This window comes from Streptopelia decaocto (assembly GCF_964273445.1).
Source record: "Streptopelia decaocto genome assembly, chromosome: 1".
In the NCBI taxonomy this organism is placed as follows: Eukaryota; Metazoa; Chordata; class Aves; order Columbiformes; family Columbidae; genus Streptopelia; species Streptopelia decaocto.
Genome location: NC_138663.1, coordinates 54,222,955 through 54,367,133, shown reverse-complemented (window position 1 = coordinate 54,367,133; position 144,179 = coordinate 54,222,955). Strand labels below are relative to the sequence as shown.

The window sequence follows — 144,179 nt, the reverse complement described above, 5'->3', positions numbered from 1 at the left end:
GTACTAGCATGGACAGTGTTGGTGCAAAGTTGATGATGTGTTGTACATTCTGCTGCAGGTGGTTCAAAAATTCCATTTTCAGTCCTTTTATTTTTAACTAAAGTGAGAGATCCCACACCTTTTAAAGAGACATTTTAGGCCGCACTGAATGCAGCTATTGCTTATAGAGAGTGAGTCCCCACCTGAAGTACTTTGTCCAGCTCTGGAGCCCTCAGCACAGGAAAGACATGGACCTGTTGGAGAGGGGCCAGGGGAGGCCACAGAAATGATCAGAGGGCTGGAACAGCTCTGCTGTGAGGACGGGCTGAGACAGTTGGGGTTGTTCAGCCTGGAGAAGAGAAGGCTCTGGGGAGATGCTATTGCAGCCTTCCAGTACTTAAAGGGGCCTATAAGAAAGATGGGGACAGACTGTTTAGCAGGGTCTGTTGCAATAGGACAAGGGGTAATGGTTTTAGACTAAAAGAGGGGAGATTCAGGCCAGACATAAAGAAGAAATTTTTTACAGTGAGGATGGTGAAACACTGGCACAGGTTGCGCAGAGAGGTGGTAGGTGCCCCATCCCTCGAGACATTCCAGGCCAGGCTGGATGGGGCTCTGAGCAACCTGATCTAGTTGAAGATGTCCCTGCTCATGGCAGGGGGGTTTGAACTAGATGAGGTCTGAAGGTCCCTTTCAACCCACACTATTATATGGTTCTATGATAAATACGCGATGAGATAAACAGGATGAATTTCTAAAGCCCAGGTGCTCTGAAAAGGTGGAACTTGTGACCTGCCTTGGTGTGGTTCCCTCATGCAGCCCAGTGCTGTGCTCAGCCTGGCTCTTGGTCCAGGCAGCGGCAGACCTTGTCCTCACTGCAAGGAAGAAGAAGTGAGGTGTGTGAGCCCAGGCATTTCCCACAGTTGCCCAACAGCTCCTCATTTTGGCTAAACATGCCATTTCATGAATGACGAGGCAAATCTGGTCCAGCTCTGGCCCAGTCTCGCTGCTCTGGCTGTGAGCATCAGCATGGTGGGCGCTGCAGATGGAGCCTGGGGGAGGCAGCTCCTGGCCAGGCAGCAGGAGCTCCAGATGGCAGCTCAGTTTCACACCCAGTTAGCCACAGTTGGAGCCAGAACTAACGAAGAAAAGTCACCCAGGGCCCTTTTGATTTTCCTTGAAGTCATTGCTGAAGTTCCCCAGTTTGGCAGGAGCAGCAAGAGTGAGAAAGGACAAACCCAACACCTTTGCCTCCTCCGTCAGTCAGAGGATGAGGGTGGGGTTGCAAGGGTAAAATCAGCACTCTGCAAAAACCCAGGCTGGAGTCCTCCATGGATTTCAGAATCTGACAGAGAGAGAAGAAAAGACAACATATTAAATCCAACCAGGTTTGACAACTATAGTACAAAACCATTCCTCCTCATCTGCCAAACTAAAACTGTGGTGGGAACGAGACTTGGCTTGGCTGGAGGTGGGGCCAGCAACACACTCAGTACCAGCTGCTGTGCAAACTGTATAAGTGACTTGTTTACAAGATACTTATTGAAAGAAGTTACTCAAGCCTCAGAACTGCAGATTCTTATTAGGCCTGAGCAGAAAAATAACACAATGTAGATGTTTCAATATTTTTGCTTATTGCACCAGTTAGCAATAGCCTGAAGTAAAATCACATTTTACTACTAAGAGCCTCTTTACAGCCTGGCATGCAGGAAGGGCCATCAGCAAGGCTGTAGACACCAAATCAAGCAAAGAAAAGTCCCCTGGTGACTGCAGATGTCCCTAGGAGACCCATCCTCCTACAGGAGCAACAGAGCCTGATGCAAAAGGTGGAGGGAAAACAATCCTGGAAACACTGGAAGAGAAGTAGCTAGAAAACTTTGATGGATGGAGGCTCTGGGCTACTCTTCTGCATGTAGGAGTGTGGTAAGTAAAGCTGCACTGGCCGCTCCTGCTTGCTGTGGTTGATACTGCAGCCAAGCATCCCAGCATCACAGAGATGGCTCAGAGCAAATCAGAGAACCACAGAATGTCAGGGATTGGAAAGGACCTTGAAAGATCATCTGGTCCAACCCCTCTGCCAGAGCAGGAACACCTAGATGAGGTTACACAGGAATGTGTCCAGGTGGGTTTTGAATGTCTCCAGAGAAGGAGACTCCACAACCTCCCTGGGCAGCCTGTTCCAGTGCTCTGTCACCCTCACCATGAAGTTTCTTCTCATATTTAAGTGGAACCTCTTGTGTTCCAGTTTGCACCCATTGCCCCCTGTCCTAACATTGGTTGTCACTGAGAAGAGCCTGGCTCCATCCTCGTGACATTCACCCTTTATATATTTATAAACATTAACGAGATCGCCCCTCAATTTCCTCTTCGCCAAGCTAAAGAGCCCCAGCTCCCTCAGCCTTTCCTCATAAGGGAGATGCTCCACTCCATCATCTTCATGACTTTGCACTGAACTCTCTCGCTGGACTTCTGTAGTGTCTAGTCAGAATATGTTTTCTGAATGTCACTTTAGCGATCTTCCCTGCTTTTCTTTGATCAGGTTGCTGATGCTCTGTATTACATTTCTCTTTAGTGCTTGTTTGTTATTTTGTGGCAAAACACTCTGCAAAACAAGCATTTATCCTTCTAGAGGTTGGTGTGATCTGAACATGATCTGGCCCATATTATATACGTATTTTGAGAGAATATCCATAACCTTCTGCAAATCTGATGTGAAGAGACTTCTGTCAGTCATCAAGCCTATGTGAAAAAACCTTAAATTATTCTGTCTGGGGAATTTCAACTGGAAAGATGACACAGACTGATGCACTTCACTCAAGTGTCCTTGAAAATACTTTTTTTTCGCATCACTTTCATGTCAGGAAAGTGCTGAAAGTGCTGCTGGAAAAATTCCAGTATTCAACCTACTTTGTCTGAGAGCTTTCCAGCAAACATACAGCAGTGCAGCAAAAGCCTCTATTTTTATTTTAATATGTGCATACAACTCCTCATCAGAAATCAGTTCCAGATGTGCTCAGAGGCACTAGAGAGCTCCAGAAGGGCTGTGGCCAACTAGCAAATGGGAAAACATTCCCTGGTGCAAAAAAGACACTGAATAAATCTGGTTTTCAGTCTTTAAAACTACACAGTAGCCCCTTTAGCAGCTGATTTAAAAGCTGGAGCAAGGTCTGGATGCTTTCCCTCATCTTCCTCCTGGGAAACCCATGAATTCAGGGCAGGAGGGGCTGGGGAACCACGTGTGACATCCCCATGGGCTATGAGTTTGTGGCGATATGGGGAAAAAATTCAGCCGAGGGTGAGTGCGATTTTCCCCTGTAGCTCTGTAAGGACACTGCAAAGCTCCTCTTTGTGTGTCACTCTAAGGGTTTCATTGCTTCAGCCTCTGCTCATTGTTGTCTCCCTCGGGGGTGTCTCTCCCAACAGACTGTTCTACCTCCTTCTGTGCTTCAGGTTTTATTCTCAGTCATTTCTGAGCCTCACCCGAGCAAGAGAAATTTAACCAACTTCTTTGTCTAGAAATTTATTGTAATTAGCAGTAATTTACTTAATAGTTCTCATGTGAACAATGAGAAAGATAAACGTCACATATTGGAAATATCTTCAAGTGACAAATGTATTTCTTTTATAAGACAACATTTGACTGCACTTCAGTTTCAATGGGTACTGGAAGATTAGTCTCTAGTAAATATGGTCCTGATCCAAAGCTATCTCACTAAAGGGGGGGAATGTCTGTTCATTCGAGTGAAGTATTAGTTATTCTGACAAATGCTTAGATAACTTAAAGTCTTAATCGCTTGAACTGATTTCTCCAGCAAAGTCTGGATGCCAAAGGTATCATGTGTTCAGCCCAACAGGGCTTCTGTACTAGATGTTTCTGAAGCCAAGCCACCACACAGGGACTACTCATAAGCTAAAATGTGGGCATTTTATCCTATTTTCTGTGGCAATGCTCAGGAAAACATGCTTGGAGAAATCTCTAAGAGTAGCACTTATAGTAGGGGGAGCACAGGAGCAAAACCAGAGGTTGGCGATTTTAGCCAGCTATTTGCATGAGTTTTTGTTTGCTGCATCTAACTGCCTAATGGTAGCAAATATCAACTACACGTCTTCAAACAACAACAACATCTGCTTGACAGTGATATGAGTCAATGAGAACAAAACACTGCAGTCTTGAGCAAGGACATCTCAGTTGTTTGGGCTTAACACTGCTTAGTTCAGAGCAGGACCAGAGTCATCATTATGGACAAAAATAAACCCCAGTCATTGTTGGAAGCCTTCAGAACAAAAGCAGGCTCAGAGCACAGCCAGTGCCCTTCTCCTCTGCTGCCTCTTCCCTGAGAAGCAATGGATATGACACAGACAAGTGGGATTTTATTCCTTTTTAATTACTTGCAACCGTGTTTCCTCTTCATCTCAGCTTATCTTCTCTGTGACACTCAGTGGGTGTGTTTGCCCACTGTTTTTGTGTTTACCACTGCATTTCTGTGTAGAAACAGGTAAAGCCAATTAGTCTATTGCAATTGCCATGGTCTAAAGACGGAGAGGCAAGATTGGCAAGGAAGAGTTGTGTCTTTTATTAGACCAAATGATAAATTCAGAAAAAAACAGATGCTTGTGTGCCCCAAAACTTGCCAGCAGTTTTTTTTTTTTTTTTTTCTGCCTGTATCTAATGATCTAATAAAAGATATGAGCTCTCCTGGCAGGGCCTGTCTCCTGATGCCAAGGGATGTTCTCTTCACCCTAACATTTTTGGAAAGCATAGAGACCATGCAGTGCTTTTCTTCTGCATTGGGCAGCTGTGTGGCAACTTTCCCACATGCTCTGGTGGGTGCAGATCCAGAGCTCCCAAGCTGGAGGAGACTCCTTGTTGTGCAAAGCAGCCCCTTGCATGGCCAGACACATTATTGGTTTGCACTGAGCTGCCTGGTCAGGTAAACATCTCCAAGTGCCTTCCAGCATATACAGACAAACTCCAGAGCAATGAAGCACCATAGGTATTTAGAGATGTGCTGTTGGAAACACACAACCAGCCAGTTGTCTTTGTACCCACTGGCCAACCACGCCGACTAAGGGAGAAAAGATAGGTCCCAGGTGCAAGACTTGCGCTGTCAGGCTGGAAAAGCTCTTGGTTTAAGTGCAGAGGACAAGCTCCACGGGGGACTGTGTTTTTTCCACCCTGGGACTATCCCACATTTGGCAGTGCAGGCCAAGCCAGCTCCTGGTGAGCTCAGGCTGGGCTTTCCTTGGCTGGGTGCCCCTTGGCCAGCGAGGGGCTTCTGCAAAGCCAGAGCCCCCCGGCAGGCATGTGGCTGCTCGCTGCTTGGTAGAGGGGCTGCCAGCAAGGGGACCTGGGTGCAGGGGACACGAGGGATGGGATAGTATGTCACCTTTCACTCTCCAGGCCTCTGGGGGCCTGGGTGTTGCAGCCATTGTGGGTGTGTGAACATGAAGACAAGACCAGAGTAATTTCTCCTCCTGCCCCAAGGGCAAATGATCACAGCTCAGTAGGAGACAGCAGCAAGTGTCACTGCTGAAAATGCTGGTTTCCTTGAGACACAATTGAATAGTTCACTAGAATAAGCCTGCTGCGGTTTCTGACTGATTTCAGCTTTGCAAAATTTCATGAGGGTAAAAACGGAGTTTTCTTGCTCTTGTATTCAAAATGTGTTTTGGGGGCAGTGGCTGTACCAGCTGCTCCTCCCTGAGTTCACTTCCCTTGGATGCAGGTCTCCGGCCTCGTGGTGAGGGACACCACCCTCAACACAGCTTCTTTGCAAGTTCAATTTTCACACCCACATGTGAGCAGTTTCCTTTCACCTGTAGTCATCTGTTTCATTGTTCATTCTCAGGGGTCTGATTCAGTATTTCATTAAAACTATGCAAATGGCGGCTCCCTGAACAGTCTGAACTGTAGAAACCCATTTGGTTATTCACGTTAATAAGCGCTATCTGCCTCATTCCCAAATCGCGACAAATGCAACGAAACAGCAGAAGTCTGCTGGGCAGAAAGAGATGGATTTATCTTTTTTTTCAACCCGAAAGGGAAAAGCCAGTGTAAGCAATCCTGGAGGAGATGTGCACTCAGGACGAGGACAAGGGCTGGCAGGGACTGTGGGTGGCCTTGGCAAACCACCCTGCAGTGAAACCCAAGTGCCATGGCACAGCTCTGCTTTCACCTTGGGACTGCTCACCCTCCCTCCTTGCCTGGGGGGGAGCCTGGCAGCACCCCACATCCCCCGCAGCACCCTGCATCCCTTGCAGCCTCACCTCTGTGAGGTTGATGCTTTTTCCTTTTCACATATTAAAGTGTAGCATGCAGCCAAGAACACATCGAGCCTGTCCTCTTTTGGCCAGAGGTTATTTCTGGAGGAGGATTAGGGTCTCTGGTGGTGTTTGTTTTGTTGGATTTTGCCTGTCTCACACTGGATCTAGGGCTAAATCAGGAAACAGTGGCTCATCTTCCTGGAAACGGAGGGTCTAGCAGGGATCAGCCTGTGCAGGTAGACATGGTTTAGTTTGCTTTCCTCTCCCCAGCCAAACGGTGTCTCTGCTTAATGAAGGCCATGTCTGCAGGGCTGAAATGTGCCAGGTAACCTATACTGGAGGATGACTCTGCTCCAGAGGTTCTGCCAGCACTTGGGCAGTCAGTGAGGAGATGCAGCTGCCTCAGTAACCACCAATCCCAGCCAGGAGATGTCCCTGAGGATCCTGCCCTCCAGATACATTTACTTTTAGGAGTGACAGTCTGGTTCGAGCTTCAGAGGTGTAAAATGAGAATAATTGCAGGTGAGTCACCATCTCTGAGAGCAGGACAGCTGGTTTCTGCATCCGTGTCCACTGCCACTTGCTGTGGTGCTACATGATGCCCAAGGTGGACCTGAAGCCCCTCTAGCCATGGGCAAGTGGCTGTGAGCCACACCAGCCACACCATTGTGAGATCTTGGAGCCACCGGTACAGGTTGGGAGGCTACATAGTTGAGAAGGCGGTCACTTGCCATGATGGTGAGGACTCAAATGAGCCACGGGCATGTGCACAGGGAGCAGCAGCAGAGCCGAGACTTGGGGCCACACACCCAACATCAGCGCGGACACCCCTTTATGGTCTGATGCTGCTTCAACACCCACAGAGCACAATGCACAACAGGTTGTGATGTCAAAAAATAAGCCAGCTGAGGCAGAAGATCCATATTCCTCATGAATGTCCAAAAGACAGAACAAGCCCAGTAGGACGCTCCTCTTTTCAAGCTCTGGGGAAAATGCACATCTGGACAGCGGAGCCCTTGCAAAGCACCAACAACCTGGGCAGCTGCCTTCAGGTGGTGTGGTTGGACCAAAAGGAAACTGAAGTCCTTTGGGCTCGTCTTTACAAGAAAATAACGAGGGTGCTCTTGGTGACTACAAAGCAATTAGGCAACAGCAGTGGCACAAGAGTAATTCTTTAGAGATAAAGGAGAGAAAGAAACAAACAAAAATTGGCAATGAAGAACATTATTGGCAGAGCTTGTGGGCAAAGCAAAGCAAAAGTCATCTGGGGCTCAGGACAGACATGGCAGCTGCTGCTTTTGCTCAGCAGTGATGTTTTTTCACTTGTGCCATCTCTGAAGCCAGCCTAGGCCACTGATCTCAGCTGTCAAGGACCACAAGCCCAGCTCTGAGTATGAACTGGCTGTAGAAAACAAAGGCTGAAGGCAAAACATTCAGAGGAGGCTGAGTGACTGCCCTCAGGCCAGCACACACTTGCACAGTGCAAGAGGCAGACAGAGGTTTGGTGTTATTTCTCCTGGACTGGCCTCCCAGGTGAGTGATGAGCTGCCGAGTACACTCATTTGGACATTCAATCCATATCCCGTGGGCAGCTCCTCAGGGGCCAGCTGAAGGCTGTCTCAGTTAGAGTCCAAGTTGCTGATGAACAGCTTCCCAAGCTGGACTCAGAAATGCTGGGTCTTTGCTGGGGCTTCATGACTGCCATGATGCAGTGATGTCCCTTACTAATGAAGCAAAAAGGGAATTAAAGGGCCTGTGTGAGCCAAACATGCTTTGATCACCTGTGTGTCTTCATCTAAAGAAGATGCACAACAAAAGCTCCCCACACAGCAGACCTTACCTCCCAAATCACTTTCCCACTGCCAGTTTCTGGCCCTTGACCAATCAGCAATGGGAAACAAGAGATTAACAGTTTCCGAATGGCTGTGCAGCTCTCTTAACACCACAGCACTCCTGGTACTTGTTTTCTAGCCAAAATGAGTCATCAGCCTATCACAGGTCTGCATGATGCCTATGTGGCTCACACTGAACATCTTCCCGTGGTGATCTTCCACCTTTGCATCTCCATGTCTGCTACCAGGTACCAGTCTTCTCCCACATCCTCACCCTGTGCAGAAGAGGTAGCTGTTCATCAAGACTGAGGGCACTGCGCCACATAACCAGTTCAACCTGCTGTTATGCATATGTGTATATATATACACATGAGCATGTATATATACATATATATAGGTACACACATGCACTCTTCCTATCTGTGGTCCACAGAAGCTTGTGCCCAGAGGTGGGAAGCTTTATGGATGGTAAAATACTGGAACAGGGGGATAAAATACTGGCAAAGGTTGCCCAGAGAGGTGGTAGATGCCCCATCCCTGGAAGCATTCGAGCCCAGGCTGGACGGGGCTCTGAGCAACCTGATCTAGTTGAAGATGTCCCTGCCCATTGCAGAGGGGTTGGACTAGGTAAACTTTGAAGGTCCCTTCCAACCCAAATTACTCTACGATTCTACGATTCTGTGACACACGCCGCTTGCACGGGTCCTGTCAGACCCAGATAGGTGCTGAACCTCTCCTGCAGCAAGTTTGTTGCAGCAGACGAATTGACAAGCAGCACAGTGCTCCAGCAGTGCCAGGATGGGGAGAACCATGGTGCAGAGCCAGGAGGCAGCAGCAACATGGAAACAGCACGCAGGGCACCAGTGGGCGGCTGCCTACAAACAAGCCCCCACCACTTCAAGGTCCCTCTCCCACTGCTTTGGGAGAACAGGTCCAAGCAGCATCCCCAGGAACAGCAGGTGACATGCTTGTTGTGCCCAGTGGCCCAAGTATGTGAGTACTCCGGTTAATTTAGCAGCGCCCAGTCAAATCGTGATGGCACGCTCCCATCTGAGCTGGCTTGAACCTGCTGAGGTGTCCTGGGATGACCGTGCTGCCCATGAGTAAGCCCGAGCTGGCAGCTGTGGGCAGCTGGCTGCCTGCCGGAGCACAGCGTGTCCTGCCCCTCTGCCAGGCCTGCAGCTCACTTCGTCAGCCAACTCCAGGCAAAGCTGAGGTGACACGGCAGAAAGAGCAGCTTTCACTCATCTCCTTCCCCCTTCTGGAAGGCACCTGTGAGCTGAAGGCAACATTCAGCTACGCCACTGGACACCCCAGAGCCCTGCTGCAGGAACCACAAAGGTCTCTTAGAGCTTGCCTGATGCACAACAGCCATCAGGTCAGTGCTGGGGGAGGTACATGAAGCAGGAGAACGTGTGCATCAGGCGCCTATGAGCTGTGCAGCGATTTCTGCCTGAGGGCTAATACTTGTGCCACCACTGTGGCCCTAATTAGCAAATGGGAAAGTAAAGCTACATAGTACATTGGAGCAAACCCCGAAGTCCACATTTCAATGAATCCACACATCTGCAGCTTCTTCAGCAGTTATCTCGGGGAATGGATGCTTTTATTATGTGCAGATGGATACAGACATTAAAACTGATGGAAGCACAAGGTAGGATAGGTTTGTGGCCATGTATAAGGAACAGGGGAATAAAGGGGGTTGCTGCAAGAGACTGCCATGCAAGGTGCCCTTTGCAGTTGTGCTTCCCAGGTGCAAAGGATGAGATTTATTCAAATCCAACTGGAGTGGGTTTCCCAGCACCTGCAACAGCCCTATTCTGGAGACCTGGCAGGAGAGGTATAGGCAGGCTTGGGGAGGCCACTGCCAGAGCTCTGCATCTCTTCCTTGAGATCACAGCTCTTGTTTTGGGCCATGCAAAGTGTGGAAAAGCCACAGGAAGAGAGACCAGTGACCAGGCAGCCTGGTCCAATAGCTGGGCTGCCAGCCGCTGCCAGCCCTTGTTCTCCGCTATGGGCACAACAGCCCCCTGTGAATGCAAAGGCGAGAGCTGCCTGTGTAATGTACAGCTACTGTGGATTTATTACAACCAAAGTGTGCCAGCAGGCAGGCTGTGACAGAATGGTTTTACCCTCTGTAAGTGCTAGAAGGCAGAGGGAGAAGCAATTCAGGAGAGGATTTGGGGGGAGTTGGGTCCTGCTGAAGCTGCCCTCCCTCAGAGCTTGTCCCTGTGTGGTCCCTGTGTATGTGGTTCTCTGGGGTCTGCTCTCCCAAAGCTTTATTCCTGATTTAGTTTCATGGGGTGAAAAAATTTGTTGCAGCAGATGAATTGACAAATTGACAGAGCGTAACATCTGCTTGTCCCAGGTTGTGGTGAGGTAAGGAGAGAAGAGAGAGAAAAAGAACTGTAGGTGCATAAGGTAGAAAAAGAAAAAAAAAAAAAAAAAGGAGAAAAAAGCATAAGCAGCCCAGATTAAAACAAACAAACAAACAAAAACAACCCCCCCCAAAAAAAAACAAAACCAAACCAAAACAAAAACCCCAGAATTAAGCCAGTCAATCTTCCTTTCCTTTCTCACAGCTGACCTCTTGCCAGCCTGATGGAAACTGCTCATGCAGGAGTTAGCTAACTAAGAGGCTCAGAATTTTCCTGGAGCTTGCCTTACTGCTCAGCTTTGTGTGATTCCCCTGCAGCAGCTGTGCCAGCAGCTACCTCCATAGCAAGGGAAATGGAACCTCGTTTTGTCCTCTTATCTGATTTAAGATAGTATAAATACTCAGTCTTTTTGTCTGGTACGTCTGCTGCCTGCACACAAGTGAGGCACGTGCAGCTTGCTCCCACTTTTCTGGGAGATTTTGGTCACAGGCCACACACAACTCATGACTCCTGTCTCTGTCTTGCAGTCATCTCAGCTGAAAATACATATTGAGATTCACTTTTCCTTTAGTTTAATTTTCTTCATTATTTTCTATTTATTCAACATGGGCAATATTGTTCTTCCTGTAACATTTCTTAAAGGAGAGGGAGAAAAAGCATGAACATGGTTCATTCATGCAGAGCAAATTTTATTTGGAAGTTTTCATTTATTTATTGAGAAAAAGATTCAATTAAATCCAAAAGGGAAAGAATAGAAATTAAGAAAAAAAATTCTCTGGGGACTTCCTCCTCCTTCAGGATAAGCTGAGTGACTCTCCTTTCAAATCACTACTTTGCTCTAAGGACGCAGGCAGATTTGTTCTTGTGTAAAAAAGAGCTATTAATTAACCTCAAAGATCTATTTTTCTCTGAAAGAATCCAGTGCCTGGCCTCATGCCAAAAGGGATGGGACACTTCTCTCGATCACTCGGAAAGAGCCCAAATTCATCCCGCCTACTGTCAAGCATCGAACATACAGTTCGGAGGAATTCATAACCTCTCCGGGCTGGGGCAAGAGGGGGACACCTCAAGGAGTGATTCAGCTCTGGGGGACAAAGCCACCCTTCAGAGGCACCTTGTTCATCCCAGGGACTGTTGGTGGAGCCAAAGGCAACCCAGACCTTCACAGCAGAGCCTTCTTGAAATGCTTTAAGTGGCAGTGTTTAGTAGGAGTCAAGGTGTTCCAAAAATGCTCTGAGTGGGCTTGGTTGAAGGGGCAGGCTAGGGAGACTGCAATCCTTTTAAATAAGAGCTTTGTTCAAGGCATGATTATCACTGCAAACCAATCCAACCGGAGGCGCAGAGGCTGGAAGGACAGGCACCATTTTGGCTCAGCTCTCCTGTTACCAGCTCTACAAGCAAACATTGACTATTCCTGCAAAACAACTTGCACTGCAAAGGGTTGCCTGCTAGCTCGATATTACAACAATGACAGATCCTTGTCACTGAGCTGATCTTGGTTGATCCTGTTAGCTGGGGTGTGTTCACTGCAGGGACTTCACAGATGAGGTGGATTGGGCGGGAAGCAGCCAGGCTGAGGGCGCAGACATGGTGTCCCTCAGGCAGACACACAGTGACTGCTGCTTGGGGCCTGGAGGAGCAGTGTTCCTGCTGGCACAGCCCACCCTACCCAGCCAGGACATGGGGTTGTGCTCGTAGAGCATAATGGCAGCTCCCAGCTTGAGCAGATACCAGTTTTTCCTCAGCATTGTAATCATTTCAAGATACGATCAAAGAGCTGGGCTTGGCAGCACTAGTTGGCTCCTTTCCCACATAGATCGGAGACTTTGCTGTCATGTCACAAGCTCATCTGGCCTGTACTCCTCCCAGACAGCACAAGGACAAGGGACCATGTGTGATATTTTTGATCCAAGGCACCATGTGTGACATTTTTGATCCTTCCTCTCTGGAAGATGATAAAACACCCAAATGCTGGGACTGCATACCAGCCCAGCTGGACACTCACAGATGCTGCCTTCTCTGTGTTCTCCTACCGCTCATTGGCATCTACCTTCAGCAGCTTTTTGCCCTTTGAGGGCACAACACAGAGCAGGTCCTGACAAGGGGCTTGCTTGGGGACAGCAAGGACCACCTGCTCGGACACTGCTGCCTGGGGAGAGCTGTGGGTCACAGCCCCGTGGTGCCAAGATGCTGGGTAGTGAAGTAGAGATGAAGCGTAAATATTTTTTCCTAATAGGTTAAACTAAAATAATGCAAAAAGATGGCAAAAAGGCTGCCCAGAGAGCTTGTGAACTCTCCTCTCGAGACATCCAAAACCCACCTGGGCACATTCATGTGGGATCTACTCTGGGTGAACCTGCTTTAGCAGGACTAGATGATCTCCAGAGGTCTCTTCCAACCCCAACCATTCTGTGATTCTATGGCTTTGGGGTTTTCCAAAGATAAAGCTGCTGTACTGGGTCTCTTTAGTTTGGAGAAGAGGAGACTGAGGGGTGATCTCATTAATGTTTATAAATATATAAAAGGTGAGTGTCATGAGGATGGAGCCAGGCTCTTCTCGGTGACAGCCAATGACAGGACAAGGGGCAGTGGGTTCAAACTGGAACACAAGAGATTCCACTTAAATTTGAAAAGAAACTTCTCAGTAAGGGTATCAGAGCACTGGAACAGGCTGCCCAGGGAGATTGTGGAGTCTCCTCTGGAGACATTCAAAACCTGCCTGGACACATTCCTGTGTAACCTCATCTGAGTGTTCCTGCTCCAGCAGGGGGATCTTTCGAGGTCTCTTCCAATCCCTGACATTCCCATCAGGAATGTACCTCTTTTTGCAGTGAAGAAAAGGCTGGAGAGAGAGAGAGAATTACTTCTAGCAATAAGTTGCTTAATGTGCTTCGGCTGAGTTAAGAAAGGGCTAGTTTATATCCTGCTGTTTAGAAACAGCTCATTTCCAGGGCTCTGACTCCCTCAGAGCACAGCAGCTATGTACTCTGTTCACTGAATTGCTGCAAAATGGTGTGCAGCGCTCACAGATAATATCTGATGCTTTGCAGTATAGCAAGCAGCAAATGCCTGCTGTGGTTGATTTATACCTGAGGCAAAGCAGAGGTACACAATAAAGCTCAAAGGCGCTGTCGCAAATCTTCTCCAAGAAGGATTGGAGTTATTTCTATAAGGGAACAGAAACCAGCAAACAAATGCTTTCTCCTACTCACAGCTCCTGGAGGTGCAACTGGACCAACTTCAGAATTTCCAGAAGCAAGACATGCAAAAAAGACTGGGTTCAAGTTCTGCACAGAGACAGGCTTAAATAGCAGGTTGTGCTCTAAGAAGCTGGCTGGGGAGAACAAAACGAAGCAGTAATCAGGGAAAGGGCCAGCTCTGAGGATACAATATGCAGTATTTTAAGATGGTGAGTAGGCGTGCTTTTGTTGGATAATTCACATTACCTCTGTTGAGATGGACAGTAATTCCTGCTCAAGCTACCACATTACTATATGACAATACAACAAAAACAAGGCTTGCAGTAGGCGTCTCAAGAACTGGAGCTATGCCAATCATTTAAAGGTTATTCCATCCAGTAGCTTACCTGATAATTTCAGGACACTTGAAGCTTGCAGTTCCTCCACTGGCACTGCAAGAGTGCCATACAGGTGGCAAGGTGTGAAGGTGGTCACAGCACTTGAGTGGTGTGTGACATGGTAACATTTGCCTGGTGTCATGTCCCTCCACCCCAGCGGGGTTTGGAATGAGTTCCACCATCCTCATTCAGAGCCACCATTGTCACCTCGATAGCCCCTCTGGCAGCTGCCACCTTCCTCCACCAATGCCACACAGGACACAGTCACCTTGCTTAGGAGCATTGCCCTGCTCTGTTCCCCTTTCCACCCCACCCAGGGCATCAAGCTTAAAATGCAAGGGCATCCGTTCTTAAATGAGGGACCTTCCGAGCCAGTACTGAGATCTATTTTAAAAGAAAACCATGTGGAAATGATCAACTGCTAATAAATGCCATAGACTCGAAAGGCTGCTCATAGTGACAACGTGCCACCTCTCAAAATGGGCTGGCAGGGATTTAAAATGCTGACAATCAAATACAAACCACGGGTTTGGGGAGGACTTTCTAAAAGACTTCTTTGGGCAAATGACAGCCCTCTCACAGAACACAACTTCATTTTCAACCACAACTTTTAATACTTTGGGGCTTTTATTCATTATTTTTCAGCCCTTTAAAATTCAGTTTTCAGCTTATCTCTTACCCATTATTCAGTATTTTCATCAATGTTGACTGAACATAGGGAGCATTTGCAGCTTTAGTCTGGATTAAGCCTTTATTTCTCATTGTTTTAAATGCATGAAAGTCAACCAAGTTGTTTTGTTTGATGTTCTCCATGCTGCAGTGAATTCTGTGCTGGCAGGACTGTAAATGGGCCATGTCGTTCATGAATTACTAATCCCTGTCACTCACAGTTTCTGGGGAACACATACTATATTTAGTCTTCCTATTTGGCAAAACAAAGCTGGAGAACTTTGAGGCTATTTTTCTCATTAGAAGTCTTTAGAATATTCCCTAAAAAAATGGCAAGATAATTCAGTCACCAAGTATAAGTGCAATTCATTAACTGTGGTGGAAATTAGACCCTTGAATTGAGAGGCTAATTAAGATAATTAGATCTAAAGCCTGAAAGGAAACAATGCAGACATTTCTTAAAATCTCATTTATACTTACATAAATCTGGACCAACTCCACTGTCATTTTCTGGATTTATACCCAAGTTATTGACATCACTATTGAACTCTTCTAAGCTCTCAGTATCAGCAAATGGCATTTAAGTAAAACAATTAACATATAGGCTGTGTTTTTCTCTGTAACTTCTAGATGAACATAATATCACAATGCTCTTCTTTCCAAAGGTGCTTTACCATTCTGATGGATTACTTAAAAAAAAATAAAAAGTTTTATTAATTTAGGAGGCCATCATTGATTTAAAGAGCTGCCAACTTTTACAACATTACCTAATGAAGAGAGTTGAAATGTTTCAGCATCAACTACTGCCTCTTCCAGGAGAGTCATTATTTTTAATCCGTGGTTTTCCTATGGAAGGAACTTTCTCCTCTGCTCTTTCTTGTGACTGCTAACTGAGCTGAGACCACCATTTACTATACTACACTAAATAAATGCTGTCCATAAACCAAGTGGAAGAGTGGGCAAACTCAGAGGGGGACACAACTTGCACACAGATGTGAATTTTAACTGCACATTTATGTGCCATTGCCTGCTATGCAATCACCAAGAAGATGAGCCTTTCTTGTATTTAGTAGGGAGTGTTAGGCAGATTCCTGACTGTGTGACATGCTCTTTTCCAAACCACCCCATCCCATCAGCGATGTTAGCTGCAGACAGAACTGCGCCAGTCTGCCTTATAGGGAGATGATGTGAACAGAAGGACAGCCTGCCTAGACAGCTACAGGACACTGAGCCCTGAAGTCGGCCTCTTTCTTACATCCAAAATGTAGATTACTGCATAACTCTAATGAGAAACAGGGAGAGCTCATTGCTCCCTCTGACCTAGCTGGCCTAAGGCAAATCCGGGGGCACATACCCTCACACCTCAAATCTGGAGACAAGTAGGGATTAAAAAACCTGAAAATCCGAACCCTGTCCACCACCAAAAATAGCATGTGGCCAAAAAGGCCAACAGCATCCTGGCGTGCATCAGGAATAGTGTGGCCAGCAGGACTAGAGAAGTGATTGTTCCTCTGTACTTGGCGTTGGTGAGGCCCCACCTCGAATCCCGTGTTCAGTTTTGGGCCCCTCACTACAGGAAAGACATTGAGGTGCTGGAGAGAGTTCAGAGAAGGGCAATGAAGCTGGTGAGGGGCCTGGAGCACAAGTCTGATGAGGAGCAGCTGAGGGAACTGGGGCTGTTTAGCCTGGAGAAAAGGAGGCTGAGGGGAGACCTGATCGCTGCCTACACCTACCTGAAAGGAGGTTGCAGCATGGAGGGTGTTGGTCTCTTCTCCCAAGTAACAAGTGACAGGACGAGAGGAAATGGCCTCACGTTGCACCAGGGGAGGTTTAGATTGGATATTAGGAAAAATTTCTTTACAGAAAGGGTTGTCAGGCATTGGAACAGGTTGCCCAGGAAAGTGGTGGAGTCACCATCCCTGGAGGTGTTTAAAAGATGTTTAGATGAGGTTCTTAGGTACATGGTTTGGCGCTAGAGTTAGGTTATGGTTGGACTCAATGATCCTGAGGGTCTCTTCCAACCAAAATGATTCTATGATTCTGTTATTCCATACTTTGGAGCTGGCTTTCCTCTCAACCTCAAAGAACCAAAGGAACCGGGAGCAATAAGCAGCCTGAAGAAGACCAGATGCTTCAGTGAGAGCTGCTGGTGAACATTTTACAAAAATACATTAACAATAAAGAAGGAAGGGGACAGGAAGAAGGGCACCAGAAGATAACAGCAGGACTACTAGTTCATCCCAAGGGGGTCTCCAGACCTTTACCTGTTGGTTGACACCTCCCAAGGCCTGCAAAGCCTCCTGGTTCCTCCTTCATCATCTGGTGACATTTCAAGCAGACCAACAACATGGGGAGCATGTACAACCTTTACGTGTTATCACATGCTGTGATGCAGTGCCTGGGACAGGAATAAGGGCTTCCAGGGAAAGAGAAAAAAAGTAAGCTTCCCTTCATCTGCAGTAAAAGAGGTAGAGGGGAGTTAGGTTCATGTCAAGGGTTTAGATTGCGGGATGAAAATAAAACCCTGGCAGATTTACTGTTAACCTCCTCTCTCCTTCCCCTTCCCCCTTCAGCCCCTCCCTCTCCCCCCTTCCCACTCAGGACAGGCGATCGGGAGGGAAAGAAGGACAGAGAGAAGAGAGTTGGAAAAATTAAAAATGTTTTACTAATGCTACTAGTAAGAATAGAGAAAATAATACAAAATATACAAAACCAATCTTGAAAGTCCCAGCAACTGCAGAGCCGGCACCCAAAGTCCTGGATTGGACTCTGCAGCCAACCGGAGCTGGATTCAGTCTCTCACTAGGCCTCAGTTCACAGGGACGACTAGCAAGATCCTCTCCTAATGTCGGCCATAAGCAGAAGGGAAAAAGAAAAAGGGACGAGATCCCTGTGATCTCCCACTTTTATATGAAGTATTCACGTGAATGGAATGTTATACACAGTTGGTCTGCTTCTTGGTCACTTGTTTCTCGTCGCCCCTCTCACGAGATGTCCATCCATGCTTATCAATAACTTCGCATTCCATTGCTATGTTTACCAAAACATGTATCTGGTTCTGCAGGAAAATGCAGCTAATACAAAGGCTTTAGCTGACAGGCAAATTCACTAAAAGAGAAACTTGTTTTTTAACAAAACCAGGACAGTTCATTTGGCATAAATGTGCCTAAACTGCTTTTGCATAAGGCACTGAGGAACAACCAGGATGCCCGAAGCAGACATGGCAGCTGAGGTCAACATCTGTTCTCGTTACTAATACGAAGCCTTGTTTCTTTTTTAAGAATTCTCTTCTTTAGAAGGTTTTCTTGAGGTGTGCGCAGCAGTCGAAGAGAGACTGCCAACCTCGGCACGGGAGGCGGCCACATCCCAGGAGCGCTGGTGGCGGCTCGCCTCTGGAAGACGGCCAATTCTGGCTCCTGCAGCTTTGGCAGCTCAGTGGGAACTGGGAGTCATTGCCTTGCAGACAGCAGAGATCCCTGGCTCGCTAAACAAGCACCGTGCTCTCAATGGAACCGGAGACAACTGCAAACAGCCCCCCTCTGTCCCACCCCCGACTCCAATTTGTTTCACATCACTTGCTGTCTGAATTCAAATTTGCCAAGTCAACGCGAGTATTTCATCAGCTCTACTGAGTTCTCCCTTGCCTCATAAACCCAAACCCTTCAAAACTCCATCCTGTGGGAACGAACATTCTGTGGAATATCTTGAATTTAGGAAAGAAATTTACAAAACGTAAAACCTAAAAGAAGTCTCCTTTTCAACAAACACACAAGGGAGTTTAGGCTCCAGGACTGTACACTCTCTATCTTTTCCCTTTGTGCTCTGGAATTTGATTTTAATGCATTAGGACAAATGACTGCAAGTGACTTCTTTCAGCAGGCACTAAGACAAAGCAGATTTCCAGCTATGCGCAGCCCAGGGCACGAGACCAGCCTGTCCCTCCTGGGCAAAGCAAAGCCAAAAAGCCCTTCCCCTCCTTCCCAGTTCCATCAGTGCTCTGACATTTAATGTCACCCACACGCTGGTGCGGTTGTGGTTCTCCAGTCAATCTCCTTTGCAGCAGCAGTTGGATTTTAACCAAAATCTGTTACTTGTTTTATAAACAACAATATGCATCAACCTTTTACTTTAATAGAAAAATTGGGTTTCAGTTGCTTATGGCACATGATTCAGTTCTTTCTGACTTTATACATATAACCTTCAGGATAATTAGTCAGTTTTTTAATACAGTCATAACTCTCTGTTCTTTGCTGCTACGATGCTCTATCAAGGCACCTGTGGAAATTAAAGTCCCACATCAGAGCATCATAACAACCTGACTACAACTAAGATATCGTACTCTGAATAAACATCTAACACTCTACACATTCAGAGCACAAGACTTGCCATAGAAATGGCATCCTGTGAATTAGGTATTCAACAGCTGTCTCCTAAGCAACCCAAATAATCTCTCACACCCAAAAGAAAAAAAAAAACAAAAGGTTGCTTTTGGCCAAGTAGGACAAAATCTGAGCAAAATTGCTTCTTTATCCTGCGTACATTAGAGCTGACACATTGAAATTGAAAAACTGTGGATTAAGACTGCAGATAAGTACCTTGCTTTGACCTAGAAGTTTGGGTTGGACCTGTTATTAGTGTAAACACAAGCTTTCTAGTCTTTACACCAACAACAAAAAAAAGTGAGCTCCAATATCTAAGGAGAAAGAAGCAAAACTCCATAGATAAATGAAAAATATGTAGGTGTTGGGCTTGTTAATCTTCCAAAATGTAGACTATTTCTTGTTAAAAGTTTAGCAGTCAAAGGAGAATCACAAGACATTTTTACCTGCGCTGATGATTAACAGAAGCACATGTTGAAATTACGTGACATGCATAACCCACTAAAAGGTCTCTGTCTCTCTATGTTTTACTTTAACATAATCACCCAGCGTCTCATGGGTAGCCTGCTGCACACTTATGGCTCTCTCGTAGCAAACCAAATGACACACTGTTGTTCCCCCAAAAATTAGACCTGGACTAGGATTAAGGAACTAATAAATCAAAAGATCTGGCTGCAGGGAAAGAAGAGACAGAGCTTCCCATGCAGTGGTTTTCCACACACTTTTCCTCCATGGCAGCCGCTGCCAGGCCACATGAGAAGACTCCTAGTTGGTCAGCTATGGAGAAGGTCCTGCAATTGACCTGGACACCACTATACCACACACATGCCATGCTGGAGCTCTGGACAGTTGTGCAGCCTGAGGAAATGCAGTCGTGTAACCACAAAGATGCTGTGTAGTGCCCTTGAGACCAGTTTTGCACTAATTAGTTCTCCGAAAGTAACGTTATTCTTTACTTGGCTGTAAGGGAACACTGGCATCTTTAGATGGAGGGCATGAAGGTTTAGATAAAAAAGCAACAAGGCACTGAACCTGCTCCTTATAGTGCTTCTGTGGGCGGCGATGGCCTCCAGCGAGGCTCACACCGCAGGCAGATTGTTGTGCTGCACCATCAAGTTCGACACCTCAACCTTGGCAAAGGATTAGGGGCTGGACCCAGTGCTGCTGGGGTGTATTTGGCATGGGCTGAACAGCTCAGGGCCGCCCAGGGAGCTGGGTGCAGAAACATCCCTTTGTCAATCTGGGTGATGAGGAGCAGAAGATCGATAGCTAAATGGTCCATTCAGCTCAGTCGGGAACCCACAGAGCACATCCACGGTCATAAACTTACACTCCCAGACGTGCTTTCTGGCAAAATTCCAAGCACCTCATCCAGGCTGCGCTGCACAGCGAGCATCCACCTGCCTGGTGCTTTAGGTAAAGGGGAGAGTTAGTTGCCTATAACACAGGCAATACCTTCTGCCTGTATTCCTTTCTAGAAGACTGAGGAATTTTTTTGGACACCTGTGCTTGGACTATATTAATAATCAGAGGGGCAGGTGTCTACAGTGCTCATATGGAGAATGATGAAGCATAGCCCTCCTCCAGCCAGCTGCGGAGGAGAGGCAGCTCGCCCGTGAAGGCTGGCTCCACCGGGGGACCTGGGGCTCCTCTTCACACCTTGTGGAAGTCATCACTACTTGTCCTGGCTGGGTGATGCCAGATATTCTGGTTACTGCTTGTTCTGAGCTGCTTGGAGCACAAGTCATGTGCAATGGCTTAGGGAAAAGAGGAACAAATATGGAATCATAGAATTTTGGTTGGAAGACACCCTTAAGGTTATTGAGTCCAACCATAGCCTAAATCTAGCACTAACCCATGTACCTAAGAACCTCATCTACATGTCTTAAAACACCTTCACCACTTCCCTGGGCAGCCTGTTCCAGTGTTTCACAACCCATTCCATGAAGAGATGTTTCCTAATATCCAATCCAAACCTCCCCTCGCGCAACTTGAGGCCATTTCCACTCATCACTTGTTACCTGGCAGAAGAGACCAATCCCCTCCATGCTAAAACCTCCTTTCAAGTAGTTGTAGACAGCGATCAGGTCTCCCCTCAGCTTCCTTTTCTCCAGGCTAAACAGCCCCAGTTCCTTCAGCTGCTGCTTATAAGACTTGTAAGATGTGGCTGTGTCAAGGGAAAAGGATGGGCTTGTTAAAGCCATTGCATCTGTACTACACGCAGAAATCCTTAATATGTGAGGGAGTTTTTCTTGTATTAGAAGGGAAAGTAACATAGGACACGGTGTCTGCTTCCTCATTAACATCTCAGTTTTCCTACAGTAGGCAGTGGTAAAAGTCAGAGTAAAATATACAGTATCTGCAATCCTGGTAAAAACAGTTTTTTACACTTTATAAAAAAGACAGTTGAGAGACTGAGAGAATGTCCAATACATTGTTGTTTGTTGTTTGTTTTTTTAACACACAGTGATTGCGTTTGCATCCATCTTCGGACTCGCAGAGATTTAAAGCACGGCCTGAAGCCTTTATGAACACGAAGCCCACTGCTGTCTCACAATGAAAAATTAATCACATGGGCATTAAGTGACTTACTCCAGGCTTTGCAGTAAATCAGTGCCAGTGATGAAAAAACCCCAGGGTCTCAACCTCCGTCTCCTCCTCTAGCTGATGTCTTTACCCCATGACATTTAACAGCTACTCCTGCAGAAGACCAATTGTTGGGTAGTTATTTTTACAAGAAATATAGGTTGCTGCATCACCATTGCACTGCCTAATTATACCAACAGCAGCAAACTAATTATATGGTGATACTGTTCAACTACAAAGCCATCCTGGCAATTTCTGGTGAATAAAAAGCATTTTAGGAGAATTCAGTTATCAACAACTCTAAGATATTAATCCTGTGCTGTTTGTTACTGTGAAAAGCTTTCAGAGTCCCCAAGCCCTTGCCTTCTTTACATTGAATATTCATATCTGCTATTCTTTATTGAATCATTCAATGACTCTTATATCAAAATAATTTTTGAACAGGGTGAGTAAAATATATGTGATCAGATAAGTAATAAGTCAGGAGAAGTTCTGGCATCTAAGATTTTAACAAAACGTGACAACTCTCAATCTTGAGGAAAAAAATATAGATAAATAATAGCCAGTGTCACATGACACATGAAAACAGTGCAAAGGAGGAAAATTAGTGAGGGAAAATACATGTCACACTATGGAAATTAAGGAAAGGTACACACACACATTTCTTCCTACAGACGTGGGTGTTTTTACGAGTGGAACACATTCATTCCAAGCTCAAAAGGGGAGCGTTTGGAAAGCTCACAATGACAAGTGCAATAACATTAGGAGCTGTAGAGGCAGCATTTCAAGGCAGTAGCATTTATTCTACCTTCTGACGTGAACGCCCACTCATTTTGACAACAGGAATCCAGAGGGAACAGCGATTAGAAATTTATTTCTCTGCATTTTGATATAGATTCAGACTTTGTTATAAACCTGAGCAGTGCCAAAATGTAAAGGTAAAAATTATTCAAAAGCTATACAATTTATGAGCTAATAAACACAACTTCGCAGATGCTGCTGATTTGGGACCCAATCCCAACCTCAGGCATCCATTGTTATAAGACTCTAGAAAACAAAATTCACTGTTTTTTTCCAATGGCTCACAGATTTCCAAGATATTCAAAGAGGTTTGCCACATTTTTGTTATAATTTGATATTTGCAGCTAAAATGTTACAGCCAAAATCAGGCAGTTACTGAATCAACAACATGTTTTTAAAATCAGATATTAATCATATTTACAAAACCCCACAGACACCACAGAATGAATGGTTAAAACTCAAATAAATATAATAGCGAAACAACTATCTATGATTTTGTTCACGTGTTTTATTCCAGCTGCCTTTTTTCAGTGAGAAAACCAATGAGAATTATTAATTAGAAAAAAAAACAGGCACAGGCCATTTTCTTCTCAAAAGTACTTGGTAATCAGTTTTACTGGCCTGTTCAGTATGTTCCATTTACAATCAAATACATTTGGATTAGAGGTTTGAGATCTGCATATGCACAAATAGAAACCTGCTGTTTTCAGTGCGAATAGACCTTTTCTTATTTTGTGGTGATAAGGACACAATCACTAAGAGATTGGTATTTGAGAAGTTGGAAATCTATGATTTTTAGAATTGTTTCTCTTGGAGCTTTTCAGTCATATAAGAGGTCAGAACTATACAAGGAAATTCACTTTTTTCCCTACAATTTGATAAGGAGGCTAAACCCACTGAACTCTTGTTATATTTCACTATGTAAAATAAGCTTAGAGGACCCGGACAGGCTTTCTACCCTTTAACACAAGTAAGTTTAGATTAATTATCCGAGGCCCAGCAAATGGCAAATTCATCAGCTGATGATTTATTACTTCAGTAAGAGTTTCTAAAACTATTTTCAAAGCTGTAACCCCAGCAGCTTCCTATTACAATCCTGTGTTATTCACTGCATGACCTGCAACATGAACTTGCCCAGTATCCCCAGACACAAGTCACCACACAAGCTCAAGCCCAGGAGCCCCCACCACTGGGGCTGTGGAGAAAAACCCATTATTATTGATGACTCCAGCCTGGATCTTGGAAGCACCTAAGGATCAAAGCACATTCCAGAGGCGCAGGCCACTGAGGGCAAGATGTGTTATCTAAATAAATGCGCTCCACACCCCGTAATTTCTGCACCCACCCCTGGACTCTTTGAGCTTCAGGAACAGGAATGTGACTTGTTATCTCCAGCTCTTGCAGGTTTACAGCACAGGTTCCCTTGGATACACAGACAGGCGTCTTCACGGCTCCTACTGCTCTCCCAGGTAGCTACTTTCCTACCCCAGCACAGCAGAAAATCATTTTCATGGATTTTTCTGTCTCTTGCCACTATTCCAAGGTAAGAGCAGAACTTAACGTCTTGCCTTTGCTCCTGCTTCTCCAGGGAGGGACGTGCGGAAGCTGAGGCTGCTTCTTCCCATTCATGTACCTGGGACTCTACATTCTTCCTTCTACATGACAGTCCTTTTCTTATGCTATATTCATCATGCAACCTTCATCTTTCCCCTCTCTTCATTTTGAACTGGGTCTTCTTATTTCCTGTCTTATTCTTGTCCCTCCTTCTCTCCACCCACACACCCATGGAGTTATTACTGTATCAGGCTGTCTCATGAGCTCTACAGTTGAGCAGAGAGCAAAAGCAATGAAACTGGAGTAGAAAATGTCCTGCTTTCTGCTTGGTTACAGATTTGTTCCTCTTTATAGATCCAAGCCATGTAACTTCTGCAACACTTATGATTATGGCCAAGGTGGCAATCTTTTGAAACAGAGGGGAGGCCTACAACAAAATGGTGCTGATAATCATAGAATCATAAAATCACAGAATAGTTTGGGTTGGAAGGGACCTTCAAAGTTCACCTAGTCCAACCCCCCGCCATGAGCAGGGACATCTTCAACTAGATCAGGTTGCTCAGAGGCCCATTCAGCCTGGCCTTGAATGTCTCCAGGTCTGGGGCATCTACCACCCCTCTGTGCAACCTGGGCCAGTGTTTCACCACCCTCAATGGTGTTAATAACCACCCAGGCTTAAAAAGTGTCTCACTGGAAAATTCTGCAACATGATAAAAATGCCCCAGGTTACAGGGAATGTACTACAAATTCTGCGTTCCAATACTTGCTGTATTACAAGCACCGGTTGTTTGGAAATGCCACAAAAAACCTTCCATTTACCTACATCACAGCTTGCAAGGCTTACTGAGCTGGATAAATTCATCCAGAAACACAACAGTGAGCTGAACTGTGTCGCATTCCAAGCTTGGCACAGTAGGACCTCTCGTATACGTGGCTGAGGAGCTTGTGTTTTTTTCAGTACATGTCACCAGAGTCAACCTGGTGAGGAGGTGGTCCAGCACCACAGTATTTTGGAGATCCAGGACAGGTAATTAGAGGATTTGGTTTCAGATAGAATAGAGAATTCTGCTCCCAGCAATGAAGCAAAGGGATTGCAAAGAATCTCACATAAAAGATCACTCATACAAAATGAAGGCAAAACGAGGTATTTTTTCTAATTTGTTTTCTGGGAACAATTGGACTGCTTGGGCAAAATTTCCCACGTGAGTCAGCAGGAAGCACTCACTCCTTGTACAGTGTGGGGAGAGACACCACCCAGGCTCAATTTCAAATAGTAAAACCTGACTTTCATAATGGAAAATGCTGGGTACTTCCTACAAAGAACTGTCTTTACAGTACCGTAGTTCTAAACTTTTCCTTTTACATGTGGAATTTACGAAGAAAGGTTTCACATATACAAAATAATCAATCACAAAATTACATAAGCTGCCCTTCACTTTGTTATATGAATTTTTTACAGCACTATGTAACTATTCTGTACTTTTTTTTTCAGTAGTGCGTTGGTAATCAAGAGCCTCAGGGTATTTCTGGTTTTAGAAAAGGGATCCAATGCAGGTTATTCGCCCTGTGAACATAATCCAGCAGTTTCTACAATGACTTCCGTTGCTCCAAAAGCCTAAATATAATCCTCATATATTATACCAGACACATATCTAGTCTAATGTTAAAATCTCCACAGATGTAGCTCTCATCTGGAGCTACCTTTCCCCCACATACAGAGAAATCCCTGTCATGTGTTCACTCTCTGCATTCACATTTTAAGGTAATATTTAATCAGATGCTTCGCCTGGAAAATGAAGACACCCCGTTGAAAGTAGGTCATGATTATTATCAAAAGACAGATCACCATGCTGGATTGTTTTACTGGGAGTCTCAAAACAAGAACAGGTTAGCGATTCTATTCAGTAAAACAATACCTTTTTTTTTTTTAATACCTTAGATGGAAATATTATCTTTATATGGTGAGCTCTGCTGCAGATGGTTTAGGACACAGCCACACAGGAAGCAATATTACTGATGTGCCCTTAATCCTGCACTGAACCAAAGCCTCAGCATTACAGTTCTTTTATCTGCTGGTGATTTCATGAGAAATAAACTGTTTGCCAAACCAGCAGGAAAATTATTTTGTATGATTTTTTCCAGCAGTGTTTTTTTAAGAGTGCACTGCTCTATTTATCACAGGAACAAGCATAATTTCCAAAGTCTAGTCTTCTATTGAATAATGTAATAAAGAAGGAGCTAATATATATTAAATCTATTCCATTTTTGCTATTATTATTTTTAGCTTTGGAATGCTAAAATTAAAATTCTTATTTCTGGAAGTAATTATTAGTCTAATATTCTCAGAGGGAAGCAATTTGTATAATCCTAGATCCAAATATCTATTTTGAGTTTCATTAACAGAATACAAATGATGCCTTACACAAAATGCTACTGCAAAATTATGATCACGTTAATTACAGCCAACACACACTGTTTATAAATTCAGACATTACTCTCTTGATTTGCTCAGTTTTAGTGGTAATAGTGTGATAAGTAGTATAGTAAATAAAGCAAATATTTAATCTTTGGTTTTACTGGTGACAAAAAAACACGTTTCTTAGACTTCAAGATGAAGAGATCTTTGCAACTGAACATTGAAATAGTTTCTCTCTTAACATGAAATTTAAAAGAACCTCACCAAAAAGAGACACGAGCGGACATATTAATCTAAACAGGCGCATAAATAAATTTAGTAATCAGAAACAGAAGTCTCTACCAATAATAGCAGATTTGTTAGATAACAAAAAGCAAATTAGGTACAGGCTCAGGTGAACACAGTTCTAGTGAAGTCCAGGAGATACACAGAAGTGCAGAATTTAATCTTCCTTAATCTTATCACACAGCAAGATTAATCACCCACCTGTGGACTCTGGAAGATGATTGTTATAAAGATAACAACAGAAATGATATAAAATGACCAGAGTTATGTCACTATACAGTCATGCTCCCAAACAAAACCTCGCATTCCCCTCTTGCAAATGTGATTCAGCAGCGTGTGATTCGTGACACAACATATTCTTCGTTGTGCCCGGTGTGTATTAGCGTTTCTCTCTGTATCATTGCCAAAAAGGTTGGAGGTTAGTAACCAACCAAGCACGGCTGAAAATGTAAGGCCGTATTTAGGTTGTGCCACTTCCACTACAGAAGTTAAGCGCTGCCCCTTTGGTACACAGGGAGCTGGTGTTGGCAGAGACCCCCACGACAGACCTGGGGTCTGGTGATGGGGAAGGGCAGCAGGAGCACTGGGGATGGAGGATTTCTTGGTGCTGTTCCGGCACCTGTAAAAATCTGTGGAGACGCGACCCCTCCCCAAATCAACAAAGGAAAATGGTGTGTCCTTGCCAGGTAAACAGCTTGTTCCCATTCTCAAGAGCTGTGTGCAGGATGAAGTTTCAACCTAGTTTCACTGTGAATTGCTACACGTGCATCTTAAAACCTGTTTTGGTTTTCTTTTTTATTTAATTTTAAAAGCCTCAACAAACTACCTGCCTGCGTATGTGATTCTGCCACCTGACAAATGGGATTACGTTGCTTAAAATACACCTACGCTCCTTGCGGCTGGGGTGAGGGCCTCTAAAATATTCTGATAAATTTAATGTGAGGTAGAAGGTTTGCTAAGGGCTGCAGAAAGGAGAATTAAACATCAAGATTTTTCTAAAACCATTCTTCTAATTTTTAGGCTATTAACACCATTATCCCTGTACATCATATTACAAGTTTGGACCTGAGTCCATACATGTCTACACATACACAACTTTAACTTCACATGGAAGCCAATCCATATTTAGAAATATAAAAATAATAGAAATAATCTCTGGGAAACAGTGCAAGAAGAAAAACCCATAGGCTTTTACAACCTCAGTGCGTGCCCAAACATACCACTCCCTGCGGTTTTGACCGAGTAAACATGTTCTCCCAAGCTGCCCCAGGTAACCCTTTTGTCCCTGCCACCATGTCAAGACATCACTCTTAGAATCGTCCCCATGTCACCTGTCAAAGGGCAAGCTACATTTAGAGATAGCTTTAAAATTTGGCACAGTCGCAAGATGTCATGAATAATTCCATACCTAAGGCCCAAGTACCTGTGAGTAGTAACAGCCTGAGCAGGGTGACTGGGTCACTGCAGCCTCTGCAGTCGGGGAGCGGCTGCCGAATTGGGTTGGAAACCTCAGCAGCGGAGAAAGGGCATGGACAGCACCCAGACCCCAGCCCAGAAGACAGAGTAGAGGGGACAGCAGGGATCCCCAAGTATTTCCTAAGATTAGGTCATTGCTCAGGAAGTTTCTGTTCCCTAGGTTTCCTGTAGCAGAGACTCAGCCATGGATTCCAGAAATTCTTCTAGAATACACAATTTATTCGCAAGGTACAGCATGGAGCAGCTCGAGCTGGTGCCTCCTCAAGAGGGACTCTCTGCTGAAAAGAACTTGGACGATTATACCCCCACAATCCAAGCCCCCATCCCCTGTGTCACTCCAAAGCAACAGCAAAATTGGAGTCTGGGGTCTGCCCGCTTTTCACTGGATCTCTTCATTTTCATTTTTCTGTTAGATGCCATTCTGTTTTTTTACTTACCTCCAGGGATGCTGCTCCCCCAATGTTATAGCTTCAAGACTCTGAGACCTGTTTTACTTAGTGAAGCACAAAGTTCAAAGGCTCACAGCTTGCAGAAATTAAGCTAAGCAACCTTACTTAAGCTAAGAAAATTCTATATAAGCAGTTTCTAACCAAGTTCTATAAGAAGCAGTATACCAAATAATTCAATAAGCAAAGGCAGTCTATTCCCTAACAGGCTAATTACTGGAGAAGACTCCTGTAAAGATAAGGAAGAGCTGAATCCAGAAGTAAATCTGCTTTTCTCCTCAAAAACTAAGTTAACACCTTTCTTTTTCCTTGAACCGGTGCATATCTCATAATGCACTTGGACTCCGGGACTGGAAACCAAACAGCCATGTCCTGAACAAGCATCCACCCCAGCAGTCCAGGGCAGAGAGGGGACATTCCTCCCCAAAGGAAAGGCCACGCCATGTCCTTGGCTTTCCACAGAAAACAGGGAATTGGTAGTTCAAATGGGAAAACTGATCATTCACAAAATATAAAAGGACAGAGAAGTCAATGACATAGAGCTCCTGATTCCACGAGCCTTCAGACTCGAGAGGTTTCATCAGAAACAAGTCAGAAAAAAAAGTTTTACTGTCATTTTAAAACTCTCCCTTTTATCTCTGGCATACAAAAATAAGAGTTTTGTGTATCATAAATGTTTTTAACTTTCTTTTTCTCAATGATAAGAATGACACAATTTAAATGAACAGCCAGAATGCCATCCGCATAACAAAATATTTTTGTTTTGATCTTTTTCAAGGAACTACAGTAAATCCATATGAGTGCAGATGAACCAACGGTATAAAATAACATGAAATAATACAGTATTCCCTTTATTTTACCTGTCTTTAGAGAATATCTGTGGAATACAAAGCCAGCTTCTGCAGACAACCCGGCAGCTGCCAGGCTTCACCCGCTGTGTGCCACGGTTGTCAGACCCACCACGAAGCGAATCATTAATCCTTGGCCAGCCAGTTGGGCGGCAGTTTAAAGAGAGCAGGCGAAAACTTGTGCAAGAGAAAAACTGCCTCAGCAGCTCATTACAAACTGAAAATACAGAACCCAAGGGCCAGGGCTGGTGGAAGCTGCCCTTGGACACCGGCTCTTCCACAACCCAGATTTCTCTTCACTCGTACTGGACCCGCCACATGAAGCAGCTACCGAAAGCATGTGGTAACAGCAAGAACATGATTTTCTTTTCACTCCTCCGTGTTTAATTCTTCCCCACGTCTGCACCCACCAAAAATCATTCCAAAAAAAAAAGAGAATTACCATCCCTAATCCTTCATTAAAGAAATCACTCTAGCGAACACCGAGCTTCAGTTTTTCATATGCAGATGTCTGTAAAACTGTATTAGTCAGGAAAAAAAAAAACCCAAACAAACAGTATCTTATATTACCAAGAATACATACAAACTTTCAACAGGATGTCATAGTCAAACAAAGCATTGCTGCCAAAACACCTGAAACAACTTCAATGGACTTCTGAAGAAACCAAAAAGGGGGAAGCAACAGCCTAAATTAATGGGGAAACAAAATCTGTTTTTCAGTTATAATCATCTCTAGCAGATAAAGATGGTGTATGCCTACGATTTTAAATATCCTCACTAGATTAAAAAAAAAAAATCCAGTTATTCCAAGTATTATACAATCCTGGCCATGGCACAGAGAGAACTAATGTGATACCATTATCAGCTGCAGCTGCTCAGTTACTCAAAAACCTCCCCCACTACACCTGTAGTTTTTAGGACGCAACAGAAAGGCAGGTATGTTGACATCCAGGTGACACTGTGCCTAAAGCAAACCCTATTAAGGTGAAAATCCTGGCAGGAAATGAAAGAATAATAAAATAAGAAAAGCAAGACTAAACAAACTAACAAACCCAGAATAAAATCCCAAATGATCAAAGTCTGAAGTGAAACATTGCCTCAGGTTTTTCACAAAAAACTGCATTATTGCTTTCGTACACTTTTCCCATGATGACACAGCCTTTTATAGTAGCAGCTCAACTAAGTAACATCACATAAACTCATCTGCCAGAGCACAGGCCAGCCAGTCAAGATATTATTCTTAATTCTCCAAGTCTGACTGAAGCAAACACGACTGGAGACAAAAATGCTGCATCTCTTACCAGATGAGAAAATTCTTCATTGGGATACACTGCAGCAGCCCACCATTGCCTGCCCCAGTGCTGAACAGGCTCACAACAGTTACATTTTCCCCATTATATTAAAACCCACAAAATGTAGAAAAATCTTTTTATTAAAAAATAACATTCAATCCAGCCTAATACGAAGGCTAAAAAAAACCCTTGCTTAAAACTGGCAAGTTTAATGGCTCATCTCATATTGGCAACTTCTAACATGCCAGGAAAACAAATCACATCTAACTTGCATAAATACTCAAACCTCCGAAAGAGGCAAAGTTCACCCTTGGCTGGAACGTGCACCAGATCCTCTGCATGTGGATGGAAAAGCATTGCAGATCTTCTGCAGTGGAAATCGGCTACACTTTCCCATGTTAAAAACTTCACACTTGCTATTCATAAGTCGGTTTTCCACTAATCTCAGCTGGTCTGCCTTTTTTTTTTCTTTCCTTTTCTTCTAAGAGGAAAGAATAGTAGCAAGTTTCTGGGCCTAAAAAGAGATACTTTAGTCTCTATCACTGAATTTTGACACGCATCTATTTGACAAGAAGACACAGAAAAACACATAATCAAAACCATTCTTTATTAATTATTTCAGAAATCATCTTCTGAGTCATTATCCTCAATTTTCGGCACTGGCCGCCTAACACCAATGATTAAATCTATGGAAAGGAGCTCTGTAACACAATGAAGAACTGAAGTGACTAACTGGTATTTGCAATACACCAGTTCTAAGCCCTTCTCATTCACAGGCAGTGGCTGATTTTTTCTGAGTGCATTTATGACTTCAAGATAAAATTTAGTAAAGCTGTTTCGTTCTGTTGTCCCGTATAAGGACTTGGGAATACTCAGCAAAGCATCAGCAACTACATTGGCTACAACAGTTACCTCTGATGGCTGAAACTGTTTTGCATAGTACTGAATATAATAATGTAACAGGATTTCAAAGTAACCTCCTACTGGCAAAACTGATCCTGCTTCTATGAGTGAGTTGGAATAATTCTGTGCAAGACTTGCACAACTGTTTTCACGTTTAAATGGAACTATATTGCAACTTGTTTCCTCTACGTCTTTGCCAACATCGAGGCGTTCACATGCAGTGACTGTATCATTAGCACTAGCTGCTGCTGACACAGCAGCGCTGTAATTCTTTAGATTGTCCACAAGTGAGTCACTTTTATAGTTGTCAAGCATGTCACCTGGATGCTTGCATTTTATATGTGGTTTCTGTCCATCTCTTGAAGATCCAGCTCCTTCCGTGGCAACATTAAATTCTTCAATGTGTGAGATAGGATTTGAGGGTATATGCAAGTCTGTTTGCACAAACGCTCGATTTTCACTTCCCTGCAAAGCAGGGCCTGTAATTCCTGTCTCTGCTTCATCCGTTTGTGTTTTCACTTGTCTTTCAGAAACCTGATTAGTGTTACAAGAAATATTTTCTATTATGCCTTGTTTCTGAGTAGCTGAAGAACAACAGCTGCAAACCTCTGTGGCTTCATTCTGGCTTTCACCTTCTGCTGTGCATTCCTCCCTCTGATCAACTGTTTTAAAGAGCTGCTGCAGCATTGTAAACGCCCCTTGTAAAGCAGCAGCGTGTTGCTCATTAACACCAGCGACCGGCCCACACAGAATAAGGCAATGAGGCTGAAAGGCAGACATGCTGGTGAAGCCAATGTGAACGCATCTCTGCGAGCCCAGCAACAAGGGCTGGCAAAACGTTGCCACCGCAGCTTCGGTGATTTCTCTGTGTATGTTGTCACCAAGGGGCGCACAAGGTGAGACTCCTGTGATTTCACTGATAAGGGCCATTTCTTCTGATGATAAGCACTCTACCACAGATACACCGTATAATTTTGCATAGTGTATAACTACTTCATCTTGCTTCACGCTTGACAGCAACAGTTTGATGTTGTTGCTCTGCAAGTAGCTCATTAAGGCTTCTGTCCTCCTTGAGATCCAGCACAGCGAGGCCAGATACTGACCCCCAGAGTCGACAACAAACTCGCCGCCGGGGGCCGCCAGGGCGGGCCGGAGGGGCTCGGTGACGAGCAGGGCCCGCAGCTCCCCTTCTGCTGGGCAGTATGCCGCGAAGTCCCTGCGGAGGACGAGCCCGGGCAGGACCCTGGAGCTGGCCACGGGCAGCCCGGCCACGGCGGCGTGCAGCTCCGCGAACCGGCGGCCGAGGAGGCGCAGCACCTGCGGGCAGAGCGGGGCGGCGGGGGCGCAGAGCCGGCAGAACTCGCCGCACAGCCGCGCCAGGAGCCGCCGCTCGCCGGGCCCCAGCCGGCCGCACAGGTAGGCGTCCAGCAGCGGCTCCAGGGCGCCCGCCCCGGCCTGCCGCCCGGAGAGAGCCGAGCGGAGGTGCCGCCGCAGCCCCCGCGCCACGGCCCGCTCCAGCACCTGCGCCTCGAAAGCCCGCAGCGCCCGCCGCAGCCCAACGCCCGCCGCCCGCAGGCCGCCCAGCACGCCGGCCAGCAGCACCACGAACGTCTTGGCGCCGTCCCCCGTCGCGGCGCGGTGGCTGCAGGCGCAGGCCGCCATCATCCTGCGGGCACACGGGCTTAGGTTAAGGCGGAACCGCTCCCCGCCCGGCCCCGCTCCCCGGCCCCGCCCCGGTACCTGGCCGTCGGCGGCTCCAGGCTGAGCGCCTCCAGCAGGCGCCGCCCGTCCCGCGTCAGCAGCGCCTGCCCGGTGGGGCGCACCAGCAGCGCCCGCCCGCCCCGCGGCCCCAGCGCGCCGCGCACCGCGCCCGCCAGCGCCGCCGCCTCCTGCGCCAGCCGCCCCGGCTCCGGCCGCCGCGCCATGGCAACCGCCGCTCCGCCCCTTCCGCCCCGCGCACCAATGGCCGAGGAGGACGCGTGCGCCGCGCCGTGAGGGGAGACCCGGCCCGCCGCGGAGCCTGCGCAGCGCCGTTGGGAGCCGAGCCGAGTGCGACACGTCTTTATTGAGCTCCCGCCAGCTCCCGCCGCCCGCTTACAGCCCCGGCCCTTCCGACACACGAACAACGCGGGAGCGGCGGCGACCGAGCAGAAACAGACGGCTGGAGCCGGGCTCTGTGTGCTGAGCACTAATGTTCCCGCCTGGTGCAGCGCGGGGCCCGGGACAGGACCGGGGCGGCAGCAGGACGAAAATAATAAAGCCGAAATAATCTCTCTGTAAGGCTGTTTTTTCTGTTATGGCTCTTTCTGTAACACCACAAAGTCTTGCAGCTTCGTGGTATCAAACACCAGAAATACTCCACTCGTGGCTCACCAGCCAGAAGAGGGAATAATTTAATGTGTTTATTTTTTTTTCCTCAGAGACTGACTAAGCAGGAAAGTCAGTTTTCAAACACACAAGCCCTCACAAAAGGTCAGATGTTACATATGGCACAAACTTGACAAAACTTCTTTACAAGTCTCAGAACAGCAAGAAACCCGTCAAGAAGGCACTGTTTACAATACTTGAATATCTGCTAAACTTTCTGTGATTTTGAGGATACCCTTGAAATAACAATTATTAAACTTACAGATGTACAGAAGCCTTGTCATATGTTATTTACACAAACAGTGGTGAAGTAATGGCCTTCAAGAACCTGCAAAACATTGAATCCGAAGTCTGTTTCATAAACACCCATCTAGCAAAAAAAACCCCAATAATCCCAAAGGCACAGGTGGGCAGTGAACAACAAAACAACAACAAAAGGAAGAAACTGCTGTCACTACATTTTATGGGACCTGCCAAATAATTTATGAGATTGGGGTGGGGAAACAACCAGGCTATACCCTCATTAAGTAATGTCAAATATTTCAAAGGAATCAACATGTGAAATGCAAGAAACATCATCTGTTGCTGAAACTGATACTACCTACATTTCACATAGCATATTTACTTTTTCTTAACTAGGCAATCTGTACCTAAATGGCACATTAAAGGCTTAGAGTGTATTTGAAAAAATAAAAACCAACAAAACCACATGGCAAGAAATGTTGAAAATGTTTCCTGTACAAGAAAATATTAACAAAACAAGATTTGTAAATCAAATCTGAAAACAAGTGCTGTTTCAAATTTTAAAATCTAGTAGGAGGCCACAGCCCTCAGATATCTGCAGTGTACAATCAATTCTCATAACAATGTGCAGAGCTCAGTCTTAAGTCCATAATATTCAAGATCAGCTACACGTGGTTGCAGAGGTCGATGGTTATGTGCTAAATAAAAGGCTTCAGATGTGCCTGTGACCAGCTGTACTGTAAAAATCAGGCAAGAAAATTCTTCTTTTCACATAAGGGAACATCATACGGTTTTCAGCAAAACAGGAATTACTCGGTTTTTGATGTACTTTTTAGAATTTAAGTTACCTAACCATACAGTCAGGCAGAAGTCTGCAATTTTACTTTTTGAAAAAGTTTCATTGTATATTCTTTACCTTCCTCTATAATCAGTAAAACCACTTTTACAAAAGAATTAAACTAAAAAAAAAAAAAGTTGAAAGGGAAAATAAGCACAGGCATTTTGTCTCGCTCTGTTTGTTTTTTTAGTTATCTTGAGCTGAGCATGAATTTCAGATACAGAGCATGTGTTTAGGCTGCCACTGTCCAACTCGGTGCTGCCAACCAGCTGGCTGGGTCAAATCTACATTCACTACCATGCAGTCTGTGTAAAATTACATGCAGACTGTGTTATTAACAGACCTCGAATAGAAATGATTAAAGAAAAATCAACATGAAAGGGCACAGGGACATTTCTATTTACAAGGGAGATAAAAGCTTGTAACTATCAGTCAGTTTCGGCACCAAAAATTTAGCAGAGTATTACTTTAGAGGAGTGGAGTTACTGCCCAAATTCTGACTCTTCCTCTTGCATTAGTCCCATGTACAGAGTATGTTTAAAGGCTTGTAATGGATTTTAAGACAGCTGAAGCTTTGACATTTGAATGCGATACTGAACAGCCCAATTCCAGGCTGAGAACATTAAATTAATACTATAACACTCTGCTTTCTTTATGCCATTTTATACATGGTTTACAACTTCAGTTTCTGTTTAGAGACTTAACTTAGGAACTTTGTTTTGTTTAAACAGTGAGGGACTTTCTATATTCAAAAATTTTATCCCATCAGTTGTAGATATAATGGAAGTCCAATCCAGTTTGGTCTTGTCCACATATATGACATCACTCCGGTTATGGTATCACATTCCAGAAAGTGATTCACGACCAAACTATGCTAATATGAGGCTGTAAGAAGTAAGCTGGAGTTGACAGCTTAAGCAAAAAACTTCCGTGTAACTGAGGCCCAAAGAATGGGAAAGGTAACAGAGAAAGGGAGGTGTGTGAAGATGTCAGCCACAGGACTGCTTGAGCTAGGCTGATAAACAACAAGTAAATAATATTTTCACTAAATACTGAGTGAGACTGGTGCAGAACAGAAAGGTAGATCACCTGGAGAGTCAAGGAGGCTGCCCAAGGCAGGGGGATAACTGGGCCATGGCAAAAAGCTAAACGTGACCTTTGAACCGTTCCACTGCCCGGGATGGATTTGATTTCTGAGAGGATCCGCTGAAAACAAACTTGGCTGCCCTTTGCGTCGTGCCGCTCGTCCTCCTGTTGTCTCATCTGGGTTCCTGAGAGCACCTTTACGATACTACAGCCCCCTTTTGACTTGGTACACTTGACTGGCACCAGGAGTTCACCAGACGAACACTGGCGCTAAGTTTTTTGCTGGAATTTTACATGTTCTATACATGCATCTATTTCTTCAAATAGAAACATTAGAAACCCTAGCTTTAAATTGAAACTTAAGCTTCTCATGAATTTGTATGGCTACAGCATAATGAATACGTGCACCCGTGTGTTCTGTTAGGTAGTACATAGAGCAGTAAGGAGGAATTTAACAAAGACTTAGGGTTTTGCTCTCATTCCTTTTGATATGTGTGTTGTTAAGCCATCTCACTATTTCTGAAGGCATTCTCCTTGCAAACACTCACGTTTTCATTTGCAAGTGAACTCATGATGGTGCCTGAGTCCTGTTGTACCTCGTCTGTGTTTCGAGAGGTTCAACTCAAGGTACCTACTAAGCACCTTCGCATCTTTACATTTGGTTTCAAAAATAAGAAAGAGTCCTGGCACCAGCTGTCTGTTCGCTTACTGTGACATGGCCGTACAAAAATATTAAGCCAAAGCTGTAGATTTATCAAGACTTACAAACATACCATAAATCCTTGACATTTGCAATTCGTGAGAGAGAGTGGACCAAGACAGTACCTTCCCAGGTGCTGTACTGTTAAAAATGTGCTCTGTACAGTAGATGCAGGAATGTTTTTATGAAGAATCTGAAGTTCTAAAATTATAAAAATAAAACAACTGGCTTACAAGCCACTATAGTAATTCAGGATAAAAACTGTCATACTTCCAAAACAAATCAAGGACATTACATTGCAGAATTCCCAAAGACTTCAGCTTTTTACTTGCCAGTTCCTAACACTGGTAACCTTTGTATAATAATGTATTTGTCTGACCTTGAACAAAAGTTTACTCCCAAACACCCAAAGCCATTTACAAAATCTGTTGGCTACTTCAAAATTTCCTTTGTTACAAAAATGGTAAGTTTAAATGTAACAAAGTATGCTCATCTATCATTCTACCATAACAGGAATCACATCCTACCTACAGGGTCTAACCTCTGATATTCTTAACTTCATCTATTCGGTGGTGGAGATTCATCAGAACGGTATATGACGTAATATAAAACACAAGGCTGATGTTGTATGTCTGCGAGACAGAGGCACACACCAGGAGCAAGAGTGTACTGGCACTTACACGATTCTTACTTCAACTGGGTAGATGGGAGTATGATTCTGAACCATGGATGCTGAGGCAAAGTTCTGTAAATTGTTGCTACAGGGCTCTTTTAGATAATATTGCATCATTTAAAGTCCAGCCTAATATATGGTCCCCAGTAACAGTTTGATCATTCCAGTTCAGAAAGGCCCTTGTTCACGCTTCCTATTTCAACAAGAAATTAATGATAAGCTGTAGCAGAACCAGGAGCAAAATGAAGACATAGTGCTTGAACTGCAAGAAATGGTAGTCCACAGGTGGTGAATTGGAAGTGACTCTGTTTCGTAGAGCCATAATGTCTCTGTAAGATAGAAAATAATATCCTGTAAATGACAATCAAGACAATTAGGCATTTTTTAGTATGTTAGGGCTTCCTACAGAAGACAGTTTTTAAGGAATATTACAAAACATCAATGAGCAATCAAAATTTGGGAAGAAGGATAGTTTAAAATATCAAGGCTGTAAAGCAGGAAGATACACACCACCCTCCAAGGAAAAAAAGCTAGGAAATTAGCATGCTCTAAACCATTTTAGAGCATTTTATTTAGTATTACCTCTTAATGTCTTCCTGTGTTTCCTTTATAGATTCAATGGCACTCTGCAGTTCACCAAGGTCTGCCCCTTTTTTCCTTGTTCTTGTATTATGCTTCAGAAGTTGTGCTAGAAACATAGAACAGTCAGATGTCATTCACAGAAGTGACTGCTAAGTCACAAAAAGGAACAAAGTACTAAAGACAAACTGAACCAGCTGCAAAAATGAGGAGAGTTTTCTAACTAAGCTTCTATTGAAAACTAAAGCTTTATTTCAGTCTCCTATAGTGCACAGGACAACAAGTTAAGTGCTTCAAATATCTTAATACACTCACTGTATTGTTTAATTTCTGCCAGCATTACCAAGAACAAAAATCTGCCTTCTAGCAACACACCGATCTACAAATTAAAGCAATTCATCTTGTTCTAAGAAATAAAAGAGTTTACACACTTTTTCCCCCGGCCCAGGTACGAAATACGTGCAGCACTTAAGCCCACCTGCACTACATACTGATGTTTAAAAGGACAGGAAAGTTTGCAATTAAAACCATGGGACGTTCTGCTTCTTTTGTTTTTCCAGAATGTGCTTCACATTGGATAGAATAGTGATCTAAAGCATGCATTATTTCATAAGAAAAACATTGAGATAAGAAAAGTATGTGTGGCTAGGGAACTCTGTTTCACTGACAGATAAATTTATTATTTCTGTATACAAATGTATCTTTTCCTACCTTCACTCCCTGAGGAATCCTGGTTATCAGGCTCCGGGGATGAGAAACCACATTCCCCTTTCTTCTGATTGGCTGGCTTTCGTTTGATTTTTGGAACACTAACCTACAATTGACAAACTTATGAATTATTTCCAAAGAATGAGAACTGTAGCAAAGCAGCACATTCTAATAATAATAGTTAAAAGCAGTCTGAAGTTTGTGCATCTTTGCATTTAAGGGAGAAGTCCAATTAAACTGTTGAGATCAAGTTTGCATATTTTATATTCCCACCCAATCAAGTCATCTCTCCCACTTAGGACACAACACTGAATTGAAAGACTATGGAGAAAGTAAACTGCATTTTTGTAGGATAATAATAGTATGTGCCATTGTTCCCAATGCTTTGATGACTTTTATACAAATAAAGCAATATAGCCATGTCCCTGGATCTTGCTGCCCCTGATAAGAGAACTGGAACATACCATTGGTGTCCGATGTCGAACTTTAGTTTGGATGGTGCCATCTTTTTCAAATTGGACCATATCATTCAAAGGGTCCCATGGTCTGGTACTAGACAAAGTGAATATAATTGATTAATACCACAACAATTTAAATAAGAAATATTTTCCTGCTCAAAAACTATTCAGTATGAACAGGTTAAAGCTCTCTCTCCCTGTACAGAAGTCAGACATAGAATAAATGATCTGATTTTCCACTTCTAGCCCAGTCCTAACCTGAAGGGTCAAGAGAGCCAAAGCAATAAACTTCACATCCAGGTCAAGCCCTCAGCCAGCTGGTAAGAGCACAAGCTACAGTATTAACCAACAATATCATTATGAATTTATCTGGCTAGTGATATGTATTTGTTAAACATGGAGATATTTTCTGCTTAATGTAAAGTTATTATTTTAGAACTACACAGAAATTAGAGGATTTTAAAAATTATTATTATTATTTTGAAATGCCTTTTTTTTTTCCTCCTTTTGAAAGATGCCTATGAAGGAGAGGTTAAGGATCAGTCACTTCAAACATACTTCCATCTCAAAGTGGCCAATGGCAATCAAGACTAGTTTCAAGAGGCACTAATGAGCTACACACAGTTTGCTTGTTCTGATTTTTTAAGAGTGCTTTTCCAAGTACAGGTTGATACAGAATTAAAAAAAAAAAAAAAAAAATCAAGCAAAAGAAACATAGCTCAGTGGGGATCAACAACCAGCCAAAGACTGACATCCCTACTGATGGCAGCCTTTTCAGGATAGAAACTGCAAGTCAGCTGCATGAAGGTCATTCTGATGCACAGCTTTAGTGAGAGTAGATTAAGCGCGGATTTCCTCTCATCTCCTCTTGTATGCCTTTTAAAATGTTCATAGCTGTTTCAGATGTTGTGAACATAGACCTGCATTTACATGTTAGCTTAACCTGACTTGCATTAAATGTCATCTAAGGTAACTGGATAAGGACTCAGTTTTGCACTCCCAAAGGTCTTTTGTATCTGTAATCCAGATGCCTAAATCCATAATCCAGTCACCTTAACAAATGCCACAGCTCACTGAACACATCTTTCAGAGTAAGTGCAAAAGACTGCTCTCTACATGGACCCAGTGGTGAGCTGGCATTACAAGTGTAAAAGGAGACATAAGTTTCTTCCAGGGATTGCTGAGAGCACAGGCTGCTTTCTAGCACATACTGAAATTTCCATGGCTCATCCTTGAACCACAAGGAGACAAGAAAAAACACAGATTAACAAGATAAGACTGTCCCCTGCAGCTTTAAGACCTGACAGATTTAAAGTGCAATACGTTTCCTGATGGTTTTACATGGGGTTCAACAGGATGGGCAGTCATTCAGCTGGACTATTCACAACTCGGCTGAGAGGAAGAGGCTTCAACACCACTGGAAGGTTTAAACCAAGAGAGGGTGTTTCACAGAGCATTTAGTCTAGTTGGGGGGTCTCCTGCTACAGGATGTCTTGAGTGGTGAAAGTTTGCACAAACTTAAGAAGAATCCAAGGAAATTAATGGAAAATAAATCTACTGAGGGTTGCCAAATACCCAGAAGCTCTACTTGGTTCCAGGAAACCTCTGAGTTGCAAATTTGCGGGAGACATGAAGAGTACTCAGGATTCTTGTACTCTTCACTATACCTGCACTTAGGCCACTGCCCAAATATTGCTGTTCTTGTACAAAAAGGTAAAGGGTTCCCATGTTCAGCCATGGGAATATGCTTCCAGCATCCATGGTTTCAGAATTACTTAACTCAGAGTGTATCATCTTTGGATATTTTATATTTACAACCCCTGCAATACACAGGGGTGTGCTGGGTATTGAAAAAGAATCAGCAGAATGTGGTTGTTCTGTGAAAACCATCACTAGTAAAGGGCTCAGCTCCAAGCTGACTTTAAGAGTTGGTGAGAACACAGAATGCATCCCAGCCACATCTTCATCTTCTGATCCAGATCGTCACACAAAGAGATTCACAGATGCTCACGTACACAGGGCGTATTTGACAGCTGAGCAGAGACACCTGGTCCCAGCATTAACCTTTGCTGTAAATCAGTTATTCTCAGGGTTATTCTAACATATAACAAACAGCTCAGTTCAACTAAGCACAGGCTCTTCTGATTCCAGACACTACATTTTCTGATTTCCAGTTGGTATGCCCCTATGTACCATATTTTCCAGTCTGGGACAATCTGTGTAGCTGCTCTGGTCAGTCTGGGTGCAGAGGAGAAAGGAGCGCAATGCATCTCAAAATGCCACACCAAAGAAACTCACGAACATAGCACAGATTGGTAGAGACACATAAGTGTAAAGATAAAACAGAAAAAGCCCATTGCAATGGTTACATAAAACATGGTTTGCTGCATTAGCAATCACTGCCTTTTCAACACTGAAAGGGCCAACCAAGTTCAGATAAAAATTGTTCATGTTAATTAAAATATATAAATATCGGGCAGCACTGCGTATTTCACAAGCTTGAACTCAGCCATATATCTGATGTCTTTTGTTCCTGAAACTACAGGAAGAGGCTCAGCAACACTACCAAGCATTTAAAAAGCAGTTTTTATTACAAACACCTCAGGACTCACTCAGCATATTTGTAGTGCCATTCTCCTGTGACTGAATCCTGATCGAACAGCTTGCATGTCCACTCTTCACCCTTCAGTTTCCTCTCTTTGGCACTCTTTCTCTGAGCTTCTTCCAGAACATATTTCTCTTGAGTAGCTTCTGTTTGGTCTTTATTATTTATTGCTCTTGTCACTTGTTGCCAAAGCCTGACAAATGAGAAATATAGAGAGTTACGATCTGGTTGACAAAAATAATTATAAATATTTCCTTAATTATTGGGTAATTAAGTGGACCAACCGCTAAACAGAATATTACCATGTTGTAATATGTTTTAGCTACATTTCCATCAAGAATTTCCATGATTGTAAGACTGGTAAATAATGATCTTCTATTTAACAGTGTAGCTTTCTTGTTTTACAGACCAGTATCAGCAAACACGGGAAAGAAATAAATCATGATTTGCTCATAATTTGTAGAAGATGATGAGTTTTATTTTGTCAAAATATTAATACGTGGTTCTAAAGTGAACTTACTTCTCTGACTCGAAGTCATCTTGCTCTTCAAACTTCACTGTGTATCTAGGTAATCTACGCTGCTTGATATCAGATGTTGGGTTCCAGAATGTTTCTGAAACATCTGTCTTCTTGTCGCTAATAGTAACTTCACTGTCCTGTAGCACATATATAATTCAGTCCCTTAATTGTAATAATCTCAAACAGTGCCACAAAAATATAAAAGGGAGGAATAAGCATTTATTTTTGTAATGAGAATTTATTTTATTTTGGATGCATGTAGTTAAGAATAATTAGATATTCTAACTTTAAAATTAACTTTCTGCACTCTGTGCTAGCTCTAACTTGGAACACAGATGCAGTGGAACCATTACCGTGTCCAAAACCCAGCAGTGTCAGTGTCATCTCACCAGAACTGAAACAGGTTTAAACATTTTGTGCTGGTGCCATAATAATTCTTCATAGTTCTAACACATATACTAAAAACATTTCCAAGCTGAAATGTATTTTCTTTCTGGACTACTCAAATGTACACAGCTTTTCCACCTTTTAACAGTTGCAAGTAACACTATATTGATTCTATACCTTCTTGAGAACTGTCTAACTCTAAAGAGATACTTTCTATAAAAGTGGTACTTAATCAACTCTCATTTTTAAACTTAAGCCTTTTGTGTAACTAGGTTATATTTTCACCTGTCTGAACTATCAGCCAGAATTTATAAAAAAACCATCACTCACTACTTACCCAGTGACCCTCCAAAATAGCCAGAACTTCTTTGCCAAGCTTAATTTTCCCTGATATTTGGTTAACACTGTCGTTGTTACCCAAAAAAGGCTGCAAAACAAAAAGAAATGTCTTCATGTTTATAGTAATTGCAAATTATTTTTGCATTTATATTTAGTGTTTAGGAAAAAAGTGAATTTATGAAATGTGACGTAAACAGCGCAGATGGCTTTTAATATTATAGTTTCTGCCTATTTAATCCCCCAAACAAGTCTAAAACCATAGTAAGTTGTTCTCTCATGCTGTTGTTTCTTAAAAGATTTGCTGAACAAAGGCATTGTCTAAGAAATGTGGAAAGAAAATGGAAAATTATGCAGAAAACACTGGCACAATGATATCCTGGAGGAAACAGTCATTTGCTAAAGTAATTTCACCACTTTGCCAAGGACCATTTGTTACTAGAGATTAACTCTTGCAGAAGCAACAACAACAGTGATTGCCAGGGATTTTTTTGGCCTTTTTGATAGTCTGCACATGTATCCCATGGGCTGATGAGGCAAAATATCAATTAACACAGCCTCCTAACTTTTATGTTCCCCTTATAATTTCAACTGAATACAGTTTCCACGTGCACAATTCTTAATAACCATCCGTTCAGCGTTAAATCAGTTTCTGCCTCAGAGATGGCAAATGTATTTTTAAGAAGTGTAAGCCATCTATAAGTAGTTTAGAAACCTTCGTTTAGCTTTTGTGAGTGGGGAGGTGCTCCTACAGCACGCACAGCTGGCAAAAATAGGCCATGTAAACTGTTGCTTAGCACTGGGCATTACGCTCATACAAACATTCACCAAAGACTTTGCATCATCTTTATTCAGGGTGTCACAAGCAACTTAAATTTACCCAGAATGGAAGAGGGGAACCTGGGTCTGAGTTCTTCTCCAAGGGCTCTTCAGGAGTTTAAAAAGACCCTGAACATTTTTAGAGAATTAAAAATCACCAAGGTATATTACACTTTCTTAGACACACTCTGGTGCCACTGTTGGAGATAAGACAGACCGTTGCTTTTTCTCCACTAGACTTGTTCTTAAGATTCATACAACCACCAATATGTTTGCACCTCTTATCACCAGAGATGAAGACAGAACTGTGTGTTTCAGTCAAAACCTTTGGACCCAGAAAAACACATTAAGAGATGACAATATATAAAGATTTTTTTAAAACAAACAAACAAAAACCAAACCAACCAACCAAAAAACCCCAAACCAAACAAACAGACCAAAACACTATTTTCTAGATACACATAGCTGGATACGTAGCAGTTAAAATGAAAATTCCTCAGCTTCCAAAAAGACAATTCCATATTAAATCAGATCATATATAAGGAGTAACCTAATAATCTTCTTTTAATTATCATTATGCTCGTTTTCCTTCTTGTGCCTACTTACAGCATTTACTAACCTTGAGTTTGAATTCAATTGTTGCGCTGTAGCCAGTTTTCTCACAGGTGATGTTGACTGTTCCCCCAAGCTCTAAGGTCATTGTGCCATAAAGAATTCCTGCAAGAGAAAAAAGACAGCAAAAATGAGCGTTTGTAACTGAACAAGACAAAAAACTTAAATTCTTTGGGCACAATTCCTTGAGTAAACATATCTGTGCCAGAGGAAAAAAATAATCTTTTCAGATGACCTTTCCTAATGATAAGCATGATCTTTCTGCCAAATAAGACAACCCAAACAGAAGCAAAAAAGATCTAAATGAATTATAGGTAACCAGGAAAAATGGTTTATGAAGACCTATCTTTGGCAGCGTGCTGCTGGCTCTGACAAGGGCGATATTTAGTCTCATTGGAGACGACTGGAGGAGGGAAGCTTTTGAGGTTAAGACAAGAAAATAACTCTACAACAAAGAGAAACGTCACTTGAACAGAAACAGTGTGTATAGTCAGACCACAGGTGAAGACAATCGTGGACAACCAAAAAGACAACACTGATCACCTCTCAAGACACTTTTGGAAGTACAAGATTGACAAGGCTGAGTACACGTTCTTTCCCATTATTACTCTTTCCCCCTGCAATCCAGCATTTGAAACACTGAATAAATTTTACATACACCGGATACATGTGCAAATATGTTTTTTTCATCATGCATATTCTCCTTCCCTGCATGTTCTTCTACCTTTCTCCCTCTCTATCAGCTTTATTAGTCACACTAGTTTTCCTTCCTCTTATTTGACTTTAATGTATGTATACATGTTACGTACTTCTTAATTGCTAAGTATTATTTTTGTCAACAAAGCCATAAAAAAATCTCAACAAAATGTTACAAACATCCCATGCACAATGGAAAGAGAAAAGTCTACCAAATTAACACAAATTATCTAATTCTGCTAGTTGATTTGCACACATCTCAAATGAAGAAAATATTACAGTTGCTGACTATAACGCTTCTGAAAAGAAATTCTGGCAGACAATATATGGGCAGATAAACCTGAATAAATAACAGTTTAAAAATCAGCAATTCTGCAATGTAATTTGTACTACTACTGACCTTCCAGAAGGCTTTACAAACTACTGACTGATTTCCCATAGTGAAACCAAAGATAAATGGTCATGATTTACACTCAAATCACACAGTGAGGTGTAGATCCTCAATGGCCTTTTATGCTTGCTAGAGGAAAATATTGGGAAAGCTCAAAACTGTTCTTTAAAAAAAAAAAAAAAGCAACTCAGTAATACCATGTAATGACAGATAGTTATATCTGTGCTTTTACTATTAATGAAAAAAAAAATTCTGTGCCAAAAAGTAGATGATTGTTTAAACAACAGATGCATTTTTGACCTGATAAAATACGTGGAAGCCTAGAGCCACCAATGTTGCCCATGTTCAGAACACTCAGATGACAAGCTCGAATCCAACACAGTGTACCATTTAGAATAAGGAACTATTTAGAATAATAAACTTCTGTTCTCATAACTTTGCCATTTAAAGAATGAAAAAAACCCACTACCTTTACAATGAGCATATGGCATTGTCATCACATAATCTTCTCCCCTATTGAGGAATGTTAGCCGTCCTTCTCCATCTAGTATGGCAGATAATGAATTCCCTGGAATTCAAAGACAGAAAAATCACATTGCTCACCCTGCAAGACAACAGTCAACATTTCCTAATAACTGAGCAACAAAATAAAGGGAAGCAGTATATTTAGCATAGCAATCTCTCCTGTCTAGTGAAGGTGCTGTAATATAATACACAGCTTCTCTGATTCAAAATAAAAATATTCCAAAAATAGCAATTAAAATTCAGAAGACCAGCAGCAAAGACTTTGTAAGAGAAGGACAATACAGTGATCAAGCCTCTGGTTCTTCTACCAGGCTTCTTTCAGCCACAAAACACAGTTCATTTGCACTGATTTTATACTCCCCAATAAGGGTGCAACTGAAATAAACATTATTTACCATAGAATTTTGATTTGGCCAGAATGCTACCACTAAGGCAAAAACCATCCTTGCGGTTGCTAACGTAGAAGGCAGATATTGGAGGATGATGTGATACCTGTTGAAAAAAACATGTATTTTGAAAAAAAAAAGAAAAAGAAAAAAAGAACAGACCATATAGTATAAACCTTAAGCTAATAATAACAGAATGCAAAATTCAAGCTGCACATACAATTAATATACATGAAATGTGATTATAATCTTTAGAGGTAAAGATCAAGTAAACACTTACTGAATTTCAAGAGTAAAGAAAGTTAGCACCTGACTTTTACTGAAGGAAGAAGGAACAGAAATGCTGGAAACAGCTTTCTCTGTCTCTCTACAAAGATACACTAAAAAGAGACATCTGTGAGAAAACTATGTCCACGAGGAGAGCTTTTAGGATAATATTTATACATTTAAATACATTTTCTCAAACTACCAGATTGTTTGGCTAACACAAAAATGCAACACCTGTATTTTTTTTTTTTTTAATAGTTGTTCTGGTTATTGCAGCTACCTGTTCTGCAATGTAAAAAGTCTTGCTATTCGTCCTTGGATGAATCCACATGCAGCGGAAAGTCTCACCAAGTATAGGATTGTACGGCTTTTTTAGTCCCTGAACAAAAATAGAACAGAGAGTAACCACACAATGCAGGTAGAGAACTCAAAAAGTACTTTATCAGTCTGTCACTGAAAATGCACACACACACAAAAAATCATAATATATATGCTAAAGTACATTGTACCTGATTTCATAATTTGAATGTTAGGCTCAATTATTCTGCTCTTCATTCTAAGGAAACAGGTACAGACCTAGTATATCTGCTAAACTATTCCAGGCTACATAAGGGACAAACAGAATGTAACATTTTTTGGTAGGAGAATTATTACAGACCTTTTTTCTGAAGTTAGGTAGTAAGTACTTTTATTCTTTCAATACTGTTTCCCAGCAGAATGACTATAAGGAGTATTTAAGCTAAATGAAGTAGTGGAAATATTAATCCTCCAACTGCAGCATGTTGTTATATCACTGAAGAATAGTTAGCATAGAACTGGTTCAACTTTATCACAAAATGTTTAGTTCAACTTCTACTCCAACGGAGTAGAACAATTCACTGTAGTATATTTTAAGCATTGTTAGGGACCAAAAAAGTCCATGAAGCATTTGTGTAAATAATGAAAATTTAAATTTGCTTTTAAAAAATGCTTAACAATACAGTTTGAAAAGAAAAACTTACTCCAGAACATCCCTAAGCCCTCAAGCAAGACACAGTGACTAAAGTAAAGACAACAGAATATATGAGAGGACACCTTTGGCTTTTTGTAGAATCCCGACAAATACCATTTCACTACTTTTTTCAGGCGGTTGTAAGCATTCTCTTCAAGAGCAGCTCTATGAAACAAACAGAACCCACAGAACAAATATTAGTATTGTTTCAGTTTTAACACACTATCAATCGTGATATATCTTGAATCTAGGAGCTGACTAAAACAAAGGTTTTGTGATTTGCGGTACTGTAGCTGTACTGCACTGCAGCTCGATCTCATCAAATTCAGATTTTTCAAATAATTGTGTGAAAATGGAAATCAAACAAAAAATTGGAAATCTTATTTCCATAATTGAGTCTGTTCTTTGTAACATTAAATCCTGTCCCACACCCTTTGAAGTTCTCCCATTTGTAAGACACTACTTTAGAGAACAGGCCTACTCACATACAGAACTCAGAGTTGAATAATATTTTAATTTACAGTCTTTATTAGCTACATTTGAGTAGGCAACTATATATGTGAATGGAACTTAATACTGTATTAAAAAGGTTAACTAGTACTGTTTTACCATTTTAAATATGCCTCCTAGAGAAAAAAAAACAAACATAATTTTGAGAAGTCTTCTAGCCAGTCCAAAAACTAAACTAGAAATGTCTGCAATGCAACTGCTATGAAATTACTAAGAGGGGCCCGACTTCAAGATGTACCGTATGAGCTGTCAAGCAGTCGCCCTTCAGAAAACAAGGATATCTGATGACTGATACACTGTCAGATAAAACATTCAGTCTCTAAGCAGTCTCCGATGTTGTTAAGGAGACCAGATAAAACATTTCAGTATACACGGTTACCCCATCTTAGTTTAAAAAATGAAAAGAATGAAAACCAGAGATAGGATTGACTCACTCGGACAAAAAGTCTGCATGGTAGTAGTAATCAGACAGCTTGTCCAGGAAAGAACGAGGTTCCAAGATAAACGTAGGCAGTACGACCTTGGACAAGTCCATTCCTGGCCGGACTTGCTTCAGCAGTGTCCAGATGAGACTTTTGTTTTCTTCTGACACTACTTCTGTCTGAGCAGCCTCCCCCGCCTAGGATGAACAAAAAACTGCTTACAGAAAGGAGAAAGAAAATAATCCTCCAGATGACAGGTCAACACATTCTAAGAATCTAATGAGAATGGAAAACTGATATTTAAAATTAACCACTCAGAGAAGATAAGCAACCATGGGAGAAAAATCAGGTTTCTCTAAACGCACGTATCCTTAATGAAGCATGATAGAAATACTATTCAGCATAAAAAAAACTAACATTCTGTGAAAAACTGCATTTGTTTTCACCAGTCCTAAACCAAAAAACTGACGTAGAATGTTGTTCAGAAGTCCTCCCTTAGTCCTTTCTTAGGCATCAAGCCCATGATCCTGTGTCCTCACGTACAAGATTTATACAGCAAAGGGCTGTTCATTCTAACAGCTTTCTCCCATGATGAAAGCTGCCACATTTATGGTTTTCACTGCCTTGACCAGTCAACAGCATCAGGGGTTTTCCTTAAAGAAAACCACTACTTAGGGCTAACTGAGCAAAACCAGCAGCCACACTCCAATATGCTCCTTTCTGTCCAAGAAGAAGGGAGATACTCTTCCTTATAGTTTCTGAAATCAAAAGCAAAAGTTATAGGAAAAGCATTTCTCTTTCCAGAACACCTCTAAAACACACAAGAATTGTTTGCAACTTAAACTCCTCAGCTTTTCCAAAACTACTGCTTCTCCTAGAAACAATACTAGAAAGCAATAAAAGCACAAGGTACATTCCATAGGTATGAAAGAAAAAAATCTTACAGTTAGTACTTGAGAAGAAAGGTGAGATTTGTGAAAAAACACATCTTGATTTCTGTTACTAAGTTTTGGGTACCTTTATAGCAAATAAAACATACAAATCTGTCATATTTGCCTGTGTAGATACATAAGACAATCTGCAGAAGTGGAATGGCAGCTCTGGGGCATCATATGAGAAGGCAAGGTGATATCAAAACACAGCAAGCCTTCCACTGAACTCTGTAGACCCTACAGCTGCTTAACTCCTTTCTTGCAGTAGAAGAACAGAGGTGTCAGCTTGTATGAAAATCCTAACTTGAAGATTTTTACTAAACATAAAAAAGGAGTAAGTTAATAAAAAACAAATAGAAACAACAACAAAAGAATGGGTAGACACGGACAACTTCTTCTGCAGGTGGCCCTTTCAAACTGAGCACCTTCTGTCCAAGCAATATTCCAGATGATCTCATTATGTCTGTCAAACCTCAGACAAAAGCACAAGAGTGCCAAAGCTGAACAGCACATGGATGAACAGAACTTTTTCCCCATATTATTGCTGAAAATATGAAAGCCAATCCTGCAAGTCATCTTTCAAGTGTAGTCCGAGCCCTAAAATATCAGCTTTCTATTTGGAGAATCTACTTGTTAACTACATCAATAGCACTTTTACCTCTCCAAGTTCTTCAGGACTCTGTTCTACATAAGTAGTTTCCTTGATATCAATTGGTTCTGGATCAACATAAGAATCATCCTGTCGCTCTGATGTGTCACTATCGCTTTCTTCGCTTTTCCCCAATCCATCGTTATCAGATTCCTCGTGGTCATGGTCATTTTCCTTATCGGACTTGTCAGAGTACATATCTTGATCTTTAAAGTGATGCCTTTCAATTTCACTGTCGTTTAACCTACAAAAAATAAAGGCTAAATGAATCTTCAACTTCACACAATAACTTCATGTTTCCAAACCAGGATCTTAATAAAATACACACTAAAATTGCCAATATCAAGCCTGATCTGGCAACAATGCCAAACTAGCTTCACTGGAAACATCTAGGATGTTCTCTTCTCACTGAACTGTCAAATGCATCAAGTTTAGAATAGTTTCATTGGATGTGACTTACAATGGTCTTCTAGTCCAACTGCTTGACCAGTTCAGGGCTGAACAAAAGTTAAAGGCCATTATTAAAAGCATTGTCTGAATATCTCTTAAATGCTGACAGGCTTGGGGCATCAACCACTTCTCTAGGAGGCCTGATGGCAGTGTTTGACCACCCTCTTGGCAAAGAGATGCTTCTTAATATCCAGTCTAAACCTCCCCTGATGCAGCTTTGAACCATCCCCACATGTTCTATCCCTGGACCCCAGGGAGAGGAGATCAGCACCTCCCTCTCTGCTTCTCCTCCTCAGGAAGCTGGAAAGAACAATGAGGTTGTCCCTTAGTTTCCTTTTCTACAAAGCAGACAAACTCAAATCCCTCAGCTGCTCCTAACAGGACATTCCTTCCAGACCTTTCACCAGCTTTGTTGCCCTCTGGACACATTAAAGAACTTTAATGCCCTCCTTAAATTACGGGGCCTGGAACTGCACACACAGTTCAAGGTGAGGCCACATCAACACTGAATACAGCAATATAATCACCTCTTTTGACGGGCTGGTGATGCTGTTTGATGCACCCCAGGATGCAGTTTGCCCTCTGGGCTGCCAGGACACGCTCTGCTGGCTCATGCTGAGCTGCTGTTGACCAGCACCCCCAGATTCCTTTCTGCAGGGCTGCTCTCCAGCCGCTCCTCTCCCAATTCATTCTTGTGCCTGGCGTTACTCCATCCTAGGTGCAGAATCTGGCATTTGTTCTAGTTAAATTTCATGCCATTCGTAATTGTCCAATGCTTCAATCTATCTAGATCCCTCTGCAAGGCCTCTTATGCTTGAGAGGGTCAACAGCACCTTTCAGTTTGATATCATCAGCAAACTTGCTAATGGTGCATTCAGCACCTGCATCCATATCATTAGATAAAAATATTGAACAGAACAGGTCCTAGGATTGAGCCCTGAGTAACACCAGCGGTGACTGGTCATCAATCAGATGTAGCCCCGTTCACTGCCAGTTCTTCATCTAGCACATCATGAACCTGCTCATCTCACAGCTGGATAACTTGTCCAGAAAGATGCTGTGAGAGACAGTATCAAAAGCCTTACTAAAATCCAGAAAAACCACATCCACCACCTTCCCTCCACCCACTGTGCAGGTGAGTTTATCACAGAAGGGTACCAAATTATATAAACAGGACTTTCCCTTTGTGAACCCATGTTGACTGTGCCTGATGATTGCATTGTTCTTTCAATAGAACCCGGTATGATCTTCTCCACAATTTTTCCAGGTACTGAGATTAGACTAACAGGTCTGTAGCCTCCTGGGTCTTCCCTCACGGTCTCGTAAACTGGAATGATATCGGCCAGCTTCCAGTCAGTGGAGACCTTCCCAGACTCCCAAGACCTTTGGTACATGATCAAGAGGGGTCCTACCGTAACATCCACTAGCTCCTTCAGTACTCTAGGATGAATCCCATCAGGCTGCATGGACTTAAAAACATTCAGCTGAGACAACTGGTCTCTTAAAATTTCAGTGCCCACAAATGCGAAGTCACTGTTCCTGCCCTTAGGTACTTCAACTCAGAGGACCAGGCAGCCTAAGTTCTACTAGTATTATTAAAGGCTGAGGCAAAAAAAAAAAAAAAAAAAGGACTGAATGTCTCCAATTTTTCTTCATCCCTGTTTTTCAGGCAATCATCTTCAAGTATTGGTTCAATGTTTTCTTTGGAACTGCTCTTGCTATTAATGTAATTACAAAGCTAGCTCTCAGTTGAAGCTAAAATTGCTTTCACCTTTCTTCTCCCTCTTCTGCCAATCCCATTAAAAGTAGGTCTGCAGGTTTTGTTGCTTATATAGTTAAGCGCACTGAATACTCTTAGAATATGCTATATCCAAAGATCTACTTAATTAAACCATTAGTCTTAATTAGACTTAACAGTTGTAACTAATTGCTGTGATTGTAATCTGGGCCAGCTGCTGATATTAAACTATTATTCATGAGTACAGATCTCCAGCTGAATTGTAGACAACAGTTCTATTGTTTCCATGAGATAACAGAAGGAGCAAAACTATAGCTGAGCCTGCTTGGTCACCTGGATAGGGCCTTGAATCTGGGCTGGGGGCAATAATTTGCCATTTCTGTGCTTTTCTCAGACTATCTATGCCAGAAAAAAAAACGCATTTATTCCAGTCCAGGTCTTCTGTCTCAAATACAGAAACGTACTCTTAACAGCAGTACAAAATTCCTGCTCATTCCAAAAAAATGGGCAGCTAAATATTCATGAGTGGGAGGGATTATCTGAAATAAATTTGCATCCACGTGAAGCTACAGCAAAGTGGTGGAAGATTACTAAGAGAGCACAAGCTTCAGACGCAATGATTTCAAATAAATTACTAAATTTTTTATATTTTCTAATGTGCTTGGGCACCACAATTGAAGTGTTTGAAAACACTATTTATTCCTCATGCTTGTTTAATAATATATTTCCACAAAAGCTTACAGTCCCAAAAATCTGTCTGAAAGTATGTATTGAAATAAACAGAGACCTACTCAAGGGCACTGTGACATTAGGTGATACCAGATTATTTCACAGATAATGTCAATTTTTGTTCATTTAATTTAATATATTAACAGGTGGCTGAATCATTATTCATCCATCTGACAATTCAAAGCTGAGACATGCTGAAACCATTTAAATAATGATTGAATTATTCATTTATTTAATCAAAGAACAGCCCAACTTCTGTCACATGTACTAAACTTATTATTTTCAGGTGAAGCTAACAAGAGAGACCGACATCAAGACACAAAAAAAATTAAAACTTTAACAGTTTAACTGGGTACTTAAGCTTACTGATGTGATACTCAACTTTGAGTTCCTTGGGCCAAACTTGCCTGTGCATCCACTTGGATTGAAAAATTGTTTGGTTTGTTGGTTTTTTTTTGTTTTATCCACATACAACATAAACCACAGTGTAAATAAGTCATATAACGAGAATTCAGAAGCAAAAAGAACTGCAACCTTAGAAAAAGATTCTCCTTATGAAGAAGTTATCACTACAAGGTTCTGCCAAAAGGACAATCAGGTTTAGTAACTAATCCACTTACGGTAAGTTTTCTCCACTGTGCAAGTTGTTAGCACGAAGCAGACCATAGAGAGAGACATGAGTACTGTCTGCTGAAGAGTTCAAATCGTGTTCTTTACCTTCTCTAATCATTGTACGTTTAAGGAGACTTGAACATTTCAGTGCCAGCTCCAAAGCATCCATCCAACACCTGCCTAAAGACAGATTTATTATTAGATTAAAAATTAAGGATCTAACTGAACTATACAACTTCCGTTTCCTAACTCCACAATCCTTTTGGCTCTGCTTACACTTCAGAGTTGTTCCACATTACATGCACTGGATTTCATAATCTGGTGGGGACATAAAAACAACTCACAACTACCCAGCTCTGGTACAAGGGATGCTTCAGGGTAGGATGAGCAAGGCAAATCATGATTGTTAGAGCATATTCCAGTTTTTCTTCCTTAATGCAAGTATGTTTCCCAACCATTGAATTCCTCAAGTTGCCTGCAGCCCTGCTCCAGTTTTGAAGACTAAGTAACTGCATCAGTTGGCAACATTTGCTCATGCAATATAACAACAGTCTGGAGAAGTGGCTATAAAGACAGCATTTAAATGCCATTTCAATATAAAATAGCAGACATGCTTTTTTTTTTTTTTTTTGTAAAAAAGTAACTACACAAATGTGTGTGTTTCTTCCACTCCTTATCTCACTATTTTCATGTATCTAATCCATTTTCCAATACAGAAGGCAAATAGAGTCCTATTTTTAAAGTCTGCAGGGGTATACCTTATTAACCAGTGAAAGGAAAGCGGCTGCTAAAAAGGTTACACAACAGTCAGAAATTTTGTTTCCACACTGTAACCTTGGAAGATGGTTGCACTGATATCTACCACCACCTTCGCAGTAACAAAGGGTGTTATGAAACTATATTTTACGGGAATTTTTACTGCTAGAACTCTGTGCAACTGCTACACTTCGTAACAGTCAACTGCTTTCATTAGAAAGAATGCCCACATTAGCAGTTCAGAAAAGAACTAGCTTGAGAATTTAGACATACATTAATACAGTTAAATCTGAAATAACCCCTTCCCCCTACCCAGCCAATGCAAGGCAACTGCAAGGAGTTCTATGAGAGTTTATTCAGGTCAAAATTCTCCTTTAATAGCGCTGAAAAATTACCAGTACTAACACAACTGAATGCACTAACTTAAGGGGAACCTTAACAATGATTAAACTGCAATCACAACAACAGACATGGTAAGATAACTGAAGCCATTCCTTTCTAATAAGTAATTGCTGTAACTGTGGAAAACCATTGAAATATCTATTTACCATCTGATTCTGAAGCGGCTCGGATGATCAAATAACTGCTGGGCAATGGCTGAGTTATAGAACCAACTGCTTCACCTTTGGGACCCTTGAAATAGACAAAACAAGCAACAGCATCAGATATTTTAATTCAGTTTTACAGTTTATCATTCAATGTAATAACAAGCTGACACACTGCAGAGCTATTTACTGTCACTCAGCAACATCTAATGAAGACATGAATGGAAAGATGGACAGCCCTCTTTTACTGTATCTCTTCTTCAAAGACTTCATTCTAAGTACGGCTCCCAATTCAACCCTGCTTTAAAAAGAACGGTCTTTGGGATTCTATTCAATATTTTTATTGTTGTTTTTTCTTGTAAATCAGACTTGGCATAGTAACTTGGAAATGCTCTGCTGATGCTATTTATAGAAAGATGACAAAAGCATCAAAAGGAACACCACCAGGGAATCACCCTCACTGACCAGGGATTCCTGCAGGTGGGTGTAGAGAGATCACAAGGGACAAGGTGTTCCTCTTCAGCTCAGTATTTCAGCTGAAGAGGTGAAACTGAAAGCGAGCAAACCAAAAGATCTGTCTGTGGGGTGTTTTAAGAGCGTTGGTTTACAATAAATGTTGCCTAGTAGAATACCCCACATCCATACAACAGTCTTGCCCCTTTCCAGCCCCATTTGTTCGTGATGAGAGTGAAGGTTCATCTCAGTTCCTACAAGGATGCTACAGTTCCTCGCAGAGAGACACAGGGGCAAATCAAACCCCCTTTTCATCCTTATTTTATGTGACATCCATTTCACCCTTATTTTATGTGACAATGTGTTCAGTATCTCAGCAGCATCCTGTGCTCCAGAATGGCATGACTTCTGCCTGTCTTCAGAAGACAGGTTAAGTCAATTGATATTTAAATAAAATGGAAATAATTCCTCCCACCCAAACCCTATGTATTGCTATAGAAACCAACTCATTATTTCTCCCTCCCTCCCTCCTTCCCCTTCAACCTCTCTACCTATCCAGTAGTCAAGTCCACAAAATATTTAGGTGCCTAATAGTAGGCTTGGCATTTAAATAAGAGAAAAAAATATCTAGATGATGCCCAAGTCCATAAAAGACATGTAGATGCTTAAGTCTCTCTATAAAGGGTATCAGCAGGACACCATGACATTATGTTCAACCAAAGACACAGAGAGGTTGTCAAATGGCAAAGTTTAACTTTCACTATTTCACAAATTGAAAGAAAAAAATCCAAAAGACCTTTCCATTTCTCTTGAGCTTCATTTTGGAATAAAATGCTAAACAACCACTTTAAAGTCCCTTCAAAAAAAGTTTACCTATGGTAACTTTAAGACAACTGGTAGGCAAAGAGGGCTGTATTAAACATACTTGAAGCTATCATTGAAAGCTGGGTTAAGCCTGCCTAACTGATGAGTTAACACATCTTGGTCTTGAATGATTTCCCCCAGAGAAGCCTAATGAAAAGTCAGTACGAGGCTTAGAAGAGGGAACTGGAAAGCCAGCAGAAGTTTTGAGCAAAAGCAGATAAAGGCAGATATTTTAGAAGCAAGCAAATGAAACAGCCAGAACATTTCTGAGGGCAAGAGGCAAGTAAAGTGGAGTCTTGGTGGCACTTAAATATCAATACAGGCAAGCTAGTGCTGGTGTAAATGATGTTCAGAAGCTCCTGAAAAGTCAGTAAACAACAGGAACAGCAACTGAGGTGTTAGAAACCAGATTCCAAACCTCAGTCCCCCTCCAAGTGAGCAGGAAGTTGTGCCTACAAAAAGTGTTTGGTGAAGTAGCATCACAGGGATTAGGAGTTGCTGGGTAAGGAGGGCCAGGAGGGACAACCCAGGCATGAGCACCCCTCAGCCAGCCCCAGGCAGGCGTGGGAGAGGTTTTGGGGGGCTGCGGGGAGGGGACCGCAGCACCTGGGTGCACCAGTGCCGTGCAAGGGCCTTGGCCATCACTAGTCCTCCAAATTCTCAGGTCACAGGACACGGGCTGAGGGCAAGACCTCTGCCCATGAGATCTCCCCTTTAGGGATCTGCTCTGGGCACGCAGGGTACACGGCTTACTCGGTACTTCATCTCGGTAGTGATGAAGTGTGGTTTTGGTGTTTGGGTTTTTCTTTTTGATGCAAGAAAGCTATGCTCCCTTAGGTGCTTTGACAAGACGCTGAATAAAACCAAACGAATAATTTGCAGCTAACATTTAAGTAGGTTGACTTATTTTGGAAAAACTGCTTGTGGATCTTGATTTCCTCTGATTGTTTACTGTTCCAAAAGCACTGGACATTTTTCTTTGGTATCACCCACTGTGGTTTCAAAATCAATTTTCAGTATGTTAGTGTTCTGTACAAGAGACACATTATTTTCCACTTGTTACATGACTTTATTTGAACTGTGTGTTCCTGACAGAATGATGGTACAGCTACTCCAATACCAGGTAATGGGCAAGTTAAAAAAATCCACTAGATTAAAAAAACTTTGAAGTTTACTTCCTACAGAATATTCATGCCAATAAAACTCAAATGCCATGAACATTCAGAGAAAGTGATAAAACCTGATGAGCAGTCACGCTTGACTAAATCTACTACTTAAAAATAATTTGAAGTATCTATTCTAGTTATTAATTTCAGTAAACTGAAACTGCATCAGGACTGGGCACATGAGGAAGACAGAACCAGGTGCATCAGCTACCTGAAAGTGCAGGAGGAACATCAAAGACCACAGCAACAGGCTTAAGAGAGCATGTGAAGTGACTGGCCACAAACTACTGCAGAAGAGAATTTGCAGCCTGCCCGAAGGACACACTATGGGAAGTGTGTTCAAGTGAGAAAATCTCCCGCAGTATTTGTACCTGTGTAAATGTTTCTCGCAATGTCATCTTCCTGCACTGATTGCAAACAAGGCTCATTTTGCCTTAGACTTCAGGCTCATTCTGGTAAATCTACTCTGTAAATCAGTCAATTGCTGTGATGCTTATGAAAGTTTGCCTCATGATAATAAATCTGTAACTAGGACATTATAATTGACCAGGTAAACAAGGTTTCAAACTTCAAGGCCTTTCATCTAATTAAATCCAGTAATTCTCAACTGCAAATAGCCAAACCAAAATGAACAAACGCCACTCCAGCTCTCAGCACATTTAGAATGGACAATATCAAATTGTTCAGGTTCAAAATTTGACCTACCTTAAAAAAGTAAAAATCTGGTGGGACATGTCCTCTAAATTCTAAATATCTAGTTAAAAAAACAAACAAATCCATTTCTCATTGCCGAGCAATAAAGAAATATAAGACTGATTTGTGATCTTCTGTAGACAGGCCACCACTTTGCAATGTATGTATACATGATCATAAGTAATTAAATCACATCAACACCAAACCCTATAGCTTTGAAAAAGTATATGAAGTTTGTGTTCTGCAAATGTGAGATCACCACTAATTAGTGAAAAGCCCTCCTAAGCAATATTAAAATAAAACTGTTCAAAAGATTTGATCTAAATTTGGTAAATTTAGATAACATTGATAAAAATAACAATTCAGAAAGACCACAAAAAGCCATCAGGAATTATACTAGCTGACTGACTTCCCAGTCTGAGATAAGCAAGACAAAAATCAATGCAGCATATTCTACAGATATGACAGTACATCTATATCAATTTAAGATTCAGAAGCTATATATTGCAGAGGGCATAATTAATTTATTATGACAAGGACCCTAATATTGTACAGTAATTTCATCTAAAGTGAGATGCCATTTCAGGAGTTAAATATGTTCACTTGTGCTGTGCTTCCGCAGCCCCTCTCCATATGCAAACACAAAACAAGGATTACAATCGTTTGTTTACTAGAGTATAAACAATGAGTAATCGCAAACATTAAAGATTCTTAGGAGAAACTGAAATAAACCTTTGCTGTGCAGAACACATTGTGCTTTTCAACACCTACAGATAAGAGCTGGTCACAATATTATGCCATGCTTGACAAAGCAGACACACATCAGAACTGAAGGAAAACATTTATCTTCCTAAAATTGTAGCCAAAAAGGAACACAGTTATCTAACAAGTTGCAGTATAAGCTATTGTTGCACAAGGAAGTAATCTGAATTTCTGTTCTTAAAAGTACATTGAACTAGGCTGACATTTTATTACATCAATATAGGGCTGGAAGCCAAGAAATGTTTATAACACATCTCAACTCTTCCATTTTGGCAAATCACTTCTCTCCTGAATTCCTCAGGTTCAACTGACGTAAAATACAACATTATACACCCATTCCCTCCACTTACATGATTGCCAGTGACAGCATTAACTTTTTTAAAGGTATCACTACGCACACCACACTTCTGAAGCTACTTCAGTACACAGAGCAGCATAATTCAAATACTTTTCATGATGAAGAGTAACTAGATGTTGAAGGCTTATATTCAGAATAAATAAACCATTACAGTTATAACAGAAAATGCAGTTCAGCTTTTCATTAAAGTTATCTTCACTCATAGCTGGCTAATGCTAGTAATTCATTAAGAACCATATATACTACCACTAACCTTTATAGCCCATATGGACTGCTCCAAAGGATGAAAAAGTTTGAAACAAAAGCCATCTTTTTTAGAAGGCCTCTCAATGAGTTCACAAGCGTTCAGGAGCACTGTTCCTACCCACTGGCCATTTTTTGGGGTTTTGTAAACAAGCAACACTCCTGGTTTCAGTACACACCACAGCTTGGTCCAGCTTTTCAAGGTACCACGAATCTAGAAGATAAATAGTTACAGTTATAGCTCACAGAAGCCAATACCAAAACCACACCTCTTAACAAAATGAAAACTGAAATGATTTATTAGTTTTTATTTCAAGTGAAGTTTAGCAGGTCTATCAAAAGTTTACCCAGGTTTAGCAAAGACAATAAAAAGGTAAAATTTCAATGCTCACTTTTCCATTCTTTCTTGATGAATACTTATTCTACAAATGGGTATACACACATCCAGATACGTCAATGATGGCAGTTCATCTGTAACCTTCATGAATTTTCCTATCTGAAACATATTTTATCACTAGCATGAAGACATAATAACCTTTGGAAACAGAGCTCCTCTGAAAACAGGGCAGACATCTGATAAGAAAAATAGGGTATTTACAAAATAACTCAGATATATCTGGATTTCTTAGATAAAAACTGTTGTAACAGCTGTTAGCTTCAGTCCATACATGAAATATAAGATCCTATTAAGTCCCTGAATTTGCATATCTGTGCTTGCATCAATTCTGTAATTTCTAGATTTTAATTACTTGTGTGTCTGTAGGACTGAATGCCAACTTGACCTCTGAGCAAAATTTTAGTCTGTTTACATTGATTTTTGCAAAAACTGAAGAAACTTTTTCCAGACAAGCTACTTTTTTGGAGCTAAGTATAAAAATTGGTAACAGATCTTTTTTTCTTGTACAATTTCCAAGGAATATATTTACAAGGTTAAGGAATTATATACAAATATATGCACTGCACTACTGTTGATGACACTGACTGCTGTCTTTGAGAAATTAATTCTTCACATTTTGTACTAGTATTAGAGGACAGTTAGTTCTTAAGACAAGAAAGGAAAATTACCAGGAAGAAGTATGCAGAGAAATCTGTACTCAAATATCTAATGTGACTGAACCATTTTTACTACTGTTACAGACATAACAGAACTTCAATTCAAAATGTAAAATAAAAAGGACAAAATAAGAACCGTAAAGCCAATTCATCTGAAGTTAATGGCTGTACACACAAGATGCATGCGACTATGGTGACTGCAGTAAGTGGAGCCTGGTTCCTCTGTTATTCTCCTGGGATCTGAGCACAGAGAGCCTGGGATGCAATTAGGGGCTGCTGTGCTTGTAGAAAATCATTAACAGCAAGTAAAAGATTGAGCCTTTTCTATTCTAGTCAAAAAGAAGCAAGCAGCTGCTACATCTTCAACTCCGGTTCCACACTTGGATTCTGACCTTCAGCCAGTCAGCCATGACAATAACTGATGGGTCTGTGATTGTGCTAAGTAATTCCTTTGTGGCTCTCTTCTTTTCTTCTCTGTAGTTTTTCTTTTGAACCTGTAAATAATAACAAAGAAAATATTTACAATGCCACAGCCATAAACCAGCAATGAGAGCATGAAAAGACAACTATCAATATAAGCTGAGGAAAAACCTGCTAAATTCAATTTGCAATCCAGATACAGAGAAGCAGCTTTAAAAGACAGTATTTGACTTCAAGGTGTGAACAACTGTTTCTTGCTTTGTTTCAAGAGCAGCTACCACATAACCAATTTCAGATTCTTCTGCAATTTGCTTTAAAGACTGAGGACTTTGAAAATCAGAATTACAGGGGAAAAACAAACCAACCAACCAGCCCCCTTCCCTTCCTGGTATGAAGTCCAAAACCAAATTTGGGCCAGATTCATATTTACAGGTACGTTATCTGATCAGTAGTATTTATCCACCAATTACTTTCCCTCCCCAATAGCAAGCTGCAGCAACGTATCTCCCTCTTTTAGAGGCAAATAATTATATGTTTCTCCTGACATGACATCTGCCAAACAGTGCAGTTTAGCCCTGTTACAACACAGGGGGAAGAAAGCAATAGAAAAAACACAGGTACTGCATGCAGACTGTAGTTTTGGTAATTCAATTTGTCATTTCATTGCATGTCTTGAGGTCCCTGCCAACCTGAATTATTCTAAAATCTTCTGAGTTATCCTATAATCTTGTGCCATCTTAAAGATTGCATTATAGAAGCCCATACTCAGGTGACAGTACAATAAGATTTGAAGAGAATCAATACCATTACTTCTCACAACACTTAAAATGTTTCATAGAGGTCTCATCACTAGTCGGCATTTTTATCTTCTTGTTAGAGAATAAGGTAAAACTATGTGAATGCATTTATAGTCCATGAGGAGTTACTTGGAAATGAATTCACCTTGAGAGATTCTTTTTTTGTAAGCTTGCTTGAAGATAAAGAAATGTCCTTCTCAGAGCCATTGAAAAGCTTGGATTCAGACTGAAATTCACAAAACGCATAATAAATAAATGAAAATGATAGATACAAGAATATATTACTGTTGCAGGCGCTTTAGAAAGTATTTGAAGTGCACGGTTATGTTTATAAGGTTCCCATTCTCACTTATCTACCATTTCTCCCAGTTTAAACAAAAACAAACACCACACACAAAAAAAGCAAACTACAATTTGCAACATGAGCTGTTCACCACCTGTTTATGGAGTCTCTTTTCATAAGTACTTCATGGGAAAGAAGTATGAGATCCCTCCAGAAGAAGATGAACTATATACAGTAAATATTTAGCTCATGTAGCCTGTTACTTGGCACGTCGCAGTCTTGACTAGTTAGGCGTTATTTTAGCAGAGAGAGAAGGTTTTAGGAGAATCCTCATGTTTAAACACAGAAGTCATTCTCGTGTTCCTGTGACACAGGAATCCCAACATGTCCATTTTTAACTTCACAACTCCTTCGTTTGGATTGCTATAGCGGCACTTACCCCATGACCCATGAAGGAAAATAGAGCGCTGAGTCCTGGACTGAAGAAGCTTTATAAATCATCAGAGAACAACTGACCACTAATGGCACTTGTTCTGCTCCTTCCTCCCCAATCCCAGGCTCTGATTACTCTTTGCAAGTCATCTTCAAGAAGTTCACAGAGGCAACAGACAGGGGATGAGGCTCAGGTTTGTTCACCAAACCCAAGTTTTTGTTCATGGAAGATAAAATGCTGCCTCAGCATCACGAGTTCTCTCTCCTGCCTCTTCACACATCTTGTGAGGTTCAAAGTTTATTCCTTGGCATCTGCTGCCTACTAGTTGAAAGGGAACTAGAGCCACAAAAGATTCACCTTGGGATACACAGCTCTTTTTTTTTTAAAAAAAAAAACTTTTAAGAGTCTATCACAGTTATCATGGCATTCCTGCTGCAACTCAGAGAACACTGAGTAGGTATCCCCTACGTAGAAACTTCAGATAAATTATGAAGTGTTGCATTTTTTCGTGCACTGAAATATAAGCCCGACAGACCCAAAGTTCCTGCCTAGTCAAAAAAAACAAAAACCACAAAACAGGAAGAAAAAAGAAAAATCAGTGTAACATTCTAAACTGTATATATTCAAGGACAGTTTATGAGAACTGCTTCTCAAGCTGTTCGACATTTCTGACTAGTCATTTTGAATCTCAGACTACAAGGCAAAGTCTATTCTCTGAATTTCTATTTTGGAACACTATAAGATGACATCCAAAAAATAGGCAAGCTTTGAGAAAACTTACTGCAATAATAGAAACAGCACACTTGAGCATTCTATTTATACAGAAGTTGCTCAAAACAAATAAATAAAAATCTAAAGATTTACAAGTAGGACAAAGCAATTTAACTTTGATGTAACTTAAGACACCTTTAATTCAGAATTAAGACTTTACAGGAGTCTACTTAGATAGCTTAGTGTTAAATAGATATGTGCAATAACTGGCAAAAAGTAATTTTATCTTAAAATTATTTCAAGAATAAGTAAATGTTTTCTAACTTCCATATATAAATTGGAAAATTGAAGGGAACCTCTTCATTTTGTATTCAAGATATGCCCTTAACACTCAAAATTTAGCTTTAAGACAAGCATACAACTTGAAATTTAATTCCTCTGTCTAGAAGCCAAATGAAATACAGTACTTTAAATGTAATAACAGAAGAGGGAAAAATGCTTATCACTGTCACATAAGAAGAGGTAATGTAATCATTATGCAAGCTATAATGGAGCAACTTAAGTAAAACATTCATAAATATTCTACTTGCTCACTAACTGAAAGCTAATGCAATCTAAAGGTCACGCATATAAAAGCCCCGAACCAGTAAGAATCACAGGCTACAAAAACTCCTTCTCTCAGTATCTCAGTTTTAAAGCTCAGTAATACAACACTGAGTAAAGTTCCATATTTATGTGTCCGATGGATCACAAGACAGATCAGTGATTCGTGTATTTTTAAGCTAGTGACTTTCTCAGTTATACCCACACAAAGCAGACAGGATCAAAACTTAAGAAAACATTTTAAGAGAACCTGCTGCAACTCCCAGCGAGGTACATTCAGTACCAGATTCTGGGCAAGTCTCATCACTGCTTTTCCATCCTTACTTAAAAAGGAGGGTTGCTATTTCACCTCCACAGCTGTAACAGACACCATCTTCTGTTAGGCTGACATTTATTTGTAGATTTTAAAGGAACCACTAATCTCCTCAAGTCCCACATACAGTTATTGCAAAAATACGGATGAAGAAAAATATGTATCTGAAGTAGGATTATTGATCTCATCTTTGATAGCAAAAAGACACAAACAAAAGTAATGGCAAAGCAAATAAATACTTAAGATACTGGAAAGATAAGAACCAAGAAAAAAAAAAAAAGGAAGAGAAAAATAAATTGGATAGTCAAAGATAAATGATTAAAAGAGCCTGAAATAAAAACAAGTTAAAAGAGACCATATTAACTTATTTTCCTAGTAAAAACTCACTTAGATGTAACCAACACAAATACTTTGATCAGAAGCAAGCTGGATGGTAACGTATCCTTCCCTGATCTCCCTGACAAGTGAAGCTCTGGGATGCAGAAGAAGCTGAAAGATGCAAAGTTTGTGATTCCAAGTCAGATGTAAGACACCAACAGCTTGAAATCACAGAATTATAGAATCATTTTGGTTGTAAAAGACCTTTAAGATCGAATCCAATGGTTAACCTAGCACTGCCAAGTCCACCACTAAACCATGACCTGAAGTGCCCCATCTACACATCTTTTAAACACCTCCAGGGATGGTGACTCCACCACTTCCCTGGGCAGCCTGTTCCAATGCCTGACAACCCTTTCCATGAAGAAATTTCTCCTAATATCCATTCTAAACCTCCCTTGGCACAACTTGAGGTCACTTCTTGTAAGCATTTCTATGCTTAGCTACACACCACAGAACTGCAGCATCAGCTGCAAAACCCAACCTGCTCACCCCAGCACTATTCTGATGACACTGTTCAAAAGCAGGGAAACGCTACTATAATTTTTAAGTCACTTGGATTTCCTTCAACATTTCTTCAGCATTTCTCTTTAAAGCTCTGACACATGAAGTATCACAGAAAAACTTGTGCCAAGACCTCTGTCTCCTAGGGGTGCGGGTGCCTGTGCCCAGGGCCAGCTTGGAAAGACACAGCGCTCACCTTGCAGCAGAGCCCTAAGGAAAGAGCTGTGCCCCAAATCACGTGGGTATCTCCCCCACATCCCTCGGGAGCCTCAAGCTCAGGTCCTCGCCTTCCCCCGCAGAGCAGCCCATGCCTACTGCGCCCTGTTCAAGGGTCTATTACCACATCTGCCTCTGTAAAAACCAATGGACATCCTCACGGAAAACAGAAAACTACAAAGCAGGGTAATTTAAAGCCTTTAAACTCAATCCTGTAGTGATGCCTAAATGAGAAAAACAAGTGAACTTAGCTACTCTGTCCAGTGATCAAACCATACACAACCATCCACTCCACAAAATGCAGTCTCTTCTATTTAATACATAAATGCCGGCCACTTCCACTGATCAAAATGTTCATACACCTCAGGAGTTATGATAGGCCAACAAATAAAGAAGGTTGTATCAGAGCGACCTATATAATACCCTAGAACTGACAGTTTCTATACCTGTATCCTACAAATTTAAAAGGATTTGGGAAAGGAAAAGATACCTATGGTAGACTTCTCTCTACAATACCACAATGAGTTTGTACATGAACCTCTCATCATGTGCATACTATTTCTATACCATCAGAAAAGAACATTTTATTCTGAATAAGAATGCTATTGCAGACTATTCATGTAAATAATTGCAATCAGAACAAAACAAAGCTCTGGAGACAAAAAACCTAGGATTGCTACATAAAAAGAGTCTTTGTGGTTGCTTGGGTAGTTCATGTTTTCTTGCTTTTTCAAGTTTAGCCAGCCCAAGATGCAATTATTTTGGTGACTGCAGTGTCCATCTCCCAGCTCCACTTTGGATGTTGTCAGTTTTCACTGGCTCTCAGTGAGCCTTTCCCATCTTGGGACTCCACAGTAATGACTATGACTTTGCCTGGTTCCTACCTTTTCCATTTCTAATATCCAGACTACCAGAAAGCATAAACATGCATAGCAGTTATAACCAGTTTAATGTTCTACTGAGCGTGCTTTCCTTTGCAAAATGGGCCTTTATACTCGAATTCTGAGGTACAGAAGCTTTTGCAACACACAGGATAACAGATTACACTTAACTATGTTTTACTCTGGCAATTCAAGCCGTTAAACTAAACCTTTTCCACTTACAGTTTCCTTAACGTTCTTATAAGATTTTCTACAGCTCAGTGAACAGCATCTGCACCTACAGCTTAAACAGATTTTAAATTCAGTTCCATAGCAAGAGTTGGCCTCCATCCACTGTTACACTTGGCAAGGCAACATCCCACTCCAAGATGACAGTGAGAAGACTCCATGTTTCGTTTTCACTAATTTGAACTGTAGATTTTCAAGTTATGTCATTCTGAGAACTGTATTAAGAAATTCCCTTTAATATTTATCTGTTGCTGAATCTAAAGAGTAATATTCAAGATTATCTACAATGAAAGTTAAATATATGGGCACTTAATTAAAAATGCAGAACTCGTTTGCACACTGACATTTTAAAGACATATTAGGAGGCTGCTTTCCTTACCTTGCTTTTTGACATAGAATGTGCTGTATCTTCTTTGCTTTGTGACACATCATCCTTTCCTTTGTCAAAACCTTAAAGAAAAGAGAACAGTGTTGCAAGTGATTCGAAGACATAACATTTTATATGAACTAGCCTTTGAAATAAATTTGCAAATTGTGATTAGCATAAAAGAGCGCAAGCAAATTGGATTTTCAAACAACATATACATACCAGTCCATCACATCAGTTGAAAACATACCAGCTAATACAATATGAACTAAATTAATACCCACTAAGAGGTAAGAACAGTCCACTGTATTTGGATGCTGCTGCACCCTATCCAATAACCTGACAAACATAAATATGGTGTGCAAACTTTTGTACCTTTATCTTCTCATTGCCCCTCGTCTGCATACATTCAGGCACAGAGCAGAATATTAAATAAAGCATTTTTTGTTTTGTTCATTTCTGTAGCTAGAAGTAATTGGTAAATACCACCTACATGAAAGCAAACCTAAAACACTGATCAAGATTGTCAGTCATTTTTTTGCAAGAAATTGAAAAAGGCTGCTTACATTAACCTTGAATTTATACTTTCAACTTGACACTGCATAAACATAACTACGAGGTTTTATATTAAAAGAGTCATTGAAATCCCACATTTATCTTCTGTGAGCAACTCACAGTACAAACCCAACAGTTTCCCAGTATCCGAAAAGCGAAGTGAGATGGGGCTGTAGCCACTCTATGCGTGACAATGGAGAGAGGGGTCACAACTGCCATTAGTGCTGCTGCGCAGCTGCTACACGCCATGGAACATATACCGAGAACCTTTCCTTAAGGAAAAATAAGCTATTCTAGTTATGAAGATAACATCTCAGTGATACATTTTCTTTTAAGAGATCGGTGGCAGCATAAAGCTTTTATACACAGGAATAAACCAAATTGCACAATGCATTTATCTGAGTAAGTAAAAGTGCCATAATTTGCATGCCCTCCAGGCAGAAGGCAGATAAATATGAAGTCATACATGAACTTCAGGAATAATCCACGCAGCTGAAAAGCCTTGTGTGGCTCTGCCAGTGGTACCCCAGAGCTTCAGCCCACCAGAGGGCACCACATCAGCAGAGAAATTGCACAAACGGGCAGCAAAACCTCTTCTGAGCTTCCCTTGGAACATGTTCTGAACTTCGAAACAGAAACTGGTGCTCAGATGTCTACAAGGAGAAGATTTGTCAGAGAAACAGTTTGATTTCACATTCTTCAGGGGAGTGCGTCTACGTTGGGAGAGATTTTGTGAGCTTTAAAATAATTTTTATTAGCTCTCTGTAGCAGTGTTGAGTAGTTTGTTCAGTGTAGGACTTGTTATTTATTTATTTATTTATTTAGGCTAAAATTAGTAGCTTCACCCTTCCACAACTTAACAACATCCAGAAAGTCTAAGACATGACTGATTCATCTATCACAACTACACATTTTGGGAAGTTTCAGTGACTTATAGAGGTATTAAGTTGGTCTTCAGGTTACATGAGAAATCTGAGATTCCTTTTAGTTTTGGTCTGGTAATCAGTCTTTTGGGGTTTTTTTGTTTATATTTATTACCTTTTGCAGAGATTCTTTTTTTAAGATCAGATTTTTAAAAATTATATACTGCAATACAATAATATTACATTTTATGTTTACACAAAGATAACCTTACATGCTTTTTTAGAAATAAACCTTTACATGTCTTTATAGAAGCCCTTCTCTTCTGTGCACAGTTCATTAAACCCTTGGTTTTGAAATTCTTCCAACACATCCATGACAGGTTTGTTTGGCTAATGAAAACCTATAACACAGAAGACAACTTGACCACAGGGAAGAAGCACCTAGACAGGCAGAAGATTTGTAGTACTAGGGAAACAGGAAAAAAGCAAAAAGGTGAGTCACGATCCAGAGGCCAGCAGCCACTTTTCCTATATAACACCAAATACAAAAGCACACTCTCTACAGCACCCGACATCAGGTCCTCAAACAAAGCAAAGGTTACTTCAAACCTCAGAGGACAGACCTCCCTTATTTCACTGAGAAGTTATTAGATTTGACTCCAGTCTTGAGAAGTCAAACACACACAAGAACCACAGTAAAGAGGTTTTCGCTTCACCTCCACACCCTAAAGAAATTCCCAATTAGGAACCAAGTCCAACTGAAAATGCAATGCTGGCATTTTCTAATGGCTTTCCAGTTTATACTTATTTATTTATATGCAGACACATATGCATATACAAAAGGTTTCGTGATGGGAATCAACCAGAAAGTGCTAAGTCAGGATTGTTCTTACAGAAGAGGAGCTATAATTCACAGCTTAGTTTCTAAAGCACAGCAGTTTTAAGGGCCTTACACATCCTTATCTAACATACATGTTTGACTTTTTTTTTCATAAAAAAGTTTTTCATTGGTATCACCAATGAAAATAGAATGAAGTACTGCATCCCAGAGCATTAGACACAAAGAACGAAGCTGAGTCACATTTCCCCAAATTTCACAGAATCATAGAATCATTTTGGTTGGAAGAGACCTTTAAGATCACCAGTCCAACCATAGCCTAACTCAGGCACTAAACGATGTCCCTAAGAACCTCATCTATACATCTTTTAAACATCTCCAGGGATGGTGACTCCATCACTTCCCTGGGCAGCCTGTTCCAGTGCTCGATAACTCGTTCTGTAAAGAAATTTTCCCTGATACCAAAAAATCTAAACATCCCCTAGCACAACTTAAGGCCATTCCCTCTTGTCCTACCTATCACTTGTTACTTGGGAGAAGAGACCAACACCCTCCATGCTACAATCTCCTTTCAGGGAGGTGTAGACAGCGATCATGTCTCCCCTCAACCTCCTCTTCTCCAGGCTAAACAGCCCCAGTTCCCTCAGCTGCTCCTCATCAGGCTTGTGCTTCAGAGCCCCCACCAGCTTCGTTGCCCTTCTCAGAACTCTCTCCGGCATCTTCATTCTGCTTCCAGCACCTCAAGCCCAGGAGGTGTGCATGCTTGCAGATTTATACACATGCCATCATACTCGCCATTCCCTTCCTTACTCACACCCACAGCAAAGTGCTGTCTGAAGGGTTTGCTGCTGAAGGCAAATCAGGGTGCTGCAGATCCTGGAAAACCTTGCACTGCTCCATCTTGGTCTGTTCGGAAACCCAACCAGTCAGCTTCATGTCCCACACCATCCTACATGTTACCCTCTCCTCTGTAGAAGGGATAAGCTCACTCAGAAAACAGAGAGAAGACTTTTCCTCCCAAGTGATAAAATGTATGGTTAAAAAAAAAAAAATCATAAATCAGGTACTGATTCAGACACAGTGTTGGGACACATTTTTGAGGGAGCGTCTATTAAGATGGAGGGACCTCAATACCATAGGCAGTCTCACTTCTTCTGACAAGAACAGTTTGATGTTAATACCTGTATGGAAATTTGTACTGAAATACCACAAAAAGCTATATATGGGCCCAAAATGAATCCTCACATACACTTTGCTGTGGAAATACTTAGTCAAGGAAAAAAAAAAACACCAGAAGAATTATATTAATAGAATCAATAATAAGAAATACTATTTTCCCCCTTCCTGCTACCAGTTACAACCAACCAATTTGTCTATGGATTTGTGACAAAGACAACAGGAAAGCCAAGAAAACTGTGCCTCTAAATGATGCTTTGTGTTATTGCGCTCTTTGTAGTTTCATTAGTCCCAGAGTTACTGAAAATTGCACCACAAACACCCACCGAAGCCTGTATCTGGAGTGGAGCCTGCCAGGGGATGAGAGGCTGGAGGCAGGTCTAATAAAAAAAGTGTCTTCCAAACTCTTCAGAGTTTATCAACGGTGAGTTTGGACTTAATATTTCATCTTACTTGCTGTTTCCCATCCTGTAATTCAATCAGGAACTCGTTGATAAGATAACCTGAGCTCACATTTCACAATGTATAAATTCAGGTGTTGAAGATGCAGTCCCTTTCTGTAACTTTCTCGCTGTTAAATCTCTTGGATTTGTGTATCATTTTGTACCTGATCACACGAAAGCAACCTTCAGAGCTAGGAGACAGCAAGCAAGAGCTGTTTGAACCAACTTTCAGAGCTGCAGATTGAGCCCTCAGTATTATTTAAGGCACTTACAGATTAAAAAAAAAAATAAATAAAATCAATGAGTACAAGTTCCACTACTCTAGCCTCTAAAGCAGTTCTAGACATCAGGGACTGTGTTCACAGCAACACCGTGTCTTAATAGACTTTCTCCCAGTGTGACCTTCCTTGTCTTCACATCACAGGCCACAGGGGCTCTGAAAGCTGACTCCAGCCCCAGGGCGGTCAGCCACAGTTCATGGTACCACCGTAGAAGCCAAGGGAAACCATTCAATAGTGCATTCCTGCTGTGAACACTTGGCACACCCTTGTGAAACTTGCAGGTGGAAACCTGTGTGATAACTCATGACGACCTTTCTGACAGAAGCGAGAGCCTGACACAGCGCACAACCTGAACAACCAGAACTCTGTACGTGCAAGATGCCCAGGAACAAAATCAAATGATCCTTCTTTAGAGACTGAGCTGGAACATGCTGTCAATACCAAAAGAAAAAAAATCTCAAAAACATCATCTTCGACCAAAAATGAGGGCTATATACATTGTAAGACTAGTGTTAAAGAATCTTTAGGATAAAGTCTGTGATAGGGTACATTTTAAAGCAAGACTGTTTAGTTAAGATATTTTAATTTTGAAGTGTAAAACTGGTGACATTGTTTGAAGTCACACCTGCGGTCTGTCCCTTCAATGAATCTTGAAGGACAGAAAAAACAAAACCAAGCACATAACACCCCCTACGTCTCAAAACCTGCTGTCATACCTCTCAACAAATACCATTTTCAATTAGGATGCTTAAGAAAAATAACATCTGAAAAAACATGTTACTTTTTAATGCCAGCATTACTTTACCCAAAAAGAAAAATAATTACTATCCACTAGAGGCTTTTTTTTTTCCAACAAAGAGAAGAACCAGTAAAAAAGCAATGCAATGCATTAGAAGATCACAAATAGGAAGCCTACCAACAATATTAGTGACTTCCAAATGAAAAGCAATGAACAGACTGATTTGATTACTGGTGTGCATGTGACGAATGAACAATTGAGCTGAAAAACTATATGCTTCAGGAAGAACTATGAGCTATTCTTAGTGAGAGATATCAATACTGGTGTTAAATAATAAACAAAGCAGGAGAAAAAAGGAAAAGTATTTTTAAAGAATTGAACAGAGGAGGCATCACAGTCTTTTTAACTGACTGATTTTCAAAAGTTTGATGACAAGCAGTTTTAAAAATATACAATATATATTAACAAAATATACAATATATATTAACAAAATATACAATCATATATTAACTAATTCAGATTCCTCCATGGCTTTTGAAACTGAAGTAATCAGAAAAGCAAGCAAAGTCCTTCTATGTATTTTCTCATGGTCATTTTTTCTTTTGGAAAAAGCATATAAAATAAACAATAATAACCAAAGAACGACCTCACTGTAACTACACGAGTATCTTTTTGACAGGCAATAACTACTCTTTGCTTAAACCAAACTGAAAGAGTATACTCTCCAGCATATGAATATTGTTTAAGTTCTTCAGATATGTGGAAGATTCCGAAAAATAAAACATTTTTTAGTTCTATGTTTACACTTTTTTTTTTTTTTCCCCCATTAAAAACTGTTTTCCATTTGGTCTGCATTTTAAGAAGTCATTCATTGTTCACTTACAGACAGCTATCAGCTTTAATGTAGAATCCAATATAGGAAGGAAGCAAATAGGAAACATTTTTGTTTCGGTAATTACCAGACTACATGCATTTATTTTAAAGGTAGGGAGGATCTGTCAAGCTGCCAACTCCACGCTTTCAGGCTTGGAGATCTTTATTTCCTGAGTAGCCTGAATAAAACTCAGTGTTAGACTCTTAGTAGAAGGCTAATCATTTCCTAAAGCTGAGTGAAAGAAAACATTACGGGGTAAAACATGAGGTTTAATAGAACATGGTGTCCCAAGCATCTGTCCCCACCGGCCTGTGGCTGAACATGCTGCTCCAGCGATTCTGCAGAGCTCCCTGATCGCCAGCCCACAACCACCCCTGGGCTCTGCACCCCAAATCCTTCCCGTAGCTTCAGAGCCATGGCTTACAAATTCACTGAGCCATTCTGCAGCAGGCACACAATAAACAGTGAAAACTATTTTCTTCCCACTCCCTCCCCAGCATTCTGGCCCCACAGGGCTACACGACAAAGTGTGTATGGGGGCAGGCACAAGACAAATCACATATACAGATTCATTCTGGTAAGAATGTACAATTTCTGCAAGTGTCCCCTTTCAGGTAAAGATGACCTTGTAATACATTATCAAGCACCAAAGTTTCCTGAAGTAAACTGCTGAAATTCAGGTACCTGTATCAGAAGTGCACATTATGGACAACGAAACTCTAGAAATTCATTTTAATATTCCAGTACTGATTTTCAGGAAAGAACAAATCTGAGCAAAAGGACACTCAAGCCCTTTCTGCTGTTAAATATCTTAAAAATCTTGCACTACTGAGTTTAGCGAGGGATTTTAGCCCTAACTCATTCTATCGTGTCATTTTATATCAAACCACTGATGACAAGCATCCAGAGTCTTCAAATAGTTCTAGCTAAATTAAAACCTTCTGCTGTACCTTACTATTTTGAAGCAAGCCCATTGTGTGTGAGGGCAGTGGAAAGTACAAGTGAGGAAGGCGCTTATTAAACACATCACAGAACTTCAGTCATAAATGCCCAAACAACCAAACCAAACATTCACATCAGTACCAAATACGCAAACACCTTTCAAAGAGAGATTCACTGCAGTCTGAACTATAACTTACTCGCCTATCTACAAATGTTCCCACTACAAAGAGCTGTTAGCTAAATGCATACTAGCATTATTCTTTCTGATTTTTGCCAACATCTCAGTACATTACTTTTATTCAAGCTGAAAAATTCGAGGAAGAAATCATATTCTCTTCTGTACATTTTAAGAAATGCAAGACCATAACAAACCTGGTAAAGCAGGAGAGAGTTCGTAATATCCTCCAAATGAAGCATTCCGGACAAGCTTTCGGCCATCAGCTCTTGGAGAAAACACAGATGAAATCCCCGCACATGAAGAAAACCTACGTCGCACTGGACCCTCTTCCTTCATGAGTTAAGGTGTTTGTGTAAGGATTATGTTCTCTGTGAAAGCTGGTTAGCATTAGCTGCTTGGAACAAGAGTGTTGCAGTACCAGCCTTTTACCTCACATTCTGATGAGCAAGATACAAAAGGAAAGAAAAAAAAAAGAAGAAACAAACGAAGGGCACAGGTGAAAAATGCAGCGAAGAGACAGAGGCTGCCAAATCAGCAGCAAGCCAAGCAACACTATACGCCTCTTGTCAAACCCATTAGGGCGCTTAAAGCAGAATAGCTTTGCTTCAGCTCCTCTTTTCCACAAACACCCCGCTTCTCATTTTTGACATGTCAGTTTTGGTCCTACTCATCTCTGCTTTCTAAGCACAAAAAAATGATTATGTAGGTTTTAAGGATTCATTAAATCAATTCTTTTTCCTGTTAGTCTTTCAAGTCTCAAATTTCTATTGCACAAGACATAACTCGTGAGCTATGTGGCTTCCCTATTGTGGTACACTAGGGAATCTGAAAAGGGGGCCCATGTTTTGTGTTACACAGCCATGTTGAATTTTCCTATACAGGCACTTACCTAGCTAGTTTTCATCAACTGATTACAATGGCTTCTACATTTTCATTTCTTAATTTTATTTAAAAGCTTAAGTAATAGCTTTTTCTTCTCTAACACTCTGTCATATTTGTATATACAAACCAGCCTGACTCCTGGGAGAGTTATATGAAATAAGCTTCACAAAAAGGATTTTTTTTATTATTAATGTCCCAAATATTTTATGCAATGAATAAAACACTTAAATGAACCAACTTCTATTTTAAACATAAAAAAATCCCAGTAAATTGGCTTTGAGACTAGAAATCAGCTGACTAAAACTGCTTTTGCTGGCAGCTATCAGAAAAACGTCAAATAAGCTCTTCATAACCTCCATCATCTGCTGCTCGTTAGATCAGCTGCTTCTTTGCCCTGACAACTACAGTGCATGGCCACCCTCTTCCACATCTGGAATTTCCTTCCTGTGTGGAGGTTCTCTTCTAATCCCATTTTCCCCACCACACCTTATTTCTGACAAAATACATTTAGAAATCTCCTCTGTTTCCTGGAAAGCAGAAAAATATGACACTAAGAACTGGCTTGAAAATAAGAACTGGTGTTCTCCTGTGCTCCATACTAGTGGGCTCCTCCTCTTACAAAGTGAAACACATCCCACAAATTAAACCAATGGTAGTGTGAATCTGATTAATCCTCAACTAATAGTGTTTACTGCAGCTGCTTATGGAAAGCAGTGTACTTACTATTTGCACTCAGTAATTTCAGTTCACACTGGCTCAAGGATACTACAGTAGACTGAAGTATTTTATAACCCCTATAAAAGGTTTTAACTGTGTAGACTGCAAGTGCATTAGTACCTATAGATAAATACACTAAGACACAGAGAGAAAAAACTGAAAATAATTTTTCTGATTATGAAACATAGTAGTTTCCAGGATCCTATGAATCACGAGAGCTTCTTCTAATGTCCCAATACATACACCAAGGAAAAAAAGATGTAACTGAAAAAAAACAAGTAGGAGCCATCAATAGAAACCATTATATGTGATAAGTAACCTTTACTTCTTTTGTACAAGAAGTGAAAACCTCTATTCACTTGGGCAGAGGGAGGGGGAGAAACTGGATGAGCACGTTGTGTGTTCAGGCCTGTTTCCATTTACCCTTTACTGTGTCTCGTACTTCTTTCAGCTGAAGTGCTCCTTGTCCAGATGTCCCAGAAGGAACAGAAAGAGCAGTTGAAAACTTAATGAGTGAATGGTGGGACAATGAGGAATAAATGCAAGGAGGGACAACACTACTTTTTTTCTCTTTTTTTTTTTTTTTTTTTTTTAAAACAAACACAGCTCCACATCTTTTCTCCAAATCTATCTTCTTAACGACAAAACAGCACAACTACATTGGTCCAGATCTCTTCAGAATACATGTTTTCTTTTTTCTAATCAAGAGAAAGCTGCAGTAGGAAAACTCCCCTTACACACGGAAGGAACTGTATCCTCTCATTACAGACCCATCTTACCCAGTTAATGGGTCTGTTATCTCATCTTTCAGACTCCCGGCTATGACCCTGCCCGGGAACATTCTGCTGACACTGGTTATCGGGACATGTCTGTGTCTCGCACTGGAACAGTGGGGTGGCACAGGCTGACAGGAGGCTCCGCCATCAGTCACCAAACTGCTTCAGCTGCATCCGCCTCCAGCCAGCCCAGCAGGTTCTTCCACAAGAGTCTTCTCTGCCACCTCATGTTCATGTTGCTAAAGAGTGGCTAGACATCCCTGGGGTTGCAGAAATGATGAAATCCTGAAGAAGTTTTCCCTTTATTTCCCTCCACACCCTCTCAGGTCCCTTGGCCACTGTTCAGGTAGCCAAACTGTAAATGAGAACAGATGAAAAACCTCTTTCCCCTTGCTATGCCCCTTTTCTCCATTTAGAAGTGAAACTGCAATCTTTGGGTAGATAAAATTAAGAATTTCAGTATAGATAATGTTACATTTCCCTTCTCTGAAGCTATCTCCCAACCAAGGAAGCCGTTATCCAGGTATTTAGACCTAATACCTCTGCTTCAACTCCACAGCAATGTAGGAGAGAGAGACTCTGTGCCTTATGCCAAAATATGACTGTCTCACCACTGCAAAGGAGGAGGAAAGGAAAAAAATCTAATTTAAGCTTCCTCCTTCATCCTCCTCCCCACCACCAAGTCATTGTCATATTTCACTTAAATCCACCGTGGTAAACCAGTTAATTACATGCTGTAAAAATTCACTACTTCTCTACCCTTTCAACAGCTTGTGATTTACTATACCTTCTAATACTTGCATATACATGCTCATTTGCTTCAACTACTTCAAAGCCATATATGTTACTAGAGAGATAGCTGACACACAACTGAAAGGCTGTTAGATCGAAAGGAATCTGTAACATTTAAAAAAAGTGAGAATTCTTCTCCATGGTGTGATTCTAAGCTAAAGTTTATTGTAATTCCTGAACATCAGCCTGCGTTACCAAATGTGTTTCTGCTCTCCACACGCTTAGCACCCAAAGCCCTTAGAAACCCTTTAAATTCCTTGCAATAAATTTGATTCCTGAAAGGACACAGAGGTACTTTTAAGTAGTTGGAAGTGCTTTTATTTGCATGTTCTGCACATGACATGGAGAGGTGCACTTCATTAGCCACCACATATTAGACAAAAAAGAAAAATCCTTTTTCCTCTTCTCCCCTCCCTGAAAATAAGTTCAGACAGAATAGGTCAGTCTACTGATAACACTGAAATTAGTATCATTCATGACATGATCTTAGACTAATGTCCTGGGAAGCCTTCTGTTCTTTTGATATCAGTTCCCAGTGCCTTAATAATTGCTATACTTAGAAAATGCACTAATATACACAGCTTGGAAGTTTACGTAGTTTCAAAATACTCACAAACAGAACTACAGCCAAGTCCACCTGCAGAAGTCAGACTGAGGTGAAAAGCCTAAATAAACAGGAAAGTATCTGCATTCTAGCCTAAATGCATCAGGTGTGTGCCACACTGTATCTGTACATGAAAAACATCAGGTTCCTCATAACAAAAGTTAAGTACTTCAGGAAACTTGACACTAGACTAAATACGCCACTGAAAGGGAGAAAAAGTCTCCTGGTTTCTCTGTTTTACGTAACACACAAATCAGTATGAAGATGGAAAAAGAATCCTTGACTGAAATATTTAGTTCATCTGTCTCAGGGAGAGTGAGGGAAATCTATTCTCAGTCAATCTGTTGACTGCCTCTTTAGAGGAGGAAAACTTATGTCTTATATACGTTTTTCTAAAGGACAGAATGCATTTTTCATATCAGCTACTCAATCAAGGCTTCTGCTGAAGTAGTAAATGCTGGCTGAAAAATAAATAATAATCCCATGCTTGAAACATTTTTCCAGGATATTGCCTGGGGCAAAACTCAAATCTCAAATACAAAATAAAGTCAAACAGAAGGTACCTGCAATTTCAACAGCACATCAACACTTTTGACAAAGTCTGGTTTTAGTTTTAAAACATTTCTCCAATTGAAAAATATTCACAGCTGAAAAAAACATAGGCTTATCAAAAAGACCTCTCTGAATTGTACAGATATGAATTCCAAGTGTGGAAATTGAACTTAAGTCAAATATATTCTGAACTACCCAACTGAGGAATTTTAAATATAATAATCCTCTTTATATAGATTTTAGAAGTTTAAAATAATGAACACATTATACAAACTGATACTGATGCAATACTACAACTAAGAGTATATCTAGTGATGCAAAGTAAAAAATTATTCCTTTTCCCCTTCGAGGTACAAAAGCAAAACCTTAAACCTTCTTAAAACCAAGCTGTAAAAGCTAAAGGCAGAAGGAAGGAAAACTGATGGTGTAGTGGAGAAGACAGAAGCTTTTTAGACTTGCCCTTCGAAGTCTGACAATAATTTGCCCTGACATCTTGACAATGCTGTTTTCCAGTAGAATTCTCCCCCCAGCCCAACAGAAGAAAAGGTCATAAATAATTCTCTGCATGCAGCATACACTCTTTGCGATACGCAGAAAACAGGAAAAGCCAACTACCACACTATCATGGCTATAAATGAGTTTCATGCAACACTTGACTTTTGCACATTGACTTTAAGTGAAAGTGTTTTTCTCCTATTTAACAAAAACAATATCAAAGATACACTTGCCTTCAGACACCAATATCTGATTCAGAAAAAAGACACCCGAACCACGATGCTACAAGTAGTGCCGGCAATTTGCAGTGGCAAGTTTCTTTCACCAAATATTCTTCTGTCCTCTGGTGTTTCCAAGTCAAGTGCAGTCCAGCTGACAAGCAATTCCAGAGGCTGAGAGTAGTTATGAATGAACACCAAGGCTCCCAGTGCAGCTGTACTGGGCTGCACCTCTGCGCTCGCTAACCCTCCTACACAGCTCCTCCTACCTCAAGTAAAGAGCCTTGCTCACTGCTCAGGCATCAACAGTTTTCATCTCAGCCCTTATGAAATTCTCCAGGTCACAGTTCAGGTTTAAGTAGGCAAGCTCTGCACAGATTGTCAAGGAGAAAAGAACTTGCTTGAGAAGTTTCGCAGTAATCAGCCCTGCTGTGCCTTTCAGATCCAGTGCCACGCTTTCATAAAGCTGCAGCCCACACAGAAAGGAGAACCTACAATTTACCGAAGCCACAAATACAGGGTGGAGCAGCATTTCAGAAATGGCAAGTTTTAATAAACACATAATGACTTGCAGAGGGGAATGTGCCAGAGAAGGCCTTACAGTATGAAAGCAGGGGGTCAAGATAATAGACTCAGGAGACTAACCACCCACAGCAGAACTTAAAGTGTTTCATGAGAAATTCAGTCCAGTAACACAAGCTAAAACCAGATTATTTAGCACTCAAACTCCTTTCTTGTTTACTGTGACTAAAACCTCACTACATCCTGTTTGAGAAAAGCATCACTAAAGCTATTTCAAATAATTTGCACAATTCTGCAGAACTGGGGCTTCACCTCCACAAGGTACGTTCCATTATAAAACCACGAATGACCATCCGTGTCACTGAGGCCGGGTTCCCTGCAGCAGCACAACAGATATTAATCCAGAACTATCAAAAGAACAAGCAGTCCACGTGGCTCCTATATACTGCTGGTTACAAAATACTTCCTCAGCATCAAAACACAAAGTAAGACAAATTAAAACATCTCTCAAGAATACAGCAAGAGAGACTCAGGCTCTCCAAGTGCAAGGGTTTGCAAGGTTTTAGACAGAATTCCCACACGTCAGGAGAAAGTAAAAGCATTAACGTTTTTCCAAGACATTAGATGCACTTACTCTACATAGAAGATGCCTGCATTCAGAAGTCATATTTACTTTTAATGTGGCAGAGTTAAAAAATAAGCTTGACAGAGAGTCTCAACAAGCCCTTTAGCAGTTTCCTATCTAGTGCTGAGGCAGTGAGACAGACTTATGGAAAGACAAAGTAAGGTAAAAAAGTATGACATACTCAGCAATAAGTTGCTCTTACTGTGTCAAGATAATCAATTATTTAGCCATTCTTCAGTTTCTCTATTCAAAGGACAGATATAGTGTAGGGAAACGAGAGACTGCGTGAAGGTACTTCCATGGCTAAGTCTGTCTAGATGCAGAGGGTAAAGTCAAAGGAAATATGAGAAGAAAACCAGAAACCATTATCAAAGACTAGATATAACCCAACTACCCAGGAAACAGCCTGATTTGGAGCCAGACAGATTGGCAAGATTTTACCATCTGCAAGCCAAATACCATTATCAGAAAGAAATATTAACATATTGAAAATGTTTGTTGAAAGAAAAGCCAGAGCTGGCACGTAAAGAGTGATCAGTATTCTACCAGTGGAGTCAAAGCCTCTCCCGTGCTCAGTGTGTGCATCTGCTACAACCGCAGACATGCAGGATTCCTTTCTTTTCTCTGGCTCCAACATGGTGCCTCTCGGCTGAAGCTTCACTCTCCTGCACCCACATGAATGAACAAGCTCTCGCCACCTCCTAGCAGAAAGCTGGCCAAAACACTGAAGCCAAATGGCCATCTCGGGAAGAGCCGCTAATATTTTGAAGAGGCTTCGAGTTCACTGACACAGGGCTGGATCTTTCCTTCCACTGGACCACCGTAATCCCCCTTTCCCCTAACAGCTGGTAGAATCACAGAATGTCAGGGATTGCAAGGGACCTCGAAAGATCACCTAGTCCAATCCCTCTGCTGGAGCAGGAACACCTAGATGAGGTTACACAGGAATGTGTCCAGGCAGGTTCTGAATGTCTCCAGAGAAGGAGACTCCACAACCTCCCTGGGCAGCCTGTTCCAGTGTTCTGATACCCTCACTGAGAAGAAGTTTCTTCTCAAATTTAAATGGAACCTCCTGTGTTCCATTTTGTACCCATTGCCCCTTGTCCTACCATTGGTTGTCAGCAAGAAGAGCCTGGCTCCATCCTCGTGGCACTCACCCTTTACATATTTATAAACATTAATGAGATCACCCCTCAGTCTTCTCCAAGCTAAAGAGCCCCAGTTTCTTCAGCCTTTCTTCATAAGGGAGATGCTCCACTCCCTTATTATCTTCGTTGCCCTGTGCTGGACTCTCTCCAGCAGTTCCCTGTCCTTCTGGAACTGAGGGGCCCAGAACTGGACACAATATTCCAGATGCGGTCTCACCACGGCAGAGCAGAAGCAGGAAGAGATCTCCAGAGCTTCTTGCACATTGATCAGCAGTAAGCCAGAACAGGGATGACATGTCAGGAGTTTCAGATATTTCTTACCCTCTAGAAAAACAAAATGTGCTGCCATTGCTATCAACTGAGCCAAATACCTGAAATAAATGTTTTTTTAAGGCTGAAAGTTGTACAGTTCTACAGCAAACTGCCTTACAATTGTTAGCCGCCTCAGATAGACAGCATTTTTCTTGTATTTTCTTGGCCATTATCATCCCATCATGCTGAAGGCACCTCATCATTTCAGTAGTTAGTAAGAGTTCTTTAGAACCTAGTAACGCTTGAAAACATCTCTTTTTCACTGTCCATCTTCTCTCACATGCAAAAATAGCTAAATTTCTATTTTCTCCCCAAGTGCAGCATCCTAAAGACTGAGATCAGAGTACATCCTTTAGACATCTACTCTGGAGCGAACAGCCTTTCTTACCAGCTCAGCACAGCCAAAAATGTCCTCATTCTCTACCAAAAGCAGCTTCCCCTCCTGTTTTCTATTCATTGTGATCATCATCATTATTGGCAACCCTGTAATTCCACTTCCACTGTCAATCCACCTCCCCACACCTAAGTCACTTCTGTTACTCAGTCGAGTAACACAGAATACACTTTAATCATAATGCAAACTGAATAATCAGCTACTACTACTACTCCGATGGAAAGTAGGAGCAGGTCTTGTTTATCCCAAGCTCCTTCTGGGCACACACTTCACTGCTTACCTTCACTTGACGAGCTGACTAAACAAGAAAATCTACAAATCAAAACAAAGCAGAGGACGGCAAGGTGCTGTTAACTTAGCTCAAAGATTTACATTACTGTAAAATATCTCCTCCTTACTCTTTATCATCCTAACACACTTTTCTCAGATACTACTCACATTTTCGCCCCATCTACATCTCGTCAATGCTTTGGATAAACATATGAAAAATACTGAGTCGAGTTCAGGAGCCAGGAAGCTTATCTGCACAGGTCACTGTTCTCCACATGAAATACAGAAACTAGAGCTCCAAAATCCTCATGCATTACCCACCTGCTGAGTTGCCCACCTTAAAGTATGAAATACAATACTGTCACCACAAGCACCGCTCCTATTTGTTCCAGTCTAAGTACGGGTGATGCTCCCGATTAGTGACACCTGCAAATTAGAGTCCCCATTCAAAGCCACAAAAGCTTAAAATGGCAAATTTTTTCTACAATGAATGCTGTGAATTTTGCATTCTTCTTCATATGGATTTTCAGCTCCTCACACTCTTAAAAAACAAGCCCAGAGATTACCTCCCAAACAAAGAAACACAAACATAAATTACCACCAAGTGAAAAATTAGAAAAGCACTTCATTGTGTATACTTTGTAACATGCACTCGAAAGAACAAAAAGAACAACAGCACAATCTTTCATTAAATAAAGCCATGAAGAGACAATAGGAATACGGGTAAAAAAAAAAAAGTCAGACATTTTCAAATATGCTATTACAGTATTTTTAATATTACTATCTTAGATTTCTCTTTTTACCAGAAGTACAGCTTATTATTAAGGATTATTTATGTTAGAAAATATTAAAAACCCTCTCTGAGGAGGGTTTTTGTAAATTTTAAGCAATGACTAATTCTATATTAATCCATTTTATCAAACAAAGCAGTATCCCGATGTAAGTCTGAGTTAACAAGATTTACAAGAATCCAATTTACCAGGGATGATTTGTGTAACAATATAAACAGCTTACATCAGCAAGCAGAGTTCTGTTCTGCAACTTTTGAAAATGCAGTCTTGGACTCGGTATTTTTCATGTACATTTTTTAACTGTAAAAAATAGCTTTGTCAATGATTCCTCTTGGTTGCATTTATGGTAGGATAAAAAAAAAAATAAATAAAAAGCTTGATAATAGTTGTTTGCCTATTATTGGTTAATAACATTTTCAACCATAGAATGCAAACACAGAAAATAACATAAATTAACACTGTTCAATCTATGTATTAACTGCTCCAATTGAAAGAAGTTTTAGCAATCCTAACATCTATATGCACCACACTTACAAAAATGTGGTCTGGGTGAGCTGGCAAGGCCACGCTACCTCACTAGAGCCTAAAAACACACCATAGCACAAATATAAGCAAAGCTTTACAGGAAAAGCTACCTCCCCAAACGCATTAACATTTCCATCAAAAGGCTACTGAATTATTTGGGTCAAATTCCAAGGCTGACAATTCTAAACAAAATACTTAGCAAAAAACACCGTATGATCTTTTAGTATGTTCAAAGCACAGAGAAGTAGAAAGGTTTCATTGCCCAGCAGATAAGGCAGAAGAAAACCAACAACAATCTGAACACAGAACATACCGGAAGGTAACATTCATATACAATATACAGCATTGATGAGATAGAGACAGGAATAACTTGGCAGATGTTATGAAAAGACAAATAAAGACTTCAAAATAATTAAAGACTGCATGTAGGAAAAAAGAAAGATTTCCTTCAGAAAGTTTGATCTTGCAAATTCTTGCCAAATCTTTATCATGGTTTGATCATTTCCTACCCTGATTTGAGAAGCAAAGTAATCCATGTGAGTGAGCTGTTGAGTGAAAGGGTCTAGGAACCCCTTTCTTAAACACATACAATGAAAAGTGAGGAAAATCATTAAAAGTGTTCAAGATCAATTCAACGTGGAGCTGCTCAAGGCCACTTTCACAAGGAGTTCCTGAGTTACAATGCTGAGAAGCTCCATCATCAGCAAGCTTTCCTTTGTGCAGCTGAGCTTGGAGCTCCCCTGTAAAGCTGTATTGCTGGCTTTGTAGAAATGCTGGTACCACACAGAATGTGAAAGTCTGTCGGTAAGACAACTTTGTGCCTTTATTAAATCCTTCCTTGCAAGCCACGGATGCAAAAAGCTAGTTTTTAGGTTTGTTTTGATGTCTCTTGAACCTCAACACATCTGAGTGATATCAGCTTTTGCAGTAGATGGCACTGGGATTTTGGTACGCTCCAACTTCAAGTCACTGATGTTTTACAGAACAAAGTGTAATTGCAGCATTATGATCAGAATTGGTTTATTCTGACCCTCTACTTAACTAATGATGGGTAAGGCAGAAATCAGTTAAATCCACAATAATTAAAATTACAACTCCATCTCAGGACCAGTGCTATATACAGCTGAGTTAGCCTTCAACACTAAAATGCTGAACTGGCTATGTAAACTGGTGAGCACAATAAACAAGAATAATCCACACCATCAGATTTTCTAATACATTTCTGTCAAACAACCTTGCTGAAGGAAGCGAGTCTGATCTCCACACCTTTAAAGGCCAGTCTATAGCCTAAAAGATAAGCTAGTTTTCAGCCTTAGAATAAAGGACAGCGTATCTTGAAGAATCTTAAAAATATTATGTAAAATAAGAGGGTGAAACTTCTTCCTGCAAACATGATGCAGAACAATGACAGTATAAATAGACTTGCTGAATAATCACTAGATCATGCTGCCAGATCAAGTTGTTCTCTATATTCATAAAACAGACCTGCACTGGCCTCCCCAAAGAAGATCCCCATCTCTGGCTCAGAGGACATACTGAGTTCCACCTCACAAGAGTGAAATGAACAAGGAAGGAAGAAATTATGTTTTAAACTAAGAAACCAGTACAAGAAATTCAAAGCTTTCTGAAGTCCAGCGCTGTGGTCACATAAATTAAAACCCAGTATTTATACACAGGAGCACTTAGAATCATAAAATACATACCACTTACAACTTCAAAGTGACACGTTACACGGTTTACCCTTGATTCCTAATAGGAAGCCCAAACAGATGTAAAATGTTTACCTCCACTCCCTCATATTAAGACTCAAGTTCTCATCTACTTTTAATCATGCTTGTAATACTTTTAGTTAGGATATTCCTTAAAACACAAGCAGAAGACACAAATGAAGCTTGTTCCAGCAGATTTTCCAGGTGACAGGCCCTGAGCATGCCTCTCCCTGGATTGCTGCTGGCCAGCCAAAGAATCTGGCGCATGTGGTGGAGTTTCCCCACTAACACCAAAGCACTGGTTTCTCCAAAGATTGCCTCTTCACAGGTTTCATTTAATTGCAACTCATTTATCTGTAACCACAAGCTCTACACAGAACTGGTTTTGCCACAAAGGCTCTTTTATTCAGGTAGCAGGAAAAACGACTTAGGTAATGGTGGCCAAACAGCCTGCAACAACATCCAGATGTCCAGCAGCAAAAGGCAAGTACCCATGTCAGAGATCCCACTTATATACATTTACTCAGTTCTTTGTTGACTGCATCATATATATTTTCTGTTTCAATTCTATTTTATCCTGTGCCTAGCAATTTTTTGAATTGTTCATTTACATTAGCCATCTCCTAAGGATGGATTCAGGTACCAGTGACTGAAAGTATCTCCACTTAGTTCATAGTAAATGCCTTTAAATACTATATCTAACCGTTTCCTATATTTCAGAATATTGTAATCATACAATACTACAGGTATATTGTAAAAACCTTTGCCAATTAGACTTCAGTTACAATAGTCAGCCTCAAGTACTCCACCACTTTAAACTCTGTTCTGCTTCACAGTTCCAGGCTTGCACAGCACCTCTTTTTCCCTTTGTAATAAGCTCACATTTTCACCAGCACTGTAATTTCCCTGTAGGAATAACTGCCACAGAAAAAAACACCCAACTTCTAAATGGGTCAACCACCTTCATGAAAATCCCGAGTCGCAGATTGGCTAGAGGTTAGTAATCCAAGGTTGCTGAAGCCTAAACCACATCACACCTTTTCACTAATAAAATTGACTGTGAGCCAAATTCCTTGTTTCATGAAACTACAGTCTCATTTCTAGTAGCACTCCCAGAAGACTAAGTCAGTGATCACTGATGCTAAAAAAGGCACAGATACATTTAACCAGCTTTAAATCATTTATATAAGCCCTGAAATAATCAGAGGGAACAAAATCAGGAGATTTAATATCTGCAAAGAGTTTGAGTAGCACAATAAAGTCTTAGTGCTTTTCAAGCCCGTTTTAATGACTTTACTATGAATGAAAGCCTTTAAAAAGGCACAACAGTATGCTTTTATAAATTAGGGGGAATAGCAACATTAAAAGGAAGACTTCAATATTCAAATACACTTATGTAACTACAACATTTGTCTACTAAGGGATACAACACAGTACATAGAATAGCTAAAAATTCCTTTAAACATACTAAAAATTACCAAAAAAAGTTTATATATATTTTCTACAGAAAATAATTCCAGCCTAAGCATAATGCAAGCCAGAGAACACCAAGTGCTGTTCCAGTGAGATAAGAGCAGCTTTTAGAAAATACATCAGAGCTTGCTGTGGGTAACACTGAAAATACCACCATAATACTTCTTGAAATGGACTAAAAGACTCAGATTCAACATGGTAACAACTATCTTTGGTTTCAAAGTTTTTTCTTTTTCTCTGGACAGCATCGAATGAGAAAACAGGAAAACGATTCAAAGTTAACCTGAGAAACTGCCTTAATTATTCTGATGGACTAATATCATTACTTTGACAAAGAAAACTATGGGAGTTCGAGAGGCTCATAGGAAAAAACATCTCAGGAACACTACTCATGGCAAGAACTAATGGAAGCATAGACAACTGACATGGTTGTCAACAGTAAAAGGAGACAGAATATTAATTTTAAAAGCCTGAAGCTTTCACTAAGGACTCCACACAGCATAACAAACGTGCCTAATAATATCCTAGGCAATAAGACAACATCAGTAGTTTCAAATGCAAATAAGAACAAGAAGAACAACTATGGCTTGTTTTTGGTTTTGTCTTCTAAACAGACTATCAACATGTCAGGTCTACTGAGGAGTTTCACTTTGCATCCAATCAGTTCAGGTGGCTCCACTGAGATTTTATTTTCAAGAGGGTTCATAAGGCAGAGGGACTGTTCGAAAGCTGACAAAAAGCAGGGTTGAAACTTCATTTTTTCGTTATCCTGAAGAAAAGGATCTTTCAGTAGAAGTAACTGTCAAAAATTTTTTACACAAAGGTTCCAGGCTTAGTTGGTGTATCATAATACTTTTACATAAAGACACAGCATTAATACTTGAAACATTAATGTGAACACCAGTTACAGGATTACACACAGATAATGATCTACTATTACGTGGACTGTTCTCCAACAAATCATAGCATGCTTTAATAACTAGTGCATCACGTAATGCATTTTTTCTGTCTCAGATTAAAATATAAGGATACAAAGAATTACATACAATATTTCAATGTGCTTTCTTCCTTACTTTATTGTGAACCAACATTTGGAACAGATAATTAATGTCAGCATTTACATTCTTCAAAACCTCTGTAAAAAAAAAAAAACAGCTTTGTCTTACCATGGTTGTGGGGAGTTCCTGGGCTGAGAGATGGCTGGAGTAACTCTTTGGTTGGAGTAAAATAGACTTCTTTCCCCTGGCGCTGGCTCATTTTTCCTGAAGTTAATAGCTGTGATTCATCGCTGTTTGTTACCACTGCTGAAATACAAAATGGATGCTCATTCGATGATGTTATGTGCTTGTGCATAGATTTCTAATAAAAACTGCACTCATATATATGAAACTGGTATTCAAATGCTGTCTTGCGAAATTTTTCATTCCAGAAAATGAAGATTTCAAACCAGAGATTTCCTTTGGAGGAGACAGCAGAAAGGATCCAGCAAGACTGGTCTAAGACATGAGGCAGAAGATGAAAACAAAAACTAGGGGCAAGTAGGAAAAGCTGCTACTGAATATAGATACAGCGCTGAGCTGTCACTTAACTTCTGAAATCCTGTTTTCTTTGCCTCTTTTGTGATAGTTCTTGATTTAACTAGCCACAAAACAGCTGACCTGGGAAACAGCTTGCCAGATCAAGCTGTGCTACCATCCAGAAAGCCAAGATTAACATGTACATACTTCACAAGAAACAAGTCTTATTAATAAAGATCATGCATATAGGGAAAGGTTTAAAGTGGAAGGGTTATTCTGCTTTAAACTTATCAGTCTGAAAGACTCATTGGATGTCTTCTAGCTATTTGTAAGATCACCTGGCCAGTCACCTTGTTCATGGTGTCTGTACATGTCCTTAAGCTGCACACAAGAAAACTGGACCTATTCCAGTAGCAGAAGGATGCCTGCCTCAGTAACACCTGTCCTGTGGACACATATACACTGACAAAAAGCAACTAGAGACAAAAGATGTTTACCAAAGAAGAGCCTGACTAAAAGACTGAAACTTATGACATGGCTCATTTTAAGAGTTCCCAAGCTTTCCTCACTTTCAAAAGCTTTGCAGAAGATCTAGTCTAAACAAACAAGTTCCATTTTCTGGATGGAATCTGCAAAATACAAAGGCTCTCCTCTTAGCTTTATTTCTACTATTATCACAGTAATGGAGACTTTTTTTTTCAGCAAAGCCTAGCATAAACACAAGGCAGTATGAAGAAAGTAAGGATGTCAGGATACCCACCTGTACTATTTTTCTACATCAGATAAACCATTTAAAGCTCTGCTCCAGACAAGCCATTCCCTATGCTGACTGCTGTTCAGGAAAAATATGTGAGGAGATGGACAAGGGAGGTGAAAAGCTCATTTTACCAGTTCAGAGTTCAAGTCTGTCAGAGCCAGAAGGCCAATACTTAAAAGTAGTGACTTTGTTCTTCTTGTTGGACCATCAAACTAGCTTTTCTCCTGCAGCTACAAGTGATAAGAAAAGAGAGGAGGGGGGGGAGTTGCTGAAATCTTGGGAAAGGACTCTACCACAAAAGGTCTAGTATCTGAAATAAAAAATGAAAGCAAAGGTAGAAAAAAGCTGCTTCACAAGCTTGCACAAAATGGATCTTTGCGAGTGCAGTGAACTACACTCATTTGTTTTAAAAAAGTTTTAGAGGCACCAAAGTAGAACCAACTGTCAATCAGCCAGCTGAAGGCTACTCTGGAGAGCCCCTGGCCACATGGCCCTGCAGGGCTGGGCTTTCACAGCTCAGCTCCTGGGGGTGCTCCTCGCCCACCACACAGCTGGCCCTGTGGGACACCCCCTCTGCAGCGAGAATTGCACTAACAACCTTCCTCAAGTGACCTGTGCTGAAAGCTAATTTCTGAATGGACAGCAGACACCGCTGCTAACTTTGTTTTAAGTGTTGGAAGTGATCATTTCTCAGGTGGTACTTGCCAGTAATTTGGAGCATAAGCAAGCTCTGCACCCAAGTTTTCCCCAAGCATGAACTGAACTCAGTGATGTTAACTCAGTAGCGCCCACAGGATTAGAAGCTTCAAGTTCACTACTAGATCCATGCTCCTTTGTCAGTCTGCAGACTTGATTCAGGTCCTGCAAAGACTGCTAGCCCTGTCAGAAAGGCTCCTTTCCTAGGAAACACAGTTTGTGTATCGCCTAACATAGAATATCTTGTGGTAAGCACTTCGCACACCTGAGGATTTAGGATGAAATTCTTAAATCAGGTGGGGTCTGGAGAAACTCAATCTGAAGGATGATGAGCAGGAGAGTTTTAAAATCTCCTTTTTTATACAAAGCATTATGAAAGTACTAAAGGAATAGAAATAAGTTCATTAAGAAGATAAATGTCTATCTACGCTGTAGCAACCACTAGGAAGAAGTTCTCCTCCTCCTCCAAAATGCCTCATATTGATGCTCAGACATTTGCTTTGGAGCAAGGAGGAAGACAAGGCAAGGTAGAACATACCTGTTGTCTTGAGCAGGGGACAGTGAATAAGATTACTAAGAGGCTTTAGTCTTTTTTTCTATAAAAGACTGACTAATGAGATTATTGTTATAGGTGCCTGTGTAATCACAACTGGAAAATCAGCAGGATCTTCAGAAAATTAACAATCTCTCTGAAGACAGGCCTTAAATATCTTACAGCAGGAGCTCTGGAACATTTAAAGACACAGATGGAAACAAAGAAAGCTATTTCAAGGAAAAGGAAAAAGTACTTGGAAAGGGGAGAGGAAGGAGAAAAGATATGCAAGTAACAAACAGGAGTTTTCAAATGCCATTGAATCAGACACCTAACACTCAGAAGCAGATCTTTTTTAGTAGAGCAGATGTAATTAGTACATATTAATTGATAACCCAGCAATTCTTAGAGGATCCTTGGCTGCTCTTTATAGCCTCTGATGGATTGATTTTATAAACACTATAAAAATGTATGATACATAGTCATCCATTTGCTGACAATGTTTGATAGTCCTATAGCTAATTTTGAACTCATTTGAAGCATGGAATGGTTTTATCCTGCAATTTCATTACATCCACAGAATAAACCAACAGTGGTATTGAAGGAAAGCAATGATCATTTACTCTAGTGGCCTTGTTCACTTGTGAAATAAAAGCAGGAATAAATGATGTTCCTAATCAAATGTGTTCTTATTTGCCCAATATATCAAACTGAAACGTACAGTTTTGGACTCATGTGTGCCCACATACCTGCTGTGTACCTCAAAAACCATAGTCAGTTTCTGACTAATCTTCAAAGCATTCACACTTTCTAGCGAGTTTTGGTGGGGACAACCAAGATATTATTTTTATATTTATTTATTTTATTATTCTTTCCTTTTCCTAATGTTCCTGTGGAACACCTCACCTACAGAAATGATCACAGGGCTGGAGCACCCCTCCTGTGAAGAAAGGTGAGAGAGTTGAGGTTGTTCAGGTAGACCTTATTGCAGCCTTACAATATATAAAGGAGACTTTAAGAAACAGTGAAATATTTTTTACCAAGGCCTATAGTGACAGAACAAGGGGAAATGGTTTTAAACTGAAAGAGGATTTAAAACAGACAGATGAAAGAATTTTTTTATTATGAGGGGGGGTTAGGCACTGAAACAGACGTCCTAGAGAAGTTCTGGGTGCCCTGTCCATGGAAATGTTCACGCCCAGGCTGGATGGGGATTTGGGTAACCTGGTCTAATGGAAGATCTCCCTCCGCACAGCAGGAGGGTTGGACTAGATGAACTGTAAAGGTCCCTTCCAACCCAAACCATTCAATGATTCCAATTCTTATGTTTCACATGCCATCTCTGCAACTTGAAAGATGGATTTGGTAGGCATAGGCTCCAACAAGACATAGAATAGAATTGCCAACCACCCCTTCCACTCAAAGGCCTCAAAGCGGTGATTTGTTTTTAGACTTCCACTCAGGCTTCAGAGCACTCATCCAAGAGAAAGACAACCTCCACTCATCCCTTCCTTTATCTGAGGGAGTTCAAACCCAAACCATCCCCTTGAGGATGAGCAGAGGGTTATTTTAGAGAAGAGGGTTATTTTAGAGAAGAACCATTTTAGAAAAGTAACTATGAAAAGCCTCCTTGCAGCTCTTTGGAGGGCACATTTCAATACTAATGGAACTACTACAGTTGATAATACCTACCTGGTTCAATCTCCTCACACTGGCCATCGAATTACACATATATAGTTTGTCACTAAGATTTATGCACCAGAAGAAACACAAATCAGGGTTTTTGCAGACAATGTATTTTATCAGATAAAGCTCTGAGAAAGAAAAAAATCTGAAGCGGCAGATTCCCAGTTCTTGTGCTTCTATAATGGGCATGTGAAAGTGCCTACACTCTTGAAAATAGCACAAGGACATCAGATATAGAAAAAGGTTTATTGTAATTCAATTTTGCGTTATTTTTAATGTCTGTAATAAGCAATATCGGTTAAGACAATTGGTTCTGCACAGATTTCTCACCATAAAAAAACAAACAAACAAAAAAAAACCCCAAAACAACAACAAAAACAAACAAACAAACAAACAAAAAAGGAAATAAGAAAGAATTTCCCTTCCCCACATAGGCAAACTCTTAACCCCAGGCAAAATTATTTTGCCAATCATACGATCATACCACCACCTGTTAACAAATGGCACTAATAAAGTCTTTGGCTGGATGCATGCAGATATAGAGACACACTGAGTTTTCCCTATCACCACACCAGATCCAATCCTGATTTGAGTATTACAGTATATGCACCTGTTCATTTCTGAATATGTAAATTTATTGAAATTAAGCATATAGCATTATAAACAGACAAGCTCAAAAATAAAACTGTCTCTGAACCACTATTACCATGTCTTTATTATTTATACTGCAACAACATCTGAAGGTTTCATTTCAAACTCATAAATATATCTTCTCTTCCAGATAAGTAATTTAAAAGATGTATTTTTTCCTAGCCATGACTGGGAGAGGTGAAGAATAAACTTTTCCCATTAAAAAAAAACCAAACAGTTAAAAGCCAGGAAACATTTAGATGAGTAGTATGCCAGGTAAAATATGTTTCCAACAGTAAATTTTCATTGTGCTTCAGCTTCTTAACTACAAAACAGAAGAAAGCCTAGTATTTAGCCCAGCAGCCTGTGTGCAAAGATCTGTGCTAACTATGAGGAACATACGTGCAAACATAGTGTAGGAGAGGGGAGTCACTTACTTGATGGTCCATGAGAGTCTCTTGTATCACCATGATGCTGTGTACATACACAATTGGAGAATGAAGAACAGCAAACAAAAAAATCCAGGCCAGGAAGAAGCAAGTGCACAAAAGCAGCAGCAGCGGGAAAGAAGAAGGATAATGAAAACAGTGTTAGTTTGTACCTAAAATACCACATGCACCTCAATACCAAAGACAAGACCTCAAGAGACTTAGCAGTTCAGAAAAGTTGAAGCAACAAAACTGACAAATATGCTTATAGAGAAGCTGTTCTTAGAAGCTGTCATCGTATATGGTTAGTCAACAGCAACTACCCCAACTGCTAATTCTGAGTGTAACATCTCCATCAGCGCTCTACTGCTCATATGGCTTGGAAACACAACGTATTTTAAGACATTTTCAGCTGGAAAGCTTTCAGAAGAATAAAGCTCTGAAAAAAAGCTGAAATAACACAAGAAATGTTTCCAAAACTGCCCCGCTTCCAGATAAGTGTTTCGGAAAGACAAAAACTTTGAAGCCATCAATACTGTGCAAGCACACATCAATGGCAGATCCAAGCCCAACTGCTTTTGCACACAAACTTAGAAGCCACATTTTCAGTTTGTCTAGAAACACAGGCAACATTTTAAATTGCTTAGGATGCAAGACAAGCAGTGCAGTTTTAAAGTTAAGAGGACATTTTATATCGAAGTATTTCCAAAGAATCAAGTTGCATAAAAAATTATCTCTGTCCCACTGAATGCATCAAATATAGGCACTACAGGAGAGCAATTACACCATAATAGTCTGTACTCCTTTCTGACATTTGATTTGGAATCTTTTATAAATCATTGCCACTCAAGGCCACAATCAGGACTAAGATGTCATTGTGCTCAGCCATGTACAGATGTAAGGTAAAGCTCCACCTATGTCTTAAAGGTTTTACTACATTTGAAATCCACTAATAACAGAAAAGGAGAAAACAAGCATGCTGATCATCGTGACCATTTTATCCTTAAAAATAAAATAAATCCAAACATGCTGTATCTTCTGCATCCCAAACAAAACACTTCTGCTCCATAAAGGAGATAAATCCTTGCTCTGGTTTAAAAAGGATCCAGTGTTGCCTCTAAACAGCAGGAAACGTGAAAAAGAGAAATAAAAATCTTAGCAAGCAGCAGTCTTGTCTAGCACTCCTTATCTCAAAACACAGATTTTTATTCCTCACAGCTGCCCAGGGTTGTTAAATTGACACTGCAGCATGCAAATACAAAGTACTGCAATAAGAATACAGCAATTGCAGTATACAGCACTGGAAGGGAGAGGGAACCCTTCCTTCATAATTTTGCACTTTCTGGAAAAGAACTTGGTTAAACAAGAGAAATTGAAATAAATTTTAAGCGCACTTGGTAAACAACCTTCTGTTCCTCCAGAAACTAAATTTAGGTCAAAGAGGGAAACATTGTTAAGGGAATCTGTGAACTTACCAGACAGGTTTAGGTACTAGTACATGAAAACACATTCAAGAACTCAGTAGTTTTCAAGGCAAAGTGTTTGTTTTTAATATACAGGTAACATACTGCTGACTAGTAAACAATCTGTGTTTAGAGTGGACCTGTATTACCCTACATTGGTTTTAGATTCAAGAAAATAGTGTAAAGGGAGCAAGACAAAGGAGTCTGCAGCAACTACATAGATCCAGCAACCGACTGACGGACTGGGAACACCGCTGTTCAGCACTGCTTTGCTTTATTTCACACTAAAAGTTGGAAAGCAAGAGAAGATAATTGGAAAAATAGTTAACAGACATATAGGATGAGAAGTTTCTGAGTCTCAGACAGCACGTTCACTCGCAGTGCATACTTACACGCTGAAGAAACACAGTGAAAAAGCACCGCAGCGGGTCCTGTCTCACCTCCTGCCTCTCAAGCAGCCTTGACCAAGATACAACATGACACCACAGAACAGGGCAACCTGTCACCCGAGACGATGCAGGGGCTTTTTATGTAAATATTTTAGCATTGCATGGTTAATCCTATGAACTGGTACAAACAGCTCCTACGCCAGAGGCTGAAACACAAGCCTGTCCTAACTCTGGCCCTGATCTTCTCCAACAGACATTCTGTTTACACACCAAACTGCCTCCGTTGCCGGTCACCCCCCTCTCTCCATTAAAGCTACCTGGGCCTGTGTATTTTCCTAAAGCCTGTAAAATATAATTGATGCGAGATGTTAAGATACTGAAATGAGACTATTTCGGCCCAAAAGACCTCTTCATGCTCCAATAGCCTACTGCACCTATTGCAATCTCCCATGATTTTTATTCTAAATATAAAAAAAATACGAGAAACATGCACTTATTTCCAGAGACACAGCCTATCCTTATTTTCACATTTATTTAATTGATTGATTACAGAACAAATCCTTTGACAAGGGAGGCTCGCAACACTACATGATTGATTTAGCTAAAAATGTTACGGCCAAAACATACAAAACCCAGCCCTCCTCCCAGTGAAGTCTGAGATTAAGACTAAGGAATAAAACCAGCAATATAAACCATCACGAGACAGTAGCCGTAATTCCGTTTTCATACAAAAGAAGCTCTATGCTTTAGAAAAGTACTATTTTTAGACATTAATTTTTCAGAAATAAAGCTTATAACAACTGCTACTAAACCTTAAATTACATCTGCCAACTAGTCATACAAAACAAAATCCTTTTCCTGGTAAAGATTAGGGTACAAGCAAAAACACGTGTCATGCTGGCATGTCTGAATCTCACACCACAAAAGATAAGTTCCTTAAACATACTTACTAGATTTACAATCTAAACCTACAGCTAAATTCTTAATAGAGTTTAAATGCATGTTTTAAAGCCAAGTCAGAGTTTTCACCCCTCTGAGAACAGATTTTTTTTTTCTTGAAAGCAGTCTCTAATATGTGTAAATCTCTAAGATTAGTCATGTTACATTTAAATTCAGGTCCAGTAAACCAACCTGCAAAGCTGATCAGTAAAGGACCTCTATTCAGTGCTTCCAGTGAAAAGGTTGGTTTTATGTCTGCTGATGTGTTTAAATAGCAAAGACTGACTGTACAAGTTATATCAAGGGCAACGTACCTATGACATACATGTTTTGGTAAAAATTAGAGCCAACTAGAAAGTTTCCTAGACAAATCATTTAGAAGAAGACTGGTTTACACCAAACACTCCCATGTAATGTCCTGAGTTCTGGGCCAGTAAGGCCTGTTTGAACTAAATTACTATTTTATGGAAACATAGGCAAAAACTGTTCTCAAACAAGGACTCAAACCAAAGTGCCTAGTATTTTGCACTGTTTTAATTGTGTCAGACTCCAAAAATAGTTTGCTGAGCTGTCATAACATTTGTATTCAGATACAGTGTACATCAACCTAATTATTAGACAGGAAAAGCATTTCATGCAAAACTTTTCTTCTTAGACTGATTCTGGAAAGAAAAGCCCACAATATTAAGCGTTGTGATCTCCTCCTCTATTTTTCTTTTACATGCAAGTCAAAAACACATTATAAAGCTGACATGTCTAAAAAGGGCTTTTTCAGTTATCTGTCTCCTAGAAAACCCCTTAAGGACTTAGATGGTGTAGCAAAATGTTGATCAGTGTTCTTTATGCATGTTTGAAGCTCATGCATGTTTGAAGCTAAAAGTCTGGAATACTGAACAATCTCAAACGTGACCCTTCAAAAAATTCAAAATTCTGGGAAGTGTGAGGATTTACATACACTTAAGGTCTTCAGAGTTATTGGGTCCAGCCTCTCTTAAAATATTTTCATTAAAAAATATCTCGGTTTCAATTTTTTTTACTACAGTGTAGACCAGACCAAGTGTATCAGACTCGCAGATAAGGTTTCAACTATGTTTTTAACATCTATGGTACAACACATAAAACCTCACATTCTAACTGCAATTAAGATAGACACCACTAAATGATATTTTGGTGAGAAATGCTTAGAGAAGCCAATCACAGGACACCATCAGTTTAAAAAAGTATTCTGAGATGACACTTGAGATGCCTAAGCACATAGGATGAAAGGCAAATCTGTCCTTGCACTTTGCATTCTTCTGCAGCAGACTTCCTAAAACATACAGAGCCTCATTTCAAGATACCTTCAAATCATGCTATTGCGAAGGCATGTCACAAAAAGAAAACCAGCACATTTCAAGTTACTTCAAAGTTTTTTGTAAACTGGTACATTTATTTTTAATGTTAGGAGATACTGAGCACAGCAAATGAATTGACAGGGTGTTTTTTTTTTAATATCCTATTGCACAGGTGATAGATGATACTCATAGTACGTTATGCCTGGGCTATATATGCATTGGCCCTGCAACAAATCAATGAATTTGTTGATTACAGAAAAAAAGCCAATGATTTTCTTAATGCACTGCAAAATAGCTTGTCTCTGAATTCATCACCTAAAATGAAAACAATAATAAAACACTTGATCAAATTAATAGCTCTATGTAGTAGCTGAACCACCACAAATAAAATTTGTCACTAATGAGGTGCTAAACTTGAGCTTCACCTCAGTTACAGAAAAAATATCCTGTTTTGCCTTTGGGAGGCAGTGCTTTACATCAGAAAGCAGCTTTGGAAACTAAAAACCATTTCCTGGTGCAGCTATGAAAAACGCTTTCCCATCAAGCAGGTTGTGGAAAAATTAAACTCTTAAATAATTTCAACATTATGATGATGATAAAGTGTCATAGCACCCACCAGCCTTTCCTGGTTTTAAACTGTGCTAAGAAAGAGCTGGTGTTTTCACTACTTCAGAAATTTTATAATCCGCACAGATTATTAACTCTTATCCCTGAAATGACTCTAATAATACATAATTATCACTCCTCCTGCCTTTTCTGCTCATCTTTCCACCAAGAAATACATTGGTTTTCCTTTTTGTCCATAGTCACTAATCAGTAAAGTGCCACTTGGTAAGACTGAGAGGAACACCTTTTTCTTTTCAGATTCAGAGACACCAAGGATCAAATCCTAGAACCAAATGTTTTTTGATATCCAGCCCTCTTGCCAGGAGAACTGAACACATACATGATATTCCAAATGCATTCACCAGAAAAGCATCAATTCAAACCAAACTAGAACAGACTCAAGCTACTCAATCCTCTCCCTGAAAAAGCATCATCATGTTCATCTGATTACATGCAGTCCCATTCAAGTTACTTACTGAATTTCTATCTAGTTCCCCGTCAAGCGGAGCAGTTTCCATGCTGAAAGGGGGTGTTGTCTGTCTCTCCGTCAGAGTTCTTCCATCCTGCTACTTGGGACCCTGGAAGAGGAAAGAAAAATATAATAATTCATTTCCAGTGGCTGAAATCCATTAGGGAGCTACACTCTCTCCTCTACATTTTAAGACAGCAAATAGTAAAATAATAAAAATAAAATAAAATAATAAATTGTAAGCTGTGTATATTGTGATTCCTTGCAAAACATGCACATCACCCATAAAAACAAACTTTTTAGGAATGGAGAAGATAGTTTCAAATAAAAATGACCAAAACAAAAACAAGCATTTACTTTCAGCCATACTTGCAACCAATAAGGAAGAGCTATGTTGTAAAAACATGAGAGAAGAGGAAAGAAGAAAAAAAAAAAAAAAGAACCCAGAGTTTCACAATTTTTGCCACCCTGTATTTCCCCTTGTTCCAGGGTCTCCAGAAACACACCATTCCTGCCCCACAGGCACATACAGGCTGTTTGGATACCTAAAAGCTATTTTGGAGTAGTTAGAGCTTAGGGCTTCCCAGCATAATTCAAGAAACAGCCACATTTTGCTTTGTGGAACAGAGACACAGAAATTAAATGCTTTGTGTAAACCAACACCCTCTGTGGCAGAGCAGGCACTCAGCTGGTGGTCACCACATACAGCCAGAAAGCAATGCCTCCTTCTTTAGATGTTGCCTATTTACTTTTTTTTTTTTGCTAGAGAATGAAAGTTACATTAAACCTTAGTATTGGCACCACATTCGAAGTCACTGGTGTGACGAGAAAACGGCCTGGAATCAACCAAATCTTGGTTGAAAAAACATGCCTTTAACTGTTCATTCCCATCATGGGTTTGAGGCGGGAAGCAGATGGGGATGAGATGCTTGCAGAGATGTTCACCCACAGCCCACTGCTCTGCCTCTCTCCCATCAGCATACGATACAAATGGACACAATAGCTGTAAACTGGCCTGTTCCAAAGGGAACAGCCAGCATCCCACAGGAGAAAACCCTGGGTCCCACCGACCACAAAGCCTCCCACTGCCCTTCCCTCCAGCCAGAGACAGCGTGTGATCAGAGAATTAGCCCAAGGATAGTTTGGGGTTGTTTCTTTCTTTCTTTTTGTCTTGGGTGGGGTGAGGGGCCAGGAAGCAGCTAAATAACAAATCAGATTGCTAAACCAATGCTTGTGTAAGAGCAGGGGTAGCATAGAAACAGTGACCTTTTCTTTAAGGTGTGGTGTTAGTGTATTGTGCTTAGGGTATATACCTCAAGCTACAGCTTCAGCTCAAGCTTTAGTGGAAACAAATTAACTGAGGACAGAAGGGTGAGGGGGGTGAGGTGGGAGGAGGCATCACAGCCCCTCCAGGGAGCCTGAGGGGCATCCTGAGCGCAAGAGAACAGGGAAAGGGGAAGGGCAAGGAGAGGAATGGGAGAGCACACAACTGGATCTTGCAGTTCAAAGGCTGCCTCAAGAAATACGCACTCATAAAAACAAATCTCACTATAAAGAAAAACCATTTGTTCAACTGCTTTCAGTGTTTTTATTATCATATTTTTGTTCTTCTATTATGTAAAGCACATTTGGAATTAAAAAACCCTCAGGAAGAACATACAGTATTAACACACTATAACAAGTTACCATAATGTATGCGACTAACACACAAAAGGAAGCATTAATAAAAAGTTTAACAAAAAGACTGTGTGCTAAAGAAACTGCAAAGTCTATAGTTCCCTACGACTCAGTTCAAAGAACTGAGGAGGATCTTACTCAAGTACTTGAGTAATTACCAAGGTGGCATGTAACTGGGAAATGTGTGGCTAGATGTTTTCTTGTATAACAAGTTAGAAACAGCAGACATCTGAAGGGAGATGACTACAAGAGATTAATTTGCATTAATAAAATGAAAAATAGGATTACCACAGAAAGAGGAATTCACCCCAGAAGCTCTGTTTCCTGGCACCACAACATGCACCTTCCACACAGCAGCCACAGGGATGCAGAATTGGGTGCCTCTCGGAGGCTGCTCCTTGTCACCTCTCCCCCCAACACCCATCTGAGGCTCTATTATTAGCAGGCAATTCAGCAACACCAGACTGCATACATATTCAATTTACAGAAACACCAGGCTCTCTTAAACAGGATGAAACATGAGTGGCATTGCACACTGATATTTCAAGTAGTTAATCAGCTTTTTTAGTTACACAAACTTGCAACCATACTCAGTTATCTGAATAAACAGATCTTTCCTGACACAAGAACATTCACCCTAAAACAGTTTAAAATTCATCTCTGTTTTTAACGATCATTTTTTAACTTACGATTTTTATTCTCAACACTCCCGGTGTTTTCTGCTCCTCTGTGTGTTCACGTAAACACAGTCACTACATCCCTTCCTTATCTCAGTCTCAAGAGTAGTATCATCAGACAGGTACTCTGATGTCTAATTCTTAGCAGTCACAGTTGTCCATGGTCCCCAAGAAACCTCATAATCCAGCAGTCCTGAAGACTGCGGAGATGTTATGTGGGAGAGAAATAAAAAATTGTGCTTGCTCGTGTTTGAACAGGCATGCAGAGTAAAGCAGCAAAGCTGGGGCAAAAATAGTTAAGGCCAACCTTCCCCCACATTGCTTGGCTTATGAGCAGGCAGCCAGCTTGGCTTATTTTTCTTGGCAAAATTAAGACTGAAAGCAAACAGTATTGCTTCTGAAATATGCCAAAATAAATATCAAGGAGGGGAAAAGGATCTCTCAGCAAAACAATATTGCCAAAAAGTCAAATAAGCATGAGCTTGGAGAACAGATTTATTTTGAATTGCAGAATACTTCCAACCATCCAAGATTCAAGGCTTTGAAATAACTTCCCAACAATGTAGGGAAGGGGAATTCATTTATTTATTTGTAAATACAGCCAGGTTATTATGAGGGGTACTTCCACGAGTGAGCTCTTTTCTGCTTCTGCTGACCCAACCATTAGCTTTGAGGACACAACCCCAAATTTAAATCATCTTTTTAGCTTTTGGTGGACATTTATCACATGCCTTTGCTGCTCCCTCCACATTCACAAGTATTTGCAATCTGGTTCTCTGCCTGGTTTGTTTAGGGTTTTAATTAACAGATGATCCTACTTCACAGTCACAACTCTTAAGAGCTTGAATGTTCAGAAGAACACATGCAAACTAAAACTATTTGTAAAAAAATCGAAGATTGTATCCCAGGTAATCACCTATGTTTCTTTCATACACAATGGATACAAACTGTAACTTAGAAAGGTACTGCTTATTTTAAAGCAGCTGTAACAATCAGACAAATCATGCTGCAAAATAAGGTATTTCTCTCCAACTGTGAAGAGGATCTAGGGCGATCAGCTCAGAAATATGTATTTAAAACAGAAGGGAAATGCATTCTACTTGGCACATGATCAAAAACCTGCCATCTTAACATCTGTATTTCATCTTAATTTATTTTAGCAGATTGCATCAGCTATTGGTAGTTTTTTTTAACAGTCTGGTTTTCAGTTCAGTGCACCTTAAGAATAGGAAAATCCTGCTTGGATATCTGATAAAAGCAGAGGACAACATACAGCAGTGAAAGTTAATACTAATACAGAATTTCACCTATCTATACATATGCATACTCAAATGTTTTATGCGACTTCCTCCTTCTTTCCTAGTTCCCACCCTTAAAAAAAAATAAAAATAATCTCAAAAGTATGCCTTGGATCCTGCACTTGGGTCACAACAACTCCAGGCAGTGCTACAGGGTCAGGGAAGAGCGGCTGGAAAGCTGCGTGGCAGAAAGGGATCTGGGAGTGTTGACTGACAGATGGCTGAACATGAGCCAGCAGTGTGCCCAGGTGGCCAAAACGGCCAACAGCATCCTGGCGTGCATCAAAAATAGTGTGGCCAGCAGGACAAGGGAAGTGATCATCCCCTTATACTTGGCACTGGTGAGGCTGCACCTCAAATCCTGTGTTCGGTTTTGGGCCCCTCACTATAAGAAAGACATTGAGGTGTTGCAGAGAGTGCAGAGAGGGCAACAAAGCTGGTGAGGGGTCTGGAGCACAAGTCTGATGAGGAGCAGCTGAGGGAACTGGGGCTGTTTAGCCTGGAGAAAAGGAGGCTGAGGGGAGACCTGATGGCTGTCTACAACTACCTGAAAGGAGGTTGTAGCACGGAGAGTGTTGGTCTCCTCCTAATGCAAGAAATGATAGGGCAGGAGAAAATGGTCTCAAGTTGCACCAGGGAAGGTTCAGATTGGATATTAGTAAAAATGGGGGGGAGGTCGAGTGCATCCGCCACAGGTTGTCAAACATTGGAACAGGCTGCCCAGGGAAGTGGTGGAGTCACCATCCCTGGAGGTGTTTAAAAGACCTGTAGATGTCAACTTGGCACTGGTAGACTAACAGACTCCATGATATTAAATGTCTCTTCCAACCAAAATGATTCTATGATTCTATTATGTTACATGATATTCCCTGAGGTATAGTTGCGTAAGTCACCCAGCAAAAACAGCAGACACCAGATGCCTTGGCCATGTCAGAAGCCTCTGGCTGCATACCTTTATTCACACCTTTACAGACAAGTGGACTGGGTGGTGTTCTGTATTGACTTATAAATTCCATATGTTAACCAGATTATATGAGTGTTTATTGTAGGAATATGCTCATTTAACTGCATAAGGGGGCTATTAGGAAAGACAAGCCCTTTTCCCTCTAGCATAAGAAAGGCCCCTCACCAAATATGTACTTTGTTCCAGGCCTATTAGAGAGTTTAAACCTGACTGCATGGCAGTAATACCCTATCGAAGGTACATTTCTAACATTAAAACCATAATTCACAGAAGGACTCTTCCCCTTCTCCCACAGATTAGCTTCCACTCAAACATGTCACTAAATTTGAAGATTTCACCAAGAGTCTTTACCTAATCTCATGGCTGAGACACTATGTTATCTCTTCCTATATCCTCACTGCCCCCTGAATTTTGGCCAAGGTGCAGCCACAATGTGAAAATGGTCAAGATGACCCCTGATTCTAACAGGTTTTCTGCTTAATCTATGAACCAAGTTACTTGAACACTTGCATACTGTACCATTTAGGAAGGTTTTAGCTTTCTCTGTAAGTACTATCACCTACAGTCATTAGATATAGTATTTGCACAGTGATACTGTTTTGTGATCCGTTATAGTATCAGACCACTCTCTTACACTCCAGCATCATACCACACAGGCATGGTACAGCCTCACCTGTGACTTGCTGATTGGCTGCACAAAGTGCAGGGTGAAATGGCTACTGCATGCTCACCTGGCCTTCCAAAGGGCAAGCGTTCCCCAGGCTCAGACCTCCAAAATGGACCTGCTAAGCTCTGCTGGGTACCTATCTTCTATCCTTAAGGCCTAAATTAAGTTAATGCACTTAAATTTCCCAAGATGAGCATCAAATAAGACTATATTGTAAATTTCTTTTAAGGTGACACATGCATAATACATTGACTTCAAAGACCAATGTGACAACAAGCACGGGCAACACACACTAGGAGAAAGGAAACCTAGTTGTTTACATGGGCATCAAGAACGGTAAAAACACACTTAGGTCCTTGCTGGAAAAGAGGGTCACAACAGTACCAGTGAAATGCTGTTCCACTGGGAATCACACAATGGATGAGATAGGAAGGGACCTCTGGCAGTCATCTTGTCCGAACCCCGCTTTTATAGAAGGATGTTGGACCTTTCTGGGCCCGACACAATAGGATCTACTTCCTCATCTCTTCTTGCTTCTGTTAGGGGTTTTGTTAGTTCTCTTAACCCAGGGATCCACTGTCATCAGAATCCTACTACTGCAAGGAATCCCCGTACCCGTTTCTTTGTGACTAACATCAAGTTTAGCTGTAGCGTTGTGTTGGTTTGACTGAAATCGAGCTGATTTTCATCATGTGCTTAGAAACTTTTCTTATTAACAGCTAGCACTAACTTTTTTTGTTTTGGATTTAATATGAGAATTATTGTGATAAGATGCTAGGTTTCCCAAGTTTTGACTGAGAAGAGCTAATTTATTTCTTCCCACGAGCTCTCCAGCGTTTGGGACTGGGTGAGAGGAGAATGTAAGAATTTACTGGTGCCTTTGCCACTCTCAGGGAGACCATGGTCTTTCTGGGTGTTGTACCTCCAGGTGCAAGACAACTAGGAAGGGCACCATAGATGGGACAGACCTTGACTGACATCCAGGTTGACCAATTAAAATATTCCACACCATTAGCGTCATGCTCGGTATATAATTGGAGTAGGCTTTTCCAGCTCATTCGTTCCATTCCAGCTCACTTCTGTTCCAATTCAGTTCCAGTAGTTGGGTTAGTTTAATTAGTTCAGCCTTTTGCTGTTCTGCCATTTTGCAGTTGGCCTTTGGGTCTTTCTGCCTTTTTGCTTTCTCACTGTTCAGGACCAGGGTGCTTTACTTCTTGGGACTGAATCTTCAGCATGGATGGAGTTTGTGAGAAATTGCATTAAGTATCACTTATTTTATCTTCTTCATTTTATATATTCTTACTAGTAGTAGAATATTAGTATTATTTTGTTGTTTCATTAAACTGCTTTTATATCAACCTGCGAGTTTTTTCATTCCCTTTTGATTTTCTTCCCTTCTTGGGGTATGGGGAGGAGTGACCAAGCAGCTGTCATGGTTTTTGTAGCTAGCTGGGGTTAAACCACAACAAGCACCTAACCCTTCTGAGTCTATTTCTCACTGCCCTTCTCTTAAAATAAAACTTAAGTATTTCACTTCTTTCTGACACAGCTCAAGTTGGGACTGAGATGCACAGTGTCATTTCACCGCTAAGGCAGTACATAAACACACAGTATCTACTATACAGGCACTTTCATCTTCACTTGCTATTAGTAAATCATCTACATATTTCACAAAAACTGTTTCACATGGCAGTTTTATATCTCTTAAATAATTTCCCATTATTCACAAAAACTTGTAGGAGACTCTGCAAACACTTGTGGGTCAGCTGCTGTCCTTTCCATGTGAAAGCAAACAAAAGTTGTCTGGTTTTGTGTAGCAGGACACTAAAAAAAAAGCAGCAGTTAGATCAATTACAGTTAAACTTTTTGCCCAAAGCGGTATTAGTGAGAGCATAGTGGAGGGATCAGGCACTACTGGGTGAGAAACCACTATGTGGTCATTAACTGCCCGTAAATATTGTACAAAGTGATATTCTGGGTCACCATCTTAATCTAATCTATTTTTCTTCACTAGGAGTATAGGAGTATTGTAGGGTGACTCACATACTTCTAAAATTCCTAGAGTTAAATAGCAGTCAATTTGTTTTTGAATGCTTTTTTCTGGTTCTTGGGGAACAGGATACTGTTTCACAGCAGGAAGAGCTCCTCCCTTTGTTTTTATGATTACAGGGTGAGCTGAAACTCATAGCCCTACATCCAAACTGGTTTTACTCCATGATTTTGCTGGCACAGATTTTAATATTTCTCGTATTTTGAACTCTTTGTTAGTACTCTCGGTAATTACATTCATCCTCACAATTATTATATCCACTCCCTCAGGCAATAAATGTATTTCCATGTCCAGAGCCTGTAAAAGATCTGTCCCTAATAAACTTCCTGGGGAGTCTTCCACTAATACAAACTTTTCCCATATAGTCTTATTTCCTATTGTCACAAATAAGGGTTTGCTTAATTTTGCTCCATTGCCAGTAACTACATGAATCAAAGTTTTATCCATAAGTTTGGACCCTGCTGGGGTGAAATTTAAAAGTGATAATGTGGCTCCTGTATCTACTAAGAATTCAACTTCACAGCCTTCTACTTTACCTATTATGTGTCCCTTTTGGTCTAAAGGAGTCCTCCATACATTAACAATACATTAACCAAGAACTAAGACTGCACAACCTCCCTGGGCAACCTGTGCCAATGTTTGGTCACCCTCACAGTACAGAAGTGTTTCCTGATGTTGAGAGAGAGCATCCTGTGTCTCAGTTCGTGCCCACTGCCTCTTGCCCTGTCACTGGGCATGACTGAAAACAGCTGGCTCCATCCTCTTTGCATCCTCCCTTCAGGTATTTATATACATTGATAAGATCCCTCAAGCCTTCTCCATGCTGAGCAGTCCCAGCTCTTTCTCTCAGTTCTTCCTCAAGTAACAGATGATCCAGCCCCTTAATCATCTTTGTGGCCCTTCACTGGACTCTCTCCACTATGTCCACATCTCTCTTGTACTGGGGAGCACAGAAATGGACCCAGCACTCAAGATATGGCCTCACCAGTGTAGGGTGGAAGGAAAGGTTCACTACCCTCAACCTGCTGGCAATGCTTTGTCTAACAGACCCAAGGACACCATTCACCTTCTTTGTGGCAAGGTCATGTTACCGGCTCATGTTCAACTTGCTGTCCTCCAGAATCACCAGGTGACTCCTAGGTAAGGAGTTCTCAAGTGTGGTTATCACTGCATTCAGTTCAGTAAAGTCCATAACAAAGTTTGAGGTAATACTCTTGCAAAAGGTAGCTAAGTGCTAAAAAACAAACAAACAAACAAAACTAAGAAAAAATTAAGAGCTAACAGAGACAGGATCAGTTTTCAGAGATTAGAGGAAATCTAAATAATAAATCTAACTACGGTGATCAAACCAAGGCTCTCAAATAATCTAAGTGCCACCCAGCAATTATAAAACAGGGTGACAGCACTTTCACTTGGCTCTGTGCAGCAGGGGAGCAGCAACAGCACAGACTGTAATCAAGGCACATGCCTTCCTTTGGAGGCTCTGTGAATCCAATGCACCAGAGGAAGTACAGCCCCCAGGTTGTGGAGTGGGGCCACAGATCACCTCTCTCAGTTCAGGAGTCCACACACCAAGTACACTTCACTAGGACAAGCTACAGATCAGGCCAGCTTCTTGCACATGACCCAATGTCACCGCATGCCAAGGACGACCTGTTTGTTGAGACCAGTTCTGAGAAAGCTGGAACTGAAACTAAGTTCCTGGTAAAAATGGAGTGGGGCCAACAACGTCAAACGATGCAGCAAAAGATCTGGTAAACAACGAAATCACAAGTTTTCCTCAACTCTCAAACTAAGCACCTTACACACACTAACAAGAACTTGGAAGAACTAGGAAAAGGTTTTGTTCTGCAGTTGTAGAAAAGAAATCAGAGAGCTGATTAGATCTCTAGGTTCAATTCTTTCTGCTGTGAAGTCAAGACAAATAGGAGAGCTTGACAAAATCAGTAATAACATTGGGGAAGTCACAGATTATGACCTGCATGGTTAGGTTAACTCTGAATTGCAGTGTTTGAATGCTCAAAAGTCTGCTACAGGTATATCACCACCAGACTCAAAAACTGCCACACGTATGACCCCCAAGTATACTGTAATCACTTAATGCTATCAGCCACCAAATACACCCTTATGAAACACTACCTTCCACCCTGAGTTTCATCACCTGCCTTCTCATTTCCTGAACAATGAGTCCACGTGCAAAGAAAGCTGTTTCCTGTTTGTATTGCTGTTTCCAGAAGAAGAAAAAAAATACACACACCATACAAGCCACAAAAAACACACAACAGGAAAGTTGAAGCACTTAAGAACAATATTTGAAAACATGTCTCATCTAGAAAAAACTTGGAAAGTAGAAGCACAGTCCAGATACCTCAGCTATCTTTTGAGGGTGACAGATGGCAATGAATGCCAAGTAAAGGATAGCAAACTTCTGAATATTCACTGCAACTTTAATAATTACTACCTTACACAGGTGTCCCACAGGCAAATTTGTCCTGGTAAAGATAAAAGAGTACAGGAGAGGAGGTAAAAGTCACCTCTAGGTACTAAAATGCAACATCTTCTGAAAAAGCTCAAGTTCCAAGTGTTCGGGAGCCCCCTGGCCATTGAAATGCACTTCAAAGTTCCCCAATCTGTCACAGTCTTCACAATGTACATTTTGCAAGACTGCTCCCATGATTCAAAGGAGTTGTTGGTCTTAATGGTAAAAATGGTTATTTCTTCACTTAAGGGTATCTAGTTACCTGAAACATTATCTACTTCACTGCCACAAGCCATTTTTACCTGGGGCTCAGTCTGACTTTTGTGCATAAAAAGGCAATAATTTTTTTTTTTTAATTTAAGCTTGAACCAGAGAGAAGTATGAAGCTTCATAAAATATCCAGACATTTTTATTTGTTTTGTTGTCATTAAGTATGGAAAGAAGATTTAATCAAACCTTACATCGCCAAATCTAGCATTTTATTTTTACATTTCAAGATGGTACAGTACCAACCACCAAAATAAAGAAGCAGATGTCAAACTGACCCTACAGAAACTTATACAAAGTTAAATTGGTCAATTATAGCCTTTGTTTGAAGAAAACAAGATGCACTCAAAGTAAGTGGTTAGACACATTGCAAAGTATTTTACTTTAAGAACTCGACCCTGTAACTTAAGGGCACATCCACTATTTGGGCCTTGCATATTTCCTGCCCAAAGATGACAAACGAAAAAGGATTTAAGAACGCAACATGACAAATTTAATAATTTGAAGTCAGGGAATCCTGCCTTTCTTCTAACAACATTACAAGTTTTCTTTCACAAGTGTAAAGGTACTACTAGTAGCCTCACACACACATCCCTCCATATATCTCATCAACTCACATTCCTCTAGAGTTTTGCATCAGAAGCCAAAATGCTTACATTAACATCCTGGAGTGAAAAGACCAAAAAAAAAAAAAAATGTTGAGCACTGTGATGAGAGGCCAGCTGGTGCTCCCCATGGTTTCTAATCTCTCATTTTGGCAGCTGTATGAAGTTGCCTCTCCTTTCCTCACGGTGGCTGTTGCCTTTCAGACCAGCCCGTAGGCCTGTCTGCAATCTCCTACTATTGCAAGTTATTTTAAACAGACACTCTCAAAACAGAGATCATTTAAACTGAGTTAGGCCATGGGACTTCGCATCTGCCTTTCTGCTTGCAGGTCTGGCACAGCAGTGATAAAGAACGGCCCAGGGCCACCTCTTAATCCACCTCCATTCCAACCATAATAGCCTGTGTAAGCCTGGAGTATGTCTATAGCTACTACTCGTCCAACACCAACTGGAAACTACTGCAGGAAATGAGAGGAATGAAGCCAAGGCAAAAGGAAAAACAATGTTGTTCTTAAAGGTTTTTCTGAAATGAAAAAGTAAGATAAGTCAGCACAGATGTTTCCACAGACAAGATGGACAAGTGGGAAAATGAGTCCTTCTGTTTCTGATGCCAAAGCGGAATTAGTTCTGCACTGAGACACAAGACAGATCTGGATTTCCTCTGCATAGAACTTTCCTAAACAAAATCTAACTTTGCTTTTCCTAAAAGGAACATTTTTTTTTTCTTTTTTCCTTGACAGACATTACTGTCTAATACAGAGCTAAAGCATTAAATGTAAAAAAAAAAAAAAAAAAAAAAAGAAAAAAAAAAGAAAAAAAGAAAAAAAGACACTATTTCAAGACTGAAAAACACTAATTCATTTTGCTGAAAAAAGCCTCAATAAGGGGATGCTGCAAGTCTACTTTAATGCTTCAAATGATGCAGAATACTACCATCAGTAATGAAATCCTCTAAACACCTTGGTTAAAATGCAATCACAGATAGAGAAATATTACGTCTCACATTCAGGTCAAGAATATAATCAACTTTATAAGGAATAAAGTTTCAGACAGCTATTCTGAGATTATATGTAAACAATTGCAAATAATCATACTGTTGCAGATCAGTTAATTACCAACTGCCAAAGGAACTGTGCATGACTAGATGAGGGCTCTTTACCTGTTGTAAATAAAACAAAAAGCTTAAACTACTGTAAAGTTTCTGTATCTCAGAAGCTGCAGTGACTTTGCTTGGACAGACAGGCACCATCATGCAGACAGTTCACTGCCACACCAGAAGCTACTGCAGCTGATTTCCTACATTGCTTCTCTCTGAGCTGACCTGAGCAAATACAAACAAGATTCCAGCTTGTCACAATTTCAGAATATGTACCCAGTCAGACAGTCATGGTAAAATGTTTTGCTTACTAAGAGTTTACAAACAATTTGCAGTTTTAATATGAATATCATGAAAGCAACTATCTCAGGCACTAGAGCATGGATTACTTATGTTACAACACAATTTATGTTTAAAACATCTGTAGAGCTGGGGAATAGACAAGAACATTCTTCCAAGACTGTCCAAAAGACCAGACAATCCTCTTCTTAAGGAAAACCACCCCTTTTTCTTATCTACTGTTGTTCTCTCATCTTTGTAGGAGTTACAGAGACCTGGAGGAATAGCATGACTGTCATCTTCAGAAGTGATTAAATCTTTCTTGATATATTCCTTGATGGTGGACACAGATCCAACGAAACTAAAGCAAATTCAAATTATCACAGTCATGGGTATATGTACCCTCTGAATCACCCAGTGATAAAGGTTAAAGCTCAGAATATGTAGAACAGAACAGATCATACTTGAAAACAAACCCCCAAAAACGCCAAAGCCCACACACCTTCAAAAGAGCAGAAATGTTACTACAAATGACTTACAGAATCAGATTTTTGGTATCTCACGAGGCTCCACCACAGACTTTCCAGCAATTACAATAACTAGTGAGAGCAGATACCAATCTTTACTTTTCTTACTGTATCCCTTAACTCCACCAGTAACTGTCAGTGCTTGACTGTAAGCTCCCTTGAATATCCACTATCCTTTTGTTCTGTATGCTACCAAGTTCAATTTGATCCAAATGTTACTAGAGCACTCAAGTTCAAAGCAATATAAATAGTTACTGCTGAATAAAGAGAGTTGAAGGGGAAGAAAATCAACATTTAGAGCAAAAAGAAGAAAACCAAACTCATAAAACAAATAATGTACCTCCAATGTCTGTGCAAAGGAACAATTTTCCAAGTGGCAGATCCAGTAAGTGTTTAATCTCTCCTTTGCATGGTGCATGTTGCTGCTTCTCAGAACTGAAAAGGATGGCTAACTCATCTAAGGTGGTGAAGTACACCTTAAAGAGCTCTTTTATATTTGCATACCTGTTGAAAGGACACCTTAAGTTTCATAAAGGCAGGGAGGGGGTAGTTGGTTCTGTGCACTGAAAAAAAAAGCTAATCTCAAAATATGACTTAGGTGACTCACTACGACCTGCCCAAGAAGAACACAATGATTCAAATTCCAAGAGTGATGCCACTTAACCGCATTCATTTAGAAATAACACCAGACTACAGGCTTCCAAAGGTTTAAAAGTGGTAATACTAAGTTTTTTTTGTTGTGGGCAGTGGTGTTCTTTTTGTTGTTTTGTTTTGGGTTTGTTTGTGTTTGTTTTGTTTTCTCCACTAGACAGCACTGTTGAGGAATAGCATTCATGTGAAGTGAATAAAATAAACTATCTTTTCTCATCCAGAGCTCCCAAAGACCTACCAGTAGAGAATCACTTTTCTATAACCAATTGACTTAGTTTCATCAAAGAACAGGGATTTCCTCTCCAAGTCCTGGTAATGAGAACCATGAACACACTCCACATGGGCTCAGCTAAGATAGTAACTACAATCCCAATTTCTGCTCTAATCTGAGATAGATCAAATAGAAAAATCAATGCAAATCTAAGATTAAAAGCATGACAGAAGACAACACAGACAAACAAGTCTCAATCAAGGTGCGCTTAGCTGCAAAACAGTTATACTGCATTTGAGATACTTTTATGGAGTGGACTTTGTGCAGGATTAAACATGGTGGATATTTCAGAAAGGAACACAATGTTTATTCTCATGTACAATTTTGTTTTCTTATCTTGACAGCACTGTCTTCTTGATATTAAAATAGAGCCAATGACATAAGAGATGGCCTTCATTCAGATTTCTTTTGGCTAGCACTAGAAGGTAGTTTCCACAATTTCAAGATACAGGATATCTGTATGAGAATTTAAGAACAAAAGGTCAGAGAAGCCTACTGCAATAGGAAAAACCATAGAAATTCTAACTTAAATTAGCAACAGGTTCAAAGAGGCAGTGACAGTATCTGGCTTACACATCATGGTTTATTAAAACAATTTAGAAAGTCTAATTTAGATTTCCATTGTTTATGCCAAGTTGAGTTTTCTTCACTTTACTGCTTGCCTAATTAAAATCAGCTGATGAATCTTCTGGGTTTTTTTAGGTGTCAGTGCTATCCTACATGTTTGCAATTCAGGATATTTCATACTTTTTGGGGGTGCTTTTGATTGTTTTCATTTTACGAGGTTTTTTGGGGGTACTGAGGATGAAGTTGGTTTTCTTATGGGTGTTTTTTTCACTGTTTTAAGTCACAAACAAATATTTCAAAGAGCCTTTGTACAAGCTTAACAAGGACTAGTGATTTAGCACCAATCATCCATGCTTGTCTTCTGAAGCTACTAAGTAACTGCTAATCAACTATGACTCGGAACTGCTTTTAATTTAACAAGATGAGCCAACAGCATCTATACAATATAACCCGATCCACAGGAACTGTAAAACATTGTTGCATATCAGACTTGGCAAGTGACCTAGCCCTAAACCTCTTTTTTCCCCACCCATTCCTATTCAACAACTTAGGTGCTCTCCCATGACGTTTCTTTGGGCAATGAGCAGCACCCACCCTGCCACAACAAGTAGCTTTTGAAGAGATACAAGTGTCATCAAGTGACAACTCACCTGCAATTCACAGTCCTCAGAAATCTGCCCAATATAAAACCATAGAACCATTTTAGTTGGAAGAGACCCTCAGGATTATCGAGTCCAACCATAACCTAACCTAACTCCAGCACTAAACTATGTCCCTAAGAACCTCAGTTAAACGTCTTTTAAACACCTCCAGGGATTACGATTCAACCACTGCCCTGGGCAGCCTGTTCCAATGCCTGACAACCCTTCCCGTGAAGAATTGTTTCCTAATATCCAATCTAACCCTCCCCTGGTGCAACTTGAGGCCATTTCTTCTTGTCCTGTCACTTGTTACCTGGGAGAAGAGACCGACACCCTCCATGCTACAACCTCCTTTCAGGTAGTTGTAGACAGCGATAAGGTCTCCCCTCAGCCTCCTTTTCTCCAGGCTAAACAGCCCCCCCATCACTGCCTAATGTAAATTACGCAATGGCTCACACCATTTGCAACAATCAACACACAACTTAAATAAATTTTTTTCTTTGCCACAGCTGAAAACAGAAGCCAAGCCTTTCACAGTTCAAAGCCAGCCCTCAAGCACTGGAGTTAAACATATTTGTTCCCAAAGCTATCCCATTTCTGAAGAGGAGAATGCTTTTTGTTCCCACAACTAGAGGAGACACCAAGATTCTCCATAGCAAGAACTCCATTATCAAGGTGCACTTAAGTTTCTGCTTCAGGGACCAATATGAAAGATACTAAAATCACTCGAGTAGAAAATAAAGTATGTGTCATGGTTGAGATAACAAGGTTCTGTTCCTTGACAACCAGGGAGTGGTTGTAAGGTCACTTCATACAGCACAGGCAGGAAAACAAAGTCTTGACACTTCCTTGAATGTCCTTTTAAATGCTTCAGAGAAGGAAACAAAGAGAGACCAAAAAAAACCCATCAACAAACCCACAACACAAAACAAAAAACAAAACAAAACACTACCATTCTGGATAAAGAATTATTGCATTCAGGGCCAAACAAATATTGAATGAACAAAGCACCTTCTCCTGCCCTTCCACCCAGTCTACTCCAGCACTGGGAATTCTCTTTCCCATAAAATGCGTAATGGGGCCATCAGATTGCTTGAGCATGTGATTTAAGGTGAATGTGATCCTCTCAGCTGGGCAATCCCACATGACTGTGTGATATCAAGTTTTGAATCCTGCTTCCCCACCATCCTCTATCCATCTACCCAATACTCAGCTAATTAAGGGCAGTCAGAACGGTGTGGTGAGGGTTGCAAGAGATGTCACACAGTTTGGGAGTCCAGGGACAGACAGAAAACGGACATAAATGCCTGGAAAAAAGGATGCAATGTTTGTGAGCTCCAACAAATTCAGTTGGTATTTTTACAATAAATAAGGGAAAGAATACTTCCAAGAAAGAATGTATTTAGTTTTTAAAGATAAACTACATCTTTCCCTTCATAGCATTACCTTATTCCAATATTGTCACCAAAGTGACAACAGTTATCAGTTTAATAGCACTTCATAAGTTTACTTTCAGATTCAAAATTACACACAATACCAAGATAACATTAGCTTAACTACCAAGATAATATTAGCAGAGAGCAATTCAATACCCTGTATCTCTGCCACAGCAGTTAACTACACCTCTAAGTATCATGTTACACATTTAATTCCTTTTGAAGGCAGTTTACACACATTTCAAAGTCTAGCATTTAGGAAAGGAATGAAACACTAATTTCCATGCTCCACGATGTAAATGGAGCTAGGCAGCTTTATCTTAGGTCTCAGAGCTACCACTAAACAGAAATGTACATCCCAACTTACTCATCTTCCTGGGGATACATCCCAACTCTGATGCTCATTTTCACATCCTGCTTTGAGATGTTGAAAGGAGGAAAACTGAATGTACCCATTGACATTTCCTGCAGGAGCAGCTGTAAGAATAACTGGCACTACGTGTTTCCAATCATGTGCTCTGCTAAAAGGGGTGACTGGAGAAATCTCGTGTCCTGTGCTTCCAACTGAGTGTCCAGACCGACTATCCCAAACCAGTGGTCACATAGGCAAACCAGTGAACTTCAGCAGGTACACTGTACTTACAAATAGAGGCTTATAACTTTTAAAAATTCCAATTTATCCAAGAAGTTTCATAATGAACATGTAGGAGAATAAAGGTTTATTGGCTTGTTCGTGTTTCTGAAATTGTCAAGAAAAAGCACATGTAATACTGACTTCAATGTGTAGAGTCCCTTAATCTCAAAAACACCTGGGCATGCCTAATCTTTCCTGTAAGAAAGGATTTAGTACTTTTGTTTTGCAGCCCTCAACAGAATTCAGAGAAGGATGAGCTCTCCTCTCCTCCTAATGATCACAACTTGAGAAAAAAAATACTGTAAGCAAGGAGTTCTTAAAACAACAGCATATTTTATATTCCCGTTATAGATTTTAGAAAGTCTGTGACATTCATAACTTAAGCTTTATCACACCCAGCTTCTCTGCAACACACATGGAATATGAAATTAAGATCTGGTAACTACATGAGTGCTATTAACTTCATACAATGCAGATTTAAAGTGAATAGCCACTTGGATATTTCAAGGTCATTTATAAGCACCAAACTGTAAAATAACTGAGAAGCTTACCCATTGAAACCACCTAACCAAGATAAGCACACAAGCATTCCAGTTACATCATGAAGTAATATGCCAATTTCCTCCTCCAGGAGAAAAGTGCTGTGCCAACATTTCACATGCAATGAGAATCAACTGTTTCTAAATGTTGATAAGTATAATTAACCTTCATAACCCTGTCTTTGGCCTTGAACATAAACGCTGAATTCAGCTTGAAAACCAATTAAAATGCTAAGCAGTCTATCTACTTTGGGACTGGAGAATGGCATAGTGAGTTCAATTAAAAAAAAAAAAGGCACAATTGTCTCCTTAGACATCTTTGAGGATCTGTTAGTTGTTTTAGTAAAAATTATAATTAATAAATAAATCACATTAAAACAAGAACTGAAGAATTCTTCAGTTCTCCATAAGGACCCTGGAACATTTAAGGTTGATGAAGGAAACTCTCTGATCTTAGAAACACTGAAAGTTTAACAGAATAAAATCAGCATAGAAACAAAGGATAAAGATGAGCTGGGTGGGCTATGAAGTTTGATTTTGTCTTTTTATGCTTATCTATAGCAATGGATATTAATCATATCAACATGGGACAGGACTCATTCTCAGCTTGCACAGCAGCACAGTTCACATTCAGAGAGCTAAACGCTCTCCCCCTATAGGTACCCTTTTTCATTTTGTGTTTTGGAGTGACTATGGACAGGGAAAGCTACTTAAAATTTCTGTTGCTTTTTCTATAGTTGCCACTTTTAAATTAGCAGAATGACTACAGAGACAGAATGACCTGGAATTCTCATTTTTCTCTCTAACGGCTTCTTTCCTAAATGTGAAAAGCATGGAAAATCCTGGGCTACAATACTTAACTGCAAGGCAAGGCTTCAGACAGACCTCACAGCCAACTAAAAGCCTACATACTAAAAGCTTTATTAAAAACATATAAAAGCCCATTTAAGAGTGGGAGAGTGACATCCTTGGAGATCACCTCTGCAAATCCAACTGGCTTTAAAATAATAAGAAAACCCACAAAACTACAAGCTATTGCCCATTTTCAACGATACCTCTAAGAGTGGCAGCATTCCAGTTTGAACACCATGCTCTAAACTCATCAAAAGTGGTTCTGAACTTTTAAAACATTTTGTTGAATATTAAATTTGTCTTCCTTGTTGAGACAAAAATGTTTTCAGCAACCTTACAACAGGTATTGTATTTCCTCTTACAAAAGAAAAAAAAAAAATCATTGTTGGCCTGCTGTGAAATTCAGATACATGTGGATCTCTAGCTGATGACCAGGTTTATTTTCAACCCCTTGGTTTTGTGGCAGCTGAGGTAATCACTCTGTTATTCTACCACACTCCTGAATAATTAAGGGAATAAAATATCCTCGTCACACCCTACATAACAAAAGGAATAAAAGATTATACTTAACCAATATCGAGCCACTTCAAAGAGCCTTTCAGAGTATGCAGCCTCTGAACAAGAGCTACTTTGCATGACAAACACTGTCACAGGTGCAGACCAAAAGCACTCTGTAGTTTCCTTAAAAGTAAATTACCATCGTTCCTGGTTTCCACACCTTCCCATTTGAGCTTGAAATTCATTATTATACCAAAAGATTTTAAGCCAGGTATGAAATTCCACTATTTTAATAACATTAGAATTTTTCCATGCTATTCTGTACAGGAGGCTGTCACATCATGACAACGAAGAAAAAAGCTGGATCTCTTTATAGTTTCTTTTTACATGTATTCCTTCACATTAATAATTATTACTGTTCAGTGTCAAAGAAAATAAATTCATATTTTTTCCCAGTTAAAACACTAGGTAGAAATATAACTTCTAGTTTTCAAAAGTAGGTGAAGCAATTACTGATTCTCTAGTGAATCCAAGCTGATTATCAGCATTTTATAGTTACTATTTGGTTTTAACATCAGAATTTTGTTTCCAGTGGTCTGCATGTTAAACCTAAGTCTCACTACTGGAGTTCAAAGTGGCATTCTTTTTCTTTTTTCCATTTCTTTGATTTATTTTCAAATACACAATATATTTGCTTAACAAGCATCTGTTCAGATATTTAAACAAGCTAGAATTAGCTGTTCACTTTGAAAACAGACCCTTTAGGAGGTGGCTAAAAGTCTGAATCATCTTCATGTTAAGACACATTTCAAGCATTTAACTCCTCTAAGGAGTTACCTTGGTTGATGTCAAGTTACTCCTGACAGAGCCATTGCACAGAGTTGTGCTGTAGATGGCAGCAGGTTACACAGCTCCTCTCTACCTTCACCTGGGACTAAGCGCAATAGACAGAATATACTGTAAGGCTGCTGCAAGAATATTCAGTTTAAGCATCTGCAGAATATACCATGCTTAGTTAGAAAGTATGCAAAATGCATTAATTTGAAAAACTAAATGTTAGTCCCTTCCCAGCTGAAAACATGTACCATAATGCCAATTAAACAAAAATTTTAAGTTATAACTGGTAACATAACATCCTAAAAACAGAGACACACAAACTATTCTTGTATAGGGGATTTGAGCACACTCAAGACATTTTAGTTCAGCTGACCAAAATCAATGTAAGTTTTTTGTAATAACCTCTAATTCCTGACTAGAAAGTCCTGTTCTAATGTTGGAGGGTACATCTGGATCATCTGGGCTGCCAATTTACCTGGAATGAGAACAGAGACTTTGCAGAAAATAGTGGCCTGCACAGCAAACATCTGAGTTTGACAATTCTCTCTCCAACTCCTTCCTTTAAGATGGCTCTAGTCTACCAGCAACATGCTTTCCAGGCAGAACCTCCCAGAAGCAGTTATTTTTGTCTGAAAGGTGACTTTGTCTACTTCATGACACATATGGCATGACCTTCTCAGAAACGAGCCACTGCTTGCTCCCAGAAAACACAACTGACATGCATTCAGGTATTTATTGTCTTGACCTCTAATTCACTTTCTTCCTAAAAGTTTAACTGGAGTTCTTTAAGAAAACCAAAGTATACTATATCCCATTGCTACAACTCTTACAGATCCCCCTGCACATGTCAGCAGATTGAATGAAGAGCAAAACTATGAATAATGGGTACAAAACCAGCTCAATCACTAGCAAGTCAATAGTTTTAGGAACCACTTCAACAGCAATTTCCATGTTCCCCCAGCTAAAAATGTCCTCCTATGCACCTGAAATGAAGTACACAAATACTATCTCAAACAGGTTCTCCCAGGACACTGAGCATACAAGCTTCTCTTCATAATGCTCACAAATCAGAATTAATAAAAGACTAGCATTTCCATTCCATATGAGGAATGACAGCCTGCTTCTCTTTAGATCAAAATTACTGTCTTTGCCACTCAGCAAAATGTTTGCTGGGGAACTATGAGAGGTATGAGACATCAGAAACGGTGATAAAGGAGCAACAGAAGCAAAGACACAATAACATGGCATGTACGTTAAGTCTGTGAACATAACAAAGTCCAAGGCTGCAATGGAGAGCAGACTGATACCACTGCATTCCACCAGGGTATCAGCAGTGGGGTTCCTACAAGTGTTGGTCCTAGGAAATAAATTAATGCTGATAACAACCTCCCTTGACACAGCACTGGGAGGAGTAGAGCGTTACTATTTTTGCTTGCACAGCTTATGCTTCTAGTAATTTGTTTGGGGAGGGAGGAGACGCTCACATAAGCACCTGCACTGCAGCTTCTCCCACAGTTAAAACAGCATCATCTTTGCAATTTATGCGGCAAAGATTGGCATGCACAGGATTCAAGCAGAGACGTTTCAAATTTCACAACAGCAAAATACGCACATACATTGGCAAGCTCCAATCAGTGAACACCTGTGTTTTTCTCCAGAGAAAGTAAAGCAAAGCAGAACTGAGAAGAACAGTACTAAGCTTCTGAGTTGCTAAGACAGGTAGGACAGCAGCCAAGAGGAAAAACAAATATGTTACCATATGCTTAAGTGAAAGAAGAAAAAAGAGAGGTGCATGGGGCTAAAGATAAAACTGTTACGGACACAGAAGATGATGGTAAGGCAAGGTAGTTGTGTATGATGCTAAACAACATGGTTATCCAAGCAGAAACCTGAGAATAAAGCTAGGATAGAGAAAAGACATTTAAAAGTGTCAGGCAATTATAAGTGAAGCAGTTAATGACACAAAGCAATTGTCCAAAAGTTACAATAGGAAAAAGATGGAAATGAAAAAAGCACGACTTTTTTTTAAAAAAAACATAGAACAAATTTCAAACAAACATGATCCTGTAACAGGATGGAGCTCAAGTAGGCTTTCATTCAGTATAGATGGCAACAATAACATCTCTCAAGAAGAGGACAGATGCTGAGTCAGGCTGGAAAACTGTATCTACCACTCCCTTAAGTAGTAACAGAAAAGCTTCATCATCTCTTCTCTCCTTCTCCAAGATTCAACTCTTGGGATCCTTGACACTGAAGAAGGGGGTGATGATTCGGTGAGGGCTTTCAGATTGCAAGTTAACACCCCAGTAACATGCACACACCTTCCTTCACTCAGGTCTAAGTTTTCACTGACATGAAACTTGTCTGGCAATTACTTTTTGTTACTCTAGCAACTGACAAGTCATGAGAACACCAGCTGCTCTCTGACAATAAAAAAAAAAAAAAACACAAAACACACAAACCAACCCCAAAAACATCACCACAAAAACATCACACCTCTCTTCCTTCCCTCTCTCCAAGAATTCACAGGTAGAGGCTTCAATTCAAACATCATTTCTATCAAGGCACCAAACTATATTCAGAAAGTCATTCTGTGAGTCAGGAGCTTGCTTCTACACCACTTCCCCCAACACCATAAATCCAGATGAATCACAACAGATGCTACTCATCTTGCAAAAGACAACATAAGCCTCTTAAGTCTGAATTTTTAAGATAGAAATATCTGCTAATCAAGCAGTTTACATGTAATCTCCTACAACAAAGACACCACACTGAAGTGACAAAATGAAATTGATTGTTAACACTGAAAATGTAAGCATTTTTTAAACCCACAAAAATGCCTACAACAATGCATACAATGACTAATCATCCTGACTTATGTGCAATATCTCGGACATATTTCATCTGTCACTTCTGGACACTATACATAGAGAGCAACATCAGGTTTCTTTCATGTTAGTTTCCCTTTCTTCTTTGTGCCTACCAGCACAAATGCTTTTGTACATATTAAATTCAAAAAAGGTCAGCTACCGGACAATATTCTGTATTGAGAATTAAAAAAACCACCAAAAAAATACACCCCTCCACAACAACAACAAAAAAACCCTCATTGTCTTTAGCCTATGGTTTTCACAAACAACACACAGTTAAGTTACCCTTTACACTATTTACTTAAGAAGCAAGCAGCCTTAGCTTCCTGAAGTTTAGAGTTAAAAACAAAACCCAAAAGAGCCAGAGGTGTGAGTGGCCAGAGCCTCCGATTGTTACCCAGCAATACTGAAAGACCAGGGTGTTACAGAAGAGTTACTGATCTCTTTCTATACGAAGACTAAGCCATGCAGTAGTCTATTTTTTCCTGCTGCATCTTCAATGACCTGATGCATAAGGTATTGTTGTGAGTTCTGCTGAAGAAAAACAAATGTATTAGACAGAAAGATAAGATTTTTAACTGTTCACAGCATGAGACTTCTTATACCAGTAAGAATTTCAGTGGCATAATGAATTCTTGTACCTACAATAAAAGGAAGAATGACTCCACAATTTATTTTACAGAATAATTAAGGAACAGAGTTCAGAAATAAATCCATGTAAGGGAACAAAGAAGAACTACAATGCAGGAAGATAAGTAGAGCAACATTTGCAATATATTTTTTCTGAGCTTCCTATTGGCAAGTATTTAATCTATATAGGAGGTAAAGATAAATGATTTCTTATCTTTTCTAATGAAAGACTACAGGTGGTATTTGGAAGCATTCATAGAGCAACTGAAACAGTGCAGGTGAATGTTGCCTTATTTTTTCAGGCCCTTATTACCTCTATGCTGCTTATACGACAATTAAGAAAATGAACATTATTTCAGTATATCTACATTACAAGGTAACACAAGTCCTGTTCATGAGTGGGTTGTATTTACGAGGAAAGTGGCTTAAGGTAACAAAAAACCCAGTTTTCTTCATTTCATAAAGAGGAATTAAATATCCTTTGATAATTAATAAAAATGTAGGAAAAATTATGCATAAAAATTCTGTTCTGGTCACTTTTTATTTACAAAATATAATTACTTATACTCAATAAATTCTACAACGTACATTCATTGACTTAATATGCTAGAAAATAATGACCACCTCCCAGCTCATTCATCATCTTCTTGACATAAATCAAACAATGTTTGGGAAGAAGGTAGAAGTCAACAACAAAACATACAAAGACAACTTTTTAAAGTTCACTGGAGTCAAATATTGTTTATATGCCAAAAATGGGGGAAAAGTACTAAAGCTTGTTTTAATTCCACAAAAATATGCCTCTGAAAACGAAAGTAGTACCATTTGTGACCTGTGATCTGACAGCGACCAGAACAGAGGTCCTCTACAGATTTAAAAAACAACACAAAACCAACAAGAATCCAACCCTCTCACACCACAGGCCTCATTTCCTTACACCAGTTCTTAGTTTACATAAAAAGCAAGCATGTTTTCCTGTTCCAAGCTGAGAACCAAGTGGAGCTGATGACACTGAAAGGAACTGATTACTAAGCTTAAAATATTCTTAACGCACAGCGAGGAATATCAAGCACTCCTCTTTAAAGCACTGACGGTAAGTATGTGTAGTTAATATTTAATTCAAGTAGCTGATGTAGTACAGACTCATCTGTACACACTCTCAGGTTTATTTTCATCAGTTTTCCCCTCATTTTATAGGGCAGCTCGTTGCTCTGCATTCTGTTTTCTACCTTGATTAGAACGTACAAAATTTCTACTCAGTGCTTCTTCGCCTCAGTAGGCTTTCTTTTTTAACAAAAGAACTTTTTTCCATCAAGGGAAAACATTCATTCTTGTTGATGATCTTAAAGCCTATCCTCACACTCAGTAATTTTGTACATTAGCCAAATAGACAGAATTCGCATTTGTATAGAGGAAGTTTCTTTTTGCATGTAAATATTGATTATTTTCTATCAGTCACTGATATTCCATTGTAGTTATTTGTATTAAGGTTAATCCAGTCCCTTTTCAAGGCAGCATAGGTTAGTGACAGTTAAGTAAAGCGACACTTAATTTGCAAGCTAGAATCAAGGTTCCGTTTTTAAACACAGCAAACAGTAAATCTTTATAGGTAGGTTAGTGTGGAATCCTTAATTCTTCAAACAAACCAAGATTCAAAAGTTAGCTTATTGGCTTATCTCTACAATTACAAAGACTACATTTAAATTACTGATGAGATTTCCATTTGATCACAACAGAAACATTACAAAACTGTAATTCCAGTACAGGAAATATGTACTTTTATATGAATCTTTTAGCCCCCAACAGGTCATTATGGACAGCTTAGCAAAGTCTTTAGTGTAAATTTTGAATCTAGAATTACTGGCTTAGAACTGCAACTTCTCATGTATGGTGCAGACTCAACTTGGAATTTATTTTTAAAAATACACTAATCAAAGCAAAGAGGTAGGTTCAAAGCCTACAATTTGCATAATACAGACTAATAAAAATCTTATCCATAGAAACCCCTCATTTTCTAAAGGAGATGGCAAATAACACAAAGGAGTTCAGGTCCAAGCTACCCCTACTGCTGTGTTGGGCCAACGACCTCACTGGGAGCCCTACAGTGAGGATGTCAGCCAGCAGGTTATCTGCTTTTAATGTATTACCGGCACACTTCTTTTATATGCTCAAATATATAGATGCACACAAGTAAATCATGTTCTACAAGTTAAGCAAGTCCTTGCAGAAAGGCAGATATTACACAGGTATGCTCTGTATCATACAGAGACAGCACATACCACTGTCTATCTAACATGGGCAAGCATATTGCTTTAAAACAAACAACATCAAAACAAACGCCCTCCCACCGCTAGTAGTCCTCTGCAGCATCTGAGCTACCTGGAGGAAACACAAGGTTATGATAATGCCCTCTTCTAAAACTATAATCTTCTGAAAACAGCTAAAGCCATGATTAGTCAGATGGTACCTAGAGTTACAAGAAACCAGACAGGATATTCCCTGCAGCAATTTAATCATGATCTGTGTAGAAGACCAAGGCATGAGAAAGATCGTAAGTAACCAAGAAAATAGGAACAGGTAGTGTAGCTGGAGTTGCAGGAGAAAGCAGACAGGCCACATATCACAGGAAAAAAAAAAAAAAAACCAACACAGAAATCACAGACATATTTTCCTTAATAAAACAAATAAGCAGAAGGCCCTTGCCATCCTGCTTGTGCAGAAGAACAGATGGAAGAAAAGTAAAAAGGCCACCTCAACATTGGCAGAGAAGACGCCATTAGGTCAGGAAACTGATGCAAGTCTTCTTCACTCACAAAATATATTCCTTCATTAGTGATGTGCACATTACATCTTCCTCAAGTATGTTACGTGTCAGCTACAAGCAGCGTGGCCAGACTTTCAGTCACACTAAATTAACCCTATGTGCTGCTTCAGGTAAAAATTTAACAGCCTTCCTCAGTCCTCCTTCTGTCTCCCCTCCTCCAACATTATCATAACTTCCTTGACATTGCTTCAATTAGAAAAGTGTGTGATCAGGGGAAAAAAAGGAAGGCAATGCCACAGAGCAGCAGAGAGCATTATAAGCTCTCCCCATAAGAAATGGAAATAGCAGAAGCATACATATCTTATTCAAATAATTACTCATGGTCTGGCATCTGGAGAACTGGAAACCACTCAAGTTTAAACATTTTTGTTGATCCTGAAATTTCTTCTTGTAGACCTTGGATCTCAGGTCCCCAATACAAGACCTAAATGACTTCTGATGCACAGACCTCACTCTTACTCTCCCAAAGGGGGAAGAGGGCATAAGAAGAACAAGCATTAAGGGAAGAGAGCATTTCTGCAGTAACTTCTGCTGCAGCATAACCAGTTACTCAACTGTACAGCTCACCATAGCAAAATTTAACACATTACACAAAATTAGACAGAACCTGGTACACTACACTCATAATAACTGTATGTTGGCTGTATGTAACAATCCTACAGAGACTAGTCAAAGCCAAATTATCGCTGCATTTGCTTCAGGTTTACAGTACGAAGACTGTTAACAAAGCTTCACTGATGTGCTGTACTTCCATGTGCCAATGTCAGCTGGAAAGAGACTGAGCTATTGGAAGAAGAAAAAGTTAAATGGTTCATGCTCAGAGTCAGGCCCAAGTAAAATACACTGTGTTATCTGCATTTGTTTCAACCAAAACATTTTCCATGCATTTCACAGTTGATTGCACTACTCTAAATGGATATCTAAACTGACTCAGTTCAGAGACACAAATTAATGTGTTCTTGTGATTGCTTTCCACTGGAAAAAAATACTGAAACAAACATCATGGGAGTTCTCAACTATGCAAAAGAAACTTTTTACATCTAAAGCCTTTTAATGGAGCTCTTATTTGACAAAGGTAAAGTCACACAAGAAAGGAGATTGTTGATCTTCCAGAGCCATGTTAAATATTTGTTTTCAGGCTGTAGTCCTTCTCTTAGACTAGTTCTCCAGTGAGGAACAACAGCAAACCCACTCTCCTGGTACAGTATGGCACTGCAGGATTCAACTCCCACAGCTGCAAAACAATGAACTGCGGTTTATGTAGATTCACTGGTTTAATGTCTTAAAAACATCCTAACTATCCCTTCTGTGTTGAAGAACAGTATTTGCTCTATACAGCATAAAGGTCTATAAGTGGTACTAAAATCTCCACAGCAAATAAACCACCACCTCCTTCTCCTCCGGGCAGCACGAGCATCCCACTTGCACAAGGAACGAGACTCCTGCCCACCACACGTCCACACACACAGAGGAGCATGTCGCAGCAGGTCCCTCAAGAAGTCACCTCAGACAGGTCTGGAAGGAACAGCTTCCCCAGTGGGTGACAAACTTGTGCAGATTTATTCCAAAAGCTTTCCATGACTGAAAGCAGGGTTTTCCCTAACTCAGGAATCCACTTGACAGTATAGGTACCACCTGCAGAAACAGACCATATAGGGCCTCTCATGCTATGGCCTGTTTCAAAACCAAAAACCACAGTGGCTCTCAAACACGTTTATACACTAGAATTTAACATACAATAAAGAAAAAAAAATGCTCTTTAGTACTCAAAAAGACTTGTATTCGTCACCACATACACTCATACTGAGTGACCTTTTCCACCATACCGTAACTAGACAAGGGAAGTTAAGCTCTCAAGTAAACATGGTTCTTAATTCAGCGCTACTTGAGGAGTATATAAACACACTTTTTTTTCCAAACTTGCAAAGAGTGCAAGACCAGAAAACCTGAATATATTAACTAAAAAATAAGATTAATCAAAGCAGTATTTTAGTAAAAGCTGTCCATGTTTTACCTAGAAAAGCACTCATTTCACCTGTAAATGCATCCTTTTTACCACGTCTTAACAGTAATTAGAAAAAAAAAAATCCATGTAAAATTTCAAGCAAAGGAACTTGCTGTGTACCTGGCAATAAGTGTTCAATGAATCTTAAAATGTCACATTTCTCTTTTAGAATGCAGCCATGAATCTTTTATAACTCATGAACTAGACATCGACTGAACCTATAATTTATCACACAAATCTCCTATCAAGTAGCATCATCTAGTTAGAAGTAAAAAGCTGTTTGTCTGAGCTCTCCGAATCATCTATAAGAAATACGACATATAAAGAACACACTTCTGAGGAAAAATATGCAAGTTGCTGAGATGAAGCCCTCTGTAGGTACTTAAAAAAAAAGACATGAGACAAACCCAGGTTCAAAGCATTCCTAAGAGAAACAAAACCCAAGCCACAGTCAGCTCAGTTTACTGGACTACCTTCTTACTATCAGCTTTAAACACAAGCATTAAAACCAAAATATTTTCTTCTGTTGCATGACTCCTTAAATAGTTAAAACTGTCAATCAAAAAAGTCACCTATAATATGCATGCTTCCCTAAGTTCTGCAAGAACAGTAAAGTAAATAAAAATGTTTTTTCTTAGGTTTATATGACTAGTAATACAGCTGCACTCGCAAGTCCAAGCCTTTTAAAAAGCAACTTGCTGGTCTTTAAAATACTATGGCTTCAGTTTGCAGGCAAGCAAAAGATAACTTTGGAAGAAACAAGCTGTCTTCCCTTATCTCAACTGAATAGTCATATTAACAGCTTCTGCAGTACTACAACACGAACACCAAGTGACAGGATTATTGCACTGGAAAACGTATGAACACAGAGATAGCATATGAAGTAGCCCAGGCTTAGATGCAACGGGAACACTTAAAAATGAATTAATGAATGAATGGTTGAATGAAAAAAAGAGGAAGACCAGATACGCACACTCCCCTATGGTGTCAAGGTCACTGGAACCTTAAGAACTCTCAAACAGACAGATACAGCATTTTTAGTAGATGAAGGATCAGTGCTGCACCCTGTGTGGAGGGAAACAAGCTGAGATAAAACCTCCCACCCACAATTAAGAGTGAGAAGAAAATTAGGTTTATTTCTTCCTCTCCTAACACCAGAAGTCCAAGCTACTTCCTCAAAATGAAAATCTCACTTCCCAAATGCCTCTTACCATCTGTCAAACACTTTTAGCTTCTCTCAAGAGGCTTCTTATGCTACTATATACATTACATCTGCAACAGATTTTCTTGTTGTAGAGTGCAGATGGAATAAAACATTGTTTTATAACAAACATAGCAAAATACTACACCGTATTTCAACTGTGTACAACCCATAATGTGTTACTCTGAATAAAACACTTCTGACTAACGTATCTGCTGCTAATCAGTGCCCTATTATAAGCATTGTTTCCTAAACATCACTAGCTCAAGTTTATGGGGCTCAACACTGCACATACGGCCTTCCTTTTAGAAGTCAAGGTCAGTCCTCAAAACATCCAGCTTCACCAATTCTCTGTACTATGGTATGAAATTACAAAAATTAATTGAGACAAATGACTAGAAAAGCACACAATCTGCTGTTCCCACAAGCTGGCCAAGTGTTAGTTTTAAAATTAAGCTACACAGAGCTGCCTCTACTGTGTCTAAACTGATGACATTTTTTAGGCAGAGAAACCATCTACTTGATCAGAAGTTAGTCGACAAAAACATCCTCAAAACAATGCAGATTCTTCAAGTCCAGGGTCAAAGCCCGTCCACAAAGCAGAAACAATGTATGTTCCCTACTAATTCCCAGCATCATGAAAGTGAAAGTTAATTTTTCAAAGTAAATAACCTTTCTTCTCCTTTCTGGTTACGGTTAGACCTTCCAACATCTAGAAAAATTGTGAAAGTTACATTAGTCTCAATATTTGCTTACACATTTTCAAGAGAAGCAAAAATCTAACAAAGCCTTTTCCATTGTTGCAGCTGTAAACTGTGAGCATGACTCTCCACTGTGTTAGTGCAAGAGCAGTGAGCAGCAAAGCAAAGGAGGGGAACTATTGACAGGTTGAACTTAAACACAGAGGTTGTCAACTTTACCCAAAACACAAGGCAACAGCAAAAGAAATCACACAAGCAAAATACAGAAATAGTCCTCTAAAATCAATAAAAGCCTTTTGGAAAAACTTTTTTTTTGTTGCTATTTTTGTTTGTGTGGTTTTTTGTTTGTTTCATTTTGGGTTTTTTGGTTCGTTGGTTGGTTATGTATCTTAGAGATGTATTTATGAACTACATTGCCATCAACTACCTGTCATTTAAAAAGTTAACTGAAAAGACCATCTAACAAAATAGAAAAGTTCCGTTAATTCAAGATTATGACCACATCAGAATGGGAAGGTGGAAGGAAAAAAAAAAAAGACCGTTAACTCGGTAAACAATTGTTTGACATTTAGTAGTAGTATTTTTTACTTCCTCACCAATTCACCAAAACAGCCTAGGTGGAGAACTATGCTGTTTCATTTCCTGTAAAAACAGGGACTGTAGAAATACCTGCCTCAAAAAGCTTTCAGCTACTGCTTCTCCCCAACAGTGTGTCTGTCATAGAAGCAAGATCTCCATTAACAGCATACTGTATTATGAACCACAATTAACCTGACCGAGGCTTCCACATTAGAGTTTGGAGAATAGGATCATCAATTGGTACTGTTGGTACTGCTATCACACTGCACATACTGAAGAAAAACCCACACCTTTAGGTAATAAGACTACCCTGTTGCCCAGAAAACAGCTGTTGCTATTTCTGCACTGAAAGTCTTTTGCTGCCTTTCTTCATGATTTTCTAGTTTGTTGAACACTAAAAGCTGTTATTCTGTGTTTAATTATAAATTTGAGTAACCCAGAGCTCAACGTAGGTTCATTAAAAAAAAAAAAAAAAATAAAAATAAAAATCAACCAAAAAGACCCCACACACTGTTTGGCCCATTGCAAAGTTTTAAATATATGATGGCACATAACTTCTGCAACAAATTCATTTTCTGTTCCAAAAGAGAAGCTGAGGAAACTAACAGATAAATTATTTAACAGATAGCCTAAAGTGACAGAGATTTCACAGCATGGGGAAGAAGAAAGGAGAAAAATGTCTCTGAAAATTCCCCTGCAGACTTCAGAAAACAGAAATTGTGGCAAATGCAGGGTGGGGTGGGGAAGGTGGTATAGAGAGAGGTCGCTGGAACACAACTTCACAGGATACAAACCACGAATAGTTTAATGTACTAGGAAATTTCTCAAAAGTTTATTTGAAAGCATAAGAGCAAAAAAAGGATAAGTACTACATCACCTAAGGCCACTCATGATCATTTTAACAGAATTAAAAAAAAAGGCAATTTAAAATAGAATAATCTTCAATGAACAACTTATCCCCAAAAAATTACTTTCTATTAATTCCAGTATTTTATTTCTCTTTGGAGTAAAATCTGAAATAATACAGTAAGCACTAATGAAAGAACAGGAGTACATCAGTCTGACTTTCTATCCAAATTCAATTTCCTGGAAAAAATGTAAAACATTTTTTTCTTGCAACATCAGAAAATTCCTCCTTATGTTGTAAAAGTTAACAAGCATTTATAAAACCAAATTGGAAGTACCAGAGAAGTTCACATTTGTGTCCAAAAAAATATGAGCTGGATGGCCCTCTTCAGAAAAGTCAGTTATTAACTAATTTTACAGAACATGTTTAAAAGGAGCTCTTTCCCTGCCCCATGATTAAAGTAGGAAAAAAAACCACCACAAAGATCTGTTCACTGTTAGATCAGTTTCAGCAAATTCACTTTACTTAAAAGCATCTTCAAAACTTCACAACAACAGAAAAATTAAGCCAAAGAGCCCACAAGTGACCACAACCACACATAATTTATTATTTTTTTTCCAGCTAGTTTTAATTTCAAGCAGATCATCTTGAAAGGAGAGCTCTACAGCAGAGCTTTAGAAAGCCACATATTCACTAAACAAATTACTTCAAAGCTCAGGAGTTTTGATGAAAAAATAGTACATGTCTAAAACAACAAACATCTTCAGAAGTTTGCAGGGAACTCTGAAGTGAAACAGCACACAGATAATTTCTCCAGTTCTTTCTACAGCTATTAATACCTGAGAGCTGACAAACGAAATCATGTTCTTCTCTTCTTTTTCCCCTTTCACGTAAGACCAGCACTATAGCAACTCTAAACCCTCATTAGCTGGAGAACAGACCCAACAAAAACAAGCATGGAGCAACACTCCATACACATTTTTACAGCCCATAATGTTTGCCGTGGGCTAACAACTCAGTATCAACTACTGCCTTTTCAAAAATTCAAAAATCAGGTTGCTACTGAACAAGTACCAGCAGGGCCTCAACTGTGAACACTTAAATGAGCAAACAGATACATATTTCCTATGATTAAATTGAAATTATCGAAGTTAAGAAAACTTCCAGATGAAAATGAGCAGTTTTACAAGGTTGCCCATCCTCAGTCCCAATAATTATTTTGCTTGGACAGTAGTTCACAAGCAGAAATATCCCACATAAGAACATCTTCAGTGACACACAGGAATCAATGGCTTTCCTCCTTTGAGAAAAGGAGTTCAACACAGCAATTCTATAACATACAGTTTATGAGGACTATTATTTCAAGCAAATGTCTGAAGCTCATCTGAATTATCACCCAGTACCTTAAGCAAAATGCCTTTAAGCCAACACACAAATGCACTGTCTTGGAAGTGAGACATTTATAAGGCCTGCTAATAAAGATGCAGAAAAGCTGCTGGCAGCAATGAGGGACTTGCAACAATAATCAGGACTCAAGCTTCATTCCCCAGGGCATTGCTCAATCAGAAGACTATTTTCCGAGTGCAAGGGTATCATGGTTTAACCCAACCTAGCAATATAAACACGAAAGCCGCTCACTCACTCACTCCCCCCATCCCAGCCCTGAATAGGGGAGAGAATGGGAAGAGAGAAACTCATGGATTGAGATAAACACAGTTTAACAAAATAACACTAATATATTACTACTAATAATAATATTTTTAAAATAGAATATAAAAGACACTCCATGCAATTCCTCTCAAACTCTGTTTGCACCAAGCAGCCAGTCCCAGGCAGCAGCACCTGGTCCCGAACAGCCCATCCCAGAAAAATAAAAGAGAAAAAGGCAGAAAGGCCCAGAGGCTTCTGTAAAATGCCAGGATGGCAAAAGGTTGAACTGAGAGAACTCTCAGACACAACTACCCCAAACAGGTCTCCATCCCGGCTCAGACAAAACCCAAAACTAGCCAGAAGATCCTGAGTCTCCTTAGATATGAAGCATCATGCTAATGGCATGGAATATTCTTATTGATCAGTCTGGATGTCAGTCAAGGTCTGTCCCATCTATGCCCCCCTTCCTCAACACCTTGCACCTGTGGGCAGAGCTCAGAATGTCCTTGGCTTCTCAGACCAGAGCAATTAAAAGCATTAACTCTCTCCTGGGCTGTTATCTTCTTATTCTCAAACTAAATCCAAACAACAACTGTGCTAGCTATGAAAAAGAAAGATTTCTAACTGCATGAAGAAATTTAACTTGTTTTCAGTTAAACCAGCACAGAGGGGGAAAGAAGTTACTGACAACCAGAGGAGTTAAATTTTAACTGCATTTGGTACTTGACCCGGCTGTTTTCAAACCCTGGCTTGTAGATCCTCAGGGGACCAAGGTGTAAGCAAGGCAACTAATGAAACCAAGTCAATCATGGAGTGGCTTAACAGCCCAAAGCCAAGATGCACGGCTTCCCTTAGCTTCCAAACCCCGCTACGGCTGCACCACAGCACCCAACCCGCCACCGGCGGGCAGGAAGGAGCTCCGCAACCCAGTTTTCTTCATTTCATAAAGAGGAATTAAATATCATTTGATAATTAATAAAAACATAGGAAAAATTATGCATAAAAATTCTGTTCTGGTCACTTTTTATTTACAAAATATAATTATTTATACTCAATAAATTCTACAACGTACATTCATTGACTTAATATGCTAGAAAATAATGACCACCTCCCAGCTCTTCTTCTTGACATAATTCAAACAATGTTTGGGAAGAAGGTAGAAGTCAACAACAAAACATACAAAGACAACTTTTTAAAGTTCACTGGAGTCAAATATTGTTTATATGCCAAAAACGGGGGGAAAAGTACTAAAGCTTGTTTTAATTCCACAAGAACATGCCTCTGAAAACGAAAGTAGCACTATTTGTGACCTGTGATCTGACAGCGACCAGAACAGAGGTCCTCTACAGATTTAAAAAACAACACAAAACCAACAAGAATCCAACCCTCTCACACCACAGGCCTCATTTCCTTACACCAGTTCTTAGTTTACATAAAAAGCAAGCATGTTTTCCTGTTCCAAGCTGAGAACCAACTGGAGCTGATGACACTGAAAGGAACTGATTACTAAGCTTAAAATATTCTTGTTAACACACAGCGAGGAATATCAAGCACTCCTCTTTAAAGCACTGACAGTAAGCGGAGCCGTCCCGGAGCTCAGCAACAACCACCCCGTGGGGGGCGCAAGGCCGAGCCGCTACCAGAGGCCCCGGGAGGGGGGGGGTCCTAGAGCCCCCTCCCGCCCAGCAGCCCGCGGGAGGCGGCACACGGTGACACTCGGTGACGCCACGCAACCGCCTCCTAACACCGCCGGCAGCGCAGCAACACCGGCGGGGACCCGAGTGGCAACACACCCCAATGCCCGACCTCCGCTGCAGGGCCCGGCGGGGCAGCAGACCCCCACCCTCCCGCCGGCAGGGAAGCGGCTCCCGCCGGGCTGTCTCTCTCACCTCTCCCCGCAGCCAGGTCCGGCGGGAGGCGCGGCAAGGGCAGGGCGGCACGGCCGGTGCGGGTACGAGGAGGATGGGTGGGGGGGCGGCGGCGGCCGGGATCCCACCCCTCACCGCCGCGGGCTCCGCCTGCCGCGCGCGGCACCGACCGCTCCTGCCCTCCCCTGCGCGGCGCCCGGTCGCCGCTTGATCCGCTCATCCGCCGCGGCGGGTGCGAGCGCAGGCGCGCCCCGCCCCGTCAGGCGGCGACAGCGGCGGCGGAGCCGCCCCCTCAGCTCCGGGGCGGTGTCCGTGCCTCGCTGCGGGGCTGAGGCGTCCCAGGGGCTCCTGGGACTACGCCAGTGGCACCCTGGGGTGCATTAGAAGGGGGGTGGTTAGTAGGTCGAGAGAGGTTCTCCTCCCCCTTTTCTGTGCTGTGGTGAGACCTTATCTGGAATATTGTGTCCAGTGCTGGGCCCCTCAGTGCGAGAAGGACAGGGAACTGCTGGAGAGAGTCCAGCACAGGGCAACAAAGATGATTAAGGGAGCGGAGCATCTCCCTTATGAGGAAAGGCTGAGGGAGCTGAGTCTCTTTAACTTGGAGAAGAGGAGACTGAGGGGTGACCTCATTACTGTTCATAAATATGTAAAGGGTGGGTGTCAGGAGGATGGAGTCAGGCTCTTCTCAGTGACAACCAATGGTAGGACAAGGGGCAATGGGTACAAACTGGAACACAAGAGGTTCCACTTAAATTTGAGAAGAAACTTCTTCACAATGAAGGTGACAGAACACTGGAACAGGCTGCCCAGGGAGGTTGTGGAGTCTCCTTCTCTGGAGACATTCAAAACCCGCCTGGACACATTCCTGTGTAACCTCATCTAAGTGTTCCTGCTCCAGCAGGGGGGTTGGACTAGATAATCTTTTGAGGTCCCTTCCAATCCCTGACATTCTGTCATTCTGTGACTAGGGAACGACCACAGCCTGGCTCTGGGAGGGGCTTTACTGGGGGCACCTGGTACAGTGGGGGCTGTGGGAGCACAGTGGTACTGTGACACAGCTCAGGGGGAAAGGGGCTCCAGAATTCATGGCACAAAGAGCAAAAGGCACAATGTAAGAGAAGGGTCTGGGAAGACCTTATTGTGGCCTTTCAGTACTTAAAAGGGGCCTGTAGGAAAGATGGGGACAGACTGTTTAGCAGGGTCTGTTGCAATAGGACAAGGGGTAATGGTTTTAAAATAAAGGAGAGATTCAGGCCAGACATGAGGAAGAAATTTTTTACAATAAGGGTGGTGAAACACAGGCACAGGTTGCCCAGAGAGGTGGTAGATGCCCCATCCCTGGAAACATTTCAGGCCAGCCTGAACGGGGCTCTGAGCAATCTGATCTAGCTGAAGATGTCCCTGCCCATTGCAGGGGGTTGAACTAGATGACCTTTGAAGGTCCCTTCCAACCCAACTTGTTCTATGATTCTATGAAAACCATAACATTTTGGGGGACAGCTGGAGGGAGGCCTAGCTGTGAGGGAGCTGCTGAAGTTCACAGTGTTGACTGTTTCTTATAAAAGAAAACCCCTTTCTTTCAAGCAACACTATTACTTCGAATAGAAACTGAGAACTCTGAAGAGTGCTGGAAAAAGTGCAGTCATAAACAGCACAGCAGTGTGTATTAATCATCAAGGGTAGTTTCAAGTAATAATGTAGGCAGCCAAAAAGTAGTTACAATGGAAATAAAATATGCCTTGTAAAATACCCATAAATCAACGAGAGAGGTGGTCAGCAATTAACATACCAACAGGAAACACACTTTAGATTATTTTTCTGTCTCAAAATGTGTCCACTCCTAGTAATCTTAAACATGCCTATAGTAATATAAAACCACTGTGAGCAGCTTACGTATGTTGCTATATTTAAAATAAAATCAGTGTGTACCTGAAGTTTCATCACCTGCCACTTGACACCACTGAAAACAGTTGCAAAATGCTGAAGCACTTCTGGAAATCCTTAGCATCTTCTTTCCACTTACTTCAAGGAAAAGTATCATCGGTATATTCAGAAAACATTTGACTCCTTCAGCTAACTAGTGATGCAGGAAAGTTGTCAAATTATTAATATTTCCCACTCTGAAAATAAGCCTCCTAGCTCAATCTATTTTTCATAGAATTATCTGCTGTACCTCAATTATGTAGCAGTGTCACTAGGAGTCCATTATCTTGGGCTAATCTTCCACTCACAATCTTTTCATTCTGTTCTTCGAATGATCTCGGTTAATCAATAGGTGGAGTATTCTTTTCCTCTGTATTTTTTTTCTTTTTAATACTTCTGTAGAAAGATATGTGCATATTATTGACTGTAGAAGATTGCTTTTTCTTCTCAGCGATGAGGTAAAAAATGTTGAAGAATACAGAGAAATTTTTTTTTCTGTTATTAGATATGAAGTTTCTTTGTACAAAACTTTCTATAATTAAACAGTACTTCTCCCCAAAGGAGGGCCCTGGAATGAGATAATTCACTCTGACAAGAGTTATACACATGAGCTTTCTCACTGTAGAGCTTTAATTTGCAAGGCCTAGTTTGCATGGTGTAGTGAAGGAACCAAGTCTAGCTTTAGGAAGCAGTCCTGCTCACGTGTGCAATTCATTACTCATTCATGTCTTCCTCCCTGACAGAGCAATTCTTTTAAGGCTGTGTTCAAGGGCACCGTATTTCACATGTGCACACTTTGAGAGCTCCAGAAAAATAATGTGAAGTTCTTTAAGTCATGCTAAACACCCCTGGACAGGTCACCCCTGGACAGGTCACCCCTGGACAGGACAGTTTCAGATGAGCAAGAAATGTGATACCACTTGTGGGCAGCTGGGAACTGGTTCACTTAGTGACTATGCCAGGTAAATCCATAACACTCCTTTTGCTTCTGGAGTTCACCAGCAAACTGTTTTTCATTTGAGTGCTTTCCTGGCTTTATCGAGTTCTTGCATTGTTGTCTGTGATAGAAGCAGGAGGCTGGCAGCACACCAAACCAGCAGTAGTTTATAAAACCACAGAATGGAATAATAAAGCCATTTAAGATCATAGAGTCTAACTGTTAACCTAGCTCTGTCAAGTTCACCACTAAACCATGACCCAAGAACCACATCTACGCGTCTTTAGAATACCTCCAGGGATGGTGACTCCACCACTTCCCTGGGCAGCCTGTTCCAATGCCTGACAACCCTTTCCATGAAGAAAGTTTTCCTAATATTCAATACCCCTCCTGCTGCAACGTGAGGCCATTTCCTCTTGTCCTATAAGTTGCTACTTGAGAGAAGAGACCAACACCCTCCATGCTACAACCTCCTTTCAGGTAGTTGTAGACAGTGATAAGGTGTCTCCTCAGCCTCCTTTTCTCCAGGCTAAACAGCCCCAGTTCCCTCAGCTGCTCCTCATCAGACTTGTGCTCCATATGCCTCACCAGCTTTGTTGCCCTTCTCTGAACTCTCTCCAGCACCTCAATGTCTTTCTTGTAGTGAGGGGCCCAAAACTGAACACAGGATTTGAGGAGCCAATGTATGGAGAAGCTCAGGCCTATGCTCACATGGCTTAAACTGAATCACATAAATGCTAATATATGTTTTCATACGTTGCCCAAAGCTGAATTATATCACAGAAATTTTGCATTAAAGGACCTCTCACAGCGAAAAGGAGGGGAAATGGCCACATACTATCATGCTTTCAGATTTGAGGACACAAAGCACTGATGGGTAGTGAGAGTTTTCACCTCACTTATTAGGGCTGTCAGGTAGAAGAAATTCTCAACTGTCATCTCAAAGACATGGACTAGGCTATTGTATGCATCTGTGTAACAGATCAGTTGGGAAGCACATCTGTGACAAAGCGTAAAACAACAGGAGGCCCATAGGTATCAGGGAGAGAATGATCTGTTTTTCCTGTAGGAAGGCCACAGCTATCAAACCCTGTTAATATGAGGTTCAGGAAAAGGATGTGAAAGCTGCTGTGTCAAAGCAGAGAAGCTCTGGTCCATCTTTAAAATACTGAATAGTGGGCTTTAATTGGGGCATGTTTCTACCCCCTTTAAAATAGCAGGGATTCTGATAACTTAAGGGTGGGCCTGATGCTTGAGGTTGTCAGGGAACAGCAAGAACAGGATTTTTCCCCACAGGGAAGGTGCACTGGGAGCCAAAATGGGTAACTTAGCTGCTAGGGCAGGGACTTCACTATCCAGGACCCACTTTCACAGCACCTGACCAGGACAGACCTAGAGACAGAGGTCACATTCAGCCAAGAGTCCAGATCATAGGGCAGTATCAGGATGAACAGAGAGACCTAACGCGAGGAGCAAAAAATCCCTCAGTAACAGTTAGGATCAGGTCCAGCATCTACCAAGGCAGAGCCATAGCAGTGAGACTAGGCTGAAGTCAAGCCAGGAAGTCAGTGCAGAGGTTGAGGCCCAGATCAATAATTGCTATGGAACAAACACAACTGAACTAGAAAGCAGTACTCTTCTGACACAGCTTAGATAAGGACTGAAGGCCTGGGGCTGAGCTTAAATAGAGCTCCTGGCCCCATGAGCACGAGTAGAATCTGCAGGTGAGTCTACTCAGACCCCTTAAGGCTTATTAGGTGCACTCAGGACCTACAAAGAGTTAACCTAGTGCCTTTCTTCCTTACAAGGTAAAATTTGCAATAGTGTATTGAAGCAAGCCTTTCACCTCATCTACCTACAGCTGTTCCTTCCTGATTTAACTCTTGAAAGAGGAAGGGTGAAATGGTGAGCAGAAGAGCTCTATGCTGTAAGCCAGACATGAGGCTCAGCTGCAGGCAAGAACAACTTCCAGCTGGAGCAGGGGAGCTTATGACAGTGCTGCTGTCTCATGAGTGTTCAGAAAACAAGATAAAGTACTTTAAAGTTGAAGGTGAACAACAAAAAGGCAGAACCTTTTGTTTTGTGGTTGTGTGTATCTTTGTGGGCTGTGATTAGGGCTGACAGATGCTGTAAGGAATACAAACAAGCACTATTCAGAAAAGAAGATAAGAAAATCTGCATTATTCTCAGATAACATACTTGCACAGTGACTAGGGGATTATTCATTGTAATCCTGCCAGGTGTTATCTTATTATCTAGTGGTAACACATACCACATGGGGCTTTACTGGTAAAGGAAAACAGCAAAAGACTAAAAGCAACAGCAGAGTCTGAAATAAAGTGAAAAATCTGCAGTCCTAGCAAAAGAGCCTTTTGTACCCTCACCTTTTTGGGAATTTCTCTGAAGTGGATAGTGTAGCTTCCTGCTCCAACTGTAGCTGCAGACAGCTCTGAAAATTTGAAAGAAAAAAATGTATTAGAAACATTAATATGAAAGATACAGCAGTTTTATGTTTTCAGGGAAGCTCTCCTTCCCTTGCTCTTACTGGAAGTTTCAGCTTCCCACATCTCTCAAAGAGAACTGAGGCTTTTGTTCTCAGCTTGAAAAAAAGAAAAATCTTTTAAAATAAAAATTAAAATTGGGCTTAGTTGAAGTTAACAAAGCTCGGTTAAAATTAAAAAGTAGCCGGGGCTGAGCAGAAGAGCACAAACCTTTTTGCTAAATGCTAGCCTAAAATGGTTTTAGCTTCTTCTGGAAAGAAAACCTGCTTCGGAGGTCCTGTGTTGCCCTCTGCAGGGGAGCCTCAGCACTGCTTGAGACATTAGTAAAATTAAAATTTTAATTAAAATTAAAAGGATTATTATTTGGCTTTAAGTACACTGTTCATAATAGAAGACAATATTTAGCAGTAACCTTGTTATCATGGGGCTTGGTAATGCATGGCTATTTTAGAATAAAGTTTTTTAAGCTTTAAAACTGCTGACATTGCTAATAATGGGTTGAGTTTCTGTCTTGAAATCAGCATGGTTGTATTAATTAAAATTAAAAATAAGATTACAGTATTTCAACTTTGATTCTAAAAGCTGTGTTTCAGGTATCTGAAGTATTTCTAATTTACATTTCAGTGATTCTTGTTGTCTTCAGTTTGTTCACAGTTACAAATGCTATCCTTACAAAATGACTTTTTTCCACAGTAATCTATAATTTACTCTGGTCGTTCATGGGACTAGCGTTAAAAAAAAAAAAAAATCAAATCAAACTTATTTTTCCACTGTGAGATCACATTTTTATTTTATAAGATGCTAGAACTACTCATTCTGTCACAGGCACTGACACTCCAGGATGCCATTATGTGTGTTCCTCCTTCCTTTAGATCTAAGCTTGCCTCTGTGAAATGTGTCCTGCTCTTCTGCATTATATTTAATTATTTAGGACATGATGTTACAGGATTTTTAATTCAACTCAAGTGTTTTTCAAGTACCAGCATATTTTTATTCTTTAGCATCCCCAGTTTTCAAGTGTTCTTAGCCCTGATCTGGTTTGCCATTTTTGCATTTTTCAGTATGTTCTTGTCTGACAAGTTCTCTTCAAATATCTGCTGTATCACTTCCTTTGCTGTCTTGGAAAAGCTCCTTCTGCCCATGTGTCTGTTTTTAGCCTCCAGCTTTCTAGTAGAGAACTTCACATTTCTCATGTACAGTGAACTGAGCTTGATAAGATTATATTTAGCTGTATCAGTAGGATTTTAATCCAGTAATCCTGCTGAGAGAAAGTTCTTGGCAGCAAGGAGACCTAATGCACCTGTTTCACCTGCCACTTATCTTAAATACCTTTGCAGTCAGTTTTCTCAGAACTCTTTGTTTTAGTGATTGGTATTGTGAGGAAATGGATAACAAACAGTCTAAGACTCTTGCGCTAAAGGGTAAATGTACATAAAGGATGTAAAACATTCACATGTAATAGAATGTCAGCTCTCTCCTGTGTTTGAAATAATTCTTGGCAGTAGTGAATTTCATAACTCTTCATTATAAGGCCCTCTGACAATACCAGATGCATCAGGCTTAAGTGGCACCATCAGACTAGCTCTCCCCCAGGTCTGAAATATTGATTTTTGTTTTCAGAAGTTTAGATCAGCCAGGGTCTTAGAGGAGAGAGAGGGAACAAAGAGGGACAAGGTGAAAGGCCTGAGGGCACTTCTTAACACTTCTTAACATACAGTTGACGGCAATATTGACCCAAATCTGTTCAGGACAAGCGTACACAGTTGTTAATGAATCCAGATCTTAACTTCGTAGTTGAAGAGTATAGGGCCGGTTCTGCACCATCACATATACCTGGCAGTTGTTACTAGGTGGAAATGTACATAATTTTTCCTCTGCGTAAAAATAGTTAAATTATTAATATCATCCCCCATCTAAAAAAGTAAAAATATGAGATACTTACTGCAGCAGGAGAAACTTCTAGTCCTTCTAATGGTATCACAGAAAACCCAAGTGACTTGCTGAACTGGACCACTGTAAGGCTGAGATCAGTCTAAGTTCTCAACTTGTTAGCTGGTGCTGTCAGGATGGGATCCCTCCAGGTGCTGCACATGCCTCTGGAGCATTTGGTTGCTCCAAGGGTATTTTTATGTCAAGACTTTGTGGTGCCAGTCTTTTCCTTCCCCAGGACCTAGAGGCATGTCACAGTGACTGGGCCATCACAACTGGATTTCTTCACAGAACATTTACTTCAGAAGCACCACTTCATTGTAAAAGTGACAGACCATGGCTAAAAGCAACAAAGCTGGTGGCCAGGACCACACCTGAGGGACTACATATTGGTAGTCTTCTGCACAGGCTATCCCACCTGCCTGGCTGCTGTTACCCATGTGTTCTGTTTTCAGATGGACACTGTAGTCAAGAACTCCCGTCTGATCCTAACATTTGTCCTTTCAGAACTTGCCATTAAGACCCTCATTTACCTGCCAATACCTGAGTCCAAGTGGTGGGACATCAGAGTGAAAGGAATGTAAGTGGTCCAGCACTTATACCATACTTATGTGGCTTGTCAAGAGTGTAAGGCAGCAGCTTTTATAGAGATTTGGGATTGCTGGAGTACCATCATGTACTGGTTCTGGCTGGGAGAGAGTTATTTTTATTCACAGTAGCTCTGATGGTGCTATGTTTTGGATCTGTGACCAAAACAGTGTTGATAACACACCCATGTTCTAGCTATTGCTGAGCAGGGCTTCCACAGTGTCAAGGCCTTTTCTGTTTCTCATGATGCCCTGCCAGCGAGCAGGCTGGGGGTGCACAAGAAGCTGGGAGAAGACACAACTGGGACAGCTGAGCCAACTGACCAAAGGGATATTCCATACTGTATGACTTTGTGCTCAGCATATAAAGCTGGGGAAGGAGAAGGAAGGAGGAGACGCTTGGAGTGATGACATTTGTCTTCCCAAATAATAGTTATGCATCATGGAGCCCGGCTTTCCTGGGAATGTGTGAACACCTGCCGGCTGATGGGAAGTAGTGAATTCATTCCCTGTTTTGCTTTGCTGGTGTGTGCAGCTTTTGTTTTACCCGTTAAACTGTATCTCAGCCCCCAAGTTTTCTCATTTTTACCCTCCTGGTTCCCTCCCCCATCCCACTGTGTGGGAGTGAGTGAGCGGCTGCGTGGTGCTGAGCTGCTGACCAGGGCTAACCCATTGGCACAATTCCTCCACCACATGACAATTTTTCTGAAACAAAGGAAGATATGCAAAGATGTGCTCCAGGTTGAACATTCTTTACCAGGACTTCTTGCTGATGTGTTCTTTGTGTTTTCCTTTTCAGTGTGGACTCTTGTACAGATTGGAAGAAAACACACTCAAAGTCATAAGCCTTTCTTCTAAAAGGAGACAACCTACTTGTGGGGACAGGATGGGACCTCCATAGCTGTGAAGCTTCTTTCTGGTCCCTTGTCAAGTCAGTGGGAAATATCTGCTGGTCACTTCATTATAGGCTTTTAATCAAGCCTCTCAGTCTCATTTGGTGGTTCTTTTCATTCCCTAGGATGATTATTTTCCCCTATTTTTTCAATTGCTGTCTACTATATCAAATGCAATACCGTTCTATGGCCTAAATTTGGACAAAAGCAAGTGCTTTCAATTCAGAGTGAGGCCAGGCCTTTCCTTCTCTCAGACCTCTTATCAGTTGCTAGCTAAGCAAGCCCATTCAGCTAGACTAGGACAGCTATGAATATGGTCCCCTTGCGACTAGCTGTTGAGATCAATGGTTCAGTTGAAACAGCAGCTTCAACTTACCCTTAGCAGATTGCAAATTAAAGATTGTGTCTTGCTGTAAGCCCCCCTCCTGATCCTTGATTGCTAGCTTGATTCTTACCCTTCATGTATGTAATTTTTATGTCTTTATATTATATGTCCTTGATGCATAATCTTCAAAGCATATTCTATTTCCAGGCTCCATCTCAACCTTAAGCAGGGATGACCTTGTCTCAGCTTCTTCATTTTCTTGGAAGATAGCTAATTTCACTTAGCTTGTAAATGCTTGGTCTCTAGCACAGCATTACTGAAAACAAAACTTCTATATTCATTGTCAGGGTAGTTATCTAGTCAGTGCTTGGGGGATTTTGTCAAAAAAAGTTTACTGTCACATTGGATTTTCCTCTCACAGTCAAGCATTCATTAATTCAGTGCAAAGCACAGGCATCTCGCAGTGTCTTGTTAAGATTTTTATTTTGGCAGTAGGGTACTTGAATCAAGACTCCATCCACCTTTGCAAATGTGTGTAGTCATTATGTGGTCTCCAGCCTCTCAGAAGCTTGAGAGACATTTCCTAATCAGGGAAATGCAACTCGGAAATTTTCTCTATTTTTAGCTCTTGTACCCTACAGCTCCTGTGTTATCTGACACTTTCTGTCATACGAAAGCCTAATGTATAGAAAACTATGTAAAAACAACTCATCCTATGTGTTGTTATGTCCTTTCTGTGTTATGCAATGCTATTTTTCATTCTTCACCATGTTTCTGTTACCTTCTTAATAAGTTAAAGGCCAGTATCTCACATCTGGACCTTGACAGGTTGATCTTGATAAGTTGAGAGCTATGCCCCTCATTTTGGTATATATTTAATACCTATAAACATCACAAATGAAACATGAGGTGTATAGTCATCATTGCCCCAGTTACAGAGAATTTCTTGTCATTCCTCTCCACTGCAATCTTGCAGTCTACAAATCTAGTTGGAAGCTGCCTAGATGGTTTTACATTTCTGTCTCATGAAATATCCGAACTGTCATTTCATTTTAGGTTTTATCTTTGTGAGTACAGTTATTATGAAACTTGACCGTGAACCACAGTCCAAGAGACCTGAGCCCTTTATTTATTTGCAGAAGACAATACACATCATCAAGAATGAGGGAAATTCTAGAGGCCTACAAAATGGAAATCACAGTGGCCATCTTTGAAAGGATGGAAGGTGAGAAGACAACCAAAGAATTTCACTTAACCCACCTTCCCTTCCTAGAAATAGACAAGGATATCTGGGTAAGCACAAGAGATAACAAGGTAATGAGCAACAGCTGTCATTAATAAATCAGAACAAATAAAGTCAAATTACCCTAATCTTCCCTATCTGAGGAACTGTATGAAGAGGAGGAAGTCTATGGGATATGTCTTAAATTTAGTAATACCTTAGTAAGTATGAAGGTGCAGTCTGAATGCAATGCCTGTAAGAGTGGGATATAATCTATCTTTAATCCTCTGGTTTCAAAGACAGAAAAATTGTCTGTGGTTCCTGTGGGTTTTAGGAAAGAGCTAAAGAAGACCTGATAGTTTCTTTAATTGCATGTTGTCTGTTGGAACTAATATGAAAGTTTTTTTGTAGTGACAGTTATGCTGTTTTTAATTTTCCTCTGTTTTTAAAGTATGGAAAGCAGCAACACAAACTGAAATGAAGTTAGTCTTGCACAACTAGAACGCTGGGCAGGTGTTGCTGTGAAAAACAGACTTTTGAACAAGTTAGAGTCCAAGAGTAGGCCATAAATGGAAATTATTGTTTAGCTTGAATAGAGAGTCCTTCCAAAAAGTGTAGTGCAGCGAGATTTATAGTTAAATCATCTATCTAACAGATTACAACAAAATATTTTTAAAGCTTCCAATAGCATACAAAAGTCTAATGAAACTGGCAAATGCTCTTGTGAAGTTTATTGACTGGACAAAAAATGCTGCTCTCTCCTGGAAGGAACTCCTACTTTAGGAGTGGTATTTCCGTATCCATGCAGGTCAAGGTGTTATCTGGAAATCAAGTATTCAGGAACGTGATATGGTTTTGCTTTACTTATTAAACTGGCTTTATCTCAAACCATGAGTTTTCTCACTTTTCTGACTCTCTCCTCCATCCCACTGAGTCAGGGAGTGAGTGGCTGGGTGGTTCTTAGTTGCCAGCTGTGGTTAAACCATGACAATAAGAAAAACAGTTTTGAAACACTTCCTTAATATGTCTCAAAACATGGGCTGGCAGCCCTTCAAAGTAATATGCAGTGTACTCCACTCTAGAGTGCATTCACA

The 144,179-nt window shown here is 40.6% G+C and overlaps 2 protein-coding genes across 7 annotated transcripts; both read right to left on the bottom strand.

The window, feature by feature from the left end:
* Positions 1 to 30,910: 30,910 nt before the first annotated feature.
* BBS10 (Bardet-Biedl syndrome 10) lies at positions 30,911 to 33,610 on the bottom strand (the record flags this gene model as incomplete). The annotated part of the gene is made up of 2 exons (XM_082052786.1): positions 30,911 to 33,351; positions 33,426 to 33,610. 2 exons carry the CDS (start codon positions 33,608 to 33,610, stop codon positions 31,401 to 31,403), a joined length of 2,136 nt encoding a protein of 711 aa, XP_081908912.1. The 3' UTR covers positions 30,911 to 31,400.
* A 457-nt stretch (positions 33,611 to 34,067) lies between these two features.
* On the bottom strand, positions 34,068 to 132,988 carry OSBPL8 (oxysterol binding protein like 8). 6 transcript variants are annotated; one of them, XM_082045085.1, is made up of 24 exons: positions 132,790 to 132,988; positions 98,089 to 98,190; positions 92,891 to 92,927; positions 87,802 to 87,939; positions 66,954 to 67,024; positions 62,170 to 62,250; positions 61,200 to 61,301; positions 59,765 to 59,968; positions 55,219 to 55,303; positions 53,923 to 54,094; positions 50,395 to 50,629; positions 48,817 to 49,001; positions 47,956 to 48,037; positions 47,162 to 47,260; positions 46,624 to 46,720; positions 46,173 to 46,271; positions 44,624 to 44,721; positions 43,187 to 43,276; positions 42,463 to 42,599; positions 41,950 to 42,135; positions 39,344 to 39,431; positions 38,883 to 38,985; positions 38,175 to 38,280; positions 34,068 to 37,921 (listed from the first exon to the last, which is right to left on the bottom strand). In XM_082045085.1, the coding sequence occupies exons 2-24, from the start codon at positions 98,128 to 98,130 to the stop codon at positions 37,786 to 37,788; spliced, it is 2,673 nt and encodes an 890-aa protein (XP_081901211.1). In that variant the 5' UTR covers positions 98,131 to 98,190; positions 132,790 to 132,988; the 3' UTR covers positions 34,068 to 37,785. The 6 variants fall into 6 exon arrangements, with proteins under 6 accessions (XP_081901211.1, XP_081901213.1, XP_081901212.1 ...); XM_082045087.1 differs by having other exon boundaries at positions 87,802 to 87,936; XM_082045086.1 differs by lacking the exon at positions 132,790 to 132,988 and adding an exon at positions 98,439 to 98,453.
* Positions 132,989 to 144,179: the final 11,191 nt, after the last annotated feature.

Coding starts and splice junctions, on each gene's coding strand:
- OSBPL8 (XM_082045085.1), bottom strand. CDS start 98,130: ATGGAAACTGCTCCGCTTGACGGGGAACTAGATAGAAATTCA. Junction 46,272..46,623: donor GGCCAAATCAAAATTCTATG/GTAAATAATGTT, acceptor TTTGAATTCCAG/GGAATTCATTATCTGCCATA. Junction 42,136..42,462: donor GATGACTTCGAGTCAGAGAA/GTAAGTTCACTT, acceptor CTCATTTGTCAG/GCTTTGGCAACAAGTGACAA.